At 45.4% G+C, this 144,179-nt stretch overlaps 6 protein-coding genes, 2 long non-coding RNA genes and 1 pseudogene across 15 annotated transcripts; 5 read left to right on the forward strand and 4 right to left on the reverse strand.

The window, feature by feature from the left end:
* Window positions 1-2,122: 2,122 nt before the first annotated feature.
* LOC123128727 (RING-H2 finger protein ATL13) lies at window positions 2,123-8,848 on the reverse strand. Of its 6 annotated transcripts, none has more exons than XM_044548812.1 (3): window positions 8,610-8,848; window positions 6,998-7,050; window positions 2,123-4,853 (listed from the first exon to the last, which is right to left on the reverse strand). In XM_044548812.1, exon 3 carries the CDS (start codon window positions 3,651-3,653, stop codon window positions 2,304-2,306), a length of 1,350 nt encoding a protein of 449 aa, XP_044404747.1. In that variant the 5' UTR covers window positions 3,654-4,853; window positions 6,998-7,050; window positions 8,610-8,848; the 3' UTR covers window positions 2,123-2,303. The 6 variants fall into 6 exon arrangements, with proteins under 6 accessions (XP_044404747.1, XP_044404746.1, XP_044404749.1 ...); XM_044548811.1 differs by having other exon boundaries at window positions 6,982-7,050; XM_044548814.1 differs by having other exon boundaries at window positions 6,998-7,063; window positions 8,610-8,830.
* Window positions 8,849-10,055: 1,207 nt separating this feature from the next.
* Window positions 10,056-13,814, forward strand: LOC123131165 (uncharacterized). The gene is made up of 4 exons (XM_044550901.1): window positions 10,056-10,178; window positions 10,379-12,241; window positions 12,366-13,358; window positions 13,446-13,814. The coding sequence occupies exons 2-4, from the start codon at window positions 10,400-10,402 to the stop codon at window positions 13,587-13,589; spliced, it is 2,979 nt and encodes a 992-aa protein (XP_044406836.1). The 5' UTR covers window positions 10,056-10,178; window positions 10,379-10,399; the 3' UTR covers window positions 13,590-13,814.
* Window positions 13,815-13,938: 124 nt separating this feature from the next.
* On the reverse strand, window positions 13,939-14,892 carry LOC123131166 (uncharacterized). Of its 2 annotated transcripts, none has more exons than XR_006464084.1 (2): window positions 14,432-14,892; window positions 13,939-14,325 (listed from the first exon to the last, which is right to left on the reverse strand). It is a non-coding gene; the product is annotated as an uncharacterized lncRNA (long non-coding RNA). The 2 variants fall into 2 exon arrangements; XR_006464085.1 differs by having other exon boundaries at window positions 13,939-14,352.
* Window positions 14,893-34,378: 19,486 nt separating this feature from the next.
* On the forward strand, window positions 34,379-38,565 carry LOC123128728 (probable E3 ubiquitin-protein ligase XBOS32). Its single transcript, XM_044548815.1, has 11 exons — window positions 34,379-34,501; window positions 34,633-35,340; window positions 35,472-35,531; window positions 35,643-35,714; window positions 35,796-35,971; window positions 36,045-36,205; window positions 36,317-36,375; window positions 36,464-36,510; window positions 36,597-36,737; window positions 37,205-37,296; window positions 37,559-38,565. The coding sequence occupies exons 2-11, from the start codon at window positions 35,146-35,148 to the stop codon at window positions 38,056-38,058; spliced, it is 1,503 nt and encodes a 500-aa protein (XP_044404750.1). The 5' UTR covers window positions 34,379-34,501; window positions 34,633-35,145; the 3' UTR covers window positions 38,059-38,565.
* A 2,648-nt stretch (window positions 38,566-41,213) lies between these two features.
* On the forward strand, window positions 41,214-45,763 carry LOC123128729 (U4/U6.U5 small nuclear ribonucleoprotein 27 kDa protein). Of its 2 annotated transcripts, XR_006463406.1 has the most exons (3): window positions 41,214-41,897; window positions 45,198-45,470; window positions 45,549-45,763. XR_006463406.1 is itself a non-coding variant. In XM_044548816.1 (2 exons), exon 1 carries the CDS (start codon window positions 41,306-41,308, stop codon window positions 41,891-41,893), a length of 588 nt encoding a protein of 195 aa, XP_044404751.1. In that variant the 5' UTR covers window positions 41,214-41,305; the 3' UTR covers window positions 41,894-41,897; window positions 45,198-45,504. The 2 variants fall into 2 exon arrangements, 1 of the variants encoding a protein (XP_044404751.1); XM_044548816.1 differs by lacking the exon at window positions 45,549-45,763 and having other exon boundaries at window positions 45,198-45,504.
* A 2,437-nt stretch (window positions 45,764-48,200) lies between these two features.
* Window positions 48,201-81,999, reverse strand: LOC123128731 (uncharacterized; annotated as a pseudogene).
* LOC123128730 (uncharacterized) lies at window positions 71,295-87,238 on the forward strand. The gene is made up of 5 exons (XM_044548817.1): window positions 71,295-72,954; window positions 73,048-73,252; window positions 73,318-73,457; window positions 78,781-78,895; window positions 85,231-87,238. The coding sequence occupies exons 1-5, from the start codon at window positions 71,295-71,297 to the stop codon at window positions 87,236-87,238; spliced, it is 4,128 nt and encodes a 1,375-aa protein (XP_044404752.1).
* A 1,714-nt stretch (window positions 87,239-88,952) lies between these two features.
* Window positions 88,953-91,043, forward strand: LOC123131167 (L-type lectin-domain containing receptor kinase SIT2-like). Its single transcript, XM_044550902.1, has one exon. It carries the CDS (start codon window positions 88,998-89,000, stop codon window positions 91,041-91,043), a length of 2,046 nt encoding a protein of 681 aa, XP_044406837.1. The 5' UTR covers window positions 88,953-88,997.
* An 873-nt stretch (window positions 91,044-91,916) lies between these two features.
* LOC123131168 (uncharacterized) lies at window positions 91,917-92,394 on the reverse strand. Its single transcript, XR_006464086.1, has 2 exons — window positions 92,267-92,394; window positions 91,917-92,146 (listed from the first exon to the last, which is right to left on the reverse strand). It is a non-coding gene; the product is annotated as an uncharacterized lncRNA (long non-coding RNA).
* Window positions 92,395-144,179: the final 51,785 nt, after the last annotated feature.

A 144,179-nucleotide genomic window follows, 5' to 3' on the forward strand; every position in this document is an offset into this window, starting at 1 on the left:
GGAAGCCAGCAACATTTCTTAGGCAATTCCGTGAGTATTTGACAAAAAAACATCACAATTGGGGTCAACACGTATGTCAATCGCGCATACTGGCCATATTTCCTTGTGCCATGGTCCTCCAGCCCAAGCGAGATGGCGACGACCTCGTGGCCTGATAGGCGGGTGGCTGGCGTGCGTCATGGCACGCGAGCCGGAACCCACGGTCCTTGCCCCGGTGGCAGCGCGCTCCAATTCGGACGGGGTGCTGCCCAATGCAGAGAAGGAACTTGTTGAAATGCCAAAGAGACAGGAACAGGAGGAGAAAGAAGAAGGTTGATGGTGACATGGCCCAGCTGTGATAACGGTCTACTTAACAGTCAAAAAAATAGTGTTGAGTTTTCAGTTTTGCTAAAGCACATCTAGATGTGCTATAAGTATTGCATATCTAAGTCCTATGTCATTGATCTTATGTTGAGATTCGTGTAGATATTTTCTTTTTCTTTTTTCTCTTTCTCTCTATGCTTAACTCACTCACTTAGATGTGCAATAACTAGAGCACATCTAGATGTGCCATAGACACACCCTTGAGTTTTCTGCCATGTCAACCCTGGCGGGTGGGGCCCGCTTGTCATAAACGTGTTTAAATCATATACAACGGCCATTAATCCATTTCGGTAGTTTTTCGCAACAATTGCGATAGTTTTTTCTTTTCTTTTGTCAAATACTCCTGTTCCGCATGATCGACTCTACACCGTAGTTTTGTTTGGTCTATGGGGAGTCACTGCAATCTACTAAAATGCTTGTGCTTCAACTGTCGTCTTGTGAAATTTTCCGCATGGAATTCATCGGATTCTCCCTGAGAACAAAAAATGCTTGTGATCCACCAAGGAAATCGTGTTCTCCTCCTCAATCGAAGAAAAAAGGAAATTATGCCCCTGCCGCTCCACTAACCGCACTGCCATTGGTGGCCAGCGTAAAGCGCCTTTTCACCGAGCAGTGCAAAAGTACCCAGCTAATTACAGCGGCAAAGCGAATACTAAGTGAATAAGTCATTCGCGTAGTTCTAGGTCGACGATTTAACTATCTAAATATGTATTATACGAGACAAAAAATATATATTTAGAAACTATATCCGTGTAGAAATCTATTGATATACTTTTCATGACATATAACACATATTTAATTCTTCAAATCGATGATTTAGAACTACGCGAATGATTTATTCAACTAGATGGAGGTAGTACGTACGAGTAAATGGATTAGCGCAGGTTTCCGTGCGGCTCGCGTGGATGGCAGCAAATTTTGCCTGGTCGGGACGGGAGCATTGATGGGCGGCTTAACTGCACCGGCAAAATGCCAACCCAGCTCCGGCTCCACCGCCGCCGCTCCAGATGAACTGAAAAATCAAAATGTTAACCGACAGCCCAGATGCCGTTTGACCTCGCAGTAACGGCGTGGTTGCATTAAAATTTCTGACTCAAACTAGTAAAAAGAGCAGAGTACAGTGTACAGATCGCCAGGCCCAGGAGTAAATGCAGCAGTGGAGTATGCTGGTAAACTTCTGAATCGCCGGGTCCATGAAAATTTTGAATCTTTGGTGACATGAACACCAGTCCAAAACTGCAAGCAAGAGCTCCTCTGGTTCAGCTCTGGCCCGGTTCCGTCGTTCAGTGCCACAGCCAGCAAGCTCCTGGGTCTTCCTGGAGGTGATGACGGGAGAAAAATCCGCGTTGATCTGCATCGTTTCACAGCCGGGGCCAAGAGATTCAGATCAGATGCGTTGCCGAACTGGACAGCATATGCGCGCGTGGTTGGCCTCGGAGGAGCGAAAGCGACGCCGCCGAATTCCCGGAAGCTACCGACCGACGGAGGAGAGGACTGTGGTGGCACTTGCTCACATGTGCGATCACGCGCCGACAGACCAAACAAATCCCGCTTTCCAACTGCGCAGCGCCTCCCTTGGCCCGCCTCCGCATCGCCATGATTGATTGGCGATCGCTCTTCACCGGAAAGAATCCATGATTGATGATGCATGCAGCTCCGATCTGCCGCTCCCATGCAAAAGTCGCCGGGTGTTCGTCGGTGGTTCTCGATCGGTTGAAAACTCCACAGCAACTGTCAAATGAGTGGCTGCTGATCGAGCTGATGTGAGAGCGATCTCGTGGGATTTACAGGTTTCTCGCCGCTGCGAATTTGCAATCAATGGCGATCTACAAGGACGGAGAAAGAAGACGAAATCCTTATGACTAACTGAACAAAAGAAAGAATCTGTTTCCTTTTTCTCTTCTGTTGGGGTTTGATTTGATCGACAATGGTGATGGTGGTCACGAGCAGTCTCCGACCCGGTTGGATTGCTGCCGGCCGCCGACGACCCAGAGCAGGGTGCGGCGCGCGAACGACGGCCGCTCCTCCGCGAGCGACGACACCACGCTGTTGCCGCCGCCGCTGCCCGTCTCCACGTCGCCCCAGTCTGCCTCGCTCCCGCTCTTCCGCTCGCCCCCTCCTTCCTCCTCGCCCTCCTTGCCGCTCCGCATCGGCCACCGGAACGACACCGTGCGCCGCCCGCCCGCGTAGGGGTCCCCTTTCCGGGACGACGCCGGCGGCACCATCCAGATCTTGGACTCGGAGAAGCTGTCCTTGGCGAGCTTCGCCGCGGCGGGCAGGCCGGGGGGAGGCTGCTGCTTCCGCGCTGTCGTGGCGGGGATCACCGGGTAGCGGAGCGAGGAGGATTCCCCGCGGCGCTTGGACGCGCCGAACTCGCACTCCGACATGGCGCCCCCGCCGCGGCGCGCCCGGGAGAACGCCGGCCGCTTCTTCTTGGGCGGCGGCTTGGCGATGGCCACGCGGAGCGACGCCTGCTCCTCCATGACGTACTCGTAGGAGCCCATGGAGTGGCACCGCCTCTGCCCGAGCCCTGCGTCGGCGTCGGCATTGGCGTTGCTGCTGGTGCCCGCTCCGTCCGCTCCGCTGGCGTCGGCGACGGCAAAGGCGTTGCCATCCACGCACATGAACTTGCCCAGCTTCACCTCGACCACCTCCTCGGCCCCGTCGCGCCCCGGGACGCGCACGGCCGCGCCGCTCGGCTCGGCGTCGGCGCGCCTGCCCGAGGCGGCCAGGTCGCGGGAGCTGTCGGCGGAGTCGAGCACCATGAGCACCGGGCTGCAGGTGGGTTCGAGGTCGCCGGCGGCGAGGAGGCTGCGGCGGCAGAGCGGGCAGGTGGAGTGCGAGAGCAGCCAGGTGTCGATGCACTCGAGGTGGAACGCGTGGCTGCACTTGGGGAGCAGCCGGAGCTGGTCGTCAGGCGCGAACTCGCACAGGCACACGGCGCAGTCGAACGGGTCCTTGCCGCCCTCTCCGTCCCCGCCGACGACGACGTTGCGGTAGAGGAAGACGGGGAGGGCGTCGATGAAGGCCTGGTCGACGCCGGCGTCGTGGAGGTGGAAGAGTTGCTGCAGCTGGCCCTGGAAGGCGGTGACGCTCTCGGCGTCGTCGCGGGCGGCCCGGCGGCGGCGGCGCAGCCGCAGCAGGTGGCGCGCGAGCAGGTGCAGCAGGCCGCAGACGAAGAAGACGATGGCCAGCACGGCGACGATGAAGAGGATGCTGGGGCTGATCTTGGTCTCCACCGTCTCCAGCGCCGACGACCCCGCCGGCGCCGCCCACGACGAGTTGCTCATGGTCCTTGTACTCCGCACCAACCTACTATGACTCCAAGCAAGCGAGCAGCTACGGATGAGAGCCCGAGCTCGGCCTTACGATCCGGAAGGAAGGTGGAGCCTCGGCATGGCAGCCATGGTGGTACTTGCGGGATTAGGGGGAGGGAAGCTTTGCGTGGGGGGTCGCGGGGGGGATAAATTGGGGCAGAGAGCGACCGAGGTTAGCGTGTGGGGGGTGTAGATTAGTCGGGGAATTAAAGCGGCATTAGGTGCGGGTTAGGACATGCAGGTGCGGGTCACTGTTGCGGGTGAGCTCACCGTTGTTAGGACATGCAGGCAGGCTCATCTGCATCTGCCATTGTTTTTGCTGGTTCCGTCGGTGTCGGGTGCGCTTGTTTTTTGCCGTTCCTGAGCAGGTTCGGTGTGTCGCTTTGGACCGTGCTGCAGAGGACCTGGAATAGAGTAGCGTGGCCATGGAATTGAGTATTGACTTTTGCAGGTCTAGTTTAGCGGATAGTTAATGACGTGCGCGATGCGTGCTCTGCCTGCCAAGTAACGTACTCTGTATTCTCTTAAACAAATGCAGAGTACTGTAGTATGCTTTGGATACGATACGGTGTGTTGTCCGTTGGGCCATCTAGGCGGAGAGGAGGCTCCGTTGACCTGCATTCTGAATCTCTTCCACTTGGTTGCTACTACTACATTGTACAATGCTCGGCACGCGTGGAGCCGTGTGTCCATCATTGCCGCCCAGCATGGCACTGTTGTGAGGGACGAAACGGTTGGAACCAGCTCCTTTTCAAAAAAAAAAAGAGAGAGAGTATGGAACCAGCTTCCTTCCGGGTCCGGCTCGGACAAAAAACAAGGGACTGTCTAATTGGCATCCGGCTGAAAACCAATTGGGTTTCATCCGGATTTTCCAGCCAACTGGAATGTGACAGTTGTCCTCTGTCCCTTGTCCCCTGTATGTCCCTTTTCCTGTCCCACTCATTTAAACAAACCGCACAAATCAAATAAAAACTTTTAACGGGTCCACCCCCTTCTTCTCTAACCCGGACACAAAAGCAGCAAAGTGATGGCGTTTCCTCCATGTTTTGGGACACAAGCTTGAAGAAGATCATGGTTGATGAACCAAAGCATTCACAGGTAAACACCTCCTTTGTTTGCATTCACCACACATCTAGCATGAGTAAAACAGATCTCTCTCATGACTCTGTACATCTGAAAGAGACAACCATGTGTGGATCATTACATAGCTGAAGAAACACATCAGATTCACAAACCAAATCTAAGATCATAGGCAGGGTAGTCATGAAAAAGAAACCTTATTAAAACTATAAGAAAATATAACACAGTTCAAATCCTCACTTACTTGCTGCAGGGACCAAACATTGAGCTCTGAAAGTGTGCTTACGTGTCACAAAAAAAACACTAGAACCAGGAAGAATAGTAGGACCAAAGTAGTCTAGGGAGTCAAGAACGGAGAAACTACTTGCAAGTTTATGAATTCATAACTACAGTTACAACACATGGTCAGAAGAAAAAGCCGATTAGGGGGAGCATGTTCAGGAAGATATGAAATCATTTAGGAAAAAATGCTTGAACAAAAAAGGCTAGGAATGCTATATTTTCATGAAGCTATGACTGCAATTTCAAACACTTTGACAGTGACAAAAATTGTACACTAATCAGAAACTATGATGATGTTTATAAATTTACTCCTGAAGAAAAGCAATGAATCTATGACTGAATTTTATAAACTTTGGAATTGTATACAAATACCTTTTATTTGTACTTGAAGTTCGAAATGCTATGATCTTTTACTTGTAATTTCAAATGAGTACACACTGAAACTAAAATGATCATTGCATATGATTTAGGACTATGATCGGATAAAAAGATTCGAAAAATATTAGGCTATGCACTAACACTAATTGGCACAAACAATCTAGATGGTTATTGTTTATTCGATAACAGTTCACTGCTTGTACTTTTTTTGATAATATTTACAGGTGCCTGCAATGGGATCAAAGGGAACGGAATCTAGCATGAAAGGGGAGGAGCTGTACCTCGAACATGACGAAGCTGATTTCCTTAATGTATGACTTTATTAGCATTAGAAAACTAAAATAATGAACAAACATATTCAATCATGCTTTTCTAACTTGATTCTTGACAAAATAACAGAGTGGGGCATACTCTTTTACTCAACTACTTCAGGCGCAAATGATGTACAAGGTACTATCATTGTGAAATTTACATATAAGACAACAGGGAAAGAAATCCTGCAAAAAAGTCATTAGCTAATGCAAAAAATATTGTTCTACTTTGAGCAGCAACGGATTGCTACCAAAGCGAAAGAGCATATCACAATCCATAGAGCACTCTAGTTATAAACTTAAAATCCAGAGATCACCAAAGAAACCAATAAGAATTAGCATTCACTAGTTCACTGAATGTTACACCATATATAGATGAGTAGATCCTACACAAAAGAAAAGTCTAACAAGTGTTTTTACACTGTGGTTACAGAGGAACAGAAAAAGAACCTGTCAAACTAAATTACACTGGCAGATAAGGAATTTACATTGGCAGACAAACTATAATTACAGTACTAGGCCACTAAAAATTCAGTGGTAAGCAATAAAAACTACAGTAGTGGACCAGGTTGAAAATTCCATTGTAACTATAGTTTGAATTACATCGCTATACCACTAGAATTACAGGTGTAAGCGAACTGTAATTCCAGTTCTAGACCAATGGAACTACAGTGTAAATATAGTGTATTTATAGTAGAACTACAGTGTACAATACAATAGTGTTATAGAGCAAACGACAGTGAGTTCCACAGTAATTGCAGCAGATTTATAGTTTAATTTACACTAGAATTACACTATAAATACAATAATTCCAGCTGAAACCTAGTGACCTTTCATAGTAGATTTAGAGTGTAAATACAGTAGAAACACCTAAAAACAGAGCTAGGATTTACAGAGCAAAGTCCAGAAATGAAACGGAGAATAAACTAAATTACACTAAGAAAATACACTGAAAAAACTCGTAAAATTACACTAATAATTTCGGGACAGACAAACTATACACTAGAGAGAAACTAATTTGTTCCTGCTCAGAAACCAAAATGTAAATATGATTGAATATGAGAACCTTTGGAACTATATAAAACGGCAAATTACTGTCACTTGAACTTATAATTACGGTGATCTTTTAAATGTAATTAGTATGAAGATCACACTGAAACCGAAAATAAAACTAAGCACCGATACACATGGCACACACAAGAAACCAAATTTGGACCATCCTTTTGTACCCTCGTTTGACAAAACATTACCAGCAGATTTACTAACCGATGGATCATTTGATGCTTTCTTCGTAGAGTCAAGAGCAACAGACTTGCAACCTACATAGCAAAGCTGAAATGTCATCAGGGTAAAAAAATAAATAAAGAAACAACCAAATGCATGAAAGTAAATTACAAACAAGACAGAGATTGGCTACCTGACAAATGCTCAGAGCTAAAAAAATCCACATAATAGACCCTACTCAACTGCAGAGTACAAGGGTAAAATCCAGCTAACGGTCCCTAGTCAAATTCACTAAGGGTAGAATCCACTGAAATATTACAGTGTAAGCCCACTGAGACTTACACCGTAAATCCAATAAGAACTACACTGTAAAATCCACTAATGATAATACAGAAGTAATCCACATAATAGTCCCTAGTCAAATGCAGATTAGAGGGGTAAAACCCCACTAACAGACCCTAGCCAAAATACACTAAGGATTATAGTGTAAATACACTGAAAATTACATTGTAAAAATCAAGGTTACATTGCAAATAGAAGGTAAATCCAAGAATAACTAACAATCACTACAAAAACACTAAGGATTACAGTCTAACTCCACTAAGAATTACACTGTAAAAATCAAGAGTTGCAGTGCAAACACAAGGTAAATCCAAGAATAACTAACAGTCACTACAAAAACACTAAGGATTACAGTCTAAATCCACTAAGAATTACACTGTAAAAATCAAGAGAATCAAGAGATACAGTGAAATTCTTATAGGATTATAATGAAAGATCAACTAAAAACTATAGAGTAAAGCCAGTAAGAATTACAGTGTAAATCCACTGCAAATTACAGTATAAATCCACTAAAAATACAGTGTAAATCCACTAAAAATTATAGTATAAAACCACTAAAAATGACAGTGTAAATCCACTTAAAATTACAGTGTAAATCCGCTAAGAAATTACACTATAAATTCACCGAGAATTATAGTGTAAAACACTAAGAAAACACACTGTAAATCCACTAAGAAAACAGGGATTTCTAGTAGAGCAATCAAACATTTACATAGCTGAAATGAAAAATACATATCTCACAGAAACACAAAGAACAGAGCTGAAGTCTGCAAGCAAAAGGCACTACGTATGACAACTTAAGCTTGTTGACTAGCTATACAAGCAAAATCACAAAGAACACTGCATACAAACCTACATCAACAAATGACCCAGGGGACAGATAACCTACAACCACAAACAAAAACACTAGAGAATCCAAGGTGACCAAGGCACTAAAGTCACCGAAACACGATCCACCATGTATGAAATTAGCAGCTGCCCATGGCAACCACCCGAATTCCAACTACCAACTGAAACAACTCAAATAAAACCTACAAGGCAAACCCTAACCTAGCACATAAGACAGATGAGATTCAATACCACTAACAAACGCAACAACGCATTTGCATGAGAAATAGTTGTGGGGATTACCACATGCGAGATCCAAAAGAGGATAAGCAGCAGATCTGACTGACAAAACCATACACACTACCAAATCAGACTAGAGGATCAAACCAAAGCCACAAATACATACCGAATACAACGAACAGAAAATGTCGGGCGGAAAAAAATGGGGCCGGCGATGGGGCGGGAGTCAAGAGATGCTGCAAACCTCTGGCGAGGGAAAAGGCGATGGAGCAGGAGAGGGCGGGGCAGCCGGAGGGACAACGCCAGGCGCCTGACACCATCCTACTGAATCGAGCGAACATGGGAGCTCCAAGTCGCCATGGATCTCTCTTCCTATCTCGACGAGGGAGGGGATGGGACAGAGGCACCTACAGAGGAACGAAATGAAAAAAACAGAAAGAAAGGGAAAGGAACACTGGCCGACGCGGGGCCGAAGCGAGCGAAAACGCAAACGGGTCTCCTCGGAAATTTAGCGGGCCCGATAAGAAAACAAATCATCTGAGAGCAGGGAAAAAAGTACGAATCTCGGGACAGAAAATGGACGGCCCACAAAACGGATGAAAGCCAAAAGATTTCATCCGGATGAAAATTAGCATTCCCGAAAAACAATCATGGTGTAGCTGCACCAGCACAGGCCTGTGATTCTGATTCGGTCGCTACTGTGGCGCTCTCTTCCTCTTCGACCACCCTGGCAAGTTGGCAATGAAGGAAGGAAGCAGTGTAGCACCGATGAGGGAGGAAGACAAAAAACAAGCATGAGCACGTGAATCCCGAGGCGGATTTTCAAATCCAGACGCTTGCTTTCTTGCTGCGATGTGAGACGGTGGCCATGGCGGTACGTACTGACGGTGACGGGTCGGGGTTTTGGTCCAGGTTTTATTTATTCTTCTCCACACAGCCTTTTATGGTGCGGCAAGACCGACCCAGAAGCTAGCCTGCCCAGCGCCATTGGCCCTGTTTGGATTCCTAAGTTAGAGTTAGTTTTAGTTAGTTGGGCTCAAGTAATCGAAAAGTATCCAAACATGATGGGTTAGTTTAAGTTAGTTGGATCTAACTCATCTCAAAAAACTAGCCCACACTAGAGGAGCTTATTTGGGTTAGTTTTCCTAGGTCCACTAGAAAAAATAATAAAAAAAGTTATCCCTTCCATTCAAACATGGTTCAAAATAGTCAAATGATCGAGAAAGAATATTTATTATCAATCTAACCCTACCATCCAAACAGCTTTTTGGTTAAAGTTAGTCTAATGTTAGTTCAAGATTAAAATCTAACTCTAACCTCTAATTAAATTAGAGTATCCAAACAGGACCATTGAACTCTCGTCGCCCGTGCACGCAATGCAATGTGCCGCGTGTCCTTGGCCATGAAACACCCGCGGCACGTCCCGTGACAGCTGACACTCTCTGCTAGTCTCGCAGAGGGAAAAAGTCTGAAAATAACCTTGATTTCGTTCTCCAAGTCTGAATCAAACCCTGAAGTCTGAATCCCTGAAATTGTCACCCTGTATTTTTTGATCCCGGTTTATCCAGGCCCATTAGACGTTTGTTTGCACTGGGATTGAATATGTGGAGGAAAGAGGGGGAAATAGCTGGACTGACAATGGGTCCTATCATTCTCATAAACCCCAATATGTTTTCGCTCCCTCCCCTGTTTCTGCCCCTCGACGCTTCTCCTCCCGTCCCTTCTCCTTCCCCTTTCTCACAGCGGCCATGGCGATTGGCGGTGGTTGATCTCAGGGACGGCAAGACGATCACGGCGGCCGGAGAAATCTCCTGTAATCCCCTTCCTCCTTCTGTTCCTCTTCTCATCTTTGCATTTTTTTGCCGTTGATTGTCCCTGGTTAGGGTTTCTGGGCAGGAAAATGAGGTTATTTAGGGCATTGATTTGTTGGAAAACATTGGATTTACTTTTACATCTAGTTCGGAATAGCTATACTAGCCATTAATTTTCGTCCAAAAATGTGTGGCAATGCAGGTTAGGGTTTGTGCTCTCATCATGGATGCTTGCGACAAACTGAATGTGCGGTTTAATTTCGGTGGGCAATTTGTTCGAATTGGACCTACTTTAGACTATGTTGGTGGAGATGATGCAATGTCAGAGATTGAAAGGGATAAATTATCTTTGCCAGAGATCAAAGGATTTCTTGGTGATCACATACCTTTCAAAGAAAGTATGAAGCTTTACTTCCTGATCCCTGGTAAAAAACTAGTGGATGGCCTATTATTTTTGTGTGATGATGCTGGCTGTATGAAGATGTCTGAATACATAACTGATGGAGGAGTGGCTGAGGTCTATGTGGAGTACTTTGGGGAGCAAGATGATCAAAGTGCAAGTGACAGTGGTAGTGATTTTGAAAATGAGATGGGCAATGAGTTATATGGAGGGAGTGATACAGAACCAGATGCAGTCATAACTGCAGAGGAAGATGTTCAGATAATTAGTGGAAATCCATCATCATTGACTGCAAAAGAAAGTGTGCTTGTACCAAATGATAGTGGTGTTATAACCCAGGTTATTAGCAGCCCTACAAAGCACAATTTCAGAATGAAACAGAGGACTAAAAGTGCACATGTTGAGATACAGAGTTTACAAATTGAGGCACAAAGTTCTCAGGTTCAGCTACATACCTCTCAGGTCATTAATCCAGGAACACATAGTGATAATGCAGCAGACCAACATACATATGAACATGAGAGTGATGACAGTGGCTCTGCTATTTTAGACAGTGAGGAAGATGATAGTGATTATGTGGCAGGAAGTGATGAGAGTGGACTGGAAGAGGAATATGTTGAGCTAAGGGAACAAGCAAGGGCTTTTAAGAAGAGAATTAGAGACTCAAAGAGATGGGCTAAGAGAAATCCATCTGGTGCCGTTCCAATAGATCTAGTGGCTAATGTGGAAGAAGTGGTAGGAGAAGACCACTTCGACTCAGATGACGAAGATTACTCATACGATGAGGACAGTGATCATGAAGGAGAATTTGTTAGGAGGAAGACTAAGTTCCCAAGGTATAACCCTAAGGTAGATATTCCACTATTCTGCTTAGGAATGGTTTTCAGGAGCAAGGATCAGATGAGAAAGGCACTAATAAAATATGGACTCCTGACATTTAGAAGTATAAACTTCATGAAGTCAGAAGAAGGGAGGATTAGGGCTAAATGTGGATGGCCTGGATGTCCCTGGACTATATATGGTGCTTATACTAGCAGGTGTTCTAGATTCCAGGTGATCACATATGAAGATCAACATGAGTGTGCACCTAACAGAGACAATCATCTTGTCACTGCAAAAGTTATTGCTAGGAGATATGAGCATATCTTAAGAGCGAACCCCACATGGAAAATTGATAGCATTAAAGCCACTGTTTTGAAAGATTTCTTTGATGATGTATCAACTTCAAAGTGCAAGGCTGCTAAGAAGATAGTGTCAGAGAAGCTACTTGCTGGACTGAAAGATGAGTACACCAAGGTGTTTGATTACCAGCTTGAACTACTTAGGAGCAATCCTGGGAGCACAATCCTTGTTGGCTTGGACCCTGAATACATGGATCAAAATATCTTCCAAAGCTTTTATGTGTGCTTTAGTGCTATGAAACAGGGTTTTAAAGCATGCAGAAGAGTTATTGGGCTTGATGGTTGTTTTTTCAAAGGAGCATGTCAAGGTGAGTTGCTATGTGCTATTGGTAGAGATGCTAATAATCAAATGTATCCAGTAGCTTGGGCAGTAGTGGAGAAAGAAACAACCGAAACTTGGGAGTGGTTTATTGGCCTGTTGATAAAGGACTTGGATATTAATGATCAAGGTGAAGGATGGGTGTTCATATCAGATCAGCAGAAGGTATGCTGTTAATTATGAGCTTTTAAATGATCATGTTGTCGAAGCGTGAAACATTTATGTTGGTTTTTAGGTGTACTCATTTGTCTTATGTACAAATTCTAAAAAAATTCCAACTTCTGTGTAGGGCTTGATCAGTGCAATGCAAGACTACTTGCCAAAGGCACAACATAGAATGTGTGCTAGACACATCTATGCTAACTGGAAAAAGAAGTTTAGAGAGCATGCTTTGCAAAAGAAATTCTGGGCAATTGCCAAGGCTGCAAACAGAGAAGACTTCATGTATAGGAAGGCCAAGTTAGCTCAAGATACACCTGAAGGTGCAAGGGACATAATGAGGACAGAGCCTAAGCATTGGGCAAGAGCATTCTTTCCTGTTGGATCCCTTTGTGACTCAGTGGATAACAATCTATGTGAGTCCTTCAATAATGCTATAGTTGAGGCCAGATTCTATCCTATCATCTCTATGCTAGAGAAAATTAGACACAAGATGACACTTAGAGTCCAAGAAAATAGAAGCAAAAGTGCAAAGTGGACATCTAGTGATATATGCCCAAACATTTTCAAGAAGCTTAAGGTGGCCATCAAAATGACTCAGTTCTGTGATGTTCTCTGGAATGGCAAGGAAGGGTTCGAGGTGAAACATGTGAGTGGCAGAGGAAGGAGCTATACAGTAAACTTAGACAAATGGACTTGCTCTTGTGGTTACTTTCAGCTGGCAGGGCTGCCTTGCTGCCATGCCATCAGTGCCATATACAAGAGTGGAAGAAACATAGCTGATTTCATTCACAAGTGCTATTCAGTTGAGCAATTTAAGAAGATATATGAGCACTGCTTGGATCCAGTAGAAGGACAGGAGAGATGGTCTGTCTCAGACAAACCTAGACCACAAGCACCTGGGTATGTGAGTATGCCAGGTAGGCCTAGGAAGAATGACAGGAAGAGGGAAGAGGGAGAAGCACCTAAAGGAAAGAAAATGTCAAAGCATGGCACTAAAATTACTTGCAGCATGTGTGGCCACAAGGGCCACAACAAGACAGGCTGCAACAAGAATCCTGAAAAGGGGAAGAAGAAGAATGCCTTCCTGAAGAAAACAGGCAGGAAAATGAAGTCATCTGAGGTAAATACAAGTTCACTCTCTTTTTTAAATGGTTGTACTTTTATTTTAATAATTTGTGCAATGACATACTCTCATATTTTGTAACAGCAAGCAAACACTGATGCTCAGATCAGAGCAAGCCAGCAGGCTAAGAGCGGAGGAGAAGTTCAAGCACAAGCAAGAATAAGTGGAGGGAAGAGGAAAGCTACAAACAAACAGAATGTGCAAGCCAAGAAAAAATCAAAGAAATGATATGATGGACAAGTGATTTAAGTTAGCATATTAATGAACTGCTGGTTATTTCATTTTGCTGGTTATGTCACTTTGCTGGTTATGTCACTCTGGTCATGTAGTACCAGATATGTGTTGAACTAATGCATCTATGTAGAACTGAACCAGTTATGTCTTTCCAATGCAAAATATCCAGAACTAGTGATTTCGTCACTCTGGAGAAATTTACCTGTTGTTTATGTGATATGTGTTTATGTTTTTCCAATGCAAAATGTACCAGCTGCTATTTTGTCACTTTGGACAAATATGCAAAAGTAGCACTAGCTGCTATTTTCTAAAGTTGCCGACCAACAAAATGAACCAGCAAATGTAACATCATCCAACAATATGAAGTACCATTCCATCATCCAACGATTACATCATTCTGCTAGTACAAAATTTTGACATTACATTCATCTTCTAGCTGTCAATGCAGGACAAATCTTGCAAATAAACCTGCCACTAACATGATCATGCCATAAAACACAATGCTGGACATTTGTTTTCTTTCTAAACTATCACATCTTGCCCTATTTGCTTGAACTTCTGCATTTTTCTTCAGAACTAATTGTCTCAATGCATCCTCTGTTCCATTTCTCTGCATCTGTTCTATCCATTGCTTCCAGCCATCACCACATGCAGCTTCAAACCTCCTGATTGCATCCCAAAGATCCATTAGTAGTTGTACAACAAATGGGGAGCAGGGATCATCATGCCGCTGAAAAAAAAATCCACAGCCATCTCTCTGAATGAAACAGTTCATACCATCAGAAACGGAAACAAGGACGAGGAAAAATTACAAGAGAAGAAGATTGGAAGCTTACTACAATTCCATGAACGCAGCAGTAGAATCTTCTTACAGTGGCATTCCACTGCCGGCTCGTACGCCATGGCGTCCTCGCAGTACGGCACGGACGACCTTGATGGAGCCATGCGCCCACGACCTCCGCCTGAGTACGACGCGCGGGAGGAGGAAGACGTCGTCGATTACTGCCGAAGCCCGCCTCCTGCTTGAGTAACCGCCGCCGCCGCCGCCGCCGCCCGTCTCCAGCCTACCAACGATCCCTAATTTGGTTCCCCTGCTCAAGCCCTTAATTTCCCCCCGCCGCTTCAACTTAAGTGAGTACTGGAAGGGCCCGCAGTCAGTATAGCATTGCATCCAATTAACCCCTAATCCCTGCCACGTAAGCAATCCTGAAGGCCAAACCAGCTTTTAGCACTAATCAGCCGGGATAAACCGGGATCAAAAAATACAGGGTGACAATTTCAGGGATTCAGACTTCAGGGTTTGATTCAGACTTGGAGAACGAAATCAAGGTCGGCAAGCGGCTCGCGGAGTCAAACGCAGCGTCAATTCACTACGGAGGAAAGCGGGCGCGCGGAGACGAGAGCGGAGCGACGTCGGCTTTGGTCCTACCACCTTCTCTCTACTCCCGGCCGTAGCGAACGACGGTGAAGCAAGGCCGGCAGCAGCAGTCCCCGTCCGGATGGCGAACCACGTACGCCGACGGGGTAGCGGCCGGCGGCACGAATTACGTGCACCTGCTCGCATACGTACAGCCCGTGCGCCAAAACTGCTCTAACCCGCCGTGTAACCACGTACTGCAGGGCTGATTAACAGAGCCCAGGCCAGGCGCCGGTCGGCCACGGCCAGCACTGCCGGACGGGCCGGCAGCTCTTCTGTCGGCGCACACGGGAGCTAGCGCGCGTCGCCTGCCTTCGATGGCGCGCGGTTCATGCACGCGGTCGGTGCTGCGTGCGCAAGTGCGATTGCCACCTCGAGTTGTATCAGCTGGTGAGCCACCCCGGGCCGCCCGCGCGCGCACGGATCGATGGGCGGAAGGGTTTGACATCCCAGACCGAGGCGATGGCGATCGGTGCGTGCGTCCGTGCATGCCGGGCCCGTCCAAAGTCTTCTCTTCTGCTGCCGGGCCGACCGGCCTCGGCTCCTCTGCATGCCCCCACCACCCATGCGGTCTCGGGGAACGGGAGCCGTGTTCCGCTCCATCGGTCAACGTTAATTGTTCTTCTCCTCCGTGAGACATGAGCCTTGTTTTTTTAGATAGTCTCCATCGGGATTTCTACCTGCTCTGTCCTTCGAAGCTTCGCTCAAGCTGTCATATTCATACACCTACATATAAGGCTGGTCATAGTGGGGAGTAACTTAGACTAGTGTCATGCATATGACACTAGCCTAAATTACTACTTTCATAATGCAAAGTAACATAATAGTAGTATCTTAGATGGTTTCATTTATTAGCTTGTAGACTCATCTTGTCTTGAAAAGCGCTATGTTACAGTAACATATTATGTTACCACCTCTCATTAATTACTTGCCACATAAGCAAAAAATTCTTGAAGTATGCTATGTTACTAGCTAAGTTACTCCCACTATGACTAGCCTAAGAGTCGGGTGTGTCCAGGGCACATCTAGTCATCTAGACGTGCTCTAGTTATTGCACATCTAAGTGGCTGAATCAAGCAGAAAAAAAAGAAGAAAATATCCACACGAATCTCAATGTAAGATCAATGACATAGGACTTAGATGTGCAATACTTATGGCACATCTACCTGTGCTTTAGCAAAACTGATAAGAGTCCTATTCTCCTCCCGAGATGAACACTAAAATTGAAGAAAACACTAAATGTTTGTTGTGGCAAACATTGACAAATATTTTTGTATGCTTAGCAATTTTTTATCACTAAATGACATTAGTGAAAATCATGGCAAAAAAAACAAAATCAACACTCCACACGACCTGCACGGATGTCCTTACGTGGTACAAAATTTCAACCACACAAAATATTTATCAAAATTTATCGCAAAAAAGTTTTATTTTTTATTTTTTTTAATATTCATCCAATCTAAGAGCAAGTACAATAAGAGCATGGTTAATAGTATACACTGCCGCCGGCTATACGCTGCTGTCCGGTTATCTATAGCCAACCTTGTAGTCAGCATGTACAATAGTTAGCCGGTCACAATGGAAAAAATCATATACTAGTCTGCATATGATACTACCTCTACAGTGCATAGTATCATTGTCTGGTATCGTAGTAATTGTCATGCATGCCACATACTGGTACATCATGATACTCAGGGGGTGTTTGTTTCCAGGGACTTTTTTGTGTAGGGACTAGAAAAAGTTTCTCTTAGAGACTTTTTTACCAAACGGGAGGGACTTTTTAGGGACTAAATTAGACATTTGGGACTAAATGAAGAAGACTCTCAAGGAGAGTCTTTTTTGGGACTTTTCCAACAATGCCCCTCCATGCATTCAATGACCCGCCACCCCATGGTGTTGTTTGATTGTTATTTTTTCTATATACTAGGGGCAACATGGTCATTTAATATCCTCTAGGAAGGGAAGAACTTTTTAGGGACTAGAGACTTTTTAGTTGGGACTAGAAAAAGTCCTAGGACTTATGAACCAAACGGGGCCTCAGTCCTCCTTTTTATATTTAATTGTGTGCCAACTCAACAAAAATGCCTACTTGGACCATTTGCCCAGCTGGAGCAATTTGACACACCTAACAACATCTACAGCTGGATATATTAAATCCGGCACCCTATATGTTCGCGGACACGCCCAAGTGCGGTCGTGTACAGTGACTGGTCAATAGTCAAAATGACGTGTTCACAGTCGTGTATTAACCCATGTCGTGCATGCAAAGCGAAAGAAAACTACGTAGGTGATTAACAAAATTCCGAAACATAGAACAACCCACATATGAAAATTATCCAGACCAAAAGACGACAGAGGTTTAAACAACACAGCTCAGTTGTATGAACGAACAAAAATCTTAAAATGCAAAAAGAGACGGAGATGACCGAGCATCTTCACTACCTTTTTGCCAATCCTTTGCCCTTTCGGCCACCAGAGCGGTTGTAGCCATCCGTGTGGCATCGGCGGTGGGAGGGGGTCATCGGAGCCATGGGTGACGTCGGAGTCGTCGAACAAGGAGTTGATGTAGTCGACCATCCTCTGGGCGATGTTCCGCTGCTTCGCTGCAACCACCGCCTTCTCTGCAGCTTCACGCCCCGATCACTCGGTACGAAGCCGGATTGCCTTAGCGTTCTTCCGACCGAGCTAGCGAGCGCCAGTCTCTGTCGTCGTTAGAGAGTGGCGGAGAACAACTGTGAGGAGCTTCTCCTCCGCATCGGGGTTCGACAATCCACTATCCAACCATTCTGGAGGTGTGGTGGTTATCATATATAGTCTTTTATATAAAAGTTTTCCGTTCAAGTCTTGGCTTAAACAATATTTATTTTATTTTATTTTTATCAACTTAAAAAGAACATTTGTCCAATTAATATTGGATATGGATTATTGTTAGAAAAACATTTTCTACTTATCTATAACTATTTCAAAAAAATACTAGAAATATTTAAACATATATAATGTATGGTGTAAAATGAGGTGATACATACTGGAGTGCGCACAACGTGGTAAAATTTTCACGTATCATTATTTTTCTTAACATTTTATGCATTAGCTAAAGCATGTTTTTAAATCTAAAAAACAAAATACATTGAAATAGATTAATTTCCCACCAAAATATACAATGGTTCCTTCTCTATATGTATAGCATATACATGCCAAAGGCATGACTGCCTCATTTGAAATAGAATAGAGTAGTACCCCTCCGTTCCATAATGTAATGCATATAGATATTTTAAGAACTCAAACTTTATAAACTTGGACCATGTTTATAAAGAAAACCATTTATATCCACAATATCAAAAATGTATAAAATATGGAACTAAATCTTGTAATGAATCTAATGATACTATATGTTTGGCATTCTAGATGTAAATGTTTTTGTCCACAAACTTGGTCAAATTTTATGATATTTGACTTTAATACATTTTGCAGGATTTGTTATTTAAGTAGTAAATGACGTTTGCTATGCGTGCCCTGCCTACCAAGAGGTAGTGTGCTTTTCTCTTAGACAAAAGCAGAGGGCAGCAGAGTACTCTGCTTAGCGGTAGAGTAGTTTTTTGTGCAGGATACGACACGGTGTTTTGTTGGGTGGCCTAGGCAGAGGAGGCTCTGCTTGACCTGCAGACCGGGCATCACACGTCTCTTAATTTTTTTCCACTTGGTCGCTACAGTTTCAGTTCTTTTTTGCTTCAGCGAAAGTCAGAAGCTGGGAATGTATTTAAATTTTGATGATGTAATGATACGACGCTGGCGTCTCCGCACCACGGCCAGCCATGCCGGGAATAAAAAGGGCACGCGTCGCGTCGAGCTGTGTATCCATCATTGCCGCCGCAGCATGGCGCTGTAGACCTCCTTTCTTGCGTTATCACAGTAGCAGACGACGACGCCACCTGCCTGAACCTGCCGCTGCCGGGGTCCGGTTCAGACAAAACGTTATCATGGTGTAGCAGCACAGGCCTGTGATTCGCGACGGCGTTTCTCCCTCTTCGATCGACACCGTGGCAACCCGGCAAAGAAGGAAGAAAAGAAGAACCAATGAGGAAGAGAAACAAACAGCCGCACGTGAATCCCGAGGTGAATTTTGAAATCCAGATGCTTTGCTGTGCTGTGATACGGCTGCCATGGTGGTACTGACGGTGACGCGTTGGGGTTAGGCCAACTCCATCGCGCGACCCTATCCTGTCCGGCCCCGTCCGTTTAGGGTAAAAGGAGCAAAAAAGGCGGCCCTCAGCGCGCGGGAGCAAACGGATTTTTGTCCGCTTTGTGTCCGCTTTCGACCCATCCGCGGCCCAAGTTTGCGCCGCTTTTGGGGTAAAACGGACACCACGCGGACACGCGGGTCGTCTGTGCGTGTCCTCCCTTGGCCCGCCCGTCAGTGGCACAAGACAGGCCTTTTTTTATCTGCCCCCTCCCTCCCTCCGGCCGCACCCCCTCCACTCTTCCTGTCGCTGCCGCCGCTGCCATTGCAGCCGTGCAGTTCGGACGCGAGCTCGCCCAACCCCTTCCCCTCGGCGCCGCCGAGCTACCCAACCATGGCCACCCGGTTTGCGCACCCGCCGACCGGTTTTAGGGCGGATCCGGTCGGTCTTGAGCTCGGCCGGCTGTGGGAGGCCGGGCCGCGCCATGGACTAGCCGGGCACCTCGGCGGAAGGCCCTGGCAGGGCCGCAAGGCCACATGCAGGCAGTGGCTCCTCCTCTAGCCGCTCGGATCTGCACCGTCGGCGGTCCGCCGGCAGATACACGAATGGCGGTCGGCCGGGCTCGGTGCTTGCCCAAAAGCTCGCCGGCGCACCGTTGCCACTCATTAAGTGCGACCACTGCCCAAGGATGGTCGTGCGCTGCGTGTCTATAACGCCGGAACATCCCGGATGGGTGTTCATCAAGTGCTTAAACGATGGGGTATGCGCTTTTTTAGCTTCGGTTTGTGCTCTAGATTTAACTAGTTGTACTAATTTCAAATTTTGTTGTGTAGAACGGATGCAAGTTTTGGTATTGGGAAGAAGAGTACATCAATATATTGATAGAGCGAAATTTAGTACATGTTCGTGCATTTTTAGCTAGCATAGAGGTTGTAAATGAGACAAATGCACTTGATGCTAGATTAGAGGCTAGACACGAGACTAGGTGTGAGGAGGAAGCAACATCCACTCCCGGCTTGAAGAAGAAAGGAGGATGCCAGATCGAGCCTTCTGGTTGAAGAAGAAAGGAGGATGCCAGATCGACCCTCCTCCACAGATCAACGAGTGCATCGAGAAGGCCCTAACCCAACTCAAGGGAGCAGTTATGAAAATTGGGTATCTTCTAAAATGTATTCTTGTGGTTCTTGTTTTCTTTGGCCTTGCTTTACTAGTCAAAATGTGATGATGCATTTTCCATGTACCAGAAATGAATGATGGAATAAAGTTAAGGACTTGCAAAGAAATAATACGCGGACAAGATGCGGCCGGGATGCGTCCGCGCGGTGGGCGGACGACCACCGCATCCCAGGACAGGCCCGGACACGACCCCAAATCCCTACCCAAAGGGACAAAAACAGGACAAAACGGATGTCCGTTTGGGGTCGCGCGGTGGAGTAGGCCTTATGGTTGACTTTGCCAGGCATATTTTTTCCTCTCCACAAGGCGGCAGGAGACCCATCCAGAAGCGTGAAAATGAACAGAACCGGCCTTTATTTGAAACTTCAACATAAAATGATCCCAATCCGAAAATATTACACGAAATAGTCCTTTTTTTGCATGACGCCCCGGGTTAGATGAAGGAAATATGCCCTAGAGGCAATAATAAAGTTATTATTTATTTCCTTATATCATGATAAATGTTTATTTTTCATGCTAGAATTGTATTAACCGGAAACATAATACATGTGTGAATACATAGACAAACAAAGTGTCACTAGTATGCCTCTACTTGACTAGCTCGTTAATCAAAGATGGTTATGTTTCCTGACCATGAACAATGAGTTGTTATTTGAGTAACGAGATCACATCATTAGTTGAATGATCTGATTGACATGACCCATTCCATTAGCTTAGCACCTGATCGTTTAGTATGTTGCTATTGCTTTCTTCATGACTTATACATGTTTCTATGACTATGAGATTATGCAACTCCCGTTTGCCGGAGGAACACTTTGGGTGCTACCAAACGTCACAACGTAACTGGGTGATTATAAAGGAGCATTACAGGTGTCTCCAAAAGTAGATGTTGGGTTGGCGTATTTCGAGATTAGGATTTGTCACTCCGATTGTCGGAGAGGTATCTCTGGGCCCTCTCGGTAATGCACATCACATAAGCCTTGCAAGCACTGCAACTAATATGTTAGTTGTGAGATGATGTATTACGGAACGAGTAAAGAGACTTGCCAGTAACGAGATTGAACTAGGTATTGGATACCGACGATCGAATCTCGGGCAAGTAACATACCGATGACAAAAGGGAACAACGTATGTTGTTATGCGGTCTGACCGATAAAGATCTTTGTAGAATATGTAGGAGCCAATATGGGCATCCAGGTCCCGCTATTGGTTATTGACCGGAGACGTGTCTCGGTCATGTCTACATTGTTCTCGAACCCGTAGGGTCCGCACGCTTAAGGTTACGATGACAGTTATATTATGAGTTCACATGTTTTGATGAACCGAAGGAGTTCGGAGTCCCGGATGAGATCGGGGACATGACGAGGAGTCTCGAAATGGTCGAGACGTAAAGATTCATATATTGGATGATATGGTTAGGCCAAGGGGTCAAGCCCATGAGGCTTTAGATCGGTGCAAAAAGGAGTTTTGCGGAGGCCAGGGGGCCAAACGCCGGAGACCCTGACGTCTGGCCCTGGCCCAGACGCCAAGGATTGTGGCGTTTGGTCCTGGAGTCCGAGTGGGACTCTTGCCATTCGGGAAAAACCGACTTTGAGGAGGCTTTTGCTCCAAGTTTCGACCCCGGGGCTCAACATATAAATAGAGGGGCAGGGCTAGCACCAAAGACACAACAATTGATCCCTTGGATCTCTTAGCCGTGTGCGGTGCCCCCCTCCACCATAGTCCACCTCGATAATATCGTAGCGGTGCTTAGGCGAAGCCCTGCGACGGTAGAACATCAAGATCGTCACCACACCGTCGTGCTGACGGAACTCTCCCTCGACACTCGGCTGGATCGGAGTTCGAGGGACGTCATCGAGCTGAACGTGTGCTAGAACTCGGAGGTGCCGTAGTTTCGGTGCTTGATCGGTCGGGCCGTGAAGACGTACGACTACATCAACCGCGTTGTGCTAACGCTTCCGCTTACGGTCTACAAGGGTATGTAGACAACACTCTCCCCTCTCGTTGCTATACATCACCATGATCTTGCGTGTGCGTAGGAAATTTTTTGAAATTACTACGAAACCCAACAGTGGCATCCGAGCCTAGGTTATTTATGTTGATGTTATATGCACGAGTAGAACACAAGTGAGTTGTGGACGATACAAGTCATACTGCCTACCAGCATGTCATACTTTGGTTCGGCGGTATTGTTGGACGAGACGACCCGGACCAACCTTATGCGTACGCTTACGCGAGACCGGTTCCCTCGACGTGCTTTGCACATAGATGGCTTGCGGGCGACTGTCTCTCCAACTTTAGTTGAACCGAGTATGGCTACGCCCGGTCCTTGAGAAGGTTAAAACGGAGTCTATTTGACAAACTATCGTTGTGGTTTTGATGCGTAGGTGAGATTGGTTCTTACTTAAGCCCGTAGCAGCCACGTAAAACATGCAACAACAAAGTAGAGGACGTCTAACTTGTTTTTGCAGGGCATGTTGTGATGTGATATGGTCAAGGCATGATGCTGAATTTTATTGTATGAGATGATCATGTTTTGTAACCGAGTTATCGGCAACTGGCAGGAGCCATATGGTTGTCGCTTTATTGTATGCAATGCAATCGCGATGTAATGCTTTACTTTTTTACTAAACGATAGTGATAGTCGTGGAAGCATAAGATTGGCGAGACGACAACGATGCTACGATGGAGATCAAGGTGTCGCGCCGGTGACGATGGTGATCATGACGGTGCTTCGAAGATGGAGATCACAAGCACAAGATGATGATAACCATATCATATCACTTATATTGATTGCATGTGATGTTTATCTTTTTATGCATCTTATCTTGCTTTGATTGACGGTAGCATTATAAGATGATCTCTCACTAAATTATCAAAAAGTGTTCTCCCTGAGTATGCACCGTTGCCAAAGTTCGTCGTGCCCAGACACCACGTGATGATCGGGTGTGATAAGCTCTACGTCCATCTACAACGGGTGCAAGCCAGTTTTGCACACGCAGAATACTCAGGTTAAACTTGACGAGCCTAGCATATGCAGATATGGCCTCGGAACACGGAGACCGAAAGGTCGAGCGTGAATCATATAGTAGATATGATCAACATAACGATGTTCATCATTGAAAACTACTCCATCTCACGTGATGATCGGTCATGGTTTAGTTGATTTGGATCACGTAATCACTTAGAGGATTAGAGGGATGTCTATCTAAGTGGGAGTTCTTAAATAATATGATTAATTGAACTTAAATTTATCATGAACTTAGTCCTGGTAGTATTTTGCAAATTATGTTGTAGATCAATAGCTCGCGTTGTTGCTTCCCTGTGTTCATTTTGATATGTTCCTAGAGAAAATTGTGTTGAAAGATGTTAGTAGCAATGATGCGGATTGGATCCGTGATCTGAGGTTTATCCTCATTGCTGCACAGAAGAATTATGTCCTTAATGCACCGCTAGGTGACGGACCTATTGCAGGAGCAGATGCAGACGTTATGAACGTTTAGCTAGCTCAATATGATGACTACTTGATAGTTTAGTGCACCATGCTTAATGGCTTAGAATCGGGACTTCAACGACGTTTTGAACGTCATGGAGCATATGAGATGTTCCAGGAGTTGAAGTTAATATTTCAAGCAAATACCCGAGTTGAGAGATATGTAGTCTCCAATAAGTTCTATAGCTAAAAGATGGAGGAGAATCGCTCAACTAGTGAGCATGTGCCCAGATTGTCTGAGTACAACAATCGCTTGAATCAAGTGGGAGTTAATCTTCCAGATAAGATAGTGATTGACAGAATTCTCTAGTCACCATCACCAAGTTAGTAGAACTTCGTGATGAACTATGATATGCAAGGGATAACGGAAACAATTCCCAAGCTCTTCGTAATGCGGAAATTGACGAAGGTAGAAATCGAGAAAAACATCAAGTGTTGATGGTAGACAAGACCACTAGTTTCAAGAAAAGGGCAGAGGGAAGAAGGGGAACTTCAAATAGAATGGCAAGCAAGTTGCTGCTCAAGTGAAGAAGCCCAAGTCTGGTCCTAAGCCTGAGACTAAGTGTTTCTACTGCAAAGGGACTGGTCACTGGAAGCGGAACTACCCCAAGTGATTGGCAGATAAGAAGGATGGCAAAGTGAACATAAGTATATTTTATATACATGTTATTGATGTGTACTTTACTAGTGTTTATGGCAACCCCTCAGTATTTGATACTAGTTCAGTTGCTAAGATTAGTAACTCGAAACGGGAGTTGCAGAATAAACAGAGACTAGTTAAGGGTGTAGTGACGATGTGTGTTGGAAATAGTTCCAAGATTGATATGATCATCATCGCACACTTCCTATACTTTCGGGATTAGTGTTAAACCTAAATAAGTGTTATTTGGTGTTTGCGTTGAGCATGAATATGATTTGATCATGTTTATTGCAATACGGTTATTCATGTAAGTTAGAGAATAATTGTTGTTCTGTTTTCATGAATAAAACCTTCTATGGTCATACACCCAATGAAAATGGTTTGTTGGATCTCGATCGTGTGATACACACATTCATAATATTGAAGCCAAAAATTGCAAAGTTAATAATGATAGTGCAACTTATTTGTGGCAGTGCCGTTTGGGTCATATCGGTGTAAAGCGCATGAAGAAACTCCATAAAGATGGATTTTCAGAATCACTTGGTTATGAATCATTTGATGCTTGCAAACCGTGCCTTTTGGGCAAGATGACAAAAACTCCGTTCTTCGGAACAATGGAACGAGCTACTGACTTATTGGAAATAATACATACTGATGTATGCAGACCAATGAGTATGAAGGCTCGTGGCAAGTATCGTTATTTTCTGACCTTCACAAGATGATTTGAGCAGATATGAGTATATCTACTTGATGAAACATAAGTCTGAAATAGTTGAAAGGTTCAAAGAATTTCAGAGTGAAGTGGAAAAATCATCGTAACAAGAAAATAAAGTTTCTGCGATCTGATCGCAAAGACGAATATTTGAGTTACGAGTTTGGTCTTCAACTAAAACAATGTGAAATAATTTCACAGTTCACGCCACCTGGAACACCACAACATTATGGTGTGTCCGAACGTTGTAATCGTACTTTATTGGATATGGTGCGATCTATGATGTTTCTTACTGATTTATCATTGTCGTTTTGGGGTTATGCATTAGAGACAGCTGCATTCACGTTAAAAGGGCACCATCTAAATCCGTTGAGACGACACTATATGAACTGTGGTTTAGCAAGAAACCCAAGTTATCGTTTCTTAAAGTTTGGGGTTGCAATGCTTATGTGAAAAAGTTTCAACCTGATAAGCTCAAACCCAAATCGGAGAAGTGCGTCTTCATAGGATACCCAAAAGAAAAATGTTGGGTACACCTTCTATCATAGATCCGAAGGCAAATTCGTTGCTGAGAATGGATCCTTTCTAGAGAAGGAGTTTCTCTCGAAAAAAGTGAGTGGGAGGAAAGTAGAAAACTTGATAAGGTAATTGTACCTTCTCCTTTATTGGAAAGTAGATCATCACAGAAATTTGTTCCTGTGACTCCTACACCAATTAGTGAGGAAGCTAATGATGATAATCATGAAACTTCAAATCAAGTTACTACCGAATCTCGTAGGTAAACCAGAGTGAGATCCGCACCAGAGTGGTATGGTAATCCTGTTCTGGAAGTCATGTTACTAGACCATGACGAACTTGCGAACTATGAGGAAGCGATGATGAGCCCAGATTCCGCAAAATGGTTTGAGGCCATGAAATCTGAGATATGATCCATGTATGAGAACAAAAGTATGGACTTTGATGGATTTGCCCGATGATCGGCAAGCCATAGAAAATAAATGGATCTTCAAGAGGAAGACAGACGCTGATAGTAGTGTTACTATCTACAAAGCTAAAATTGTCGCAAAAAGGTTTTCGACAAGTTCAAGGTGTTGACTACGATGAGAGATTCTCACTCGTATCTATGCTTAAAGTCTGTCCGAATCATGTTAGCAATTGCCGCATTTTATGAAATCTGGCAAATGGATAAACAAAACTAAATTCCTTAATGGATTTAATAAAGAAGAGTTGTATACGATGCAACTAGAAGGTTTTGTCAAATCCGAAAGGTGCTAACAAAATGTGCAAGCTCCAGCGATCCATCTATGGACTGGTGCAAGCATCTCAGAGTTGGAATATACGCTTTGATGAGTTGATCAAAGCATATAGTTTTATACAGACTTGCGGTGAAGCCTGTATTTACAAGAAAAGTGAGTGGGAGCACTACAACATTTCTGATAAGTATATATGATTGACATATTGTTGATCGGAAATAATGTAGAATTATTCTGTAAAGCATAAAGGAGTGTTTGAAAGGAATTTTTCAAAGAAAGACATCGGTGAAGCTGCTTACATATTGAGCTTCAAGATCTATAGAGATAGATCAAGACGTTTGATAAGCTTTTTCAATGAGTACATACCTTGACAATATTTTGAAGTAGTTCAAAATGGAGCGGTCAAAGAAAGAGTTCTTGCCTGTATTACAAGGTGTGAAGTTGAGTAAGACTCAAAGCCCGACCACGGCAGAAGATAGAAAGAGAATGAGAGTCATTCCCTATGCCTTGGCCATAGGTTCTATAAAGTATGTCATGTTGTATACCAGATCTATTGTATACCCTGCACTGATTTGGCAAGGGAGTACAATAGTGATCTAGGAGTAGATCACTGGACAGCGGTCAGAATTATCCTTAGTAAAATAAGGATATGTTTCTCGATTATGGACGTGACAAAAGGGTTCGTCGTAAACGGTTACGTCGATGCAAGTTTTTGACACTGATCCAGATGATTCTAAGTCTCAATCTGGATACATATTGAAAGTGGGAGTAATTAGCTAGAGTAGCTCCGTGCAGAGCATTGTAGACATAGAATTTTGCAAAATACATACGGATCTGAATTTGGCAGGCCCGTTGACTAAGATTCTCTCACAAGCAAAACATGATCACACCTTAGTAATCTTTGGGTGTTAATCACATAGCGATGTGAACTAGATTACCGAATCTAGTAAACCCTTTGGGTGTTGGTCACATGACGATGTGAACTATGGGTGTTAATCACATGATGATGTGAACTATCGATGTTAATCACATGGTGATGTGATCTAGATTATTGACTCTAGTGCAAGTGGGAGACTGAAGGAAATATGCCCTAGAGGCAATAATAAAGTTATTATTTATTTCCTTATATCATGATAAATGTTTATTTTTCATGCTAGAATTGTATTAACCGGAAACATAATACATGTGTGAATACATAGACAAACAAAGTGTCACTAGTATGCCTCTACTTGACTAGCTCGTTAATCAAAGATGGTTATGTTTCCTGACCATGAACAATGAGTTGTTATTTGAGTAACGAGATCACATTATTAGTTGAATGATCTGATTGACATGACCCATTCCATTAGCTTAGCACCTGATCGTTTAGTATGTTGCTATTGCTTTCTTCATGACTTATACATGTTTCTATGACTATGAGATTATGCAACTCCCGTTTGCCGGAGGAACACTTTGGGTGCTACCAAACGTCACAACGTAACTGGGTGATTATAAAGGAGCATTACAGGTGTCTCCAAAAGTAGATGTTGGGTTGGCGTATTTCGAGATTAGGATTTGTCACTCCGATTGTCGGAGAGGTATCTCTGGGCCCTCTCGGTAATGCACATCACATAAGCCTTGCAAGCACTGCAACTAATATGTTAGTTGTGAGATGATGTATTACGGAACGAGTAAAGAGACTTGCGAGTAACGAGATTGAACTAGGTATTGGATACCGACGATCGAATCTCGGGCAAGTAACATAACGATGACAAAAGGGAACAACATATGTTGTTATGCGGTCTGACCGATAAAGATCTTCGTAGAATATGTAGGAGCCAATATGGGCATCCAGGTCCCGCTATTGGTTATTGACCGGAGACGTGTCTCGGTCATGTCTACATTGTTCTCGAACCCGTAGGGTCCGCACGCTTAAGGTTACGATGACAGTTATATTATGAGTTCACATGTTTTGATGAACCGAAGGAGTTCGGAGTCCCGGATGAGATCGGGGACATGACGAGGAGTCTCGAAATGGTCGAGATGTAAAGATCCATATATTGGATGATATGGTTAGGCCAAGGGGTCAAGCCCATGAGGCTTTAGATCGGTGCAAAAAGGAGTTTTGCGGAGGCCAGGGGGCCAAACGCCGGAGACCCTGACGTCTGGCCCTGGGCCAGACGCCAAGGATTGTGGCGTTTGGTCCTGGAGTCCGAGTGGGACTCTTGCCTTTCGGGAAAAACCGACTTTGAGGAGGCTTTTGCTCCAAGTTTCGACCCCGGGGCTCAACATATAAATAGAGGGGCAGGGCTAGCACCAAAGACACAACAATTGATCCCTTGGATCTCTTAGCCGTGTGCGGTGCCCCCCTCCACCATAGTCCACCTCGATAATATCGTAGCGGTGCTTAGGCGAAGCCCTGCGACGGTAGAACATCAAGATCGTCACCACGCCGTCGTGCTGACGGAACTCTCCCTCGACACTCGGCTGGATCGGAGTTCGAGGGACGTCATCGAGCTGAACGTGTGCTAGAACTCGGAGGTGTCGTAGTTTCGGTGCTTGATCGGTCGGGCCGTGAAGACGTACGACTACATCAACCGCGTTGTGCTAACGCTTCCGCTTACGGTCTACAAGGGTATGTAGACAACACTCTCCCCTCTCGTTGCTATACATCACCATGATCTTGCGTGTGCGTAGGAAATTTTTTGAAATTACTACGAAACCCAACATTAGAGTGCCATGGTAGCGACACGTAGCATTGCGCCCCGGCATAAGGCGTCATGCCAAATAGCATGACGCCCTATCCCGGGACGTAATGCTATCTAGCATGGCAACTTAGCCCCAGGCGTCATGCAAAAGGGGCATTTCATGAAATATTTTTAGATTGAGACCATTTTATGTTGAAGTTTCAAATAAGGGCCAATTTTGTCCATTTTGGCACCAGAAGCGCCATTGAATTCCCTACCCGTGCATGCAAATGCGGTGCACCGCGTGGCCATCACCGTATCCCGTGAGTACTATGAGGGTGTTTGGATACGTTTTAGTCCCATGACTAAAAGTAGTGGGACTAAAACTTGCTAGCCTCACCCATGCTTGGATTCAAATACTAAAGAGACTAAAATCAAGTTATTGAGCATTTATTATCCTTCAAACCTTCCAATCCAGAACTCACATGTGTTAAAGAAGAGGAATTAAATGAGGAGAGAGAGGGCTAATACATATTTTAGTAGGTTTCCTATGACTAAAAAAATTTAGCCTCAAGACTAGTCCTAATCTCTCTTTAGTCAGGGGTGCTTGAAACTTTAGCCTTTAAAAAAACTATTTTTAATACTAAAAATAGTTCGTTGGATCCAATCATCCTCTGTACTCCTCTGCTCACTAGTCTCACAGTCGCTGTGGTCGGCGAGTCAAACGCACGGTCAAGTCGGGAGTAGAGCGTGGAAGAAAGTGGGCGCGCGGAGACCCGAGCGACGTCGGCTCTGGTCGTCCTGCTACCTTGTTTGTACCGTTGCGACTGACGGTGACGCATGGCCGGCTATCAGGCCCCCGCCCTGATAGCGAGGTGGCATGGCCCAAAGCCACGTACGCCGACGGGCTGGCAGTACTAGCACCAAAGCAATACGTACGCACGAGCGCTACTCCTAGTACGTACAGTATATACTTCTCCGACGGCGGTCGTGCGGTCGGTGCAAGTGCGGGTGGCACTTCGGGCTAAACTCCGGCCGGCGCGAGCTCCCCCACGCGCGCGCGCACGGATCGGTTGGCCTTGGCCGGCGGAGGGGTTTGACATGGAAGAGGGAGACCCGAGGCGACGGCGACCGGTGGGTGCATGGCGGGCCCTTCCTTCCAAAGTCTTCTCCTACCTACCCGGCCTCGATCGGCTCCTCTGCCGCCACCCATGCGGCCTCGGGGGACGGGAGCCGTGTACCGCTCGATCGGTCAACGTTAATTGTTCTTCTCCTCCGTGACACGAGAAACTAGCTTGTTTAATGGTCTCCATCGGGATTCTCAGCCGGCTCCGGAGTTCCAAGCTTCGATCAAGCTGTCATATTCGTGGCTAAACAGCCTAAACTAGAGTTTACTGCTCCTAGTCCACGCGTGCCAAAGAGGAGCTCGGCGTGCTGTACCAAAAAATCCATCAAGTGTGCTCGAGAGTTCATTTCTTCTAAAACAAAATTTCAGTCAGCTGTGCAGGGGGTGGTGACGGTGGCGATCGCGGAGCACACGCAATGGAGTTGGAGGCTGCCCTAGACGGACGGAGGCAGGAACTAGAGAGGAAACGTAGCTTCTTATATTGGGCGGTGTTGTCGCTTAGAGTCTGTTCTCTGCACCTAGCGCCTTGTAAATGATACGTATTCTCTATTCTACCTTAATGAAAACTATTGCTTGTTCTTGAAAATGTACGTGCTACTGGATCCATGATCAACCACACCACACGCCTGACGAAATGGCCAAACACACACACACAACCACCATTGGCGCCCGGACAAATCCGATGCGTACGTCCTGGCTCACCTGTGCTCCCATAGTACTACTTGAGCGGGTATCACAAGCAAGAAGCAACAAGACGGTGGTTAGTGAGAGTGGATCCCCGAACTAATTAGCAGTTGGTGCTACCTCAGCGTGTTTGTTTTAATAACGGACCTGAACCCCCAGCAGCAGCTGTTCTGCAGAGCACAGGGACCGAGTGGTTTGCTACTACGTCTACCGTCTACGTGCTCCTCCTCACAGGAACAGCTCCAAGGAGTTGCAGCCACGCCATGCCAGTCCAAGGGGACAGTATAACCATAACCAGCAGATCGACGGATCATCATCATCATCATCATTCGTTTTCTCGAGGACGGATGCTGCTACGTGCAAACTGCAGCAAAAGCAAGGGACAAGAAACAATAGGATTGTAGAGAAGTGTCCATGGACGGTACTGGCTTCTTCTTGTTGGAGCAGGGCCGACGACGGCCCGGCGTTGTGGTCCACACTCCACACGCAGTGCTTCTGTCTGCCTCGGCCCGGTAGTGGCCGTCCTGTGAACCCATCAAAGCCCAGGTCGGTATTTTTTCCCTGGCGAGTTGTTGTATCGAGTCAGTCCATCAGTAATTATCAAGAGAGAAAACGGCCTGTACGTACTTGTCTCCCCCACAGACGCACACAATGGCTGTAGCCATGGTGTTAAACAAGGTGATCTTCCGGGCAGGCTGCCACAGTGACAGTGTGCAGGCAGAAGCCAATGATCTGCAGTGCAGTTTATCGATGATTGGTATGGAGGAGGTCGATGGATCCGGTGGAGTGAGGCTGCTGCAGTGTAGGCAGTCTGTCTGACGGCACTAGTAGCGGAGGCCTTGCAGTTTTACAAGCGTAGATAGATTTGTAAAAATCACACCAAGCGGCGAGCTTGGTCAGCCATCATCAGAAATTTGCAATCATAGATTTGTAAAAATCACTGTATAAACAAAAAGTGTGGTCTTGTGCAAGTACTAATTGCCAATTTTTTTCTAGATAATTTCGGCCTCCTGCTGAATTCGTCTGTTATGCTCGCTCCTTTGCGCGGTATTGGACAGGTCTTCAGAATGAGGAGGGAGAAGGATCACCGGGGCAAGGTTCAGCTGCCTTGCAGTCTGAAGCCCTTGAGATGCATGCCAATGGAGGAGGGGGGAGAAGGATCAGAGGAGGAATGCCAGAGGACCAAGATCAAGATGATGATGAGAAATCTGACGCACACCAGTGAAGATCAGTATTGCTGATTGCTTGATGCCTATGTCTATGTGTTTCCTTTTTGGCAGTTTGCTAGAATGCAGGACTACTGTAATAGGCTAGTTGGAGGTTATGATGGGCCTAGCTTTTGGTCTGTGTAGGGAACTGGTAGCGGTGTATGCGGCAGTTTCAACCTCTTTCACTGTTTGTTATCGTTTATCATTTCCTTTGCAAGACACTTGCGAATTTGGACGCGGTTTTACCTTTTTGGTCTGTTATCCACTGGTAATGGAACCCGATCCCATGTTGGATCGAATGGAATTTCTAGATAATTTTGTGGACCAGAAGAGTACTCTCCTAACCCTCAACTTTGAAATGCATTCTTTCCTATGCACGCTGAGCCACAGCCGCTCCCATGTCGTCACTGACTATGCTTTGCAATCTTCTCTCAGCCATGCCCTTGTCACCACTATACCTAGCCATACCTCGGGCCGGGCCGGGCCAAGCCCGACGCAAAAAACCCAGGCTCCGGCCCGCCCCGCCCCGGTCATCGGGCCTGTTTTCTGGGCCCAAGCCCGGCCCGACCTTCAAAAAAGTGCAAAAACGACCCATCGGGCTAAAAATCTAGGCCCGAGCCCGGCCCGGGAGCAGCGTCGGCCCGGGCCGGGTCGGGCTTTTTCGGGCCGGGCTGGCTGGGCCGGGCTTCCCATGCCCAAGTATAGTCACCACATATCCGGTGCCCGCGCTGTAATTTGACTGTTGTGTGAGGGTATATTCACCAATTTTGTTTGAAGAATCACTATGGCGCGAGGAGGGGGTATCAGCACCTAAATAAAATTGTGCAAAAGTATTCCAATACTAGGCTCCTAACCTTCCTTGTGGAAGGTTATTGGTCGTAATATATGAAGTGCTTTGAACATCACAAGCTTACAACAAATATGAAAAGCCAAAAAAGATGAAAAGAACAAAGAAAACATGGAACGAAGCTCTATAGGGCAAGAGTACTCTATGACTATCGCCAAGGAGATTGTCACAATAAGTGCAATCAGAAGTGTCATTGGCGCCGTTGGAGGGCATCACGAGTCGTGATGTTGCAAATTACAACATCACCAGCTTGCTTAGCTGAATCCATTAGGAGTCTGTGAGGAGGAGATGCAAGACAACGAGTGTTATCGGCAATGTAAACATGCCTTACTCCATCGAGACAATAGTTCAAACACATCTCTCATCGGCCAATCTCATGCCATCACTGCGTGGTAATCTACTAATACCATTGAAGGGTCTTGCAAATTCCACCAATAACAACATGAACATTGAGGTAATCTACTTCCTGCAAAAAAAACGTTGAGCACTTTACAAACTAGGGTTTGGAAATCCATGTCTTTAGAGAGTGTCGATCAACTGAGACTCCACCAAAAGCACGAAACTCACTACATTGCCATCAACCATCACCACCAGACACATATGAGCTTGGGTGGCAAAACAAAGAGCCAATGCCAAAGTCCACATAAGAACAATGAGGCGTAGCAAATGACAGCTCTACGACCCCGAGCGGCGGCAGCGCCCATCCCCCCATCAACACCGTCATTGAGGACATCGAAGCACAACAAGGATATGAGTGGAGTTCCTCTACGATGCCTCTAGGAAGTAGAATGGCTCTCACATCCACCTTTGTTGCAGAGTTCTTCTCTCTCAGGTTCTAGCTGATGTAGCATCGGTGACACTTTTACTTTGCAATTCAATAGCGTGTAGAGGTTACGTGAACCATGTTTTAAAGCAGTGACATCGCTCCTGTGTTGGAGGCGACTATGCTCCATAATCGTAACCACTCTGTTGAGATCACCTTTGCGAGTCTTGCCGCGTCGATGACACTCTGCGCCGTGACTCATCGATGCGTCATGTATGACGTTGGCATTGATTGTATTCTAAAATTCGGTTGGGGTATATGCAGTAGCAAATAACCACGGGGACGAGGTGTTCTCTCTCAGTCTTCGCTCGATGTAGCGTTACCGCTACGCCTTATTTGCAATCAATTGCGCGCGAGGTTGACATTGATTGCATTCTAAAATACAATGAGATATACCAAGCAACAAATAATAATCGGTCCGACGTGGTCTTCTCCCTCGGTCTTCTATCGCCCTAGCGTTATCGGTACCTTTCATTTGCAATCAATAAATAGCGCGGGAGGCTGTCGCTGACCACGTCCGTAAATCACAAGGGGCGATTATCTAATAGCAAACACATCTATCTATCTCAAAAACCAAAGAAAAAGCAAACTCCATGATGGATAAACAGAGGTAAACAATAGGGAGGGGGACACCAAATGTGAGCTTTGTCACCCACAACTATCTATCTTGCAGGTTGGAAAAGGTAAAGCAAGCCATGTCTTATCTTGTTTGTTGAGATCAGAGTCGCCATCGCACATCGCCGTGGTGATTTAATTCAAATTTAAATCCAAGTCATTATCGTTCGTTGATTAGTTGCTGTTCTATTTTTCTAAGCCGATATAAAGTTTTTGGAAGCACCACTGTGTACGCCGGAGAGGGACGTGCCGTGGAGATTTCCCTGCCACCACCACCCTCCGCACTGCATCTCGTCGACGTCGCCGTCTCCATCAGATCATTTATTCCGTCCACCTGCCTCGCCCTCGCCGAATTGCAAGCCCGCGTTCGTGCAAATCGCCCCCCACATCCATCCCCCCATCGCTGGAATCGCGGGCGGGCGGGCGCTCTGAGGATCGAGGCGGCGTCCGCCAGTGATTCCCCCTCCGGTCTCCTGCTTTTCTTGCCGGGATTTGGGGCTGATTCGGAGGGGAATTGCCGGTCTCGGTCCCGCTCGCCTCGATCGGGACCAGCGAGCCACCCCGGCGGTTCTTGGGGACGGCGGGTTCTTGCCATCTTTCCCCAACGGCGCCCCCCTGATTTTTGAGGAATTCGGGGAGCATTTGATACGAGGCCTTCCCGTGCGCCAAAGGAAAGGTGCTCTGGCCGTGAAGACCGCGTCTTTGGGCATCCATGGGGTTCCTCAGCCTCGTGGGCAACTCCTTCGGGTGCTCGGCCTCCGGCGAGCGCCTCGTCTCCGCTGCCCGGGACGGCGACCTGCAGGAGGCGCGCGCGCTCCTCGAGTACAACCCCCGGCTGGCCCGCTACTCCACATTCGGCGGCCGCAACTCGCCGCTGCACTACGCCGCGGCGCAGGGTCACCATGAGGTAATGTCATTTTGTCTTCCAGACTGGCTAAAATGTTGACACTTATGCATTCAAAAGAACTTGTTGACAATTTGTGCTGATTGGGCAAAGGAACCACACTCACATTTGTCTGTTGCTGTTCCCATGTCTAGATTGTTTCTCTGTTGCTCGAATCCGGCGTGGAGATCAACCTCAGGAATTATAGGGGGCAGGTAAACTCAATCTCTGCTAGTGCATTTTTGTAATTTTCATTCAGTTCGACATCGGAGATGAAGTTGGTCAGTAACCTGTACTGAATCCTGTATGTTTCTGATTATGTGTAGACTGCTCTGATGCAAGCCTGCCAATATGGCCACTGGGAGGTTGTTCAGACACTGATGCTCTTCAATGCAAATGTGAGCATTTTTCTTGCTGTTTCACTGCTATTCATTTTACTGCTTGGATATGTAGTCCTGAGGCGGCGAAATGTCTTTCAGATCCACAGGACAGATTATTTGAATGGCGGGACTGCTATCCATTTTGCTGCACTGCATGGTCATGCCCGGTGCCTTCGTCTCGTGCTTGCAGATTATGTGCCAAGCATCCCAAACTTCTTAAACCAGACGAACCACAGATCGTCTGAGGAAGTTTCAGATGCTGATTTTGATGATGAGTATGTTGGGTCCATTCCTTGTTTCTCATTTATTTCTTAAATGAATCATGCAGTGACATACCTGTCTTGGCAGTGGTTTGGTCAAGATGGTAAACTGGAAAGCAGATGGAGGCCTAACCCCGCTTCATATGGCAGCGTTAAATGGCCATGTAGAGTGTGTACAGTTGTTATTGGACCTGGGAGCATCTGTTTCTGAGGTCACCATTGAAGATGGAACAACTATCGACCTTATAGGTATTTCACAACTGTTTTTCTGTTCAACTCAATAGGTATTTTTCAGCTTTATACTTCAATGCATATATGATGGTGTTAGAACTTCTAAATTCCTTTGCTTTCATCTGACAGGATCAGGTAGCACCCCACTTCATTATGCTGCGTGTGGTGGAAATGCTGTATGTTGTCAAGTATGTTCTGCTAATCTGAAGGCAACTTTGCTGTTTAGATGTATGATGATTTTCTCAATATCCGCTAACCATGCACTGTTGAATGCAGCTTCTTATTGCTCGAGGAGCCAACCTTGCTGCCAAAGATGCTAGTGGGTATGATTTTGAATTTATTCTACATACAAAGAATTGTCAGTCCTTTTGAACTCATTATGATTTGGTTGTTCATTTGCCCTATGCAGCTCAACACCATTAATGGTAGCTCAGTCATGGCATAGAAACTCTATTGAGGAAATTTTGAGTAATGAGCCAGGGGGTCAAATACGTACTCTTCCTTCTCCATATTTGTGCCTCCCACTTATGAGTATCATGAACATTGCCAGGTCAGTGCGTACTAAATCTTGCAAAAAGCTGAACTTTCTGCTTTCCAGTTGGCCTGCTCATGTGCAAATTGAGTTTGTTTAGCTCTAGAAGAAGTATGCAATAAGTTTTTGAGGCTGTCCGTATCTTTGATTGAGAAGGCCGGGCACAATATCTCCATTATCGAAAACAAGAAAGTCTGCTGCTAAATAGGTTATCTTCCCTTTTCTGTAGTCTGCGTTTGAAAAAATGTAATAGAGAAATGAACATTATTTCCTATAAGTTGTCATCTGTTGCTGTTCATATATGTATTATTGACTTGCATAATTATTGGTCTCTTATAGTATGATCAGGCTGCTATGTTGTCCCTAACCCTGGAAACATGAAGATTGTGGCTTCTATTTTTTAACACTCCCATATTAAACTACTGTCCAGTGTTTATTGTGGTTAGTGGTAACATCTGATGGTTAGGTGTCTATTTGCTTTGTAGGGAGTGTGGTTGGAGGTACCTAAACAAGTCACCTGTATGTATTGACCCATGTGCCGTCTGCTTAGATGGGAGCTGCTCTGTTGCTGCAGAAGGTATGCAGTGAAATATAGTCGTACATCTTACTCACATGCTATTATAGTTTAAGCAAACTGTCAGATTACGGGAAATGATTTCATCTTCAACAAAAGGACATCAAAGTACTTGTAGCATGAGTGTCATATGAAGTTCATCAATCAGCTCACACTTTATGTTCTGGCACATATCCACTTGGTAACTCAACAACCGCAGGGAGTACAAAAGTAAGCATGTTGTCTTGCTTTCGGTTAATGACTGCGAGCCTTTTCACCTGTGCAGGATGCAAGCATGAGTTCTGCACCAGATGCGCCCTGTACCTCTGCTCGACCAGCTACACGTCGGCGAACCCCGCGGGCGCCATACCGTGCCCGCTCTGCCGGCACCCGATCACCTCCTTCGCGGTGCTCCCCGGCACGAGCCCGATAAGGGAGCAGCTCCCTCGGAACAGCCTCTCGCTGTCGTTCTGCGCGACGTGCCCGGCGGTGAGCTCCGACTCGGCGGCCCCTGGTGGAGGCCATCCGTACCGGGCCAGCAGCGAGCTCCACTGCGGCGGGGGCATGCGCATGCCGCCGATGGGGTCGTCGTCGTTCCGGTCCCTGAGCTGCCAGGCGATGAAGCTGAACCCGTCCTTCTGCATGGGCGCCATGGACACCAACCCGTGCCTCATCCGGTGCTCGCGGTTCGGGTCGAGCCTGGGCCGGTCGGCGTCCCACGGCGAGACCAACCGGCGAGGGGCGTGGCCCGTGACATTCAGCCCCATAGTCGCCACCAGCAGCTGATGAACACCATCCGGTTTCTGCCAGTTTTTGCGGCTTTTTTCGAAAGGGTGTCACATTTTGCCTGTTAGTTTGGCTGGCTGCCCCCCTCCTATCTATTTTTACCGCGGCGGGGCGGTCGAAATCCCTCCCCTGTTGGTGTCTATCATATCATGAGTAGATTTGTAGCAACATATGGAAATGGAACTATTCCTACCTACATGGGTTTGTAAATAACCTTGTGCTTTTTGGGCGAGCGATTGGGATGCAGTGGCATTGCTTTTGTTTGAACCGGTGGTTGAATGGCTGCGAGTGGCCGGCACAAAGGGAGGGGCGGGCGGCGCTGGTCGCCGTTGGTACAGCCCTGCATGTTTTATGTTGCAGTGCTTTTGGTGGCTCCGGTAACTGTCCGTCGCCCTCTCCATCTCCATGTGCTGCGCTGCACGTACTGCCGTCTGCCGGAGCACTTGTTTATGATTGTTGCCATGCATTCCTGTTGCTGCTGTCATCAAGAAGAGTTCATTGGAGATACTGGTACAATTCCGATCTTTCCTTTGTGATTATGATTAGAGTAGTACACTGCTGGTCCTCCGACATTACAGGTGTAGAAGAATGATGGCGTTGCCCCGATGAACTGATTTGGCCGAGGTGGTTCGCATGATGGAAACCTGGCTGCAGGAACTTCTCCACAGATTTTATATTTCTCAAGTCACTTTTGCGTATTTTAAGAGCCGCGCGCACGTCCAGGCATAACGGCCGGGCTGCGAGGCTGTGAATGAGCGACCGGAGATCAATCACCCTACAACACTACACGGAATCGTTGCCGTCCGTTTGGCGTGCTCGGCTTTGATCTTCTTCAGCGCCACGACCACATCGCACATCGTCATCCTCTGGTCAGCCGAGTCGCTGGATCAAAGCAAACCTAGCTCCAACACGGGCGCGAGAAGGTCATCGTCCAAGCTTCCGCCAGAAAGGCAGGATCCTTGCAGTAGTTGGCCGCCCACGACCCGAAGAAGCTCCGCGGGGAATGCCTAAGGGACCCACTGCCGGAGGGTCAACTGTGCGCCGAACATGGCGTCCGTGGGTCTCCTCCCGGTGAAGACTTCAAGAAGCATGATTCCGTAGCTGAACACGTCGCTCTTCCGCGATGCTTTTTCGAGAGACCCGTACTCTACGCAATAAAACTGTAAATGGAAATTAGTCACTCAACCATATTGATTTAGGTGGATACATAATCTATAAGTGGTTGATTGAGCATGATAACAAGAGGTGGCTGATTAGGTACTTGGTGCCATGTACCCAACTGTTCCAGGCATGCTCGCACATGTCGTGCAGTTGTCCTCTAGAATTAACCTTGCAATGCCAAAGTCTGCTACGTGCGCCCCCATCTCCTCGTCAAATAGCATGTTGCTAGGCTTCAAGTCACGGTGCAAGATCAACTCATTGTGATCGTGATGGAGGTACTCCATTGCTATGGACACGTTGAGCATGATGCCTAGTCTCTCAAGGAACCCTAGGCGGCATGAACTCTGAGACTGGTGTAGGAGCATCTCCAAGCTACCATTTGGCATGTACTGAAGCACTAGTGCTCTAAAGTCAAGGTTGGAACACGTGCTGAGTATCTTTATCAGGTTGCGGTTTCGCACCATGTGAAGCACTTGACACTCGGAGTCAAAACTTCGGCTGGCCTGCTCCAGTTACATGTCGAGAACTTTTACTGCGACCATCAAGCGACTACTCAGTTGCCCCTTGAAGACTTTTCCAAAGTTTCCCGATCCCAAGATGTTGTCTTCACTGAAATTATTGGTGGCAAGCATGAGCTCATGGTAGGAGACTATCTGATGTCCTATGACATCAATTGGATCAATAGAGCCGTTGTTATCTCCCTTCTTAAGTTTCTTCATGAACCATAGGTAGAAACAAATAGCAATGGCGCCAACAGTTAGTGTAAGTGTTGGGAGTGAAAACTATAGCAAGTGTCTATTACTTGAGCGTGGTATATCAAGGCATGGCGGAAATCCTAGGCGTGGAGCACCACATAACTCGGAATTCCGAATCAAAGATTGCAATGTGAGATATGAGAAAACACCACCCGCAGGTATTTGCCCTTCTAGCCTATTGAATGAGAGGTTCAAGGTAGTCAAGTAAGTAAAGTTGGCAAGGAACATGGGGACGGTGCCCGAGAGATTTTTAAATGAGAGGTCTAATGATGTTAAGCCTTTTAGTTTTTCGAGATGTCCTGGAATTGAGCCTTTGAAGGAGTTATGAGATAGATTTAGGTAGGCTAGCATATTGATTTCTCCAAATGTTTCTGGGATACTTCCTACCAAAAAGTTGGAAGAAAGGTCCATTCGATACGTTTGCTTTAGATGTGAAGCATCAATAGGTAGTGCATCAACAGAGGAATTGTGAGAAAAATTCAGTAGGATAAGTTTATGTAGGTTGAAAAGTCTCTTGGGTATCGTTCAACTTAGTTGGTTAAAAAATCATTGATTTTTTTGATTTTTTTTACGAATATGAAAAAAGTTTACCGAACCAGTAAAAAGAAAATAGAAAAAAGGAAAAAGAAAAAAGAAAAAAAGGAAAAAAAAGGAAGAATAAAGATATGGAAGTAATCACGTGAGATTTGGTGGCGGGGTGGTTATTGCATCCTAGTTTGAAGCATGAGGTCGCCGGTTTGAGCCGTAACACACGAGTAATGCTACACATACATAAGTTTACATGGGTTTCACAAACAGATGGGTTGTGATTGGAGGTTAAGGGGAAGGAGGTGCCCACCCCTGTGAAAATCAGGGAGGGAGTGGTTAGTTAGAAAGAAAAAATCCTAGTCAGCATGTAATTGCGTGTAACTCTTTGTATGTTTAGCATTATCGGTAACACACACCCACACTTTTTTTTCCGTTTTGGAAAACAGAAAAGAGTAGATGGGTCACCCCGCACGGAGGGGGGGGGGGTATGTGCCCATTTACGAAAACGCCAATAACGGATGCCTTCAGCGCCGAATAGGGTTTGCCGTTGGCTTGTTCGCCAGCATGCACCGTGCTATTTTTTTTAAACAGCCCAAACTCAGAGGGGCTGGTGGGCCGGCCTGTTTGCTTATTTTGCCGTGCCTGGACCGGGGAGTGCGGCCCGGCACGGTCCCAAAATGAATTTCCCCAAAGTCGGCCGCACGCGACACCGCCCTTTTTTTTTTCTTTCTCTTTGGAACCCCGACGAGAGGCCGAAGGAGCAAGCCCTAGCTGGTCCGAATCCCCCCCTCCTCGCCGAACAAATGTCCGACCGCCGCCGCGACAAGGAGAGGCCCCGCGAGCGCGGCGGCTACGACCAGCCGCGGGAGCGCGACCACGACGCCGACCGCCACCGCGACCGGGACCGGGACCGGGACTGCGACGTCGACCGCCACCGCGACCGGGACCGCGACCGCGACCGGGACTACCGCCGCGCCCGCAAGCGCTCCCGCTCCCCCTCCCCCTCGGCCGACAGGGACCGCTCCCGCCGCCGCCGCTCCCACTCCCACTCCCACCCCCACCGGTCCCGCTCCCCCGACGCCGGCCGCCACAAGCGCCGCCGCGAGGTGTCGCCCGTCGCCGACCCGAAGGAGGACAGGAAGCCGGACCCCCCCTCCGCCCCCAAGGCCGCCGAGGAGCCGGCCCCGGTTGGTGACGGGGACGTGGACGCCGAGGAGCTGGAGATGATGAAGATGATGGGGATCCCCGTCGGGTTCGACTCCACCAAGGGTAAGTACGTCCCCGGCGCCGACGTCAGCGGCGTGCGCGCCGTCACCAAGCGCCAGCCGCGGCAGTACATGAACCGCAGGGGCGGGTTCAACCGTCCCCTGCCGCCCGAGGTCAACCGCTGAGGAGGTAGGCTTCCTGATTTTCCTTGCCCTTTTTCGTTTCAACTGTAATTGATTTCAGTTCTGCATTTGCTTGCCTGTAGCTTACGGCCCAATGTGAATGATAGCGAAAAGCATGTACTGTAGATCTCTTGAATATGCGTGGAGTGTAACTATGCTAAACCTGTTCCGCTATTTGTGAATTTTGAATTATACTATTGTGCAAAGAACTCTTTATATCCTGAAAAAAAGTTACAGAGCATCATGTTGAACTGATGTAGAACAAGGGCACAGCTCAAATTGTAGCGACGAGCATATAATCATGTTAATTCTGACTCTTTACTGAATGGGGTGCACCGTATAAATGCTAAACTTTCTGACTCGTATGTTAAATGTCTGTTTGCTGTCTTCTCTTTCGGGTACATACAAATGCGGATAGTGGGGTTAGAAATTGTAGAGCCATAGAAGGAAACATCTTGGGCATATACTTTGAAGTTAACATCATAGTTCTTTCTTGTTCATCTATTTGATTGAATCCCCACGTTTCTAGTAGTTCATCATTTTCTGTTTGTAGGCTATCTTCATTACGGTATTGCTTATTGGTCTGACCTACTGTCTGCTTCACCTGTCAAAAATTTATGGAACATGTCTGCTTTCCAAAATTCAACTTCAAAACCATTTTGTTATTTCTCTGTAGTCGAAATCCTACTAATCAGGTATGTTGTTGGTAAATCTATTCAAGTAAAGTCCTTCAGATCCTGGGGATGATGGTGCTCCTTTCACCTATTTGTCACTGACAAGGTTATGCTTAATTGCTATATAGGATTACTGACTATAGGAAATGATATGTTTTAAGTTTTATCTAGTTCCGAGCAATAGCGTGACAGCATATCTGATATTTGTAAACCCTTCACTTGCCTTGAAGCTTATTATCATAAATCTATTCCTGAACAAAACTCTTTTCTTTTTATATTTGTTCCTTGACACAACTCAGTGTTTGCTGTACAGGGCTCTGTACTTCTAGCCTGTTATTACATTGATTGAGTTTTTCATATCCTGTTGAGATCGTACAATATGATTTCAGATATAAAACGTGTAAAAAAAGTCCGATAAGAGGAATCCCCAAGGCTTGTGAGCAATACCTCTCCAGACAGATTTAGCATGAGACTGAAAATAATTTTCTATAAGCCATCAGTTTTCGAACTTAAATCTCCTTTTGGGCTTGTGAAATTATTATCAGTAGACACCAAAATAGGTGTATGATCACTGATGATGATAGAACCTTATAAACATCAGTGTTAGGGAAGAAGCCACAGCATTCAGCATTAACCAAGCACCTCTCTAGATTTTCATAAGGGCATGTACAATGGTGGCATATGGTTACATATGCCCCATGACAAAAAGTAATTTGAAGCACCTACATCTATTTTTTCTCCCCAATGCAAGCTACCATTAGTGGGTCTCATTAAGAAATAGAAAATAAAAGCTTTAGTACACATGCATCTCTACTTTTTACTCCAGCATTTTCAGCTTTTGTCACCGGACCACACTTTTTCTCTTCAAGCACCCGCCTCCTGAAGAGGATCCCGCTTCCCTATCCGAACCTACTTTACGTCATATCCGATCCTACATGGCATGTGAGGCATCACCTTGAGGCTATGCATTGTACATGCCCTAAATAGGTTCTGCTTGTTAGTCCAAGTATAAGCAGGACCACTAAAAACTAAATCAATTAGGCCACACTGCTTAACAAGGTCACAAAATGCACGCATATGGTATATATTAACATTAGGAGAGCTTTTGGTTTTTTAGAGGAAAAGGGCCACAGCCCCTGCTCCATTACTCAGAACGAAGCAAAGGTCTCAGTTTATTACAAGGGTAGCACGCGGAAGCCAGCAGCTCACTGCTTCAGCCAAAAGCACCACACCAGGCGCTACAGAAAACAGAAACTAGTCCTGAAGACAACATAAAAGGAAACGCCCACATGGCTCACACAGCCTAAATATTCAGATAGCACCCACAGCTATAGTAGCAAACGACAAACACACGGCCAGCATCTACTCACATCGAAGCCTTTTCCCGTCTTCCCACTTCAGCCAGGATCTGGCCACATCAGAAGAGGGGGGCTTCTTGCCAGCAGCTCCAGTTCTTTCGAACACCACTCCAGCCTGCCCTTGACATGGCCTGAGGATAGGCATCCCCACGTAGATAGATTCAGCGCAGTTTTTCGCCATATAACCTGCATCCCAGGCCAAGCAACAGGATTGAAAACCGTGTCATTGTGAGTTTTCCAGATAGCCCACAGACCAGCTGCATGAATAATATTAATTGCAGCAAATCCATCTCCTCTAGACCAACAGGAAGAGAAAGACATCATATTGATATCCCCTCCATATCCAGTTAGTCTAGAAATAGCTTTCCAGAATTCAGCTGCAATAACACACCCAAAAAATAAGTGATAGCAAGACTCCAGCTCAGCAGCAATAGGAGAGCTTTTGTCTACATCATAGAGAGTGTTGTTGAGATCTCCCATAGATAAGATAGGCTTGCCTAAGTTATCATACACAAAAGAGGCAATTTGATCCCAGATCTGACTAGTTTGACGGTGGGGGAGCACCGTAGACGCAAACTAGTGCAAACTCTACCCTAGTGGCCATTCTTACAACCGAGGCTAATACTTCACGAAAGCTAGAAGTATGAACATTAACTTGGACATCATCATTCCACATGGGCCATAGACTTCCTGAGCCCCCCTGATGGAATTACTACACTATCAACATTCGACAACATCGAAACAGTTAATTAGATTAGCCGTATTAACATTAGAAGATTTGATTTCTGAAACGTAGGTTACCTGAGCATTAGTGGAGCACATAAGATTGGCAAGATATTCCCAATTTTTTACTGCCGAGATCCCTATCCAAGCCCCAGCAGTTCCAAGCGATTAGCCTCATGGCGCCTCAAGGGCTGGTGCCACTGCCCCATCCACATCCACATCTTCATCGTACGGATCTTGTTCAATTGAATGTAATGTCTGTAAGTAGATTTTTTTTTGAAGTTGCTTTGTTGATTATACATTTATGGTATTAGAACTGATTGATGTTGTTAATGGATTTTGCTCTGATGCTTTTGTCATGGGGATAAGCTTGTTTCAGATTTTTTGGATCTCCTTAGTAATATGTGGACTATTTATTAGTTGCACTCCTTCAAGTTAGCTCACTCTCAGGAAATTGTTCAACTCATGGATATGTACCACAACTGCGCCCACATTGTTAACGAGTACTGTTCATTTTCTGCTTAGCTAATGGAAACGTATGGCCTTTTGCAGGATCATGTATCAATGCAGTATACCTCGTTGCCGGATTGCAAACTTGCAGTGGACTATTTGACTTCTTCGCCGGCCATAGCAAGGGTTGAGCTTCTACTGTCTACCAAGCATGTATAACCTTGATGGCTAGTTACTTTGCCAAACTTTGAAGACTAAAGACATGTAGTTCTCGTTTTCATCATTTGCTCTGTCGACAATCCAGGAAAAGATATTGGTGGCGTGTTTTTGGAAATGTGGTTTAGAAATTTACATGATGTTTCTGCACATAATTTGGTGAGCATCAAGAGCAATGTTTGTGTATCTCAACCGTTTCTTAATTGCCTGTGCTTAACATTTCTGTTTCTATCTTAGTATGTTTTTCAGGCATGCACCACATGGAATGGAACTTCTTGTGATGATTGCATATGTGGCTGCAGCATTATTACAGTTATGAAGATCATAATATGCTGTTCTATGTATCTGTGGTATCATTGTTTTCACCGGACAACTGTGTCATTTTACCTGTTTCTTTGTGCTAAATTGGATTGATCTATGTCGGTGAATCATCAATGCAACAGGGGGAAAAAGAAGTCGTTATTCCTTACAGCTGGTTAATATACAGGAATAGTTAGATTTTCACTAGGTAAATGTTTGCCCCTGGAGAATCATTCTCCTCTGAAGTAGCAAACGATGTCCCACCTCCTCATGGCTCTCCCCAGCTGGAACTTCACAGGCAGGCACCCTTCAAACCCACCTTGATCTGCCCGGCGCTTGAGACTCCGTCGTCGCCGCCTGTCTTTATCATCAGTGAGTCGCGCGCTCTGCATCGCCGGCGACGGGCACAGCGGCGGGAGGGCGCCCTCCCTTGGCGGGCTCTTGGGCTTCCCTGGCTCGTCCTCCCACCCAAACGGTACCTTCCCGGTTGCCGCGGAGTACACCCTCATAGACCGTCCCAGCTCATCGCTGCCAGAGCAGTGCTGCAGGAGATGGGTCGGCGAGGTGGTGGCCTCCATGGATTTCGCCTTCGCTTTCTTCTGCTTTCGCCTCTCGTCGCACTCTCCTGTGATTTTTGCTTATGGTCTTAACTGCGATTTCACCTCTGGTCTGACTCTCTTGGTGCAACGGCACGGCGGAGGAAGACCAGTTTATATAGGGCCAGGAAGGGGTCGCCGTCTCCATGGTGTGCTTGCTAATGAAGGTTTGCTTTTCGCAAAGTCAAACGCTTGGTTTTAAGGCTGCTCAACACAGCAAGGCAGCTTTTCTTTGTGCTTTGGTTTGAAGATCACGGCGAGGAAAATGAGTGGCACGGCCGGCGGTCACGGTGGCAAATGACAATTACGGTTGTGTAAAGCATGGCAGGAGCGGCGGCCACGGGGGTTGGCTTGCTCCAGGTAATCGGTAATCTGGCACACGTTAATGGGTACTCCGGAGACAACATAGCCTACTCTAGAGATTTCCAGCAGGTTATTATGGACAGGTGTGGTTGTAGCTCATGAATCTATCTGCAAAAGGAAGCAAGGAGACTGAGCAGCTGCAGTGGTGGCGAAGATTCACAACTGTGGATGGACATATGCATGCGCCGTCAATTTATTTTCTATCGTGTCATAACTGTGAGACTAAAATATTGGCGTATGTTCAGATGTCACTCAACATTTCCCTCAAATATAGCACTGAAATTCTCGGTAATCCACCCGGGCTTAGCTGCACCCATCCCGACGAAAAAAATTAAAACGAATACTAGAAAAATTCAAACAATTCCAAATTTTTTGTGTGTGGTAGATATTTTGATGTTTGAGGTTCTCTTCAATTTCCAAATCATTTGGACATCTGAGCAGCTCTCGGCAAAAAAGACAAATCCGGAGCATTTTTACTGTTCACACACTGTTCTGACCTGATTTGTATTTTTTGTTGAGAGCTGCTCAGATGTCCAGATGATCTAAAAATTGAATCGAACCTCACGCATCAAATTATCTACCACATAATTTTTTTTGGATTTTTTTGAATTTTTTTAGTATTTGTTCTGATTTTTTTCTAGACCAGGTGCAGATGAGCCTGCGCACCGAAACGCTTCACTCTGAAATTCTGCGTTATGTCCAAAGTTGCCACTTCCGTTAGCTGACCGTCATTACGATTGAGAAGATGATTTCCCCCTTAGCCGCACCTGGTAGTGATTTCAGCAAACAATGTAAAGATTCCGGAATAATTTTTATTTCAGAATTCATAATAAATATTAGCATGAAAATATGACATAGAATTCCATAATAATTTTATCATGAAAATAAAAAAGTTAAGGAATAATATCCCCTTATTAAGCATATCATCACAATTTCTCTAAAAGATTTCATCACTCGGGTGCATGCACACACTATAGTTCACATTTTCTCTAAACGTCTACACTCGTAATAAAAAGTTCACATTTTTAGTAAGTGTACAAACTATAGTAATTTTAGAACAATGTAGTAAAATAGTACTCCCACCGTCTCACAATGTATTGCGTATAGATTTTTTGCAAAGTCAAATTTCATAAACTTTGACTAAATTTATAGATTTTTTCCTAAATTTAGAATACAAAATAAATATCATTAGAAATGTCATAAGACAATTTTCTTTTCATATTCTATTTGTTTGATTTTTCCACTAACATTAATACCACTTACCCGCAAAAAATAAATGAGTAGAAGTGGGCACGGAAATTTAATACCACTTACCCGCAAAAAACAAATACTGCTCACATAATTACCAAATGTACACACACAAATATCTTCAATTTCTGATAAATATGTTTTTTTTAATAGGATCACATGCACCGACCCATGCATTTTCCATAAGAATGGATTCCTCCCAAATTCCTCAAAACAAGACAGTTCCTCTAAAACAAACATCAAGCAATAGTAAATTCATCTCTAGCGGAAAATAGAAGCGAATTATGAGCATGAGTGCAGAGATACGTGAGCATCTAATTGATCATACTCATATGCCAAGCTAGAACATCCAAGACGAGAACAATCACAAACACCATGAATATCATCGTCCTCCAGAGAGGTCGGACACTGCCCCAAAGCTGGACATCAGCTGGGGGTAAGACATGACGGATGTGCTGAACCCGCTGTCCTGCATCAACCCCTGCATCTCCACGCTCAGCTGCGTCGTCGTCATCTCTGGCAGAGGGGTCTCGCCGTCGAGGTACTGCATGACTTGTCGCATGCTAGGCCTCGAACCAGGAAAGGGGTGCAGGCACAAAAGTCCTATCTTCAGCACGAGGCACGCTTCGTCAACGCCGTAGTCACCCTGGAGCCGTGCGTCCACCGTCCTGCTAAGCAGTCGGTTGTTCCAGTGCTCCAGGACCCAGTCCACCAAGAAAACCTGGTTTTCCACTGTAGGACCTTGCCTGACAGGCTTTTGCCCACATGTAACTTCAAGAAGAAACATGCCGAAGGCATACACATCGGTAAGAGGGGACGCCTTGCCCGTGCGCACTAGCTCGGGGGCAAGGTACCCCATCGTGCCGACCATGTGTGTGCTCTGTGGATCGGTGCCGTGATCATATAACCGGGCGAGGCCGAAGTCGCCGAGCCGCCCATTCATTTCATCGTCGAGGAGGACGTTGCTTGCCTTGATGTCCCGGTGCACCACGACTTTCTCCCACTTCTCGTGCAGGTAGAGCAAGCCGGTAGCGATACCCTTGATGACCTGAAACCTCTGAGCCCAATTTAAGGTGGGCTTGTCGTCCTGTTGATAGTGTATGTACTTGTCGAGGCTGCCATTTGACATGTAGTCGTACACCAACATCAGTTCACCTTTCCGCCTGCAATAACCAAGTAGCTGCACTAGGTTGCGATGTCGCAACCGGCCAATGCTAACAACCTCGGTGATGAACTCCTTCATCCCTTGTCTCGACTCGTGGGACATCCTCTTCACGGCGATCTCCTTCTTGGAAAACTGAAGCAGCCCTTTGTATACCTCCCCGAACCCTCCTGCTCCAACCAGGTTCTTGCTCTTAAATCCTTGAGTAGCATTGAACAAATCCTTGTACGAGAATCGGTGTGGGCCGAACTCGCTCTCCCAATCCTCGCGCACCTCACTATACCTTCTTCTTCTTCTTCGCACCATCAGAATGACGAGAGTGCCGATAGACATGATCAATGCTGCAGTTGCTATTGGGAGGATGATCGCCAAGAGCTTTGGCTGGGCCTTTTCGCCAACACTAGGCAACTTAGGAAGCTTGGAGATGTCAATGGACGGAGCTTGCATGTTCATACCGAAGCTCCATCCAAGAACATAATGACTAGTGTTTGTAAGTTCAGCAGTAGATGAGAAACCAATATATGCTGTCTCCGTGAGCACAGTTGAGAGGTCATAGGTTGCAGACAATAGTGGCTTCAAGGGTTTTCCGACATGGAGTGGAGCCAAGGTCACATTGATCCTTGTTTCCTCCTCGTCATAGTCCACCCACAATTGTAGTTCCATCTGGGCATTCAGCGTCAGGTTCTTGAAGGCACCACTAGAGTCTTCATAGAAGCCAGCCGTATGAGATTGAAAGGAGAAAATACTATTGATGTCGATGCCGATGTGGTTGTCATTGATGTCTTGCAGCTCGGGGTCCTAGAAGGTGTCAACCTCAATTACCAAGAGGCTGTCATTGCTCTTCTGTTTCAGGATCCCAAAGTATTGCGCGGGCAGTGCATCTGAGAAATTCTTGCTTGGGGCAATGAAGAAGGCCACCCCATTAGCAGCCACGCCAGGGTATGTATTGACGATACAAAAAATGATGGTGACCGAGAATGATTGCACTTTCCCGGTAGATGAATCGCGGAAGCGCAAAGGAGTGGGGTAAAGAGCATGACCTTTGACATTGTTCGTGCCGTTGGACATATCGAGGAGGCCGTCTTGTGTGACCACGACACTACCATCCAGGGTTAGGTTAGATTGTGTAAAGCCAGAGAAGAAGAATTGGTCATTGCAGGTGGCAATGGTTGCCAAGGTAAGGCTGAGGAGGAGAAGGGATGGAAGGAACGGCGCACAATTCATTTCGATCATCGCCGGAAGCTGTTTGTGGCTCAAAAGTTGCAACTCCTCAATACACATGCTCGACCGAATGAGGTGTTTCGTTGCCAATGCAAAGTTCGTTTAAGGTCACACATAACAGCATGCTTATATATTCACACATACATCAAGCTCCCTTCCAAGTCTACTCTACCGTTTTTCAACATTCTACAACGGCCCATCTTTGTCTAGTAGTTAATGCGGCCCATCTTTGTTTAGTAGTTAATGCATATAAGGTGATCATATCTATCGGTGCTTCCTGGAAATTTATTAAAAACCAATAGAACAGAGCTTTGGTCCAGACAAATTTTAGAAATGATATGCCGTTGCAGCAACGGCAGAGCATCTCTGTGAACCTTTTTGTAGTCTTCTGTCATGTAAACTGGGTCAACTGGAACAAAGTATATACCATCGGATTTTAAGATGGACAAGAACTGGAAAAGAATCTTGATGCACTTGGATGCACTGAATAATGTGGCTCTTGGCAACTGCCCTGGGATGACGGGAAATCGGCAGCTCAGACTTGAGAGTGGCAAGTCTAGATGGTCACTATCAACCTTCCTAGTCTTATTATACCTGTGTGGAAATTTATTATGCCCCTACAGCAACGGCAGAGGATCTTGATCAACTTTTGTGGTCTCCTTTCTAGTCTTAACGAGTAAACAGCTACACCTAAAGATGGACTACGCAAATTTTCAAGCTTTTGAATGACTGTATGACCTAGATAGCTTGCCCAAAAGGTATTTCTCCCTGACCGTGAGACATGTGGAGAAACACTACGATGGAGGGAACTTGGCAATTTCAGACATTGGAGTGCCAAGTCCACCAGTCGAAATCCTGCGTACATGTGGAGCTTCGTCCTGATCTTCAGTTGTCATGCACTATCCTCACCGAGCCGCACCATCGCCCTCGCCCTCCTGACTTGCACCGGCAGTTGCTGGTCACCTGTTGTAACATCAGAAGCCCCAGCAGCTAGCATGATGTTTTAGAGCTTGAAGATTATATTGATGTACTTCACTTGAAAATTGTCTTCAGTCAAGTAAGTTTGGATCATAGGAGTACACTGTAGTAGTAAACTTTGAGTTCATAACTGGAAAATGAAAAAAATAACCTAGTAATCAAACAATTCGAATTATTATTTTTGGCAGCTATTTGATGCCCGTCTGATTTATTAGCCTCCACTGCCAAGTAAACCGACTTCCAAGATCAAGAAAGAAATAATATCATCAGTGGTGCATAAACTTGACATGGATGCTCACTTTAGTGCCTAAAATTGAAAAATACGCTGGACTCGTTCTAAAATTGTAATTATAAATTACAGTTCATAAATAATATTTTAATTATTCCAACATTTGAGTAATTACACGCACATTTTTATAATTCATAAGTATGCTGTTTAATATTTTTTGTATAATTAAAAATTATTCATAATTTAAATTTAATTTATATATACGAATATTCACTCGTGGATTATATTTACATTGTATTTTTTGAGGGCTATATTTACATTATATGAAAACTATGAATATAATTCATAAATGTTGTTATCCATAAACTGTGAATATGTGTAAATATTTAGTAAATGTTATTATCCATAAATTTCTATAAATTAAATATAACCATGCATGTATACAAATATTTGTATTCACCATACATTTATATTATTTTTAATATAATCCATGACTGTATATTTGAAATGTTTGTAGTTACTGAAATTTTTAAACACTCATGGATTTTATTTTAATAATATTTTCTAAATAGTATGCGCATACATCTATGTATTTATTTTGTGTGCACATGAATATTTGTGTACCACAAATATTTATAACCCACAACATGGCATGTCATGGTTTATAGAGTTTTTGTAAAATTACATCCGTTTATTTTGATTATAATCTACAGAAATTTCACATTTTATTTTAAAAATAATTATGTGCAAAATTTAGATTAGTAGTATATGTATTAGTGTGATTATAATTTACAGATTTTTGTAAAAATTTGAACATGTGCTAAATGGGTTGCACTGACCGCAACCCATTTAACTAGTACAAGCTTTTTTCCCCTTACAGATATTAAGGACGAGGGGCCAGATTTTGCACGAAGAATTGCTGGGTGGTCTGGCCAGCTTATGCCACTTACTCTTCAATGATTAGGCAATTCTGGTGGGACAGTAAGAGGGGTCGAAGGAAATCTAGCTGGGTGTTTGGGATGTGTGCACAAGACCAAATTTTTTTGGAGGGTTAGGGTTTCGAGACATGGAGATGTTCAACTTATCTCTACTGGCACGACAGGCCTGGAGACTTCCCCAAGGTCCAATTACTCTCAGTGCAAGATTGGTAAAAGCTGTATATTATCCAAACAGATCATTTTTGGAAGCAGAATTAGGACCTCACCCATCGCAGATTTGGCGTTGGATGGAAGGAATGTGGCTGCACTGGATTTAGCATCGTATTTGCACATTTGTGCCAACTTTTAGAATTAGCTCGGTATATTTTTCAAATTTAAGCACTAAAGTGAACATCCATAACAAGTTTGATATTACCTCGCATCGCAACCAACAGAAGTGTCTTCCATCGCTGGTGGGGTTGGAGGAATTGGAGAGCGTCGATTGGAAGCTCCAGGCGGCGAAGAACGGAGCTCGCCCTCCACCTGTCAATGGTGGACACCGGAGGCCGCGTGTGCGGGCTGAGCAGCTGCGCGCCATCCCCGCGCGTGCCGTCCTGACGCTGGGTGCTCAGGGCATCTTCAGCCGTTGGCCCCCTAGGGGGCGCCTAAAATCGCCGTCTGGGGGCGAGCCGGCGCAAAAATTGGGCCTGGGGCGAGTTGGTCCCCAGCCGCCGGCCCCAGGGCCGCCCCCAGGCACATTTTAAAATAAAAGAAGTTCAGCGAAGTTCGGCTTAACCACGATAAAATTCGGCCAAGCACGATAAATTTCGGCCAAACACGATAAATTTCGGCACATTTCGGCGAAGTTCGCGGATTTTCATTACATAGCACATATATATAAACTAATCTAAAGGAAAAACGGGCTGAAGTCACCGCCGTCGCCGCCATCGTCGTCGTCGGCCTTCTCCTCCTTGACGCCGGCGCCCCTGCTGGACCCCTGCCCGGCGTCGCCATGGTGGACTGGTGGCGGCGCATCGTCGTCGTCGTCGTCGCTGTCGCAGATGATGACGACTCCGCCTTCGTCGCGGCCGCGTCGACGCTCCGCGAAGCGAAGCAGGCGGCGCGCTGGCGCTCCTTCGCCTTCTCCAGGCGCTCCTTCTCCATCGCTATGGAGTCCCTGCGCGCCCATTCCAGGGCCGCGTCGTCGTCGTCGAGCTCCGTCGTCACCGGCGCGGCCGGCTCCTTCTTCACCGGCGCGAGCCCCGGCTACGTCTTCACCGACGCGAGCCCCGGCTACGTCTTTGGCTTGACGAAGCGCGGAGGATGAGCCGATGAGTAGGCGCGCCGGCCGCCCTCGTTGATGACGATGCCGGCGCTGCGAGTGCGCCGGCCGAGCGGCGTCTCCGCCGCAGGCTCGGCCTTGACGCCGAGCAGGGCCGGAGTGCCGGAGGAGTGCGATGAAGATCGGGAGGAGGAAGAAGAGGAGGAGGACCCGAACCTCCTTGGCGCCCATGGCCCGGCGCGTCGGTGCTGCGCCGGGGCGGCCGCCCTCGCCGGGTACGCCAACGGCGGGTCGTTGCCTCCCTCGAGGTAAGTCAGCACGCCCTCGAGTGTGCGGCCGGGGACGCCCCACCACAGGTGGCGCCCCTCGCTGTTCTGCCGGCCGCCGGCCACCGGCGCGCCGTTGGTGGACGCCAAGCGCTGCTGCTGGCGGCGCTCGAAATACGCCGCCCAAGCCGCGTGGTTGTCGGCGGCGTACTGGGGGAGGGAGAGTTGGGCGTCGGTGAGGGAGGCGCGCACGACCTCGACTTTCTCGGCGAAGTACTTCGGCTTCGCCACGACGTCGGGCAACGGGGGAATGGGCACTCCCCCGGCGCTGAGCCTCCACCCCGTCGGCCCGGCGCGCATGTCCGACGGCGCCGGGATGTTCGCCTGGAACAGGAGTCAGGACTCCTGCTCGTGGAGCGAACGGCGACCGAAGCCGTTGGCCGCCGCCTCATCTCCAGGGTAGCGTTCCGCCATGGCGACGGGCTCGGGAGAGGTAGAGAGATAGAGGGAGGGGCTGGGCGGCGGCGCTCGGGAGAGGTAGGGAGATGGAGGAGCTGGGCAGCGGCGAGGGGCGGGGCTGGTGTGGGCACAGGCGAGTGCAGACCACCGGCTATATAGCCGCGCCGCACCCGTTTGTACGCGTGCGAGGGAGGGGAGGCGTCGGCGCGTCGTCCCGTGACGCGCCGCCCGTGAGGAATCAATGGCAAGGCTGACCGGCGGCAGCCTTGCCATTGATTCTTCGCGGGAATCGAGGCCGTTGGGGAAAGACGAGGCGCCGTGTTGCTGACGCGACGGGCCCGCGGCTGTTTCGCGCCAAAACAGTTCGCCCCGGCGCTCCTGGGCGCCCCCCGGCGCGCCGGGTTCGGTCTGGGTCCGCCGGCGCTGTTTTCAGCTCAGGCCAGCGAAAATCGAGCTCCTGGAACGCGACTAAACCGTTTTTTTGGCGCCGGCGTGAAAAAATCGCTTGGAAAGGCCTTCCTAAAGGCGCAGCTGGAGATGCCGTCACCCGCCGCATGACGTCCCTGCCACCCTGGTGCTGGTGGGGCAGCAGTGTCGCATCCAACTCGTCCGTGGCGTTGCGTCTAGCACTCCGGCGTACGTGGCGCGTCTAACGGTCTAAGGACGACAAAGTGGTCTGCGGTATCCTCCAATGGTTGTTGTTGACTACCCAAGAGTCAGGCGCCCTCCACCGCCACCAGAAGAACGGGAAGGCACTCCCGAAGGGATTGAAGTTGCCACCGCCGCCCAAGCAAAAGCCCTCGCCGAATAGCAGGAGGAAGACGACGAGTCCGGCATGACTTTGAGCCTTTAACATACACGTCCACTTTGGGGGACGCCGGTGATGTTTCTAGGTTTTAATAAATATCCTAGTGCTATCCTAGTATGTATGTCTGTATGATCTACCCCCTCAGTCAAATCTCTAAAAAGATTTATATTTAAAAACGGAGGAAGTATGTCATGGACGATGTGTATAAACTATTCCCTCCATATCAAAATATAATACGTTCTACAGTTCAATTGAAATGCATAAGCGAATTATATTTTGGTACGAAGGTAGTATGTACTATGTCCTAGCTGTGTTTTGTATGAACTATGTCCTAGGGTGTGTTTTTGTATGAACTATGTCGTTCGTGTGATGGATGTATATTATGTATGTTGTAGATCTCTCTCTGATGCCCATGCAAGATGTCTCCTCTCTCCACTTACGAGGAAAGGAATGAAGCAAAGGGTGTCCATGTTTGCGGACGACGTGATGATTTTTATCAAGACAAAAGACATTGAATTGCGGACCTGCTCGAGAGTATTGCACCTGTTTGGAGAAGCATCAGGTCTCAAGGTAAATTTACTGAAGAACGCGACAATCCCAATCCGCTGCTCTAACGTGGATATGGAGGTGGTGAGTACCACACTGGGCAGCCCGGCGGGATCCTTCCCACGCAAGTACCTAGGGCTACCGCTCACAATCCAGAAGCAATCCGCATCGCAGCTCCAAGGACTGGTGGACCAACTAGCTTCTCATCTTCCCACCTGACGGGCCACCTTTCTGCCGAAGAGTGGTCACCTCCTCCTGGTACAATCGGTTCTTTGTGCAATCCCAATTCACGCAATGATGGCTCTGGATGTCCCGCCAAAAACGATCAAGGCAATGACAAAATTCTGTAGGGGTTTCTTGTGGTGCGGCAAGGCCCAAGCTAACGGTGGAAATTGTGCAATGGCGTGGGAAACAGTTTGCATCCCTAAATGGGCTGGAGGTCTTGATATTCCCAACCTTGGATGGTTAAACTGTGCAATGCAGGCGAGATGGACATGGTTACAGCGAGCCGACCCTACAAGATCCTGGTGTGAGTTTCAGATAAAGGTACCTAAGGAATCCCTGGCTCTCTTTTGAGCGGCAGCAAGAACTACGATTGGAGATGGGAGATCCTCCCTGTTTTGGGAGGACCGATGGCTGAACGGCTACCGGCTACAAGATATCACACCAATGATCTATGATGCGGTGCCGGGCAGGGTTAAGAAGGATAGGACAATGCACTACGCAATTAGGGAGGACTCTTGGGCGCGTGTAACGCCCTCGATGCGGCTATATCTCCCACGTGTCGAAGCACGACTTAGAGGCATAACCGCATTGAAAGCAATGTCGCAAGTGAGGTAATCTTCACACAACCCATGTAATACATAAGGGAAAGAGATACATACTTGGCTTACAATCGCCACTTCACACAATTACATGAATAAAACATTACATCAACCAGATACAATCAAGGTCCAACTACGGAACCAAAATAAAAGAAGACTATCCCAAATGCTACACAGATCCCCGATCGACCCCAACTGGGCTCCACTACTGATCAACTAGAACGAAACAACACAAAGGACAAGATCTTCATCGAGCTCCTCCTTGAGCTTGGTTGCGTCACCTGCTCGGTAACATCGGCACCTGCAAACTGGTTTTGGAAGTATCTGTGAGTCACGGGGACTCAGCAATCTCACACCCTCGCGATCAAGACTATTTAAGCTTATAGGTAGGGTAAAAGGTATGATGTGGAGCTGTAGCAAACGACTAGCATATATGGTGGCTAACATACGCAAATGAGAGCGAGAAGAGAAGGCAAAGCACGGTCGAGAAACTATGATCAAGAAGTGATCCTAGAACAACCTACGTCAAGCATTACTCCAACACCGTGTTCACTTACCGGACTCCGCCGGAAAGAGACCATCACGGTTACACACGCGGTTGATGTATTTTAATTAAGGTCCACTTCAGGTTTTCTACAACCGGACATTAACAAATTCACATCTGCCCACAACCGCGGGCACGGCTTTTGAAAGTTCAAATCCCTGCAGGGGTGTCCCAACTTAGCCCATCACAAGCTCTCACGGTCAACGAAGGATATTCCTTCTCCCAAGACAATCCGATCAGACTCGGCATCCCGGTTACAAGACATCCTCGACAATGGTAAAAAAAATCTAGCAAAGCCACCCGAATGTGCCGACAAATCCCGATAGGAGCTGCACATATCTCGTTCTCAGGGCACACCGGATAGGTCAAGCTACGAGTAAAACCAGCCCTTGAGTTGCCCCGAGGTGGCCCCGCAGGCTGCCCATTTCGGACCAACACTCAGAGGAGCACTGGCCCCGGGGGGGTGTTAAATAAAGATGACCCTTGAGTCTGCAGAACCCAAGGGAAAGAAAAAGGCTAGGTGGCAAATGGTAAAACCAATGTTGGGCATTGCTGGAGGAGTTTTATTCAAGGCGAACTGTCAAGGGGTTCCCATTATAACCCAACCGTGTAAGGAACGCAAAATCCGGGAACATAACACCGATATGACGGAAACTAGGGCGGCAAGAGTGGAACAAAACACCAGGCATAAGGCCGAGCCTTCCACCCTTTACCAAGTATATAGATGCATTAATTAAATAAGAGATATTGTGATATCCCAACAAAATATCCATGTTCCAACAAGGAACAAACTCCAATCTTCACCTGCAACTAACAACGCTATAAGAGGGGCTGAGCAAAGCGGTAACATAGCCAAATAATGGTTTGCTAGGACAAGGTGGGTTAGAGGCTTGGCTTAACAATATGTGAGGCATGATAAGCAAGTGGTAGGTATCGCAGCATAGGCATAGCAATAGAGCGAGCATCTAGCAAGCAAAGATAGAAGTGATTTCGAGGGTATGGTCATCTTGCCTGAAATCCCGCAAGGAAGAAGAACGAGTCTATGAAGAAGATAAACGGACGTAGCCAACAGATCCTCACAAACGCAACGTTACCGGAATACCGAGAAGAAGTACACTAGAAAGAAAGCAAACAACATAGTAAACAATCATCACATAAGCATGGCACGATGCGCAAACAAGCATGATGCATGTCCGGTTTAAAGAGGCATGGCATGGCAAAATGCACAAACAATCCTACAAATTAAGTGGAGTTCAACATGCAACAAGTTGCATATTAAATGTTGGTTAACATGGCAAGAGGTGAAGCATAACAAAACTATACTATCTAAACAATTTAAATGGGGCCGGATATAACAAATAACGAATCCGGTAAATCCCCATATGTCTTAGTAATTTATTGCAACAACAATCTAAACATTTAAATGTTATTATCATGATGCGAATGACATATGCAAGTTTATGCAAGTTTTAAGGCAATGTTGACATGAGCATTATGAAGCATTTGTCGCCATGGCGAAAGGAAAAAGGGGTGCCACGGCGGCGAAATGGAAATGTTACCATGGAAACATTCCGGTTCTGGTAATTCGATTGAGATACCGATGCAAAGGAGAAGTGTGCGGATGCGTGCAAAAGATGGTGGGGCACTCCCAGATACCGGGTGTCCCATGAGTCGACGATGGTGACAAGGCAAAAGAGGGTCAACGTGCACCGACAATTCGAGCACGAAGCAAGCACGAGCATCTCATACATCACACATGCATTCATTCTCGAAAGGTCGTCTCGGCGGTTATACCTTTGAAGCGTGCGTTATCGGAGGGGTTCAGGTTCGATGCGGACGTAGTGGAAGTAGGCGTTCTCGCGACGGTAGAGGAAGTAGGGGTACATGACGACGGTAGAGGTACTCGTGATCTTGGCGGCGGTAGTTGTTCACGTTCTTAGTTGCACAATTTTCCGTAGATGTTCGGGATCACGGCGAGGGACTTGTCGAATCCAGGGTCTCAGTCGTCGGTAGTGGTACACGTTTCGAAGGTGAACTTGATGAACTTGACTCCCTTCGGGGTTGTCGTGGTACTTGGCGTCTTCGGACCCGCCAGTCTCGTTCTTGCGACAATAATTGAACTTGAAGTTATTGGTTCATGGGTCTTCGACGTCGGTAGCCGTACACATATCGTAGAGGAACTTGGTCTTGCGAAGAGGTACTTGGCGGTAGTGGTACTTGACGCGTTCGAGGGTCGTTCATGTCATGGTAATTGGCAAAATCCTCGGAGAAGGTGCTTGACGGTCCGGGTACGGTTCTTGGTGTCTCATCCTTGCTGATCCAAAACAAACGCGAGACGGAAGGCCTCTGGTGGGCAGCAGCAAGGCAAGGACGGGAGGATCCGACCCAACGCGACCGGATCTGGCGATCTCCGGTGACGAACGTAGCAGGGCGGCGACGTGAGGCTTGACAGCATGGACTTGAAGCGAGGAGGAGGCCACGGCAGGAGGTCGGCGACGTGGTGGAGCAAGGTAGGGGCTCCGGTCCACTGCTGTTGTTGATGCCGGCACCACGGACGAGGCAGGGAGACGGCGCGACGCTCGCCGAAGATAGAGCCGGCGGTGGAGGGCGGTCCTGGTGCGGGCACCATGGCCGGAGGCGGGGAGGTACTTGGGCGGCGGGAGGAGCAGCTCCGGCAGGACGAGGGACTCGGCGACGCGGACTTGGGGCGCCGGCGACGGCGACGTCTGCGGGCGCAGAGGACGACGGCTGCAGGCACGGGTGCTCGAGGAGCTCCTCTCCTCGAGCGCTCGGCGACGGGGACTTTGCGAGGAGGAGGCGTCGGCGACGGGCGACGTCTTGTGCTGCAGAGGGAGGCGCGCGGGAGGCTGCGAGAGGAGGGAGAGAGAGACTGCGAGAGGATGAGGATCGATCGGAGGGAGAGGAAAACGGGGACGAGGCGATGCTCTCTGGCGGCGGAGGGAGAGGGGATCGGGAGAGGTGGCTCGGGCGCCTAGGGTTAGTTGTAGGTGGGCTGGCGCTGCCGGGCCTTAGAGGCCACTGGAGACTGGGCCTAGGCGGCTGCGGGAGAACTTAGAGGAGGCCGGCCTGGGTCGGGTCAGAGAGGCCCAGTTGGGCTGGCTCTCCTCTCTCCATCTTATTTTCTTTAACAGAAAACAAGAGAAGAAAAAAAAAGAAAGAAAGAGGGAGGTTAGGGAACGGAGTTGGACTCGCGGATAAATTTCCCGGACTCACAAAAATGAGTTTGACCCAAGAAAAATAGAAACGACAAGATTGAAAGATACAAATTCAAACTCATTTGAATTTAATTCAAATGGGTTTGAACTAGGACTTGGTTATAGAAGTGTCTAAAAATGTTAAGGTTTTTGGTGGAACTCCGGAAAACGAAGAAAAGATATATGACAAAGTTAGAGACCAAGAGTTGAGAAGGAAAAGGCATGGGATATTTGCAAGTGTGTTATGGTTAATTCCAAATAAATGGAATAATTTATCATAGCTCCCTAATATTGGGATATATGTTGTAAAGAGAATCACCACGTGAATTCCCTCGGTTTAAATGGACCGAAGATCCATGCAATTTATTTAGTTGAGATGCAAAAGATTTATGACATGATGACATGATGCAATGCACACGATGCAAAGATGAATGCAACAGACGAAACAAAACACCCAACGAAACCAAAAACCCTGGAAGGCATCTACAACTCAGGTCTTGGGGCGTTACAGCGCGTAACTTTGGTTTGGAGCCGAGTGAGGACCAATTGTTGGAGTTCCTGACCCTATGGGATCGAATGGCCGAGGTGGAGCTAAAGGGGGGCGCCATGGATACGGTACGTGGACTTGGGAGAAGAACGGGTGGTTCTCGACAAGGTCAGTGTATGCCGCCAAGTTCTATGGCAGAGAAGTCTCTCGACGGCCAATTTCACATGAAAATCAAAAGCGCCACTTCAATGCAAGTTCTTCACCTGGCTGGCTATCAAGGATAGGTGTCGGACGTCCGACCGTCTAGCTAGAAGGGGGCTGCCGCACCAAGATAAATGTCCGTTATGTGACCAATAGGAAGAAACGATTAACCACATCCTCCTTTGGTGCGTTTTTGGGAGGCAGGTTCGGGCGGTCATTGGCGCGGCTCTTGACTCGTTGGATTGGACGCCCACAAATGAGGGTGTACTCGCAGACTGGTGCATCAGCAAGGCATACAGACAACAAACAGTAAAAGACATCAGGACGATCATTATACTCCTTTCGTCCGGAATTACTTGTCATCAAAATGAATGAAAATGGATGTATCTACAACTAAAATACATCTAGATACATCCATTTCAATGACAAGTATTTCCAGAGAAGGGAGTACTAGGTATATGGATTTTGTGGAAACATTGGAACACCATCGTGGTTGACGGAGCAACGCCATCCTTAGGCTGGCCACAGTGGGAGTAACTTGAGCAGTAACATCGAGTCCAACTCAGCAAATTTACTTATGTGGCAATGAGTTAATGACGAGAGAGGTAGTTACAGTAACTTAGCTAGTTACTGTAACATCACGTATCCCAATGCAATATGAGTCGATAACCTAATAAATGAACCTTTACATGACACTACACTTATATTACTATCCACTATGAAGGTAGTACTCCCTCTGTTTTTATTTAGTTTGCATATTAGCTTTGATCAAAGTCAAGCTTTACAAACTTTGACCAAGTTTATATACAAAAATATTAAGATATAAAATAACAAATCAACAACATTAGATTTATTATTAAATGTACTTTCACATCGTATAGATTTATTATGACAAATGTCTATATTATTTTCTATAAACTTGGTCAACTTTACGAAGTTTGACTTCAGTCAACTCTAATATGCAGAGTAAATAAAAACAGAGAGAGTAACATAGTATAAAAATATGTGTATGTTACTAGTATACGTTACTCTCTATTGTGGCTAGTCTTAGACCTCATTATCGCTGCTATTGAGAAGGAGAGCAGAAGTTGGTGCCACGCGGGTCTGATAAAGGGCGACCTCGGCGCCTTCTTGGGCAGCCTAGCTAGGTGGGTGAGAGTAGCTAGTTTTCAGGCCGCTTGTGGTGGAGTAGTGCTTGCATGTAACATATAACTAACTTGTAACACTACTTGTGCTCTTTAATTACCCCCTCCTCTCTCTCTCTTATTAAGATGATACATATACTCGTGTGTATTTTAGAAAAAATAATAATGCCACTAATAGCACGCTATAGCGTGTAGAGAATTATTTTGTTAAATTAATGAGTGTATAATGTCTCGCTAATAGCACGATATAGCATGCTATATCATGCTGATAGCATATTTTAAGGTGCGGCGTTATTTTGTATAGCATGCTATTTTTTTCCTTGATGAAAGTTAGGGGAGGACAAATCCCGTCTGTGGACATGTCCGACTTGGATTTCGTGTTTGAGATGCCTTTAGGGCATCTCCAATGGCAATTCACAAATTTTCTCCCGCATCTGTCCACAGATGCGGGAAGGCCGGCATTCAACCATAGCCGTAAATGTCCTTCTCTGTTAAAATTTAATCGCCAAATTACTACGTGATTTCCTTTAAAAATCTGTGATTAGTAGCTTTTTGTTTGGCAGAAGGCTATTAATCTACGTGCCAGTAGTTTCCGCCAAAGCTAGCTGCTTCCGCCACTGAGCTAGCTTCCTTTTGCCAAATGAGCTTGGTCATTTTCAAACCTCCCACAAAAGGCCAAATCTATTTACAAAGCTTCTGCCATTTCGTCAACGTGTGATAAAGAATCTTAATAGAAAACAAATCATCTTGCCAAATGCTAATCATATGACAAGAAGTAACCTTTCCCCAAATGCCTAAATATATTTGCAAAGCTTTCGCCAAATGCTCATATACTAATCACCTTGTCAAATTCTAATCATATGGCAAAAAATAACCTTCCGTCAAATGCCGAAATATATTTGCAAAGCTTTCCCCAAATGCTCATATACTAATCACCTTGCCAAATGCTAATCATATAACAATTATATAGCAAGAAGTAACCTTCTGTCAAATACTCAACTATATTTGCAAAGCTTTCGTCAAATGCCCAAACACTAATCACCTAAACATGCCAGCCTTCCACTAATCAGCGGCCTTCCGCCATCCGGACAAAGAGGTGGGGTACGTGGTGTCTTTTGGTTTGTCATGAAGATGTCCGGACTCCCGCAAAACTCTTCATGTTTGTCTCCGTTTTGCGGAAGAAAGTACGTTCGGACTGCTGAGTATAATGATTAGATTGGAACATAGGATAGACTAGGATGTATTCCGACTTGTCTTGTACTTCGAGTAGATTATGTACTCCTATATATATGCCGATGAGGCTCAAGCAAAGAACATCTATCGATTCCACCAACCCCTCTCTCTTCATTCTAACATGGTATCAGCCTAACCGATCCAACCCTAGCTGCCGTCCGCTGCTTCCGCTCCGTGCTGCCTCCGGACCGATACAGGACCGCGTTAGATGGCTTCCGTGGTCTGGACAACGCGGGCCGGACGGTTGCGGGAGGTTTGTGGGTCCGCCTTGAAGATGCCCCTTATGCTGATTCAGAGAAATATCACTATGATTTTCCTCTTTGGACAAATATCACTGTAATTTTACCGCACCTCTAAATGCCATTCGTAGAATTTCAAACCGAAAGAGAAACCGGGAAGCTACGGCTGGGGTGGAGAAGCAATCTTGCTACATACAGTATTTTTTTATGGTTAATTTTCTCTTCAAGGGGAAGACCTCGGAGAGCTATCACCTGCACTTCCTAGTTTCGTAATGACAGTTTTATAGTTGCCACACTGTTATCAGTCTTGGTTCTACACACACAGACATTATTTCTTAGTATTTGTTTGTTATAAAGTTCTACTCTAATGTTTTCCCCTTCCTCCCGGGCACTTCTTCTTTTGCATTTAAAAATGTAATATTTCACCAAAAAGTACCAGGTCATAAATGGTAAATAGCGTTTGCAGGTATGAATTATTTGGGAACTTTCTGCGAAGAAAATATATTTTGCTCTTTGTTTTTCCATGCCAGCAGCATTGGGTTTGGGATTAAGGAGTTACGAGTTATGCTACGTCGCATCTAAGTTGCTCACAAACATTCTAGTACAAACTGTTCAGAACAGTAGCTGCGAGATGAAATTCAGCTGGCTAATATTCACTCGAGTGTTGATTCAGTATATATTACTTTTTTTTGCGGGACAGTTTATATTACTTCATGTGAGATAACAACTAATTCAAAAATAAAGAGGACATCAGAATTCTGGAAAGCAACTGCAGTGACAACCGAATTAAATGTCTTACACATCACATGATACTTATATTTACCCCTTCGCTCCTCCTCCTAGCCAACAACAGTGAACATGCGTCTAGGGTTTTGCCTCCCGTCGGCGACGCCGCCAATCCACCTCGTCTTCTGTGGTCTTAGGGCATCTCCAGCCGCGCCCCCAACAGGGCCCCTCAGGCCACTTTTTCGGCACCGGCGCCAAAAAAACGGCCCAGTCGCGCCCCCAGGACGCCGAAATCGCCGGTTCGGACCTTTTTTCCGCCCGGCGGTCACAGGCCGAACCCGGCGCGCTGGGGAGCAGTTGGGGGCTCCGGCGCTAGGGAAAAGCACGCCTGGCCCACACCGACAGGGGAAAAGTCAAGGTTTTCTTCCCCTGACTCGCCTCGCACCCCCCACGCCCTCGGCCACCACTAGCTATATCCCGGCGACGGCCGCCGCCCTACTCCGCTAGATAGCCATTCCCCGCCAGAAAATAGCAGCGCTTCGCCGCGGCAGCCCCTCCCACAGCAGCTGGGCGTTTCCGGCCGCGGAGGCCCGGTTTAACGGCGCGTACATGCCCACCGAGCGCAAGGTGTTCGGCGTTTTGCCTTCCTCAGTGATGGACTCGGATGAGGAGGAAGAGCTCGCCGCGCTGCTGGAGGAGGAAGCCGCGGCCGACGTCCAGGAAGAAGAGCATCTCATGGTGCTCGCCGCCCTCGCCCAGCTGCTGGCGAGCAATGAAAAGCCGCGGCGAGGTGGCTCGGCGCCGGGGCAGATGAAAGCAAAGAACCGGCATCGTCTCCAAGGCTACTGCATGCTCTACTCCGACTACTTCGCCGATGCTCCACTTCATGGCGAGAGAACATTTTGGCGCCGTTATCGGATGAGCCGAAAGCTCTTCCTCGGGATTGTGAATTCCATCCGGGAGTTCGACAACTACTTCAAGTGCAAGATGGATTGCACTGGCGCTCTTGGATTCACCTCCATCCAGAAGTGCACGACAGCGATGAGGATGCTTGCATATGGAGCTCCCAGTGATTCACTCGACGACTATGGGCGCATGGCCGAGTACACCAGCATAGAGTGTTTCTGCAAGTTCTGTCGGGCAGTGGTGGCAGTGTTTCGGCCACAATACTTGAGAACACCCAATGAGGAAGACACTGCTCGGATCCTAGCCCAGAATGCAGCAAGAGGATTTCCTGGGATGCTTGGAAGCATCGACTGCATGCATTGGAAATGGAAGAATTGCCCATTTGGTTGGCAGGGGATGTACAAAGGCGCCAAAGGCGGTTGCAGTGTGGTGCTTGAGGCGGTAGCCACACAGGACCTCTGGATTTGGCACTCCTTCTTTGGTATGCCAGGAACTCACAATGACATCAACGTGCTGCAGTGCTCTCCTGTTTTTGCCAAGCTCGTTGAGGGCCATTCTCCTCCGGTGAACTTTGAGATCAATGGGCACCAATACAACAAGGGGTACTATCTAGCTGACGGCATCTATCCGAGATGGTCGACATTTGTGAAGACGATCTCAAACCCTGTGGCATGAGGCAAGAACGCCTGGTTTGCGAAGGTTCAGGAGGCTTGCAGGAAGGATGTCGAGTGGGCATTTGGTGTGCTCCAATCTCGATTTGCTGTTGTTCGGTACCCCGCTCAGACCTGGTCGAAAGATCAAATGTGGGAGATTATGACTTGCTGTGTCATCTTGCACAACATGATCATCGAGAGCGAGCAAGAAGACCGAGTGTTTGACACTGAACCATACTACAGGCAGGGTCCTCTAGCCGAAGTTGATCACCAGCTACCGGCAACTTGGACTGCCTATCTCAGTATGCATCAGGAGATCCGAGACCCACAGGTGCATCATCAACTGCAGAAAGATCTGATTGAGCACCCATGGAGGCTCAAGGGGGACGCCGTGTGATGAAATACGAGTTTTTATTTGTTGAACTATATAATTTGTATTGAACTATTTGTTGTTGTACTATTTTGTTAAAGTATTTGATTTTTCTGTGATGAAATATGTGATAAGAAATAATTATGTTGATAATTGAACGCCGAGACACGACGAAACCACGCCGAATATGGGCCTATTCTCGTCCATATGGGCCGTTTATTCGTCAAAATTGGGCTGCAAAGTGGGCCAATTTCGGTGCCTGGGGGCGAGCTGGGGGCGACGACTGGGCGCAAAACCGTCCCCAGCGCCGATTGTATCGCCGGCTCGCCCCCAGGAGGCGATTTTTATGCGTCCTGGGGGGGGGGGCAACGGCTGGAGATGCCCTTAGAGCCATGGAGACATGATGGATCCTGACTCTTGCCGATGAGAGGCCTCCGTTTTTATTTGTTTATTTGAGTTTTGCTAGGATTTATTTTTTGTTCAGAAAGACAAGACAACGACGATGAAAGAAGGAATAAGGGTTTCCTCATCTAGCCCCCGTTCCGGTGGTGGATCTAGCATCGTTGGAGAGCGTGTGAAGATATGTCTCTGGCGGATCTCGCATGATTCGGTCGGTGGTCATCTTTGGTGGATCCACCCGGATCCAGTCTTCATTCGCCTACGTCAGTGTGTCCTCAAGTTAGATCCTTTCATTCTACGCTTATCTTTATCGGCGACGGTTGTTGTTCTGGTCAGCTGGTCCTACAGGGTCTTAGGGCATCTCCAGCCGTTGGCCCCTCCAGGACGCATAAAAATCGCCCCCTAGGGGCGAGCCGGCGATGCACTCGGCGCTGGGGGCGGTTTTGCGCCCAGTCGTCGCCCCCAGCTCGCCCCCAGGCATCGAAATTGGCCCACTTTACAGCCCAATTTCGGCGAATAAACGGCCCATATGGGCGAGAATAGGCCCATATTCGGCGTGGTTTCGCCGTGTCTCGGCGTTCAATTATCAACACAATTATTTCTTATCACATATTTCATCACAGAAAAATCAAATACTTTAACAAAATACTACAACAACAAATAGTTCAATACAAATTATATTGTTCAACAAATAAAAACTTGTATTTCATCACGAGGCGTCCCCCTTGAGCCTCCATAGGTGATCAATCAGATCTTTCTGCAGTTGATGATGCACCTGTGGGTCTCGGATCTCCTGACGCATACTGAGATAGGCAGTCCAAGTTGCCGGTAGCTGGTGATCAACTTCGGCTAGAGGACCCTGCCTGTAGTATGGTTCAGTGTCAAACACTGGGTCTTCTTGCTCGCTCTCGATGATCATGTTGTGCAAGATGACACAGCAAGTCATGATCTCCCACATTTGATCTTTCGACCAGGTCTAAGCGGGGTACCGAACAACAGCGAATCGAGATTGGAGCACACCAAATGCCCGCTCGACATCCTTCCTGCAAGCCTCCTGAACCTTCGCAAACCAGGCGTTCTTGCCTCCTGCCACAGGGTTTGAGATCGTCTTCACAAATGTCGACCATCTTGGATAGATGCCGTCAGCTAGATAGTACCCCTTGTTGTATTGGCGCCCATTGATCTCGAAGTTCACCGGAGGAGAATGGCCCTCAACGAGCTTGGCAAAAACGGGAGAGCACTACAACACGTTGATGTCATTGTGAGTTCTTGGCATACCAAAGAAGGAGTGCCAAATCCAGAGGTCCTGTGTGGCTACCGCCTCAAGCACCACACTGCAACCGCCTTTGGCGCCTTTGTACATCCCCTGCCAACCAAATGGGCAGTTCTTCCATTTCCAATGCATGCAGTCGATGCTTCCAAGCATCCCAGGAAATCCTCTTGCTGCATTCTGGGCTAGGATCCGAGCAGTGTCTTCCGCATTGGGTGTTCTCAAGTATTGTGGCCCAAACACTGCCACCACTGCCCGACAGAACTTGTAGAAACACTCTATGCTGGTGGACTCGGCCATGCGCCCATAGTCGTCGAGTGAATCACTGGGAGCTCCATATGCAAGCATCCTCATCGCTGTCGTGCACTTCTGGATGGAGGTGAATCCAAGAGCGCCAGTGCAATCCATCTTGCACTTGAAGTAGTTGTCGAACTCCCGGATGGAATTCACAATCCTGAGGAAGAGCTTTCGGCTCATCCGATAACGGCGCCGAAATGTTCTCTCGCCATGAAGTGGAGCATCAGCGAAGTAGTCGGAGTAGAGCATGCAGTAGCCTTGCAGACGATGCCGGTTCTTTGCTTTCACCCGCCCCGGCGCCGAGCCACCTCGCCGCGGCTTTTCACTGCTCGCCAGCAGCTGGGCGAGGGCGGCGAGCACCATCAGATGCTCTTCTTCCTGGACGTCGGCCGCGGCTTCCTCCTCCAGCAGCGCGGCGAGCTCTTCCGCCTCATCCGAGTCCATCGCCGAGACGGGCAAATCGCCGAACACCTTGCGCTCGGTGGCCGTGAACCCGCCGTTAAACCGCGCCTCCGCGGCCGGAAACTGCGACCGAAAATGCCCAGCTGTTGCGGGAGGGGCTGCCGCGGCGAAGCGCTGCTATTTTCCGGCGGCGAATGGCTATCTACCGGAGTCGGGCGGCGACCGTTGCCGGGATACAGCTAGTGGTGGCCGAGGGCGCGGGGGGTGCGAGGCGAGTCGGGGAAGAAAACCTTGACTTTTCCCCTGGCGGTGTGGGCCAGGCGTGCTTTTCCCTAGCGCCGGAGCCCCCAACGGCTCCCCAGCATGCCGGGTTCGGCCTGTGACCACCGGGCGAAAAAAAGGTCCGAACCGGCGATTTTCGGCGTCCTGGGGGCGCGACTGGGCCGTTTTTTCGGCGCCAGCGCCGAAAATGTGGCCTGGAGGGGCCTGTTGGGGGCGTGGCTGGAGATGCCCTTAGGATGATGACTTTCCGACTAACTATTACAAAAAAATTTGTCCGGCTTTAGCAAGGAAGGGGTGATGATGGCGGCGCCTTCAGCTCGCTTTACTGCTTGTAGTCGTCGCTAGGCGATCTACTGATCTAAATGTAATTTTTATTATTTCTGATGTTCTTTATACTACCATGATTGACAATGAATACATAAAAAAATTCCAAAAAGAATCATATAGAGTATATTTTAGTGGACTTACTAATATTTTTATTACTCTATTAGTAGCGGAGAAACTATAGACAAGTACTAGTACAACGTTTGAGGTGACGCAGATCCGTAACCCACGGTATTAACGATGGGTAGGCCCAATAGCATTCTACTTAGAACACAACGTACAGTTGAGGAAATATGTTAGCATACGCAACCTCTGCCTTCACTCCAAAAAAGTTAAGGGCTTTGTTTTAAAAAAAAGAGTTAAGGGTTCCTCTTCCTCGGGCCGGCGCCACCGCTAGTCTGCCTCATGTTCGGTGGTCTTAGGACCATGGGGCGCGGTGGATCTCGGCCCTTACCGATGAGAAGGCTTTGTTTTTAGACGTTTCCTTGAGTTTTATTAAGGTTAAGCCCAATCACATTCTACTTACAATACAAAGTACAGTTGAGGAAATCTGTTAGCATATGCAGCCGTCACCTTCTCTCAAAAAAACTTTAGGATTTCTCTACCTCCTGACGGCGCCGGTGCCAGTCCACCTCATCTCTAGTGGCCTTAGGGCCAAGGGGTGGTAGATGTCTTCCCTTGCTTGCTGGTGGGAGATCTCAGTTTTTAGATGTTTCTTTTGAGTTTTTTAGGGTTTGTGTCCTACTCAGGAGAAGAGATGGCGGCGGCTCTCTAAAGATGGAATCATGTTCTTCCCGCCTAGCCCCCGCCCTGATGGTGTGTCTAGCACCGTCAGAGGGCGTGTGAAGGTGTGTCTGACGGATCACGGAGGATTCGGTCGATGGTTGTCTTTGGTGGATCTACTCAGATCCGGTCTTCATTCGTCTAGGTTCGTGTGTCTTCAGGTTGGATCCTCCTGATCTATGCATCTCTTCATCGGCGGCGGTTGCTGTTCTGGTGCGTTGGTCCTATGGGGCCTTATCACGATGACTTCTCGGCTGTCTACTACAACAAGTTTTTTCCGACTCCGGCAAGGGAGGGGCAATGACAGCGGCCCGCGTTCGGCTCAGTTCAGTACTTATAGTTGTCACTAGATGGTCTAGAGATCTGGATGCAGTGTTTACTAATTCTGGTATTCGTTATACTGCCATGATTGAAGGAAATATGTTAGGCATACGTGAATTTTTATTCAACGATTAGAGTAGGCTGCTTTTTTTAATGTTTGAATGGACGAAAGATGGATGATACGCTTTGAATTAGACTAATGACTTTATGGAAGATAATATTTTATATTTTAAGAAGTATATTTTTTTTCTCGTTTTGTAATGGAAATATTAAAACTCAACCGTAAGATATTGCCAGTTTCTAACAAGATGACGTGGAAAATTTGTGTGGAGGCAATACTGTTCTGTAGGGCTTTCGATAACACATTTCCAAGATGTATTTTCTTACAAAAGCACAGATAGATAATGATCACCTTATGCATAACTACCATACTTCTAGACAACCATAGGTGTAGAATGTTAAATTGCTGTCAGACAGTCCATCTTTAGGTGTAGCTGTTCCCCCTTTTTTTTACTATAAATGAGGGTAGAAAAGTTGATTAAGATCATCTACCATTGCTGTAACGGCATAAGAAATTTCAACCGAAAAGAAGAAGATTATGAAGGTAAAAGGAGATCCTCTGGACCTGCCACTCTATGGTGTGAGCTGCCCCGTTCCCATCATCCCAATGTAGTCACCAAAAGTCACAGTCGGAGCATTCAAGCATGACACTATGCATCAAGTTTCTTTTCCAGTTCTTGTTCATCTTTAAATTCGACGGTATACTTTATTTCCAGCTGACCCAGTTTATACGTCTGAAGACTACAGGAAGGTTCACCGAGATGCTGTGCCGTTGCTGCAACGGCACGTCAATTTTGAAATTAATGGCTGTAATGTAAGTAAATAGTACGTTGCTAGTGGCACCCTAAAAAATATACCCTGCTAGTGGTAGATAGATAAAGCTGGATCAAAGCTCTGTTCTGGATACACCTGCTTATGCCACTTTTCATGCCCATGACCAGCATGAAGCCTCTCTCCTTTTTGCTACTCATCAAACTACTCTTTCTTGGCCTTAGTGTGGCACCCTTCATTGCCGGTGATGAGCACCAGTTCAGCTTCTCCGGCTTTTCCAACACCAACCTCACCCTTGACGGTGCGGCCTCGGTCACGCCCAATGGATTACTTATGCTCACCAATGGCTCGGCCCTGAGCATGGGCCATGCCTTCTATCCGAGTCCGCTGCACTTCCACAATTTGTCCGATGGGACTGTACAGACCTTCTGCATCTCGTTTGTCTTCGCCATCGTCCCCACCTACAAGGACTTGAGCAGCAATGGCCTCACCATGTTCATTGCACCGAGCAAGAATTTGCCAGCAGCGATGCCAATACAGTTCTTGGGTCTTCTCAACGACCAGAATAATGGCAATGAAACAAACCACATCTTCGCAATCGAGCTAGACACCTTTCAGAACTTGGAGTTCGAGGACATCAACGACAACCATATCGGTATTGACATCAACAGTCTCTATTCCATAAAATCCCACAATGCTGGCTTCTACCACGACGAGAGTGGCACCTTCCAGAGCTTGGGTCTCGATAGCCAAGAGGCCATGCAAGTGTGGGTGGACTACCACAGAGAGAAGACACAGATCGATGCCACCATGGCTCCTCTCGGCATGGTCAAACCTACAAGACCAACGGTTTCGGCCAACTACAACCTCTCAAGTGTGCTCACAGATGTGGCATACATTGGCTTCTCATCTGCACAAGGCAAGATAAACACGAAGCACTATGTGCTGGGTTGGAGTTTTGGCATGAACAGTCCTGCTCCAGCTATCAATCTCACCATCCTGCCAACACTACCTTCTGATCCTCATACCAAGTATCGACACCGTCTCTGGCTATTGGAGATCATTCTACCACTAGCAACGGCAGCACTCATCCTGTCTGTGGCTGCCGTTGTTTCCCTACTTGTGCGGAGGCATTTCAGGTATGCAGAGTTACGTGATGACTGGGAGGTCGAATTCGGTCCACACCGCTTCTCGTACAAGGATTTGTTCCATGCAACAGAGGGATTTGACGACAAAAACCTCCTAGGGGCCGGAGGATTTGGAAGAGTATACAGAGGGGAGCTGCCAAGGTCCAAACTAAGGATGGCTGTGAAGAGGGTGTCGCATGACTCGAAGCAAGGCATGAAGGAATTCATCGCCGAAATTGTTAGCACTGGCCGCCTTCAAAATCCAAATCTCGTACACTTACTTGGCTATTGCAGGCGTCAAGGTGAGCTCCTGTTAGTGTATGAGTACATGCCCAAAGGAAGCCTCGATAAGTACTTGTATGGTGAAGTGAACAACTCCACATTAAGTTGGGATCAGAGGTTTTGGATCATCAGGGGCATCGCGTCTGCACTGATTTATCTCCACGAGGAGTGGGAGAAAGTAGTTGTCCACCGAGACATCAAGGCAAGCAATGTGCTCCTTGATGATGAGTTGAACGCACGGTTGGGTGATTTCGGTCTAGCAAGGCAGTATGATCATGGTGTTGAGCAAGAAACTACTCGTGTTGTCGGCACCATCGGATACCTTGCTCCAGAGCTAGCACGGACGGCCAAGGGTACTCCTCTTACCGATGTATTTGCCTTTGGTGTATTTATTCTAGAGGTCACTTGTGGACAAAGACCTATCATGCAAAGCACACAAGATGAGCTGGTCATGTTGGTTGATTGGGTGCTTGAGCATGTGCAACAAGGATCACTCGAAGATGCAATAGATGTGAGGCTTAAAGGGCACTACAATGTCGGTGAGGCATATTTGGCGCTGAAGCTAGGACTACTGTGCTCACATCCATTTGTGTGTGCAAGGCCTAGCATGCGGCAAGTGATCCAATACCTAGATGGGCATATTGAACCACCAGAGCTACCAGCACACCAGAGCTTCCAAGCGCTGGCCTTGATGCAAAATGAAGGGTTTGATCCATACATCATGTCGTATCCTTCATCAACGAATGTTGGCACAATATCAAGCATTTCAGGAGGAAGATGAGCACTATGTTTGATGGCATTGATAGTGCTTACTCATCAATGATGTACCCTATAGAACATACAGTGTCTGTAATAAGGCTAATGACAGTATGTAAGGTTTGTTGCGTCATCAACAAGATTGATAGGTCTGGTAGAATGATAAGTACCATCTAAATAAACAGTTTGTAATAGGAGGCTCAACCTCAGGTGCCCAGCTATCAACTCTGTAATATAAATTTCATAGTTTTCTGATTTCTTCATAAAAATGTTTTGTGATTGCCTATTCTTTGTGAATTTTAATATTTACTCATTTGTTTCTCATGCACATCTTTATTTCTGGCGGGGGGATTCTGTATCACCTGGTGATTTGTCAGTGTGCTTCAGCAAAATGACCTTGTTAGCTCGTCCTCCTACCCCCAGAACTGGCAAGCGCCAGGAACGGCTGAACCGGAACCAGAAGGCTGGTGGGGCGTTGCCAAGGACAGAGAATTCTCTTTTACGCTAGTCCAACCTAAACTCGAGTCACCACCCAATGGCCAGCAGAAGAAGCTTCTTCCAATTGCTTGTGATTTTTATAAGACTTTGTCTACACTGCAGTCAGATACTTCTAGATCATCAGATCCAAATACAATGGCACCTGTATCTTCTTCCTCCTCTGGACATTAGCTCAGTCCAAGCCTAGGAATGGTTAAGGGGAATGGGAGCAGCTCCACGTTGTCGACAAGGTAACTCTCCTTGTACTGGGAACAACACTCGCACCACCTACTTCTATCCGGCCCCTTTCTTTTCCTCCCCGGCCCTTGACGCGCACGCTAAGGTCGCCCGCAGAAAAATTAACCCATACTAGCAAAGAAAAGTTCAATAGTAACTAATTTAAGGAAACAGCTGGGTGTGCAATACTCCATGTATTATTGGTTGCAGCATCAGAAGAGGAACATAATTTTTACCAATGGATAAGAGCATGGAAGATGAAATGAAGTGACATTAGCATTCCATAAAGTATATGCACTTACTAAACAGGCACTAAAACAAACTGCAATATTTTTTGAAAAAATAAAATAAGCTGTAATTGAACTACAGTGCAACAGTATCATCAAACCTTAATGTCACCACTGTATCCAGCACTAACCAGAGAGCCATTTGTAGCATCACAACATAATCCAACAACTTCTTTCACGTGTACAGTGCATTGCCAGTGAGCTATCAATGTAACTGCCACGACTAATCCCAGACTGAAGATTAAAATTTTCAAGCCAGCCACCTTCAGTGCCTAAAACAGTAAAATTACCACGCCCTGTTTATTGCACAAGACTGTCAGAAAAGAAAATGAATCATTAAGAATTTTAACCTCTGAGTCTTGGTAGTCCCAAGAAAGGTTGGTCTGATCTGGAGCCTACAAAGGAACTCACTACATCCAGATTAGAAAAACAAGCGTTACCTTATTGACTCAGTGCCTGAAGATGGTATCTGAACATGTTAACCAATAACAAAGTTCTGAAGAAGCCATACATGCTGTATATGGCATGTAATAATATTATACCAATCACGTGCACGCATCTCAGCTGAAAACATAGGATTTCATCAACTTAAAGGTCATACTTTTGTAAAGGTAAACATGTAAATAGAAAAAGGAATGCCAATCTGCCAAATAGCAAATGAGTAACAGATACAGTGCTACCACACCTATCATCTACAAATTCTACCAACCCATTTAGGCACTAGTTGGTAATTTGGTGCGAAACTGCAGTGAGGGCTGCTGCAATTATGATAGACAATAGCCACATTAGTAAGATTCAATCGGTAAGAAAATGACAAGATAAAAACTTGGTATGTGAAACAGAGTTTTCTTGCATGCACTGCAATGTACCAGCATTGCAATATTCAACTTCCAAGTCTATGAACAGCACAATAGGTAACACCGGAAGGCTCCAATTGAAAAATCATCAGAGGTCCTGGATGTGGCAACATACATGATCAGAACAATTCAAAGGGACCTAATAATTTCTGACATCCATGAGAAGGTACCGGGTCGATGACAAAACAAAAGTACTGGGTCATGCAAGTCACGGACAGCGCCATGAGAATCCTGATCTGTGATCTCAAATCATGTCCGAGACGCTACCAGAGTCATTCATTGCATCAAACAAAATTCTACAAGGAACATCTACTCCATGTTAAAAAAAATCAAGAGCACCTATGTATAGACAGAAGTAAACGATGTCCTACTGTGGAACAATATCATTCCAAGCAGAGTAACGGTGGTCATCTCAAATTCTACAAATTGTTAACAAAAGAACCTGCAGGTCAAGATGTTGTTGGTAATTCTAAGTTTAAAGAGCAAAATTTTGTTGGTAATTCTAAGTTTAAAGAGTAAACTGTGGTTCTACCAAGAACAGTACTTGGGCTGCTGCTGCGCAGCAACATTTATATTCCCCCCCTTCACCCCCAGTGATGTGGGACTAAATATTCTCAGTCTAGTACATATTGTACAGTAGAGGCTGTTCTTACCTGAGCCCGAGCGGCCACGGCCGCCTGCCGCCCTGTCCCCGCCGCGCGCGCTGTCCACCACCACGCCGCCGACGCTGCGCTGGGTCCTCCTGCTCCACAACGCCGTCCGCCGGCGCCGGTGCTCGCCGGCCACCATCGATCTGCTCGACCTATCTAGAGCTGATCCACTCCACCCGCTCCGGCGCGCGAGAGGTCACTGCGGAAGAAGCGGAGGAAGGACGGCGGCGTGGAAGACGACGACGCATGGCTTGGGCCCCGGACCCTCGGTGAGGCGCTCACTTGGGCTTAGCTTGATGCGGCCCATTTCCTGCCATAGAAACTTCGTTTTACTGATGACACCCCGCACTTTGCTATTACTCAAAAAAAATACCCGCACTTTGCTCAGAAAAGAAAAGATGACACCCCGCACTTTGTCGCGGAAATTAATTGCTATATACTTGATGAAGTTACGATATGAATATTTCATTATGTAGTCCAGAAAATATAATGCTTAATCATTTCATCTGATAAAGAGCTTTGCTAATTTTGTCTTTATCCAAATGAATATGTACTAAGACTTTTATAATAGACAAATAAAACACCATTCTGGTTTTCATATAAAATAACAAAAATGTTAACTGGCCAACCACAATTTTTTTTACAATAGCACTAGTGTCTCTGGAACTGTTTCCTCCTTGCGCCAATTACTGGTGGGACATCACCGACGCCCAATCGTCGCCATATTGCCCCCTAATTTAATTTCATATGATGCATTCATCTTAGGGCAGACCTCAATGTAGTTAATATTATGTTTGAAGTGCTTTGTACTTCCGATGATCTGTGTCTTTTCTTAAAGGGCAGTGCTAGGCATTGGTCGACCGACACCAGCACCCCTCTCGCATCACACCTGTTCAATATGATGCCTTCTAGTGGTCAGATCACTTCGTCCTTCCCCGACCCCAAAAAATCACACCAGATGCGCATGAGGAGAGAGCGTCAGCGAATACCGCCGGTTGCCGCCATGGACAGGCAAGGCGACTGCCCTCGAAGCATCGCCATCTCGCTGCCCTCGCACCGCCGCCGCTGGTCCCTGTTGTTGTCGTCGTCTCGCCTCGGTCCATGCTGTCCTTGTCGTCGCCCACATCAATAGCACCAGCGGTCACCAACACAAAAAATCATGTTGTCGATCCTAGCAACTCCGCCGCCGGTTGTAGCATCAACATCACATGTAATGCCTATGCATCAAGACCAAGTACCGATTCAGGAAAACGTGTAGCTGGTCCCAGCAACTCACCTCGCCGGTTGCAACATTGGTGGTCGCGTGGGCCACCTACGCAACATCTCGTGGCATGGTTCCAGCTCGCCGTAGTCATCGTTGTAGCATCCTGAGGTGACAGTTCTAGTGCGAGTGGTCACCAGTTCCAACTCACTACTGTCGCCGTTGCAGCATCCGCGGTCGCGGTTCCAACTTTCTACGGCCATGGTTGCAGCTTCTTGCAATCATGTTTCTTCGTCAGAGGGAAAGGGTGAGGTGGGCGACAGCCACCGGCACCGAAAGGAAAGACGTGCAAAGGTGGGCGGAGGCCATGGCCGGTCGGCACCGTAGCGGTAGTGGTCACGACAACTGCTGGGGAGAAGAGGAGAAGGTGAGCGTGTGGAGGAGAGATTTGGCTGCATGGATGAGATAAGGGAGAGAAAAGAGAGAAGAGGATCCGAGGAATATGAGTGGCTCGCGCTGTTACAAAGAGATAAAGGAGAGGGAGGGCGGTGTGTGAGCCTCATGTGAGACGTGTGTGCGTGATGTGGGCACACGACTGACGTAGTTTTCAGCCCGCCGAAATGTTTACTTTTCTTGAAAGTACTGTGATATTATGTACTGGGAGTGGGTCTTTTGCTCTTGGGCTCCATGGAGACTTATATTTTCAAACATTAAAAAATCAACTATTTAAATATAAAAAAATCTGAAAAAGATACACAAGTAATTATAGATGTATATTAAATGTGTGTGAAATTTCATCACGAAATACGTTTTTACATGGTCTATAAAAACATCATGTGATTTAAAGTGAATAGTACATTTGCTAGAAATACCTGATTTTTTTAATTTCTGTGTAGCTCGCCTAGAAAGATATTTAATCATCAAACTTCACAGACAACATATATATCGATATGTATATGTATATGTATATTTTTTTCAGAATTTTTTTGGAAAACTTTAAAATTTGAATTTTGAAGTTTTCAAATAGAGGGCTCCACGGAGCTCGAGCTCCATTAGGCAATTCCGAGTATGTAGTGCTCAAATAAAAATCCATGTCCATCCTCTTTTTGAAAACATCTTTATCTCTATCTCCACTACTTAAAAAGAATGTAAGATTTCATGTTTCATTTTTTCCCACCAGCTTTTCCTCCAACCTATTCTGTATGATAATCAACCACTTTAATTTATTTACTTCCTGAATCAATTTTACTTTAATTTACTTATCAAACTTCTGATCAAACAATAAGATAAATCACGAGCAGCATTTAATAAACATTTATTTATACAATTATATTAATATAGACAGATAAATTGCAAGCTAACTTACTAGGAGTACAATATTTATATCTCGTTGCAACGCACATGCATGATGACACGACATGGGCGGCATCAAACCAAAGGCCGAGTGAGTTCATGTAAAAAGGAGGCCGAGTGAGCCCATCACTGGGAGAACACAGCCACACACAACGCCGACGGCTATCCCAGCTCGGCACCTCCGCCGCCGTACTCCCTCCATCTCCCCAATCTCGTATTTGCTTTCTCTGCACTCCCCAACCTCTCGTGCGCCGAAGCGGACAGGGGACCAGCTCGAGATCGGGCCGAGGAGACCGGTGACCGTTGAGCACCACCGGCGGCAACCGGCGTGGTGGTGGCGGAGGAGGAGGAACATGGGCAGCGTCGGCGGCGCCGGTGGTGAACAGAGCGCGAGCGGCGGAGCGGGCGGGGGCAGGCGGCGGCGGCCTCTCGCTCTCGGGCTTGGGTAAGAGCAACCTGAACTGTCTTACAGTCTGTACTACCCTGAGATACAATAGTAAGCCTGTACTCTGTACCACACTCAGATATAAGTCTGTACTATTATGCTGTCCATAGACATACAAGTAGAATGTTGCAATGCTTGGCGCATTGCGGTGCATCCCAGTAAACTCTGATTCAGACACCAAGTTTTTCTCCGGCCATTTGCTTATTGATTGTGTAAAGAAAAATCTTACTAATGTGGCTATTGTATACCATAGATGTCACGGCCTGCATTGCAGTTTCACACCACAATCCCAACCAGTGCGTAAATGAGTTTGTTGAATTTGTAGATGATATCTGATAGCACTACATCTGTTACCCAATATCTATAGTACTTTGACAGATTGGCATGCCCTTTTCTGTTTACATATTTGCTTGTACAATAATATAACCTTTAAGCTGATGAATAGCCGGTTCGGCCGTTCCTGGTGCTTGCTTATCCTGGGGTTAGGAGGAAGAGGAAGAGCTCATCTCATGCAAGGTCATCTCGCCGAAGCACACTTACAACTTACAAGCTGTGGCCGTAGCCACACCTGTTCTACAGCGCCAGTAATGGAAAGGCCATTCCCAAATTCTGACACCTCAATCTCAATATGTGTACATATCACCAGGTAATAGAGGATGTTCCCAAACAAATGCAAGATGTGCATGAGAAACAAATGAGTAATTACAGAGTTGATAGCTTAGCAGCTGAGGTGATCCTCCTATCGTAAACTCTTTATGCAGATGGTACTTATCATTGTACCAGATCTATCAATCTTGTTCATGAGGCAACAAATCTAGCTATTGACGGTAATAACGTACTTACAGGCTTTCATATCAATGCCTCATTAGCGTACATCATAGATAAGTAAGCACTCTGAGCACCATCAAACATAGTGCTCATCTTCCTCCTGAACTGCTTGATATTGTGCCTGCACTCGTTGATGAAGGATATGACATGATGTATGAATCGAACCCTTCATTTTGCATCAAGGCCAGTGCTTGGAAGCTCTGGTGTGCTGGTAGCTCTGGTGGTTCGATATGCCCATCTAGGTATTGGATCACTTGCCGCATGCTAGGCCTTGCACATGCAAATGGGTGTGAGCACAGTAGTCCTAGCTTCAGCGCCAGATATGCCTCTTCGACATTGTAGTCCCCTTTAAGCCTCACATCTATTGCATCAGCAAGTGATCCGTGTTGCGCATGCTCAAGCACCCAATCAACCAACATGACCTGCTTATCTTGTGTGCTTTGCATGATAGGTCTTTGGCCACAAGTGACCTCTAGAACAAATGTACCAAATGCAAATACATCGGTAAGAGGAGTACCCTTGCCCGTGCGTGCTAGCTCTGGAGCAAGGTAGCCAATGGTGCCAACAACACGAGTAGTTTCTTGCTCAACACCACGATCATACAACCTTGCTAGACCGAAATCACCCAACCGGGCATTCAACTCATCATCAAGGAGCACATTGCTTGCCTTGATGTCTCGGTGGACAACTACTTTCTCCCACTCCTCGTGGAGATAAATCAATGCGGATGCGATGCCCCTGATGATCCAAAACCTTTGATCCCAACTTAATGTGGAGTTGTTGTCCACTTCACCATACAAGTACTTATCGAGGCTTCCTTTGGGCATGTACTCATACACTAACAGGAGCTCACCATGACGCCTGCAATAGCCAAGTAAGTGTACGAGATTTTGATTCTGAAGGCGGCCAATGCTAACAATTTCTGCGATGAATTCCTTCATTCCTTGCTTGGAGTCATGTGACACCCTCTTCACAGCTATCCTTAATTTGGACCTTGGCAACTCTCCTCTGTATACTCTTCCAAATCCTCCGGTCCCTAGGAGGTTTTTGTTGTCAAATCCTTCTGTTGCACGGAACAAGTCCTTATACGAGAACCGGTGTGGGCCAAATTCGACCTCCCAGTCGTCATGTAACTCTGCATACCTGAAATGCCTCCGCACAAGTAGGGAAACAACGGCAGCCACAGACAGGATGAGTGCTGCCGTTGCGAGTGGTAGAATGATCTGCAATACCTGCAGACGACGTCGATCCTTGGTATGGGGACCAGGAGGTAATTTAGGCAGCATGGTGAGATCGATGGCTGGAGCAGGACTGTTCATGCCAAAACTCCAACCGAGCACATAGTGCTTCGTGTTTATCTTGCCTAGTGCAGCTGAGAAGCCGATGTACGCCACATCTGTGAGCACAGTTGAGAGGTTGTAGTTGGCTGATACTGTTGGCCTTGTAGGTTTGGCCATGCCGAGAGGAGCCATGGTGGCGTTGATCTGTATATTCTCTCTATGGTAGTCCACCCACACCTGCATCGGCTTTTGGTCATCGAGACCCAAGCTCTGGAAGATGCCATTCTCGTCGTGGTAGAAGCCAGCATCATGGGACTGTATGGACTGGAGGCTGTTGATGTCGATTCCGATATGGTTGTCGTTGATGTCTTGGAACTCCCAGTTCCGGAAGGTGTCGAGCTCGACTGCAAAGATGTGGTTTGTTTCGTTGCCATTGTTCTGGTGGTTGAGAAGGCCCAAGAACTGTATCGGCATCGCCGCTGATAAATTCTTGCTCGGTGCGATGAACACGGCCATGCCGTTGCTGCTCAAGTAGTCGTTGTAGATGGAGGCGATGGCGAAGACGAATGAGACGGAGAAGGACTGCACAGTCCCGTCGGACGAATTGTGGAAGCGCAGCGGAGTCGGATAGAAGGCGTGGCCCGTGCTCAGGGCCGTGCCATTAGTGAGCACAAGTAACCCGGCGGGCGTGACCGACGCCATACCATCAAGGGTGAGGTTGGCGTTGGAAAAGCCGGAGAAGCTGAACTGGTGCTTATCACCGGCGACGAAGGGTGGTGCCACGGCAAGGCCAAGAGAGAGTAGTAGCTCGAGCAGCAGAAGCTTCATGCTGGGCATGGGTGTAGGCATGCAAGAAAAATGGCTGTGGGTGTATGGATGTAATTTTACTTGGGCATTGCGTTACAGAGAAACTTGATGCAAAATCCCATGCCTGGATGTAGTGTATATGATCCGTGACGGTTTGTAATAATACTCGATCTCTGACTGACTTTTAGCCACTAATAAGTTGGGACGATGGGAAACTGGCAGCTCACACTTTGAGTCTTCAGAGTGCCAAGTCTTCAGAATTGACACAATCTCCACCAACCTTTCCTAGTCCTCTGATGCTTGTGTTAAATTTATTGTGCCGTTACAGCAACGGCGCGTGATCTCAGTCAACCTTTTCTACTATTCTGCCCGGTAAGTCTGGATCGCCCGACTTAAAAGTAAACAGATACACCCAATGATGGACCGTTCGACGCACAGTTTTCAACGTTCTTATGTATTACCTGAAGTCACATTTTCCACACCATCTTGTAAGAAACGGTCAAACTGACGGTTTTTCTCAAGGTCCATTTGTTGTACTCCCTCCGTTCCTGTCCAAAAAAGCTTGTCCCAAACTTGTTTTTCAAATAGATGTATCTAGCACTAATTTGATGCTAGATACATCAATTTGAAGGACAAGCTTTTTCGGACGGAGGGAGTATAAATCTCTCTAGAGATTCCACTACAGACTACATACGGAGCAAAATGAGTGATCTACACTCTAAAGTATGTCTATATACATCCATATGTAGTCCGCGTTGAAATCTCTAAAAAGACTTATATTTAGGAATGGAGGAAGTAATTTCCATTAGGAAAAATTGTAAACACGACTTTACGAAAAGTAAACAAATAAGGTCCAATGCCGAAACTTGCATCTCATCTTCTTACTGATAGCATTTCTATACACACTAACTAAAGGAAGAAAAGTGTGGCTAGGATGACTTTGGCACCCTGAAGTGTGAAATTGTGAATTGCCACGTTTCCTACATCCCTGTGTAATCTTCCACAAGTGCAAGCCAGAGAGCAGTACTACGAATAACATCGAGATTATACGACGGATTCAAATTTGAAATTCATAAGAAATCCTTCTTAGTTCTTGTCCATGTCATGATGCCGCTGTTTACCTCTAGTCCGACAATTCAAAATTACTTGACTGAAGACTACAAAGTTTATTAAGATCCTCAGTGGTTGCTGCCACGAAACTGCGGTGGAAACGGGTGGATACAATCTCTGTTAGAATGGCGTTGATTAAGATCCTCTGCCATTGCTTTTCAACAAAAGAAAAAAAAATCGACAAACCCCTGTCGTTGTTGTAACGGCATAACAATTCAACACAGATCAGAAGATAGGAAGGTTGGTGGCGATCCTCTGGGCTTGGAACCATAAAGTGTGAACTGCCAATTTCCTGTCATCACATGGTAATCGTCAGAAGTCACATTTAGAGTGCATTATGCATACATGCGTGTAATTATGCATGAAGTTCCCCTTTCAGTTCTTGCCTATCTTTAAAATTCAAGAGTGAATTCCAGTTTTTACCCCTAAGTTTAACATTTTTGACGCTAATTACCCTATTTAAGAGAATTTCATCCGGCATACCCCATTTAACAAAAGTGTTGCCACAAATTACCCTCTTCTATTTTTTGTCAGTGTTCTGATCTATGGGCCCCGATTACCAGGTCCACGTGGCGTGCCACGTCGTCGGTTTTTTTCCTTGGCGACTTTTCTACAGACTGAACCGATTCGCCAGCTTCTGCCGACCGGACCGGGCCGATGGCAAGCACACGCAGACGCATGTCCTCACCGATTTACAGGTCGCTTGAGTCTGATGCACCACGATCCCATCCAATCCCGCCACGCATATCTCGCTGGAGTCTGTTGCACCACGCATGGATCACTAGAGGAGAGGGTAAACCCTGGACTTTGCCCATGGATCACCGGAGCATCATCAAACCAACCATCACAGAATCACTAGAGGAGTTAACTGCACCCTATATCAAGCGAGAACTATTCACACATACAGTAGGCCAACGATGTATGTACTAGTTCCATGGAGAAACAATTCAGAGGAAGAAAGAAATACCTGAACTTGCTGACAGTGACGGGCGGGGCGGGATAACGCGCCAGCATGGGACTACACGCTCGAGGCACGGCAGCCGCACGCCATTGTCGTCGCCGCCCTTCAACACCCTCCGCCACCGTCGCGGCCCTTAGGCACCCGCCGTCTCCGTTGCCGCCATTCAGCACCCGCAGTTGCCGTCGATGTCATTCAGCACCTGCAGCTGCCGTCGTTTCCCTTCAGCACCCGCCGTCGCCGTCGCCGCCGTAAGCGAATCCCTAATCCTAGGCGCGAGCGAGAGTGGTGCGTGCGGTAAGAAGCCGGGCGACCGGTGCATGTGCTAGGCTAGACGCGAACACGGTGCGGCCTGGGTCGAGCGTCGATCGCCACGACCGACGGTGCGTGCGGTTCAGCGATCCGGTCGGGCTCAGCGGCGCGGACTGGTTTCACATGAGGAAAAAACCCAGAAAAACCGACGACGTGGCATGACACGTGGACTTTGCAATCGGGACCCATGAATCAGAATGCTCACAAAAAATAGAAGAGGGTAAACCCTGGCAACACTTTTGTTAAATTGGGTATGCCGGATGAAATTCTCTTGAATGGAGTAATTAGCGTCAAAAATGTCAAACTTAGAGGTAAAAACTGAAATTCACTCAAAATTCAACGGTATACTCTCGGTTCAGTTGTCCCAGTTTACATGACAAATGACTATAAAAGTTTGTCAGAGATGCCCCGCTGTTACTGCATTAGCACACTAATTTTTAAAGGCAGCTAGTAAGCAAATACAACAAGCCTTATACTCAGCGCCCAGCAACATGGGAACAACCCGGGAGGCAGGAGTATGTGATGTTGGATCACTCATCAAAAGATATCCCGATATGTCCAGAAAAACGAAGAGAAATTGTCACCCGCTTGCCCAACGATCACTCTCCATCTTGCAGAACTAGGAGAGTCGCAGCCGCTGTCGATGGGCATCCCGTCGGCATCGCCACTTCCCGCCGAGTCGCTCTCATGAGAGCGTCACAGGGCCTTGTGTTGCGGTTGTCTTTCCACACGCTAATATCCAAGTTAATCCAAATCAATATTTTTGTCTGTGACGCAAGCAAACTACCACACACGCTCTTGCCTTACACTGGTAAATCTGGACCAAATCTCTGCTCTGGTGTTTTTAAAAATAAAATTCCATGATGTTCCTCCACAAAAGCATCCATAGATAATGACTACCTTATGCATGTTGAAAAATAGTGCATAGAATGGGCGCAGGATGTTGAAAATTAGCAGCATGGACTTTGAAGGGAGCTTGGTGTAATTATAAAGCATGCTGCTGTGTATAATCTTAAACGAACTTGCAGGGTTGCAATGGGCAACGAAAATCTCATTCGATCGAGCATACCTCATTGAGTAGTTGCAACTTCGGAGCCACAAACAGCTTCCGGCGATGACAAGTAGGAAGCGTGCGTCGTTCCTTCCGTCCCTCCTCCTCCTCTTATTTGGTCTCACCATCGCAGCCTTTGCCGCGGGCGATGATCAATTCATCTTCTCCGGCTTCACACAATCCAGCCTAGCCCTCGACGGCGGCGCCGTGGTCACACAAGGCGGCCTCCTCGACATGTCCAACGGCACAAACAATGTCAAGAGCCATGCGCTTTACCCCACTCCACTGCGCTTCCGCAATTCATCCACCGGTGGTAAAGTGCAATCATTCTCGGCCGCCATCGTTTTCTGCATCGTCGGCGCATTCCCTGGCGTGAGTGCCAATGGCTTGGCCTTCTTCATCGCCCCAAGCAGGAACCTCTCGGACGCACTGCCGACGCAGTACTTTGGTATCCTGAAGCAGCAAAACAGTGCCAACCTCTTTGTTATCGAGATTGACACCTTCCAGAACCCTGACATGCAAGACATCAACGACAACCACATCGGCATCGACATCAACAGCGTTTTCTCCTTGCCATCTCACGCGGCTGGCTTCTATGAAGACTCTAGTGGCGCCTTCAAGAACTTGACGCTGAACACCCAGATAGAACTGCAGTTGTGGGTGGACTATGAGGAGGAGGAAACAAGGATCAATGTGACCTTGGCTCCACTTCATGTGGGAAAACCCTCCAAGCCACTGTTGTCCGCGACCTATGACCTCTCAACCGTGCTCACGGAGACGGCTTATATTGGTTTCTCATCCACGGCTGAAATTATGGACACCCGTCATTATGTTCTTGGATGGAGCTTTGGCATGAATGGGCAAGCAGCTCCGTCCATTGACATCTCCAAGCTTCCAAAGGTTCCTCGTCTACGACAAAAGGGCCAGTCCATGCTCTTGGCGATCATCCTCCCAATAGCCACCGCGGCACTGATAATCTCTATCGGCACCATTGTCACTCTGATGGTGCGAAGAAAAAGGAGGTATAGGGAGGTGCGCGAGGATTGGGAGAGCGAGTTTGGTCCACACTGGTTCTCGTACAAGGATTTGTTCAAGGCTACTCAGGGATTTAAGAGCAAGAACCTAGTTGGAGCTGGAGGGTTTGGGGAGGTATACAGAGGGGTGCTTAAACTGTCCAAGAAGGAGATTGCCGTGAAGAGGATGTCCCATGAGTCAAGACAAGGGATGAAGGAGTTCATCACCGAGGTTGTTAGCATTGGCCGGTTGCGGCATCGCAACCTAGTCCAGCTACTTGGCTATTCCAGGCGGAAAGGTGAGCTGATGCTGGTGTACGATTACATGTCAAATGGCAGCCTTGACAAATATATACACTGTCAAGGGGATGACAAGCCCACCTTAAATTGGGCTCAGAGGTTTCAAGTCATCAAGGGTATCGCTACCGGCTTGCTCTACCTCCACGAAAAGTGGGAGAAAGTTGTGGTCCACCGAGACATCAAGGCAAGCAATGTCCTCCTCGACCATGAAATGAATGGGCGACTCGGTGACTTTGGTCTTGCACGGCTATATGATCATGGCACCGATCCACAAAGCACACACATGGTCGGCACAATGGGATACCTTGCCCCCGAGCTAGTACGCACAGGCAAGGCATCTCCTCTTACCGATGTGTACGCCTTCGGCATGTTTCTTCTCGAAGTTACATGTGGGCAAAAGCCTATGAAGCAAGATGCAGGGGGAAATCAGGTTTTCCTGGTGGACTGGGTCCTAGAGCACTGGAACAATCGACTGCTTAGCAGAACAGTGGACACAAGGCTCCAAGGCGACTACGGCGTTGACGAAGCATCCCTCGTGCTGAAGATAGGACTTTTGTGCCTGCACCCGTTTCCTGGTTCGAGGCCTAGCATGCGAGAAGTCATGCAATACCTCGACGGTGAGACCCCGCTGCCTGAGCTGAAGCCGACGCAGCTGAGCGTGGACATGCAGGGGTTGATGCAGGACAGCGGGTTCAACACTTCTGTAATGTCTTATCCCCAGCTGATGTCAAGCTTCGGCACAGTGTCCGACCTCTCGGGAGGACGATGATCTCCATGGTGTTAGTAATTCTGGCAACTAGTTGCCTGTGCACCCCATGTTTCCTTTTCTCTATTTTTGGACTTTCAAGTTCTCAGAAATTGTGAAATAATTCATGGATGTAAGTTATATTATATAATTCGCTTCTGCTAAAACTCATAACAAAATATACATCTTGTAACCTTTACAAAAAAGACAAATTTATATCATGTACATGTCATTAAACAGATGTACAGAACACTATTCATTTGAATCTTGTCACCTTTTTCTAGGTCATATTTTTTAGGAATGAAAAAAAATAAAAAAAAGAGCACGGATGATATTCTAGCTTGACATATGAGTATGATGATCAATTAGATGTTCACATCTCTTCATTATGCTCATAACTCGTATAGCTAGAAATAAATTTCAATCTATTGGATGGGTTATTGAGAAAAACTAGCACTTTTTGAGGAATTTGAGAGGAATCCATCCTTACGGAAAATACATGGGTAATCATGGTTGTATGTGATCCCAATTACAAAGAAAGTATTTATCAAAAATGAAAAAAAATTGTACAAGTACATTGAGTAAATATGTCAGTGTTATCTAAATTTAGTCATTTGTTGTTGTACAAAGGAAGATAGACACTCAACACTAGTAATTAGCAAGGTGCCCTCACAAATGCGAGGGCGTCATCTATTAGTACGTCAAATGTGTTAATAGTTTTAAAGATGAATCTTAACGATGGATAAGAACTGAAAAACAACTGAAAGTATACTGTTGAATTTTAAAGATGGACAAGAACTAGAATATCAACTTGATGCATAATTCCACGCGTGGATGAACAGTGCGCTCTAAATGTGACTTCTGACGATTGCCTTGGGATGACATGAAATTGGCAGCTCACACTTCAGAGTTCCATCAACCTTTCTAATATTCTGATGCTGAAATTTATTATGCCGTTACAGCAACGGCAGAGGATCTCAATCAACCTTTTTCGAGTATTATGTGTAGTAATTTGGATGTTGTGGAGAATCTGTTTGACGCAATACTGTTCTGTGGGATTTTTCAACAACAAATTTCCAAGATATATCTAGAACTGGATACAAATGGATGTATCTAGAACTAAAATACATCTAGATACATCCATTCCCAGGACAAGTATTTCCGGATGGAAGGAGTACTTAGAAAAGGTTGATTGAGATCCTCCGCCGTTGCTGTGACGGCATAACAAATTTCAAGATGAACAACAGAGGATTAGGAAGGTTGGTGGAGATAGTCTGGACCTGGCACTCTGAAGTGTGAGCTGGTAGTTTCCCATCATCCCAAGTTAGTCGCCAAAAGTCACAGCCAGAGAGTATTAATACACACCGTCTTAGATCATGCACTGCATCCACACATGGAATTATATCTACGCTTCCTTTTCAGTTCTTGTCCATCTTTAAATTCAACGGTATACTTCCAGTCCGGTTGACCAGATTTACATGACAAAAGACTACAAAAAGGTCGCTCGCACATCGATGTTCAAGCTAATCTAAATCAATGTCTTTGGTCTGTGACGCAAGCAAAACTAGGACGCAGTAGCTTAGACACATAAAGTTGGATCAAAGCAGTGTTCTAGAGCTAAGTTAACAAAAAGGAAGGCCTACCGTTGGTGAAAAGACTGCATGCAATGCAATGTTGAGAGTCCTCTGATTTGACTGATACACGGCCGAGTAGAGTAAGAGGTCCGGCATTTCCCAGCTATAATAACATCCATACATGCACCTGCTTATGCCAGCCATTTTTCATGCCCATGCTCATGACCATGTCCGGCATGAAGCGTATCTCCTTGTTGCTACTCAAGCTACTACTCTCTCTTGGCCTTAGCGTGGCACCACCCTTCATTGCCGGCGATGAGCACCAGTTCAGCTACTCCGGCTTTTCCAACACTAGCCTCACCCTCGACGGCGCGGCCTCGGTCACGCCCAACGGGTTACTTATGCTTACCAACGGCACGTCCCGGAGCATGGGCCGCGCATTCTATCCTGACCCGCTGCGCTTCCGCAATTCATCCAACAAGGCTGTACAATCCTTCTCCGTTTCGTTCATCTTCGCCATGGTCTCCATCTACAAGGACTTGAGCAGCAATGGAATCGCCATGTTCATTGCGCCGAGCAAGAATTTGTCCACGGCGATGCGGATGCAGTACTTGGGACTTCTCAGCAATCAGAATGATGGCAATCAGACAAACCACATCTTCGCAATCGAGCTAGACACCTTCCAGAACTGGGAGCTCCAAGACATGAATGACAACCATGTTGGTATTGACGTCAACAGTCTCCGCTCCATACAATCCCATGATGCCGGTTTCTACCATGACAAGAATGGCACCTTCCAGAGTTTGAGTCTCGATAGCCAAGAGGTGATGCAGGTGTGGGTGGACTACCATGGAGAGAAGATGCAGATTGATGCCACCATGGCTCCTCTCGGCATGGCCAAGCCTACAAGACCAATAGTATCAGCCAACTACAACCTCTCAAGCGTGCTCACAGATGTGGCATACATCGGCTTCTCATCTGCAGAAGGCAAGATAACGAAGCACTATGTGCTCGGTTGGAGTTTTGGCATGAACAGTCCTGCTCCAGCTATCAATCTCACCATGCTGCCAAAACTACCTCTTGATCCTCATACCAAGAATCGACGTCGTCTACCAGTATTGCAGATCATTCTACCACTTGCAACAGCAGCACTCATCCTGTCTGTGGCTGCCGTTATTTCCCTGCTTGTGCGGAGGCATTTCAGGTATGCAGAAGTACGTGACGACTGGGAGGTCGAATTCGGCCCACACCGCTTCTCGTACAAGGATTTGTTCCGTGCAACAGAAGGATTTGACAACAAAAACCTCCTAGGGGCCGGAGGATTTGGAAGAGTATACAGAGGAGAGCTGCCAAGCTCCAAACTAAGGATAGCTGTGAAGAGGGTGTCGCACGACTCCAGGCAAGGCATGAAGGAATTCATTGCAGAAATTGTCAGCATTGGCCGCCTTCAGAATCCAAATCTTGTGCACTTGCTTGGCTATTGCAGACGTCAAGGTGAGCTCCTGTTAGTGTATGAGTACATGCCCAAAGGAAGCCTCGATAAGTACTTGTATGGTGAAGTGGACAACTCCACATTAAGTTGGGACCAAAGGATTTGGATCATTAGGGGCATCGCATCTGCACTGATTTATCTCCACGAGGAGTGGGAGAAGGTAGTTGTCCACCGAGACATCAAGGCAAGCAATGTGCTCCTCGATGATGAGTTGAATGCACGGTTGGGTGATTTCGGTCTAGCAAGGTTGTATGATCATGGCGTTGAGCAAGAAACTACTCGTGTTGCTGGCACCATTGGATACATTGCTCCGGAGCTAGCACGCACGGGCAAGGGTACTCCTCTCACCGACGTATTTGCCTTTGGTGTATTTATTCTGGAGGTCACTTGTGGACAAAGACCTATCATGCAGAGCACACAAGATGAGCTGGTCATGTTGGTTGATTGGGCGCTTGAGCATGTGCAACAAGGGTCACTAGATGATGCAATAGATATAAGACTTAAAGGGCAGTACAATGTCAGCGAGGCACATCTGGCACTGAAGCTAGGACTACTGTGCTCACACCCATTTGCATGTGCAAGGCCTAGCATGCGGCAAGTGATCCAATACCTAGATGGGCATATTGAACCACCAGAGCTACCAGCACACCAGAGCTTCCAAGCACTGGCCTTGATGCAAAATGAAGGATTCGATTCATACATCATGTCATATCCTTCATCAAAGAGTGTTGGCACAATGTCAAGCATTTCAGGAGGAAGATGAGCACTATGTTTGATGGTGCTCAGAGTGCTTACTTATATTGCACATGTAATGAGGCATGTACGTACGTTCTTACCTTCGATAGCTAGATTTGTTGCTTCATGAACAAGATTGATAGGTCTGGTAGAATGATAAGTGCCATTTGAATAAAGAGTTTATAATAGGAGGCTCATCTTAGCTGCAGAGCTATAAAGTCTGTAATATAGTTCTGTGGTTTCTTCATAAAACGTTTTGTGATTATTTTTCTTTGTGAATCTGAATATTTATTCATTTGTTTCTCATGCATATCTTCTTGCATTTGTTTGTGATATCCTCTATTACCTGGTGATATGTAGACAGATTGAAATTGATTTGTCAAAATTTGGGAAGGGCTTTTCCACTACTGGTGGCCATGGCCGGGGTTGGAAGTGTGCTTCAGTGAGACGAACGGCCTTTCCAATTGCTTGTGCTTTTTATAGGAGTTTGTCCGCAGCGCATCCGTGCTTCTAGACCACTAGATCCAAATCCAATGACACTTGTATCTTCTTCCTTCTGTGGACATCAGCTCCGTCCTAGCTTAGGAATGGTTAAGGGATCGGGAGCAGCTCCACGCCGTCGACAAGATACCTCTCCTTGTCCCGGGAACAACACTTGCACCACCTCCCTCTTCTATCGACCTCCTTTCTTTTCCTACTTGGCCTAGGAGTGCATGCTATGCTCGCGCGCAGCAAAGTTAATCCATACTAGCAAACAAAAGCTCAACAGTGGCTATTATTGGTGGTGGATTAGAAGAGGAACAACATTTAACCAGTGATAAGAGAATGGAAGATGAAATGTACATTGGCATTCCATAAAGGAGATGCATTTACTTAACAGGCATTGGAACATATTGTAATCTTTCTTGTGAAAATGAAATAAACTGTAATTGAACTGAAGTACAACAGCATCATCAAACCTTTATATCACAACTGTATCCAGCACTAATCAGGGAGTCATTTGTAGCATCACAAGCTAATCTGATGGCTTCCCCTGCCACGTCTCATACCACATTGAAGATTAATTTTTTCGATTCAACCAGCTTCAGTGCTCAAAACAGTAAAACTATCAATTCGCACTTATAGCACATCCTGTCAAAAAAGAAAAAAAAAAATCCTTAGGCAGTTAACCTCTGAGTCCCAAGAAAGGTTGTTCTGATCTACGGCCCACAAAGGAATTCAATACATCCAAATTACAAAAACAAGCATTACCTTAGTTGGAGACTCGATGCCTGAAGATGGTGTAAGAATATGTTCACCAATAACAAAGTTCTGAGGACGCATACATATGCCTTTGGTTTATCCACGACATTACACCAATCACGTGCAATTATCTGAGCTGAAAACATAGGGTTTCATGAGTTTAAAGGTTATACTCCCTCTTTAAAGAAATATAAGAGCGTTTGGATCACTATAACGCTCTTATTTTTCTTTACAGAGGGAGTAATTTTGTAAAAGCAAACATGTACACAGAAAAGGGCATGTCAATCAACCAAATAGCTAATGAGGTGCTGCCACATATCATCTACAGATTTAACCAACCCATTTACACACTGGGTGGGATTGTAGATAGAAACTACAGTGCAGTCTGCGACAGTTATGATATACCGTAGCGACATTAGTAAGATTGTTCTTTACACAATCAGTAACGAAATGTCCAGAGGAAACTCGGTATGTGAAACAGAGTTTTCTGGGATCCAATCCACCAGTATTGCAATATTTTACTTGTAACTCTATGAAGAGCATGAGAGTTAATAACGGAAGACTCCAATTGAAAAATCATCAAAGAGGTCCTAAAAAGTTCCAATAACTGGAGAAGGATCCTAAAAAGTTTTCAGCTGGAGAAGGATCCAATAATATGGCAACATACGTGGTCAGAACAATTCCAAGGATCCTAAATAGTTCTGATATCTGGAGAAGGCACTGGGTCGATGATAAAACAACGAAAGGTCGGCATGCAACTCACGGATAGCGCCATGAGAATACTGATGTGTGGTCTCAAATCCTCTGTGAGAAGCTACCATTATCATCCATTGCGTCACACCAGACGCTAGCACAGAGGGACATATACTCCAAGTTTCAAAAATCAGGAGCACCGATGCATGAAGAAAACGATCCCCTACTGTGGAACACTAGCATTCCAGGTATCCTCTACTGTTGCTTGGTGATGATACCAGTATGGTGGCAAATTTTTATACAGCAGTGGAAATCGCTGAAATCGGCGATGTGGGACTGAATATATCTCAGTGTCGTATAGGTTGTACAGTCCAGATCGTTCTTACCCTAGCCCGAGAGGCCGGCCGCGCCTGCCCCAGCCCGCTCCCCCCCGCGCGCGTTTTCCACCACGGCGCCTGTCCCTCCGCCTCCTCCATCACTCCCGTTGCCGGCGCCGGTGCTCGCCGGCCACCATCGGCCCCCTCGACCCTATCTCCAGCCGGTCCCAGTTCACTCCGGCGCACGAGAGGTCGGGGAGTGCAGATATAAAGAAGCAAAAACAAGCTTCGAGAGACGGACGGCGGCGTGGAGGGCGACGGGAGCGCCGACCGCCGATGGGAGCTACAGCTCTCGCAGGCGTGTTGAGCGGGCCGTGGCCCAACAGCTATTGATTTCGTTCGCTCGCCGTCCTCGCTCAACCGCCTCGCTAGCATTTCTCAAAAAAAAGAAAAACGCTTCTTAGCTGATTATTCGCCATGGCCGGGAAGGCTCTAGTGCCGCCGTCGCCGTCCTCGTCTGAGAATTTTATGTCCCCTCGCCACCAGCTGCCATCTTGGCGCTGAGAGATGGGGGACCTTGGATCTTCGAGACCTTTATGTTCTTCGTCAATGTTTAGTGATCATCATAGTTTTTTGAGAATACTTTTTTTCCTCATTCTTTTGACGGTGCATGTTGTACTTGTCCCATTTTTGAGAAGCACATCTATATTTTTTTCCTTCTGAAAAGCATAATTGTGTTGTTCCCTTTTCGGGAAGCACAAGTTGTGCCTCTCGCGAAAAGCACAATTTTGATATAGAGATCACCTGCTAATGCCAATGCCTTGCAACGCGCTAGGGCTAAGAGTGTCACCGGATCCAAGTTACCCGGGAGCTCCCATCTCAGATATAACACCATGCACATTGGTCTTCATGACACCACACCTACTTTGAAACTACCCTCATGTCCCATCTCTACCTGCTTAATGTCCTTTTAGCTCATCCAAAAATTGGTTACGAAGTAATGCATCGGTAAAGAACTTTGAAGAGCCCCCTCGTAGATGTCCTTGCACCATCCAGATCGCCCCATGAAGCGTTTATGAACTTCTCTAATCTTAGTGTGCTCTATCATCACATGAATTTGTTGTCTTGTATCGGTTTCTGAGCTCATGCTCATATCTCGAGTGAGCTCCGCATCAGCAATAGCCTGGAACGTCCTGCATGCCTCCATGGTGTGTAGCACTGTATCACTCCTAAGGCCTAGCGTGTGGAGGAGAAGGTGGCATTAGAACGAAGTCCACTGTTGCACTCAGTAGTGTAAGCAAGTGTTTTTTTTTACACTTGACAACCTAAGTTTACAAGTTGTAGTGTTTTTTCTTTATTTTTTATTGGACAATCCTGATAGGGAGTCGGTGGGATTTCCTATTCTATGCATGGGTCGCTGGATAGCGACCACACACATACCCTCCTGGGCGTTTGTAGACTGGCCCACTATTCTTTCTCCCATCAGTTTTGGGAAAGTTTGATTCTAGAACCCGGCGGGTGAAAATTTATTTTTCTGATTTTTCTTTGATGATTTTACAAGTTATCTCCATTTTTTATTTTCCTTCTTTTTTTATTTTAAAAATAATGAATAATTTTTGAAAATCATTCGTGAACATTTTTAAATTTGCGATATTTTTCAAAATGTTGTTTTAAAATCATGTTTTATTAATTTGCGAATATTTTTTAAATTTGGGAACATTATTTTGAATTCCTGAACATTTTTTCATATCCTAGTTTTTTTGTATACATGAACATATTTTAAATTCATGAATGCCTTGAAAATTTTATGAACATTTATTGGAAACACGTGGATTTTTTTGAAGTTTAAAAAACAACTAATCCTAAATATTTTTAAATCACAAAAAAAAATCTAAAATTCTAATTTTTTTGGGCTTTAAACATATTTAAAAATCACAAAAATTTGGAAAAAAGTCAAATATTATTTTTCAGAATTCATGATTTTTTTGAAACCCACAAAAATATCTTTTTTTTGCAACGTATTTTAACAGAAACCTTTGGAAATAACCAAATCCGGTCAAGAAATTGTCTCAAGAAAAATCCAGCCAAAAAAAAACGCTGGCAAAACACCGAAATCACTAATTAAGGAATACTCGTTGCAAAGAACACTCCATCTTTTCGGGTCACGACAAGTGGCGCACATGAGGGGCCTGTGCGAGTTGTGCGCTCGCACAAGGCCCCCAAAATTCAGGGGCCCCCAATTTGGGTCCAAATGTATGTATTGGTCAAGTGTGCCTATTCGCCTGAATCTCTCCTTTTGGGCCTCATTGCAGGCAATCTCCCTGTCCCGATCTGAATCTGATTGATCGATCGCGAGACGAAAAGGCATCACGTATATATAGATTTCTTGCCTGTCTTTCTACCCGACTGAAATCTGCTATCTGGCTCTCTCTGTAGATCGGAAATTAGCAGGCTACAGGTGGCCGGCAGCGCCGAAACCGCACGGAAATATCAGGCGCCGGTTGACACCGCTGCGCCAGCCGACACCACCACGCCGTTTAGAACACAGGTGACCAGCGGCGTTTAAGTAATCGGTGCCCTACAAGCTCTTTTTTTTTAGAATTTTGATTGATACAAACTGCAAAGCCCTACTGCTCCCGTATCATTATATTATTATTTCTCGGCAAATTGCTCTGCAGTTGAATTGTTTGGGGGAATATAGTGTCACGCATCCAAGATTTTTAATAGTTGCTCGTTCAAAATCAATCTTTATTCTTTTTTTATTCCGTATAAGCCTATAATCATGAGTTCTAATGGGTCAATATTATTATTTTTGGTTTATAAATAAGAATCATCATGCATTCTAGAAATAAGAAGTACTCCCTCTGTCCGGAAATATTTGTCCTCAAAATGGTTGTAAATGGATGTATCTATAACTAAAATAAGTTTAAATATAACCATTTTAAGGACAAGTATTTCCGGACGGAAGGAGTATTATTCTACTACCAAAAGCATAGGAAGAGACGAAGACTAGAAGCAGAAGCTCAATCTCAAAGGCGTGCTCTTGATACATTTGTTGTGAAAGGATCACACACTAATTTTGAAAATCAAACTCCAAATACTAATATTGTTGAATTTCTACTTGCTTGTACCATGACACATAAAAGTCGCAATGAATTGGGGACAATAGCAATTGAAAATAATGTCTTGGAGAAGAGTAATTATGAAGATATAATTGGAGATTTCAAGGAACACAAGACGGATGACACTTTTCCGCACAATGAGATCAGTTTTATTGCTTTAGTTATATCTTTTGTTTTTGCATCGATATTTGACAAATTTCTAAGTATTCTATGAAATTACAAATAATTAAAATTTATAATTAAGTGAGATAATGCTTGAGTCATTTTCTATAAAAATTAGGGCCCCATTTTGCTTTTCGCACTGGGGCCCCGAATTTCTAGAGACGGCCCTGCTTGTCGCAACCTGGAAGATTTCCCTTTTTTCATAGATCCGTTTATTCAAAACATTTTATCTCTTAAATCGTGCGTCCAAATCTCAAACCATTTTCATCATTGGATTCCTCGCGTCGAGATCTTCAAAATTAGATCCCATGTTGATAGGTTTTGACGAACTTTTTTTATGAAAAAAACCCGACGAAAAAAACCGGACGAAAAAACCAAACCGGAAGCATGGTTTTTTTTCCTTTCCGAAAGAGGCACACCCGTGCCTCTCGCAGAAGCAAAACCGTGACTCTCGTGGAAGGAAAAAAACAGAAAACACATTTTTTTCCTTTCCGAAAGAGGCACACCCGTCCCGTGACTCGCGAAAGCACAACCGTGCCTCTGGCAAAAGCAAAACCGTGACTCTCGCAAAAGAAAAGAAAAAACAGAAAACGCGTATTTTTTTCTCTTTCCGAGAGGCACGGCCGTGACTCTCGCAAAAGCACAACCGTGCCTCTCGCGGAAGCACAACCGTGACTCTTGTGAAAGAAAAAAAAACAGAAAACACGTTTTGTTTTTCCGTTTCCGAGAGGCACGGCCGTGACTCTCGCGAAAGCACAACCGTGTCTTTCGCGGAAGTAAAATCGTGACTCTCACGAAAGAAAAAAAAACAGAAAACACGTTTTTTTCGTTTCCGAAAGGCACGGCCGTGACTCTCGCTAAAGCCCAATCATGCCTCTCGCGGAAGAAAACCGTGACTTTTCACGAAAAAAATAGAACACGTTTTTTCGTGCAAACTTTTTTGTCGAAAAGCTAAGGAGGACCGGGGAAAAACCAAAACGTCGAAAAAACCCGTTTAAAAGCCGAAAACACGTGCGAAAAAATAAAAAAAAATAAAACCTGGAAGGAGCGTCCAGAACGCGACATGTGACGAATGACTGAGAGCACGTCAAATGGCGCTGATCGTTGCGAGGCTCCCGAAGGAGCGCTCGTTAACTAGTTGCTCGCGCAAAACGCTACGTAGTAGATTTGTTTTCTTTCGAGGATACTGCCAACAAGCTAGTGGAAAGAAAGAAAGAACAGATGGGGCCCAGCCCAGCCCAGCCTAGACCACAACGGAAGAGGCCGGTCCGGAGACGGGACCTGAGTCCGACCCGAGGTGGCTCTTGGGCTTGGTTAGGGTTCGCAGATATATACGCCAGCCGCCGCCACCTCGTCCCCACCTTCGTTTCAGATCCAGCGAGAGAGAGAGAGACAGCGAAATCCCCAATCCACCAAATCCTAACCCTAACCCACAGGGAGAGAGATCCAGCGATGGCCGGCGAGAAGGTGCAGTTTGCCATCCCGATGGCCGCCAGCGAGAAGGACCAGGCCAAGGCGGAGAAGGAGGCGGATTTCATCGTCAAGGCGGTGTGCGGCTCCAAGAGGAAGGCGGAGGAGGACCGCGAGGAGGCTGTTGGCGTGATGGTGCCACGGAACAGCGAGGATGACTCGGAGGCCGAGTTCTACAAGGCGTGCATGGCGGACGACTCGTTCGACGATAACTCGGACGATAGCCTGGATGTGTGCGCCGCCAAGTGCGAGGCGTCGTTCGAGCGCTTCATGGAGGCCTGCTACGCTCGCACCCTACCCTCGGTTGGTGGGAAGGGCAAGGTGCCAAATGCTGATGCCCATGGGTCTCTTGTGGTGTGAGAAGCTGAGATCATTGCTCTTGTGATTCTACCAATATAGAGATGAAGGAGGTTCACTTCACCAATGCTGCTATGCTATCTACCAACCATGTATCTACCTATACTAGATGGGACGGCGTGCCCTGTGCATTTGTCTCTACGTACACACTCAAGAAGTGACAATTTTGTGACAAGAAATATCAATGTAGTAGTAGCTGTTCCAAGAAAAGAAGTGTTCTTTTTATTAACCACGTCATCCAAATTTTTTATAAGTATTAAAGTAGTTTCATCGTTCAATGTTAGACATAAATAGTGACACTTAAATTGCAGACTGTAAGGAAATATTCTTATTCAAATTGCAGAAGGTAACACATGATTTTTCTTTTCAGAATTGTTGGACGACAAAAGCCATATTTAGATGGAATATAAAATTAGATCCTTTTTGGAGGCATCATAACGCATACTCCATCTGTCCGGAAATACTTGTCATCAAAATGGACAAAACCCCTTTTTGTCATCATTTCTAGATACACCCATTTTTGTCCATTTTGATGACAAGTTTTTTCAGACAGAGGGAGTACATATATATGAAGTAAAGATCATGCCAACGCCGAGAGGCATGAAAACAAGGTGAGAAAACAGACCATCAAGTCTTGATACAGTACAATGGACATCAATACTAGTATAACTAGTACCATGCCCGTGCGTTGCCATGGGCCTTTTAAATTTTTTTCTGATTGCATACATAAGCATAATGCACTTCCAATTTCACATGTATAGAAAAAAATTACAGTAACAATTGACAAATGTACTTGGTGTAATGTATTTTCATTATTCCACTTCACTTGCATCTCCTAAAATATCAGGAATATTGTCTTCAACTTCCTTCGCACAGTACTTGAGCAATTATAGTAAAAAAATCTTCATTGACTTGTAACCATCCTGCATGAGTACTTCATACAGTTAGCATGAAGATTTCACATGAAAAATGTAAGAACATGCAAACATAGAGTACTCCACTTTTAAATTGGATGAACCAATTTTTTACCATTCCATGAGAGCATATTAAAATCAAAAACAAAATAACTCAACACACACTGGAATAAATAAATATTTATTATCTCGATTATAATGATGATAAATAATTGTATGTATCTTGAATTTAAAAATAGAATAGACAAATATGAACAGCTTCCCACAAAAAGGAAAAGCCACTCCTCGCCTCTCACCACACAAGCACATCACACATCCCTTATCCCCACCGCGTTGCCACGGGCATTTAAAAAAAATCAAAAATCTTACTGGCTCATCATGATCATGTTCTAGTGAAAAAAAATCTGAGTTTTATGGATATATGATAGTCCTCATTGCAATTAATGTCACTAAATTTCTCAATCCATCAATCATGAGCAAGTGCAAAAGTTAATGAATCTAAGTTGAGTGAAATAAGGAAGGATTAAATGAATGAACAAATGAATCGTGCACATGCCTTAATCACTTCTTCTCCGTCCGAAAATGGAACCCAATACATTCTGATGCAACATTGCATTGCTCCACGGGAATCGATCAGCCTTCTCACTTGCATTGAGGAGCGGCCATTTCTTTCGCCGCCGGCCTCAACATCACCCTTGATATCTGTCCGCCAGGTCTGTCATGAAGCCATGCCCACCATGTTTCACTGCATCTTACATTACTCCTCACATAACATAAGTAAGTACTATTGTTGAAGCATGCATACCAATCTTAGATCGAGCACATCCAAACATTTGCGATCCACCACTTTTTCACCCTCCCCTCTCTCCACGAGACATCTCCCATACCGCATCAACAACACTCCCCTCATCACACGTCCAGCATGGGTCGCCGCCCCTCATGGGAATCAACTGAATATTATAAGGGAAAAACTAAAAGCCTGGAAACATAAACCAATGCATCCATCCACAAAATAAGCTCTACTTGATGACAACCAATGATGAAAAGCTGAATTATTTTGATCATATCCAGTCTAATAGGAGATTACATGGGTTGCAAAATCCACAGATAATCGCACAAGGCATTCTAAATTTTTAAATACCACAATTATCACAATAATGAAAATAAAGCTAGGGATATTGAAAAGTGTAAGGCAGTAGCGCTCTATCTCTCCGGTATTGTTCAATGGATAGGGATGCTCCTAGGCATTATTGTTATCTTGAAAGAAAATCTGGCTTGAATGAATACTTTGGTCATAGAAAGCGTCGGAGCTCCTTGAACCTACATATTGCACCCTTTGTGTTAGTCAAGATAAAAAATAGCTAGGCATTGGTAATCAGGAATGTAGCTTTTAATCAAGTTCTTTGCTCCGTTGATGTCTGGGTTGAAGTATTATCCGAGACTGATTAGTCGTAAAAGAATTTGCATCTGCAGACAACATAAAATAAAATAGCAGGAAGCCAGAAGCAAAATAGTTAAGTGCATACAATCAGAGGGATGTTGCCTCCAGAAATCCCTAGCGAGAGACACTGGTCTTCTACCCCACGTTACATATGTCAAAAGATAGTACGCATAATTTTAACTCATTTAGTTATCTAGCTGACCAGATCAATTGTAAGCATTACGTGGTTCTTATTTCAGTGAAAAGGAATTTCGTTGAATAGTGAACTTAATTGGTATAAAAGAACCATAATATGGGTTGTGCTTAAACCACAAAAGATTTTTATAGGAGATCAGAATAGAATACGTGTAATAACTCACTAAGAATCTTCTCTGTTCTTACTATTTAGGGATACCAACTCTTTGAGTAACAGAGTAATAATAGGACATTGCGTAGCTCAATTCACGTGAGCTTGATTGACACACTATTGCTGCAGCCATAGGTGACATCCAATGCAATGGGTGGGGTGAAATTCTTGACAACAGCCTGCAATCAGGTAATGAAGGACCATTTGATGACTATAAACTTGACAGTAAAGACATCTTCAACCTTTGAAAAATTAGATACGGATCAAAAAAACCTATGGCCTCATCCCGGACATTAATATTAAAACCATCATTTTAGATTTCTGAAGTTGCAACATATTTCATGGAAGTTGCTATATGAAGATAAACCTTACAATCAGAATTTTTTTTCTCGTACCATATCAATTGGGCATCATGCAATATAACAGAAGATTGTTCAAGTCTATCATGTGTATTTACGAAAAAGAGCAAATATTGCAGTAAATTTTTGTGATGAAATAATATAAAAGAGGTTCTGGAACATACATCTTCATTTCTTCTAAGCCTTGGTAGAAGCATGGTTGCTTGCATTTGAGATGCAAGGAAGAAGAAAACGATATTCCGAAAGGTCACCACATGCCTCACCTGATTGATAAACTCAGAAGCACGTCAATTAACAATTGAAAAAGGTGTCGCTAAATAGAATCTCGCATATAAAGCTATAAGCATAAATAACAAGCAAGGCAAAATCAAAAGAAATAAAAAATCTGTGAAGCACATTATACTTTTACATTAGATCCTATAGATATTGCAAAGACAAGAGAAATGGTCAGCATGGCAATATTGTCCGATGGTCAAATAATCCCAAAATGATACATTGAGAAATCTATATTGGACTTCCAATTTATAGAAGAATGCGGAAGAAAACTTAGTTAGACTTTTACACAATGCTCATTTAACTTGTGACGGAAAAAATTATGCCATCATAACTCAATTCTAATATATACAACTCCAATGCTGCAGGCAACGTTGCTATGGGCTACGATGTATATAAATTGCCCGTATGTTGCATCGAGGGCTTACATATTCTAATGGGTCAATACCAATGGTGGATAACATATACCTTGAGGACCCTTTCCACACCAGGTGGCATTGTTGACTTCTTTATAATTAACGCATTGTCGTTCTTCTTCTCCCTGCAGAGCTGGCGGCCGACGGCGATGAGCTCCGCCTTCTTATTCTCACTGTTGTGGCCGTCCTTATCGTCCTTGTTGATTGGCTCCATCAACAATCAATTGTTCTTCTCGACCATTCTTTAGCACTCTAGCAACTGTATGGTGAGCTGGTCGTCGTTATTGATGTCGGAGAAGCCAACAAGGCCAAGAGGTTGTTGATGTTCGTGCTCTCCTCCCCATGGTCGTTATCACCGCTGCTGGGGGTGCCATTAATCAACGACAACCACATTACGAACTCATTCTTCATGTTCATCTCCTCCTCCTAAGTACACTATAGTCAAGGACAACCGCACGACTATACGAGTGGCAGGAGACATATTAGTTTACCTTCGTGTACATTTCATCTGTCATAATGAAACTTTGAAACTTATATTCCATTTAATTCTATTTGGCATCTTAAACAATACATGAACAAACTACTCGAGATCAAAGAGTAGCACAGTAAAAATACTACTTACATCTAAGAGAAAGGCTACAAAAGTAGTAGAATCTGCATGGCATGTGTGCTAACCTGGTCTGGATGATGTGAGTTAACAATATTGAACCCCTCTTATGTCTATGCTGCTCCTCTCAAACATCTGCAGCCAAAAATAGATGAGACCCATATATTAAGACTACAAAAACGAAAGATGAAACATGTAAAGGCATTTGGGCATAGTACAGAAACACGCTGACCAGTTGCTTTGTTTGAGGATCAAGAACAAAACATGAGAGCTTCTCTCATCAATTACCTCGGCAAAAGCTTCATACATCTCTGATTTGTCAAGCGCCTTCCACATTCATGCGGTTGAAAAACTTCCCGCTCCCTCCTGCCCCATTTTGCGTTGATGAAGACCCAGGCTGAGCTTTGCTCCGCCGCGCACTCACTTCCAGTCAAGTACGCCAACATTGGAAAGGGGAGATGTTGGAGATTAAGAGGGGATTGAGGAAATGGATCCTCACATCAGTGAGGCGCGCGGTGCATGTGCATCTGTGCCGAGTTTGATCTGGCTACAAAAAAGGAACATAAGCATATGTCAAAGTAAAAGTAAAATGACCATGTACATTATACCTAAATTATATTCTCTCCTTCCCTAAGTAAATAAATAAATATACTGTCCTGCATATCGTCTCACGGGTATTAAGAACCTAGCATTTTCTGCTCATGCATTGGATCTAAAACTTAAATTATGTAAGAAGACCACAGTAAACAAAAAACAAAAGCTTTTCTAAGTTGGTCTTGCCTTCATTACTATTTCTACCGATGCTTCTAGTTCCACACCTCTTCCTACAATATTGAAGCAGTCGTTAAACCCTGCAATATCAGCATCGAAAAATAAATACAGGACAAATAAAAACACAAAAGTGAATCGTTCAAGAGAAATTGCGGTACCAAATTTGAATTTTTCAACACTCAGAGCATGTTTGAACTATTTGTATCACACTGTATACAGAATACAGAACCATGTCATGCATGACGCCGTGCCTTAGCTATACACTGGCGCCACCTCCTCCATATGTGGTGTTCAGTGGCGCCGGGTACAGGTGTGCGTGTGAGTTAATCATGTGTGAGTGGGGCCTGTGTGCAGGCTGGGTAATGTACTTGATCTGAACTTGTCACTGAACAAAGGTAAATCTGAATTGAGGAAATACAGTTCTGAATTCCTCCTACTGTTTCTCTTCTCTTCTTGCTCAGTCAGGCAAAAAGGAGAGGGACCTGATAAGCACCACACAAGCACATCACACATCAAACAAAATAAAATGAACAAATTGATGGATCGATATGGTTGCTTCACTTTACTACCTAATAAGTGGATTTCTTTTCCTGAACAAATTGATTGCTGATTTCAGGCAGTAGGATAGATGTTAAGCAAGCAAATATATAAACCCGAGAGCACAAGACAAGATCATGCATGTATTGTAACGGGGAAGATGTGAATTACTTAACAACGTATCCAAACGAAGTAGATCGAAGACACACGTACATACATATACAAATCCCATGAGCAACACCAAAATCACTTAAGTACGCATCCAAATTAACCTTGATGGGGAAGGAAGGAAATTGAGATGGAGAAAGCACCTTACCTTGGCGGTGGCTGGAACGGTCACGACGGTGGCGGCTAGCTAGGTATTCGTGGGCGCTCGCTCTGGAAACGGACGGAACCCAGGAGGCGCCTCGCCTTGACGCGCGTGGTGGGTTCCTCACGGCGCGGAACACTCCTCCTGCCCGGCGGCGGGGTCGTCGGCCAAGCGGCGACGGACGGAGTCCACGAGGCCCTTGCCTCGGCGCGCGTGATAGGTTTCTGGAGGCGAAGGGATGGAGCGCTGTACGCTTCACCGCCGGCGACAAGCTTGGAGGGAAGAGAGGGATGGAGCGGCGGCGGCGGGATGGATCTGCGATGGCGAAGGATGGAGGGCGGCGGCGAAGGGATCTGGTGTGCGACTGGTGCGTGTGACTGCTCGCTCGAGGGCAGAAGGCCTCGCTCGTGCGATTCGTTCTCGGATTTTTTTCGCTGGTTAATTTTCGCTGGTTAATTGTCGCCGGTTTGTTCGTATCAGATGGGTGTGACGGGAGGTTAGGCGAGTGGGGGCGGGTGGGGGACTCGGCCCTGAGGGTTTTTCTTGGTTCCTCGCGGCTGAGCGGGGGGTGGGAGCAGGTACAAAAAAAGACCATAGTAGGTGGGACGAAAATAAATCCGGAACGCGGACTACCAACTGAGACATTAGGAATAGAGACTATGTTTTCTTGGCTTCAAACGTGTGTCATCATGATTGGTGAGAAGTCCTCAGTGTAAGCTTATCCTTGCAGAAAAGATGTAACTGTCCATACATCATTATTTGAAATGGTAGAAGTGAAATCTATTGAATGACACTCACATTTCTTAAAACCCTCGGATTCCAGTTCATGACAAACTCTCACCACTACAAAAAGAAACATAAACATTCAGCAGCCAGAAATATTATGGTTATAATAAGTAACAACCTAGTTTATAAGTTAGCACTGATAGAAAAAGTACCATCCAAAACTATATTATTTTGTCGGACATTTCCAAGATTGGAGAATATTATAGTCACACCTTGAACAATAATAACAACAGAATCGTACAGTTTCTTGTGATGGAATAACAATTACTTCGCAAGCAAAGCCAATAGTTCTGGGAGTACTAAAGAACATCATGTTATGAGAAATTTGTTAACATCTACGACAAAGCGACGCCTGCATGAATCTGAATGATAAATATACTGGCATGTTGTAAATCAAAATCTATTAGCATTTGCATAATGCCATGTTGGCTTTTTGATACAATCTCTAGGAAACAGGAGTATATCCAACTGTTCGAAACAAAACCTGTATGGCCTCATGATGGAGTAACCACTTAATTTGCACACTCCGTTTCTTCTGATAATGTTGTCAATCAATGAATTTTGAAGTTACCTAACCACTTAATTAGACACTATGTTTCTTCTGATCATGTTGTCAATCAATGCTGAATTTTGTAAGTTACTATTGTGGTCCTCAGGACTGCATGACTCGTGTATGGACTCTACTTTCAGTTTGCAACACATCCCGCATGGAAATTCGATCGGGATAGACGAAGGAGGTTCAGTTCAGGAATGCTATGCTATCTACCAACCATGTATCTACTTATGTTTCTACTAGTTGTTCTTGTTCGGATGATCATCGTGTGTGTTATTGATCCACCTCATGTTATCATTATCAAGTTAGCGGCCGATAAACCAGTGGCCTGTGTAACTGATAATCTATTAACTCTGTGTTATATCTACTAATATTATTGTGATTGAAGGAAATATGCCCTAGAGGCAATAATAAAGTTATTATTTATTTCCTTATATCATGATAAATGTTTATTATTCATGCTAGAACTGTATTAAGCAGAAACATAATACATGTGTGAATACATAGACAAACAGAGTGTCACTAGTATGCCTCTACTTGACTAGCTCGTTAATCAAAGATGGTTATGTTTCCTAGCCATAGACATGAGTTGTCATTTGATTAACGGGATCACATCATTAGGAGAATGATGTGATTGACTTGACCCATTCCGTTAGTTTAGCACTCGATCATTTAGTATGTTGCTATTGCTTTCTTCATGACTTATACATGTTCCTATGACTATGAGATTATACAACTCCCGTTTACCGGAGGAACACTTTGTGTGCTACCAAACGTCACAACGTAACTGGGTGATTATAAAGGTGCTCTACAGGTGTCTCTGAAGGTACTTGTTGGGTTGGCGTATTTCGAGATTAGGATTTGTCACTCCGATTGTCGGAGAGGTATCTCTGGGCCCTCTCGGTAATGCACATCACTTAAGCCTTGCAAGCATTGCAACTAATGAGTTAGTTGCGAGATGATGTATTACGGAATGAGTAAAGAGACTCGCCGGTAACGAGATTGAACTAGGTATTGAGATACCGACGATCGAATCTCGGGCAAGTAACATACCGATGACAAAGGGAACAATGTATGTTGTTATGCGGTCTGACCGATAAAGATCTTCGTAGAATATGTATGAGCCAATATGGGCATCCAGGTCCTGCTATTGGTTATTGACAAGAGAGGTGTCTCGGTCATGTCTACATAGTTTTCGAACCCGTAGGGTCCGCACGCTTAACGTTCTTTGACGATATAGTTCTATGAGTTATGTATGTTGGTAACTGAATGTTGTTCGGAGTTTTGGATGAGATCACGGATATGACGAGGAACTCCGGAATGGTCCGGAAGTAAAGATTGATATGTGGATAGTAGTGTTTGATCTACGGAAAGGTTCTGGAATCCATCGGAAGGGGTTCCGGATGTTTCCCGAAATGTTTGGGCACGAGAACAGTTTATCTAGGCCAAAGGGGAAAGCCCACGAGGTTTTTGGAAAGCGCAAAAGGAAGTTTTGCGGAGTCCAGGGGCCAGACGCCAGGGTCCCTGGCGTCTGGCCCTAGAGTCCGAGAAGGACTCTTGCCTTTCGGATGAAACCGACTTTGTGAAGGCTTTTACTCCAAGTTTCGACCCCAAGGCTCAACATATAAATAGAGGGGTAGGTCTAGCACCCAAGAGACATCAAGAAACACCAAGCCGTGTGCCGGCAACCCCATCTCCTCTAGTTTATCCTCCGTCATAGTTTTCGTAGTGCTTAGGCGAAGCCCTGCGAAGATTGTTCTTCACCAACACCGTCACCATGCCATCGTGCTGCCAGAACTCATCTACTACTTCGCCCCTCTTGCTGGATCGAGAAGGCGAGGACGTCACCGAGCCGAACGTGTGCAGAACTCGGAGGTGCCGTGCTTTCGGTGCTTGGATCGGTCGGATCGTGAAGACGTACGACTACATCAACCGCATTGATACTGCTTACCAGCATGTCATACTTTGGTTCGGCGGTATTGTTGGATGAAGCGGTCCGGACCGACATTACTCGTACGCTTACGCGAGACTAGTTCTACCGACGTGCTTTGCACACAGGTGGCTGGCAGGTGTCAGTTTCTCCAACTTTAGTTGAACCGAGTGTGGCTACGCCCGGTCCTTGCGAAGATTAAAACATCACCAACTTGACAAACTATCGTTGTGGTTTTGATGCGTAGGTAAGAACGGTTCTTGCTAAGCCCGTAGCAGCCACGTAAAACTTGCAACAACGAAGTAGAGGACGTCTAACTTGTTTTTGCAGGACATGTTGTGATGTGATATGGTCAAGACATGATGCTAAATTTTATTGTATGAGATGATCATGTTTTATAACTGAGTTATCGGCAACTGGCAGGAGCCATATGGTTGTCACTTTATTGTATGCAATGCAATCGCCCTATAATGCTTTACTTTATCACTAAGCGGTAGCGATAGTCATAGAAGCATAAGATTGGCGAGACGACAATGATGCTACGATGGAGATCAAGGTGTCGCGCCGGTGATGATGGCGATCATGGAGGTGCTTCGGAGATGGAGATCACAAGCACGACATGATGATGGCCATATCATATCACTTATATTGATTGCATGTGATGTTTATCTTTTATGCATCTTATCTTGCTTTGATTGGCGGTAGCATTATAAGATGATCTCTCACTAAATTTCAAGATAAAAGTGTTCTCCCTGAGTATGCATCGTTGCCAAAGTTCGTCGTGCCCAGACACCACGTAATGATCGGGTGTGATAAGCTCTACGTCCATCTACAACGGGTGCAAGCTAGTTTTGCACATGCAGAATACTCAGGTTAAACTTGACGAGCCTAGCATATGCAGATATGGCCTCGGAACACTAAGACCGAAAGGTAGAGCGTGAATCATATAGTAGATATGATCAACATAATGATGTTCACCATTGAAAGCTACTCCATTTTACGTGATGATCAGTTATGGTTTAGTTGATTTGGATCACGTGATCACTTAGAGGATTAGAGAGATGTCTATCTAAGTGGGAGTTCTTAAGTAATATGATTAATTGAACTTAAATTTATCATGAACTTAGTCCTGGTAGCATTAGCATATCTATGTTGTAGATCAATAGCTCGCGTTATTGCTTCCCTATGTTTATTTTGATATGTTCCTAGAGAAAAACTATGTTGAAAGAAGTTAGTAGCAATGATGCGGATTGGATCCGTGATCTGAGGATTATCCTCATTGCTGCATAGAAGAATTATGTCCTTGATGCACCGCTAGGTGACAGACCTATTGCAGGAGCAAATACAGACGTTATGAACGTTTGGCTAGCTCAATATGATGACTACTTGATAGTTTAGTGCACCATGCTTAACGGCTTAGAATCGGGACTTCAAAAACGTCTTGAACGTCATGGACCATATGAGATGTTCCAGGAGTTGAAGTTAATATTTCAAGCAAATACCCGAGTTGAGAGATATGAAGTCTCCAACAAGTTCTATAGCTAAAAGATGGAGGAGAATAGCTCAAGCAGTGAGCATGTGCTCAGATTGTCTGGGTACTACAATCGCCTGAATCAAGTGGGAGTTAATATTTGTAGATAAAATAGTGATTGACAGAATTCTCTAGTCACCATCACCAAGTTAGTAGAACGTCGTGATGAACTATAGTATGCAAGGGATGACGAAAACAATTCCCAAGCTCTTCGCAATGCTAAAATCGGCGAAGGTAGAAATCAAGAAAAACATCAAGTGTTGATGGTTGACAAGACCACTAGTTTCAAGAAAAGGGGCAAAGGGAAGAAGGGGAACTTCAAGAAGAACGACAAGCAAGTTGATGCTCAAGTGAAGAAGCCCAAGTCTGGACCTAAGCCTGAAACTAAGTGCTTCTGCTGCAATGGAACTGGTCACTGGAAGCGGAACTACCCCAAGTGCTTTTACTATTGCTACGTCTTGAGCTTGCGTTGGTTTTCCCCGAAGAGGAAGGGATGATGCAGCAGAGTAGCATAAGTATTTCCCTCAGTTTTTGAGAACCAAGGTATCAATCCAGTAGGAGGCCACGCTCAAGTCCCTCGTACCTGCACAAAACGATAGCTACTCACAACCAACGCGATTAGGGGTTGTCAATCCCTTCACGGTCTAGATATAATATTTTTTGGTATTTTTGGTATAAAGATGCAAAGTAAAAAGTAAAGGCAAAGTAAAAAAGCAAAGCAAGATTAAAGTAATGGAGATTGATATGATGAGAATAGACCCGGGGGCCATAGGTTTCACTAGTGGCTTCTCTCAAGAGCATAAGTATTCTACGGTGGGTGAACAAATTACTATTGAGCAATTGACAGAATTGAGCATAGTTATGAGAATATCTAGGCATGATCATGTATATAGGCATCACGTCCGTGACAAGTAGATCGAAACGATTCTGCATCTACTACTATTACTCCACTCATTGACCACTATCCAGCATGCATCTAGAGTATTAAGTTAAAAACAGAGTAACACCTTAAGCAAGATGACATGATGTAGAGAGATAAATTCATGCAATATGAAATAAACCCCATCTTGTTATCCTCGATGGCAATGATACAATATGTGCCTTGCCGCCCCTTCTGTCACTGGGTAAGGACACCGCAAGATCGAACCCAAAGCTAAGCACTTCTCCCATGGCAAGAACTACCAATCTAGTTGGCCAAACCAAACGGATAATTCGAAGAGACTTGCAAAGATAACCAATCATACATAAAAGAATTCAGAGAAGATTCAAATATTATTCATAGATAGACTTGATCATAAACCCACAATTCATCGTCTCAACAAACACACCGCAAAAAGAAGATTACATCGAATAGATCTCCACAAGAGAGGGGGAGAACTTTGTATTGAGATTCAAAGAGAGAGAAGAAGCCATCTAGCTACTAACTATGGACCCTAAGGTCTGAGGTAAACTACTCACACTTCATCGGAGAGGCTAGGATGATGTAGAAGCCCTCCGTGATGACGGCCCTCTTCCGGCGGAGCTCCGGAACAGGCCCCAAGATGGGATCTCGTGGATACAGAAATTTGCGGCAATGGAATTAGGTTTTTGGCTCCTCTTCTGATCGTTTGGGGGTACGTGTGTATATATAGGAGGAAGAAGTACGCCGAAGGAGCACCAAGGGGCCCACGAGGCAGGGGGGCGCGCCCTAGGGGGGGCGCCCCCCACCCTAGTGACCGCCTCTTTTGTCCCTTGGAGCAGGGTCCAAGTCTCCTGGATCACGTTCGGTGAGAAAATCACGTTCCCGAAGATTTTATTCCGTTTGGACTCCGTTTGATATTCCGTTTCTTTGAAACACTGAAATAGGCAAAAAACAACAATTCTGGGCTAGGCCTCCGATTAATAGGTTAGTCCCAAAAATAATATAAAAGTGGAAAATAAAGCCCAATATAGTCCAAAACAGTAGATAATATAGCATGGAGCAATCAAAAATTATAGATATGTTGGAGACGTATCAGGCATCCCCAAGCTTAATTCCTGCTCGTCCTCGAGTAGGTAAATGATAAAAAGAGAATTTTTGATCCGGAGTGCTACTTGGCATAATTTCAATGCAAATCTTCTTAATTGTGGTATGAATATTCAGATTAGAAAGATTCAAGACAAAAGTTTATATTGACATAAAAATAATAATACTTCAAGCATACTAACAAAGCAATTATGTCTTCTCAAAATAACATGGCCAAAGAAAGTTATCCCTACAAAATCATATAGTCTGGCTATGCTCTATCTTCACCACACAAAATATTTAAATCATGCACAACCCCGATGACAAGCCAAGCAATTGTTTCATACTCTAACTTTTTCAAAACTTTTTCAATCTTCACGCAATACATGAGCGTGAGCCATGGATATAGCACTATAGGTGGAATATAATGGTGGTTGTGGAGAAGACAAAAAGGAGAAGATAGTCTCACATCAACTAGGCGTATCAACGGGCTATGGAGATGCCCATCAATAGATATCAATGTGAGTGAGTAGGGATTGCCATGCAACGGATGCACTAGAGCTATAAGTATATGAAAGCTCAAAAAGAAACTAAGTGGGTGTGCATCCAACTTGCTTGCTCATGAAGACCTAGGGCAATTTCAGGAAGCCCATCATTGGATTATACAAGCCAAGTTCTATAATGTAAAATTCCCACTAGTATATGAAAGTGATAACATGAGAGACTCTCTACTATGAAGATCATGGTGCTACTTTGAAGCACAAGTGTGGTAAAAGGATAGTAACATTGTCCCTTCTCTCTTTTTCTCTCATTTTTTTATTTGGGCCTTTTCTCTTTTTTTATGGCCTCTTTTCTTTTTTTATTTGGGATTCTTTGGCCTCTTTTATTTATTTTTCATCCGGAGTCTCATCCCGACTTATGGGGGAATCATAGTCTCCATCACCCTTTCCTCACTGGGACAATGCTCTAATAATGATGATCATCACACTTTTGTTTTTCTTACAACTCAATACTCAGAACAAAATATGACTCTATATGAATGCATCCGGCGGTGTACCGGGATATGCAATATGACAATGATGAATGTGTCATGATGAACTAGATAGTGGAAAGTTGCATGGCAATATATCTCGGAATGGCCATGAAAATGCCATAATAGGTAGGTATGGTGGCTGTTTTGAGGAAGGTATATGGTAGGTGTATGATACCGGCGAAAGGTGTGCGATATTAGAGAGGCTAGCAAAGGTGGAAGGGTGAGAGCGCGTATGATCCATGGACTCAACATTAGTCATAAAGAACTCATATACTTATTGCAAAAATCTAGAAGTTATCAAAGCAAAGTATTACTCGCATGCTCCTAGGGGGATAGATTGGTAGGAAAAGACCATCGCTCGTCCCCGACCGCCACTCATAAGGAAGACAATCAATAAATAAATCATGCTCCGACTTAATCACATAACGGTTCACCATACGTGCATGCTACGGGAATCACAAACTTTAACACAAGTATTCTTTAAATTCACAACTACTCAACTAGCATGACTTTAATATTATCACCTCAATATCTCAAAACAATTATCATGTTTCAATCTTTTCTTAGTATTCAACACACTCAAAAGAAAGTTTCACAAATCTTGAATACCAAGCATATTATTATTAAGCAAATTACCATGCTATTAAGAGACTCTCAAAATAATTTAAGTGAAGCATGAGAGATCAATAGTTTCTTTAAAACAAATTCACCACCGTGCTCTAAAAGATTTAAGTGAAGCACATAGAGCAAAATTATAACGCTCAAAAGATATAAGTGAAGCACATAGAGCAAAATTATCTAGCTCAAAAGATATAAGTGAAGCACATAGAGTATTCTATCAAATTTTAATTCATGTATGGCTCTCTCAAAAGGTGTGTACAGAAAGGATGATTGTGGCATACTAAGACACAAAGACACAAATAATACAAGACGCTCCAAGCAAAACACATATCATGTTGGTGAATAAAAATATAGCTCCAAGTAAATTACCGATGGAAGTGGACGAAAGAGAGGATGCCTTCCGGGGCATCCCCAAGCTTTGACTTTTTGGTGTCCTTGGATTATCTTGGAGGTGCCATGGGAATCCCCAAGCTTAGGCTCTTGACACTCCTTGTTCTATGATCCATCAAAAGAATTCACCCAAAACTTGAAAACTTCACAACACAAAACTCAAAATAGAAAACTCGTGAGCTCCGTTAGCGAAAGAAAACAAAAGACCACTTCATGGTACTGTAATGAACTCATTCTTGATTTATATTGGTGTTAAACCTACTGTATTCCAACTTCTCTATGTATTATAAACTATTTTACTAGCCATAGGTTCATCAAAATAAGCAAACAACACACGAAAAACAGAATCTGTCAAAAACAGAACAGTCTGTAGTAATCTGTAGCTAGCGCAAGATCTGGAACCCCAAAAATTCTAAAATAAACTGATGGACGTGAGGAATTTATCTATTAGTCATATTCAAAAAGAATTAACTAAATATCACTCTCCAAATAAGAATGACAGCAGTTCTCGTGAGCGCTAAAGTTTCTATTTTTTACAGCAAGTTCAACAAGACTTTCCCCAAGTCTTCCCAACGGTTCTACTTGGCACAAACACTAATTATACACAAAAAACACAACCAAAACAGAGGCTAAATAATTTATTTATTACTAAACAGGAGCAAAACTAAGGAATAAAAATAAAATTGGGTTGCCTCCCAACAAGCGCTATCGTTTAATGCCCCTAGCTAGGCATAAAAGAGAGGATAGATCTAGGTATTGCCATCTTTGGTAAGCAATCCATAAGTGGCTCTCATGATAGCTTCATATGGAAATTTTATTTTCTTTCTAGGAAAGTGTTCCATGCCCTTTTTAGTGGAAATTGAAATCTAATATTCCCTTCCTTCATATCAATAATCGCACCAACCGTTCTAAGGAAAGGTCTACCAAGAATAATAGGGCAAGAAGGATTGCAATCTATATCAAGAACAATGAAATCTACGGGCACATAATTCCTATTTGCAACAATAAGAACATCATTAATCCTTCCCATAGGTTTCTTTATAGTGGAATCCGCAAGATGCAAGTTTAGAGAGTAATCATCAAAATTACGGAAATCTAGCAAATCACACAAAGTCTTGGGAATAGTGGAGACACTGGCACCAAATCACACAAAGCATAAAACTCATGATCTTTAATTTTAATTTTAATAGTTGTTTCCCACTCATCATAGAGTTTTCTTGGGATAGAAACTTTCAACTCAAGTTTTTCTTCATAAGATTGCATCAAGGCATCAACAATATGTTCGGTGAAGGCTTTCTTTTGACTATAAGCATGTGGAGAATTTAGCACGGATTGCAACAAGGAAATACAATCAATTAAAGAACAACTTTCATAATTAAATTCCTTGAAATCCAATATAGTGGGTTTAGCAACATCTAGATTTCTATTTCTTTCAATCCCACTTTCATCAATTTCATCATAAAGATCTAAATACTCCGGATTTTTAGAACGCCTTCTAGGTAAAGGAAGATCATATTCAGTTTCATCAAGATTCATATTGCAAAACAAAGATTTAATAGGTTACACATCAATAAATTTTAGATCTTCATCTTGATTTTCATAGGAATTGGAAGAACACGCTTTAATAAATGCATCTTTGGAAGCATGCATCCTAGCGGTTCTTTCCTTGCACTCATCAATGGAAAATCTCATGGCTTTGAGAGACTCATTGATATCATGCTTAGAAGGAATAGATCTAGGCTTTAAAGAATCAATCTCAAGAGAAATTCTATCAACGTTCCTAGCCAAATCATCAACTTTAAGCAATTTCTCTTCAAGCAAATCATTAAAATTCTTTTGTGAGTTCATAAACTCTTTAACACTATTCTCAAATTCAGAGGGTATCTTATTATAATTTCCATTAGAGTTGTTGTAGGAATTCCCATAATTATTAGAAGGATTAATAGGATATGGCCTAGGATTAAAATTCCCTCTATAAGCGTTGTTACCAAAATTATTCCTACCAACAATTGACAGAAGGTTTCACTAGTGGCTTCCATATAGGCATCACGTCCGTTGTAGGAATTCCCATAATTATTCTACGATGGGTGAACAAATTACTATTGAGCAATTGACAGAATTGAGCATAGTTATGAGAATATCTAGGCATGATCATGTATATAGGCATCACGTCCGTGACAAGTAGATTGAAATGATTCTGCATCTACTACTATTACTCACTCATCGACCGCTATCCAGCATGCATCTAGAGTATTAAGTTAAAAACAGAGTAACGCCTTAAGCAAGATGACATGATGTAGAGAGATAAATTCATGCAATATGAAATAAACCCCATCTTGTTATCCTCGATGGCAACGATACAATACGTGCCCTTCTGCCCCTTCTGTCACTGGGTAAGGACACCGCAAGATCGAACCCAAAGCTAAGCACTTCTCCCATGGTAAGAACTACCAATCTAGTTGGCCAAACCAAACGGATAATTTGAAGAGACTTGCAAAGATAACCAATCATACATAAAAGAATTCAGAGAAGATTCAAATATTATTCATAGATAGACTTGATCATAAACCCACAATTCATCGGTCTCAACAAACACACCGTAAAAAGAAGATTACATCGAATAGATCTCCACAAGCACTACTAGGGAAAAGCCTATACACAGAATCTTACCAGCAGCGCGCTTTAAAATCAGGCGCTGCTGCTAAGTAGCAGTAGCGCGGGTTTTTAACCCTCGCTACTACTAAGTTGATAGCAATAGCGCTGGTTTTTTACCCTCGCTACTACTAAGCGGTCTCTACCGTGCCTCCCGGGACATGCCATAGTAGTAGCGCGGGTTTTTAACCCTCGCTACTACTAAGTTGATAGCAGTAGCGCTGGTTTTTACCCCTCGCTACTACTAAGCGGTCTCTACCGTGCCCCTGGGCCATGCCATAGTAGTAGCGAGGGTTATAAACCCGCGCTACTACTAAGTTTTTACCCCTCGCTACTACTAAGAGGTCTCAACCGTGCCCCTCCGGGACATGCCATAGTAGTAGTGAGGGGTAAAATCCCTCGCTACTACTAAAGGTCCCATTTTAAACTCTACCCCCCCCATGGATCGCCTTTTCGGTTTTGTAAAAAGCAAAAGAAAATGATAAAAACTTCAAAAATTAAAATCCTTCGAGATGTAGTTATGTTACTACATCTACTAGTTAGGAAAATTTAAAAACTTAAATTTGGACATGTTTTGCAAAAAGCGTAGGGAAAATGTAAAACGGCTATAACTTTTGCATACGATGTTAGAAAAAACGTATAATATATCAAAATGTTTCAAAAATTAAAATCCTTCGAGATGTAGTTATGTTACTATATCTACTAGTTAGGAAAATTTAAAAACTTAAATTTGGACATGTTTTGCAAAAAGTGTGGGGAAAATGTAAAACGGCTATAACTTTTGCATACGATGTTAGAAAAAAACGTATAATATATCAAAATGTTTCAAAAATTAAAATCCTTCGAGATGTAGTTATGTTACTACATCTACTAGTTAGGAAAATTTAAAAACTTAAATTTGGACATGTTTTGCAAAAAGTGTAGGGAAAATGTAAAACGGCTATAACTTTTGCATACGATGTCAGAAAAAAAATGTATAATATATCAAAATGTTCAGCACGAAAATCCGCATATGATGGAGGCGGCCTATGTCATGTTTGCAAATTTTTAGAATCCTTAAATTCTAAAAGGAAAAAAGTTATGGTCAAATTTCAGTTTTTTTATTTTGGTCAAATCAGGTCAAACTGTGGTCAAACTACTTATTCAAGAAGTATTAGTGTTACTAAATAATTATTCAAGAATATTAGTGTTACTAAATAATTATTTCAGTTTTTTGGAATTTTGGGCAAATCTGGTCAAACTGTGGTCAAACTTTGGTCAAAATGTGGTCAAACTCCTTATTCAAGAAATATTAGTGTTACTAAATAATTATTGTTTTTTAGAACAATAGTTTTAAACTCAAACAGCGAAATGTGTGACTTCATACTCAAGCTAAACTCCCGAGGGTTAATAGGATTGACATCTTACTATTGTCAGGAAAATAACAAGTGCAGACTTGGAATCGAGGGAGAATAGAACCTGGAAGTTAAGCGTGCTCAGGCCGGAGTAGTGAGAGGATGGGTGACCGTCCGGGAAGTTAGATAATTTGGAATGATGAGGGGTGATTAGAGATTAAATTGAGTAGCGATGAGGGTGATTAGAGATTAGAGGTTAAAATAATTCAGAAATTTGAAAATTCGTGCAAAAAATTCGAAAAAAAATTCTGCGGCTTAGTAGTAGCGCGGGGTTTTACCCACACTACTACTAACGGACGTAGTAGTAGCGCGGGTGGCACCCGTGCTGCTGCTATACGTTAGCTGTAGCGCCGGCCCCCGCGCTGCTCATAGGCCCAAAACCCGCGCTGCTGCTAGGCTTTTCCCTAGTAGTGAAGAGAGGGGGAGAACTTTGTATTGAGATTCAAAGAGAGAGATGAAGCCATCTAGCTACTAACTATGGACCCGAAGGTCTGAGGTAAACTACTCACACTTCATCGGAGAGGCTATGATGATGTAGAAGCCCTCCGTGATGACGGCCCTCTTCCGGTGGAGCTCCGGAACAGGCCCCAAGATGGGATCTCGTGGATACAGAAAGTTGCGGCGGTGGAATTAGGTTTTTGGCTCCTCTTTTGATCGTTTGGGGGTATGTGTGTATATATAGGAGGAAGAAGTACGCCGGAGGAGCACCGAGGGGCCCACGAGGCAGGGGCCGCGCCCTAGGGGGGCGCCCCCCACCCTCGTGACCGCCTCTTTTGTTCCTTGGAGCAGGGTCCAAGTCTCATGTTCGGCGAGAAAATCACGTTCCCGGAGATTTTATTCCGTTTGGACTCCGTTTGATATTCCGTTTCTTCGAAACAATGAAATAGGCAAAAAACAGCAATTCTGGGCTGGGCCTCCGGTTAATAGGTTAGTCCCAAAAATAATATAGAAGTGGAAAATAAAGCCCAATATAGTCCAAAACAATAGATAATATAGCATGGAGCAATCAAAAAATATAGATACGTTGGAGACGTATCAACTATTGATGTGTATTTTATTAGTGTTCGTAGCAACCCCTCGGAATTTGATACTGGTTCAGTTGCTAAGAGTAGTAACTCGAAACGGGAGTTGCAGAATGAACAGAAACTAGTTAAGGGTGAAGTGATGATGTGTGTTGGAAATAGTTCCAAGATTGATATGATCATCATCGCACACTCCCTGTACTTTCGGGATTAGTGTTGAACCTAAATAAGTGTTATTTGGTGTTTGCGTTGAGCATGAATATGATTTGATCATGTTTATTACAATACGGTTATTCATTTAAGTTAGAGAATAAGTGTTGTTCTATTTACATGAATAAAACCTTATATGGTTACACACCCAATGAAAATGGTTCATTGGATCTCGATCGTAGTGATACACATATTCATAATATTGAAGCCAAAAGATGCAAAGTTAATAATGATAGTGCAACTTATTTGTGGCACTGCCGTTTAGGTCATATTGGTGTAAAGTGCATGAAGAAACTTCATGCTGATGGGCTTTTGTAATCACTTGATTACGAATCACTTGATGCTTGCGAACCATGCCTCTTGGGCAAGATGACTAAAACGCCGTTCTCCAGAACAATGGAGCGAGCAACAAATTTGTTGGAAAGCATACATACTGATGTATGTGGTCCGATGAATATTGAGGCTCGCGGCAGGTATCGTTATTTTCAGACCTTCACAGATCATTTGAGCAGATATGGGTATATCTACTTGAATGAAAAATAAAGTCTGAAACATTTGAAAAGTTCATATAATTTCAGAGTGAAGTAGAAAATCATCGTAACAAGAAAATAAAGTTTCTACGATCTGATCGTGGAGGAGAATATTTGAGTTACGAGTTTGGTCTTCATTTGAAACAATGCGGAATAGTTTCGCAACTCACCGCCACCTGGAACACCACAGCGTAATGGTGTGTCCGGACGTCATAACCGTACTTTATTAGATATGGTGCGATCTATGATGTTTCTTACCAATCTACCACTATCGTTTTGGGGTTATGCATTAGAGACAGTTGCATTCACGTTAAAAATGGCACCATCTAAATCCGTTGAGATGACACCTTATGAACTGTGGTTTGGCAAGAAACCAAAGTTGTCGTTTCTTAAAGTTCGGGCTTGCGATGCTTATGTGAAAAATTTCAACGTGATAAGCTTGAACCCAAATCGTAGAAGTGCGTCTTCATAGGATACCCAAAAGTTACTGTTGGGTACACCTTCTATCACATATCCGAAGGCAAGATATTCATTACTAAGAATGGATCCTTTGTAGAGAAGGAGTTTCTCTCGAAAGAAGTGAGTGGGAGGAAAGTAGAACTTGATGAGGTAACTGTACCTGCTCCCTTATTGGAAAGTAGTTCATCACAGAAATCTGTTCCTGTGACTCCTACACCAATTAGTGAGGAAGCTAATGATGATGATCATGTAACTTCAGATCAAGCTACTACCGAACCTTGTAGGTCAACCAGAGTGAGATCCGCACCAGAGTGGTACGGTAATCCTATTCTGGAGGTCATGTTACTTGACCATGACGAACCTACGAACTATAGGGAAGCGATGATGAGCCCAGATTCCGCGAAATGGTTTGTGGCCATGAAATATGAGATGGGATCCATGTATGAGAACAAAGTATGGACTTTGATTGACTTGCCCAAATGATCGGCGAGCCATTGAGATTAAATGGATATTCAAGAGGAAGACGGACGCTGATAGTAGTGTTACTATCTAGAAAGCTAGAATTCTCGCAAAAAGGTTTTCGACAAATTCAAGGTGTTGACTACGATGAGAATTTCTCACTCGTATCTATGATTAAGTTTGTACGAATCATGTTAGCAATTGCCGCATTGTATGAAATCTGGCAACTGGATAAACAAAATTGCATTCCTTAATGGAGTTATTAAAGAAGAGTTGTATATGATGCAACCAGAAGGTTTTGTCAATCCTAAAGGTGCTAACAAAATATGCAAGCTCCAGTGATCCATCCATGGACTGATGCAAGCATCTCGGAGTTGGAATGTACGCTTTGATAAGTTGATCAAAGCATATAAGTTTTATACAGACTTACGGTGAAGCCTGTATTTACAAGAAAGTGAGTGGGAGCACTGCAACATTTCTGATAAGTATATGTGAATGACATATTGTTGATCGGAAATGATGTAGAATTATTCTGCAAAGCATAAAGGAGTGTTTGAAAGGAGTTTTTCAAAGAAAGACCTCGGTGAAGCTGCTTATATATTGAGCATCATGATCTATAGAGATAGATCAAGACGCTTGATAAGTTTTTTCAGTGAGTACATACCTTGACAAGATTTTGAAGTAGTTCAAAATGGAACAGTCAAAGAAAGAGTTCTTGCCTGTGTTACAAGGTGTGAAATTGAGTAAGACTCAAAGCCCGACCACGGCAAAAGATAAAAAAAATGAAAGTCATTCCCTATGCCTCAGCCATAGATTCTATAAAGTATGACATGCTGTGTACCAGATCTATTGTATACCCTACCACTGAGTTTGGCAAGGAAGTACAATAGTGATCTAGGAGTAGATCACTGGACAGTGGTCAAAATTATCCTTAGTGGAATAAGGATATCTTTCTCGATTATGGAGGTGACAAAAGGTTCGTCGTAAAGGATTACGTCGATGCAAGTTTTGACATTGATCCAGATGACTCTAAGTCTTCATCTGGATACATATTGAAAGTGGGAGCAATTAGCTAAAGTAGCTCCGTGCAGAGCATTGTAGACATAGAAATTTGCAAAATACATACGGATCTGAATATGGCAGACCCGTTGACTAAACTTCTCTCACAAGCAAAATATGATCACACTTTAGTACTCTTTGGGTGTTAATCACATAGCGATGTGAACTAGACTATTGACTCTAGTAAACCCTTTGGGTGTTGGTCACATGACGATGTGAACTATGGGTGTTAATCACAGATGATGTGAACTATTGATGTTAAATCACATGGCGATGTGATGTAGATTATTGACACTAGTGCAAGTGGGAGACTGAAGAAAATATGCCCTAGAGGCAAAAATGAAGTTATTATTTATTTCCTTATATCATGATAAATGTTTATTATTCATGCTAGAATTGTATTAACCGGAAACATAATACATGTGTGAATACATAGACAATCAGAGTGTCACTAGTATGCCTCTACTTGACTAGCTCGTTAATCAAAGATGGTTATGTTTCCTAGCCATAGACATGAGTTGTCATTTGATTAACGGGATCACATCATTAGGAGAATGATGTCATTGACTTGACCCATTCCGTTAGCTTAGCACTCGATCATTTAGTGTGTTGCTATTGCTTTCTTCATGACTTATACATGTTCCTATGACTATGAGATTATGCAACTCCCGTTTACCGGAGGAACACTTTGTGTGCTACCAAACGTCACAACGTAACTGGGTGATTATAAAGGTGCTCTACAGGTGTCTCCGAAGGTACTTGTTCGGTTGGCGTATTTCCAGATTAGGATTTGTCACTCCGATTGACGGAGAGGTATCTCTGGGCCCTCTCGGTAATGCACATCACTTAAGCCTTGCAAGCATTGCAACTAATGAGTTAGTTGCGAGATGATGTATTACGGAACGAGTAAAGAGACTTGCCGATAATGAGATTGAACTAGGTATTGAGATACCGACGATCGAATCTCGAGCAAGTAACATACCGATGACAAAGGGAACAACGTATGTTGTTATGCGGTCTGACTGAGAAAGATCTTCGTAGAATATGTAGGAGCCAATATGGGCATCCAGGTCCCGCTATTGGTTATTGACGAAAGAGGTGTCTCGGTCATGTCTACATAGTTCTCGAACCCGTAGGGTCCGCACGCTTAACGTTCGTTGACGATATAGTACTATGAGTTATGTATGTTGGTGACCGAATGTTGTTCAGAGTTTTGGATGAGATCATGGATATGACGAGGAACTCCGGAATGGTCCGGAAGTAAAGATTGATATGTGGATAGTAGTGTTTGATCTCCGGAAAGGTTCCTGAATCCATCAGAAGGGGTTCCGGATGTTTCCCGAAATGTTTGGGCACGAGAACACTTTATCTGGGCCAAAGGGGAAAGTCCACGAGGTTTTTGGAAGGCGCAAAAGGAAGTTTTGTGGAGTCCAGGGGCCAGACGCCAGGGACCCTGGCGTCTGGCCCTGGAGTCCGAGAAGGACTCTTACCTTTCGGGTGAAACCGACTTTGTGGAGGCTTTTACTCCAAGTTTCGACCCCAAGGCCCAACATATAAATAGAGGGGTAGGGCTAGCACCCAAGAGACATCAAGAAACACCAAGCCATGTGCCGACAACCCCATCTCCTCTAGTTTATCCTCCGTCATAGTTTTCGTAGTGCTTAGGCGAAGCCCTGTGAAGATTGTTCTTCACCAACACCGTCACCACGCTGTCGTGCTGCCGGAACTCATCTACTACTTCGCCCCTCTTGCTGGATCGAGAAGGCGAGGACGTCACCGAGCAGAACGTGTGCAGAACTCGGAGGTGCCGTGCTTTCGGTGCTTGGATCGGTCGGATCGTGAAGACGTACGACTACATCAACCGCGTTGATATAACGCTTCTGCTTACGGTCTACGAGGGTACGTAGACCACACTCTCCCCTCTCGTTGCTATGCATCACCATGATCTTGCGTGTGCGTAGGAATTTTTTTTTGAAATTACTACGTTCCCCAACAGTGATCTCCTCAACCCAAGTATGCTATTCGTCTACTATATGTGATTGTCTCTGATGTAATGTCGGCCTGCTGGTTGGAATGTTTTAGCCACACAGTTCCCTTTTCTCCTTTCACTCATTTCACTTGATGTCACAACCTCTTCTTCATGTGTTGTGTAAAGTTGGCCCTGGCAATTACTCAATTTGTTATGGCTTATTTTACGAGATACTCTTTTACTTAACAATTGACATATAAACACCACATGCCTCTTGTTTTTTTTGCTTGATTGATGTTGTGACCGCGATCGAGGTATAATGATTTGGCTTCTACTTTGGTTTCTAAAGTATAGAATATCATGTAGTTCGACATCTTCAATGGGTTGTTAATCAGTGAGAGTATGGAATCACTCAATACTGGAAGATGCACTTTCGGGTTTGATCTATCGTCAATCATAACAGGGTGATCACAACAACAACTTACAGGTTCTTCAGAAACGTAATGAGGGAGTAGATAGTTCGAGAGTGGGATTTGCTCCTCCAGCTACGGAGAGATATTCTTAGTGTTGGGGAACGTAGTAATTTCAAAAAAATTCCTACGCACATGCAAGATCATGTTGATGCATAGCAACGAGAGGGGAGAGTGTTGTCTACGTACCCTCGTAGACCGGTAACGGAAGCGTTGACACAACGTAGAGGAAGTAGTCGTACGTCTTCCCGATCCGACCGATCCAAGTACCGAACGTACGGCACCTCCGAGTTCTGCACACGTTCAACTCGGTGACGTCCCTCGAGCTCCGATCCAGCAAAACGTTGAGGGAGAGTTTTGTCAGCACGACGGCGTGATGACGGTGATGATGTTCTACCGACGCAGGGCTTCGCCTAAGCACCGCTACGATATGACCGAGGTGGAATATGGTGGAAGGGGGCACCGCACACGGCTAAGGAACGATCACGAAGATCAACTTGTGTGTCATGGGGTGCCCCCTTGCCTCCGTGTATAAAGAAGGGAGAGGGGGAGGTGCGGCCGGCCCTAGAGGTGCGCCTGGAGGAGTCCTACTCCTACCGGGAGTACGACTCTCACTTCTTGCCTTGTTGGAAAAGGAAGGAGGAAGGGAGAAAGAGGAAAGGGGGGCGCCGCCCCCCCTTCCTTGTCCTATTAGGACTAGGGGGGAGGGGGCGCGCGGCCTGCCCTGGCCGGCCCTCCTCTTCTCCCTTATGGCCCATGTAGGCCCAATAACCCCCGGGGGGGTTCCGGTAACCCCCCGGTACTCCGGTAAAATCCCGATTTCACCCGGAACGTTTCCGATATCCAAATATAGGCTTCCAATATATCAATCTTTATGTCTCGACCATTTCGAGACTCCTCATCATGTCCGTGATCACATCCGGGACTCCGAACAACCTTCGGTACATCAAAACACAAAAACCCTAATTACGATCGTCACCGAACTTTAAGCGTGCGGACCCTACGGGTTCGAGAACTATGTAGACATGACCAAGACACGTCTCCGGTCAATAACCAATAGCGGAACATGGATGCTCATATTGGCTCCTACATATTCTACAAAGATCTTTATCGGTCAAACCGCATAACAACATACATTGCTCCCTTTGTCATCGGTGTGTTACTTGCCCGAGATTCGGTCGTCGGTATCTCAATACCTAGTTCAATCACGTTACCGGCAAGTCTTTTTACTCGTTCCGTAATACATCATCCTGCAACTAACTCATTAGTTGCAATGCTTGCAAGGCTTATAGTGATGTGCATTACCGAGTGGGCCCAGAGATGCCTCTCCGACAATCGGAGTGACAAATCCTAATCTCGAAATATGTCAACCCAACAAGTACCTTCGGAGACACCTGTAGAGCACCTTTATAATCACCCAGTTACGTTGTGACATTTGGTGGCACACAAAGTGTTCCTCTGGTAAACGGGAGTTGCATAATCTCATAGTCATAGGAACATGTATAAGTCATGAAGAAAGCAATAGCAACAAACTAAATGATCGTGTGCTAAGCTAACGGAATGGGTCAAGTCAATCACATCATTCTCCTAATGATGTGATCCCGTTAATCAAATGACAACTCATGTCTATGGTTAGGAAACATAACCATCTTTGATCAACGAGCTAGTCAAGTAGAGGCATACTAGTGACGCTCTGTTTGTCTATGTATTCACACATGTATTATGTTTCCGGTTAATACAATTCTAGCATGAATAATAAATATTTATCATGATATAAGGAAATAAATAATTACTTTATTATTGCCTCTAGGAAATATTTCCTTCACTTAGGGCTCTCGATGGTATCCATCATGTCTACGTGACTTGATCACGGGGATGCTAGAACCCGAGAACAAGAAAAGAAAATAAAACCGGTAACTAGAAGACTGTCATAGTGACAATGTGTTTCATTCACGGGGATGTCGATATATCTTACCTGGGGTTTTGTAAAGTATCACGGAGCAAAAGGAATAACAAACAGTAGCTAAAGGTTTACTCGAATATCGTCCGTGTGGGTGTAGGGGTTAATATGGATTTCCACGGTTCCGTTGTTGACTATTGAACGAAAGATGTTTCGGTCATGTCTATACTTCACCGAACTTGTAGGCTTACACGCCTAAGAGTCATTGATCTGTCGAGTATTAGATGACATGAATCTTCAATGAAGATCACCAAAAAGTCTTGGAGATGATGGCAATAATTACGAAGGAGAACCGGAAGCGTTTTAGAGAGACCATAAGTGTTTTGAAGAAAAATCAGATTAAAGCGTTTCGGAGAGACCATAATATTCTAAGTAATTCAGGTGCAAAAGACAGGACTCGAACATACCTTCACGATCATTAATTCCATGCTTCTCTTCCTTTAGGATGCATTCCTCGTTGTCCGGCGTAGATCAACTCCTTAGAAAATATAAAAAAGCATGCAAACGAAATCCAAGGGCAAAAGAAAAGAGCAAAGGAAAACTTATTGTATTTTCGGATTTTGAAAGAAATTGCAACTGCGAAAAGAAAAATGAAAAACAAACCAAATAAAAATAAAGTGTTAGAAAGAACGAACACAAGTGTTTGACGCTGAACTACAACCTCATTGCAACTTAATAATAAATATCGCCACATCTTGATCATTGTGGCAGTCGGTAATACTAAGCCCATCCTTGGCTCCACTCGGAGAAGCTGTTGTTCATGTACACTCACTAGTGGGATTTCCTATTGTAAGCATGGGTAGCCGGATAGCGACCACACGCGTACCCTCCTAGGCTTTCGTAGGCCGGCCCATTGTTCTTTTTCCAATCGGTTTTGGGAAGGTTTGATTCCAGAACCTTCCCTCTTACAAAAATTTCTTTTTTTATTTTTTCTTTACTAATTTTACAAGCTTTCTCCTGATTTTTTTAAATTGCCTTTTATTTACCTTTATTTTTTATTTTAAAAATCATTAATATTTATTAAATTCCATGAACAATGTTTTAATATGTGAACACCTTTTTGGATTCACGAATACTATTTAGAACTATTATTTTTTAAAATCATGCTTTTAACTCGAGCATATTTAGTAAAATTTGGAACATTATTTTGAATTCGCAAACATTTTTCATCTCCTAGATTTTTGGAACCCATGAACATATTATAAATTTGTGACTTTCTTAAATTCGTTAACGCTTCAAAAAAATTAGGATTAATTTTTAAAATTTCATAAACTGTGTTGAAATTCAGGAAAAACTAAATCTTAAACATTTTTAAGTCACAAACTTTTTTAAATAAGAAATTGTAGCTTTAAAATTTTTAAAAATCAGGGATTTATTTCCCCAATTTCATAAAAAGATTGAAACCCGCTAAACTTATCTGTTTTGCAATGTATTTTAATAGAATCATTTGAAAATAACAAAATACAGCCGTGAAAGCCGCTGGCAAAATGCTATGTTGTAGATTTTTTTTTCTTTCGAGAGTACTGAGATGGGGGCCCAGCCAAGCCTAGAGCAGCCCAGTGAACGAGTATGATGATGGAAGAGGCCGGTCCGGAGACGGGAGGGGACCCGAGTCCGACTCCAAACCCTAACCCACGAGGAGAGATCGGCGAGAGAGATCCAGCGATGGGCTACGAGGGTTTTCTCTTCACCCCGTTCCAGGCGGAGGAGGAGCAGGCGGAGGCGTTCGTCAGGGCCACCAGGGCGGAGCCGGAGAAGGAAGCGGCGATCCTCAAGGCCAAGGAGGAGGCGGAGGCGGACCAGGAGCAGGCGTCCCTCAAGGCCAAGGCGGGGAAGGAGTGCGGCTCCAAGAGGAAGGCGGAGGAGGACCACGAGGAGGCACCGCCGGCAGTTGACGTGATGATACAATTTAATGGCGAGGATGACTCGGAGGACGAGTTCTACAAGGCGTGCATGGCGGACGACTCGGACGAAGGCCCGGATGCGCGCTACGCCAAGTGCAAGGCGTGGTTCGAGAGCCGCATGGAGGCCTGCAACGCTCGCCACCCTTGGTTGGTGGGCAAGGGCAAGGTGGCGGATGCTGATGCTGATGCTGATGGGTCTCTTGTGGTGCGAGAAGCTGAGATCATTGCTCTTGTGTGCAGTTCACCAATGCTATGCTATCTACTACTCCCTCCGTCCGAAAATACTTGTCATCAAGATAAATAAAAGGAGATGTATTTAGATATATTTTAGTTCTAGATACACCTCTTTTTATCCATTTTCATGACAAGTATTTCCGAACGGAGGGAGTACTACCAACCATGTATCTATACCTATGTATTTCTACTAGTTGTTCGTGTGCTCATAACATCAGAAACAATCACATATCGCCGAAGAATAGATTAGATACTCGGGTTCAGGAGGTCACAATAATATTACTGTAGTAGATAACACAGAGTTATTAGATTATCGGTTGCACAGGCCATTGCTGGTTCATCGGCGCCTAACTTTGACCTAGTAGTTTATAGAAAATACTTATTTATATCTGCAGTACCAATATAAAAATATGAAGCTACATCTTATGATGATTCTAATGGTGTATGTTTGGCATTTCAGATGTAAATGTTTTTCTCCACAATCTTGGTCAAGGTTTGTGGTCTTCGACTTTTCAAAGAATCTATATTCACTACATTATGAAACAGATGGGGTATGAGGATAGACACACAATATAATCTATGTCAAAAAAATAGCACAAGCACACAGAATTTGACGGTGTGTGCAACGTCTGGGTGACCAGTGTGTGGTATTGTAGTGGTATCAACGAGGAGGAGCCCAGAGAGGGATATAACCATATTGATAAACCTTGTTAACAAGCCTCAGTGTATTGTCTCGTGCAATTTCTTACTCTTCGGATGTCAACTACACATCTTGAATTATTCTAAAATCGATGTGGTGAACATTTGGTATGTCTGATTCGGCAAATACCATTAAAAATGTGTAAAATATAATGGATGTGCTTTGGTTTATATGAAAATCATCTGGTTTACATGTAATTTATTGAGTTAGTTGAAATGTTGAAATGTATGCGATTATGGTTAGATGGTTGGCTTCTGCATCAGTGTCCGCAGACTGGTCCCCCGGTCCGCGGACGAATGGGTCGCTAGGTTTTGGGGTTAGTGTTGGAGATGCCCTTCTGGACCCTAAGAGCATCCGCAGGCGCGACTCCTCAAACGCGTGTCCGCATACACTGACAGGGCACTCCTCAATTTCTGTCTTTCACATCCGTGTATTTCATATCCCTCTATATTCATACTAAGCATGAAGGGGAATAAAAAGTGCGTAGATCATCACACGGACTATTAAACTAACATAGATATGCATATTCCGATCACCAAAAGATCCCCAAAGGCTAACAACAGACAGGTTCTATAGTACTAACAACAAATTAACGATGGAGACAACAGAGATTCACCATTTCCTCACCGGGCCTTTGCCCTTCCTGCCGCCGGTGTAGCGGTAGGTGTCCACGTCAGGTGGTGGATCGTCTGAGTCATTGGAATCGGAGCCGTGGTCATCATTGTCATCCGAAGAGGAATCAAAGACGACGATGAGGCCCTTCATCTGCCGAACGTCCTGATCCTACTGCTGCTTGAGCTTAGCCACCCTCGCCGCCTTCGCCACCTCGCACTCCGACTAGTCAATGGCTAGCTGGAGCGTCTTGGCGTTCTTTCTCCAAAGCCAGCGAAGGTTCGTCTCCGCCACCGTAAGCGAATGACGGTAGACCCAAGCGAGGAGCCACTCGTCCTCGTCAGACTCCATCAGCAACCTACGGAGGCAGCGAACGGATTGCTCTGCCGCGTCCTTCTCCCTTGCCTACTGCCTCTCATGGCAGGTGGCGCATGCCTCCGATTACGGCACGCGCACCCACGGGGCTGGCGGTGTGCGGGCACTTGCACCCACGGTTGCCCCTGCGGAGTAGCGGCCGGTGCGGAAAGGTGACGACGGAAAGTCGGCACGGACTAAGCAGCCCTTGCGAAGCTGTGCGTTGGCCGAGAGGGGCCAGCTCCGGCATCCGCGATGCGCCAGTGGAGACAGCGACATGGCAGATCCGAAACTGGCCCCCATAGCCACCTTGGACCGCTCCAGTGCAATGCGGAGGGCCAACTCCTCGTCGACATCGAGGTCGGAGTCGGAGCGGCTGCCGCAGCTTGACATGCTTGCCGGAGTCGTTAGATTTGATACAAATCGAAGATATCGAAGGAAAGGAGAAGAGGGGACGGAGCAAGAGCGGAGAATGAAGTGAGCTAGGGTCCTGAATTGGGGTTTTCGTGGGGGCGAGATAGGATTGATGATGGGCCGGACTGAAATGACAAATGCGCCAAGGCCAGTTTGAAAAGTCCGGATTGGCCGGTTATTTTGACTCGTCGATGACCGGTCGGGGGCGGTTGGAGGCGCGTGGCTGTAGATGCATTCAAGGTTTTCATTTCCGGCAGACCGGCACTGTACGTCCGTCCGCCCGGACAAACCAAAAAACACACCACATGCGAACCAACCAAGCGGAAGTTTCCGAGATCTTGCATCGGCGTCGGCCGTGCACTCGTACTACTACTCGATCAAAAAGTGATCGCTAGCCCTCTCGCTACATAGTACATTTCTCCTTTTCGGCAACCTGCAACCTTTTTCTCGTTTAGTACTCCTACCGGCAAATGAAAAGCGAATTATGCATGGCATGCACTTGGTTACCAGTAACATGCCTCAGTCACCTCTACTGAGAGAGAATATAATTGCAAAAAGAAATACTACTAATCTAACTAATTGATCGAGTGTTGTACCTTGGCCAGTACTCACATGCGTGCGGCCACCATACGGCGTCGGCCGGCGCGCTCATAATTGGAGGGACTGCGCATGCCCGTGATCTCACTAGCTACACGTAACACGTGGGCAAAGCTCACCGGCTCAGATTTTCCAACGGCGCCGGTCGCGGCACGCCGATGTCTGCACGCACGCATGTCTCCGGCGGACACAGATCCACCTGTTCTGCCTGTAGATTCGCCAATAATAACTCGTACCACGAATTGGTGCATGCATGTATCTACGGACGATCAATCAAGTGAACAACTGTGCAGGTTAAGCCAAGAGACTGACCGTGCGCGGGCGCTGGGCCACTGGCCGGCCGGCCGACGCCAAGGTTCCCGTGGACGCACGCATGCGTGTATCTCACACAGCAATCATGGGTTCATGGCCATGGCACATACGTACGGCGCCGTGGTACGCGTCTACACGACGGACAGAGATACGTACGTACCTCTTGTCTTGCCAATAATAGCCGTATATCAACATTTGGTTTGTAAGTTAGTATTGGCGTACATATGGAACTGCAGACAATCAATCATATGACCAGCTAACCCCATGTGCAAATTAAGCCTATAACTGCGGACAGGGATATACTACCACATGCATGTTGTTCTGCCTGTAGATTCGCCTATAACTCGTAGTCCCAAGAATTGGTGCATGCATGTGTCGACGGACGATCAATCAAGTGAACAACTGTGCAGGTTATGCCAAGACCACGAGACCGGCCGTGGGCGAGCGCCGGGCCACCCGCCGGCCGACGCCGAGATTCCCGTGGACGCATGCATGCACAGCAATCATGGGTACATGGCCGTATACGAACGCAGTCTCAGCTGGCTACTCAACGGCGCGGTGGTAGGCGTGTGGACGACGGACAAAGATACGTACGTACTTACCACTTGTTGTTCTTTTTTTTAGATAAAAGGCGAGAGCCCGACTTTATAGATAAAGCCACCAGGCAGAGTCACAACCATCACAAGGCATCACATAAGTTTAACATAAAACGGCTAAGAAGTATGAGTACAAGGCATCCAGTCTATCAAGGCGCGCAGGCCAGCCAAACGAGCAGCCAAACCACTAAGAAACCGTCCTCCTGGAGCGCCGCAGCAGAGAAGAAGCCGTAGATTTCATTTTGGATAGCATATCGTCGAACGCTTCTAGGTCCCCATCCTTAGTCAATGATCTCCACTGCTACAAAGAGACATTGGCTTTAAATAAGCAACTCAAAGGGTTAGCCGGAAAAATGTGTTCAATAGTGAACTTGTTTCTAGTAGTCCAAAGTTACCAACAAATCGCAGCCCAGCCCACCATGAAAACCCGCTTAGACCGGCCTGCTAGAGAATTAATACAACGCCGAAGATCCTCAAAAGAGGATGGGTTCCAATTAACACGAAGCCAAAGTCTAATGCAACTCCAAATGAATTTAGCCAAAGAGCACTGGAAAAAGATATGCTCGGTATTTTCCAGGGCACCGACAGTTGACAGCTGTCAGAACCCGACCCGTTCCTCTTCTTAATCTGGTCAGCCGCGGGAAGTTTGCGACGAAGAGCTTGCCAAAGGAAGATTTTGATCTTAGGAGGGATGTGGGCAGACCCAAATGTATTTAAACTTGTCAGTGCGGCCACCAGCGATAAGTTTCGAATACGCCGACTTAACAGAAAAACGCCCCGAAGAGGAATGGGGCCAAAAAACGGAGTCCTCTTCCTCCGAGAGCAGGGGGAAGCAGGCAGTAAGGCGTTTCCAATCTTCCAACTCCACAGGGGAAAGAGAACGCCGGAAATCTAAAACCCAACCCTGAGCCGAGAGCTCAGAGATAGAAATCTCGGGGTTAGCACAAAACAAAAACAAAATCGGGTGAGCCACCGCAAGCGTGGTGTCCCCTACCCACCAATCTAACCAAAAACGAGTAGATTTACCGTTATGAACAACGAATTTCACAAGGGACCGGAAAATCGGTCTAATACTAACAAGCTGACGCCAAAATTGAGAGCCACCAGAAGAGGGAGCGAACATAGGGCTCGAGGAGGGGAAGTATTTAGCTTTGAGAAGGTTAAGCCAAGCAGGGCGATCATCAAGGAGCATAATCTTCCACCACCATTTTAACAAAAGGCATTTATTCATGATTCTGGTATTAATGATGCCAAGGCCCCCCATGTTCTTAGGTCTGCAAATGAGGTCCCATTTAACCATCCTATATTTGCGTTTGTTATCGGAGGAATTCCAGTAAAAGGCACCCCTGTGCTTATCGAAGCCCGAGTGAGTCCCTTCGGACAGAAGATAAAAGCCCATTAGAAACATCGGGAGAGAGGAGAGGCAGGAGTTGGTAAGGGCAACCTTGCCCGCCTGAGAATTATAACGGCCTCGCCACGGCAAAACTCTATTGCCAACTTTAGTCACAGCCGGGGCAAAATCTTTGGCCAAAAGCTTAAGAGGGGAAATGGGTAAGCCCAAATATTTGAGAGGAAAAGCTCCGAGAGAGCAGTTCAAAAGGTGGGCCACCCTCTGCGCTTCCGAGACAGGTACCCCAGTCACAATGACCTTGCACTTAGAGAAGTTGATTTTAAGGCCCGACAGAGCTTCAAAGCAGAGAAGAAGAAATTTCAGATTCGTGATGGAGTTATCATTAAGTTCAACCATAATGATGGTGTCATCCGCATACTGTAGGTGAGAGATGCCATTAGGAATAAGGTGGGAGCTAATAGGCGAGATGTGACCAGCAGCCGCAACACGTGACAAAATGTGAGATAAAGCATCGGCCACAAAATTAAAAAGCAAGGGAGACGCCGGATCTCCTTGTCTCAGGCCCCTACCGTTCGCAAAGAAATTACTGGTATGTCCATTGACAGCCACCGCCGTGTGGCCACCAGTGACAAGTTGCATCCAGCGGTGAACAACCGAACCATCGAAGCCCTTGGCCAACAAAACTTGGCGAAGAAAACTCCAGCTCACCGAGTCATGCACCTTTTCAAAATCAAGCTTAAGGACCACAACCTTGGTGTTCTTACAACGAAGGTCATGAATTATCTCATGTAAGCAAAGCACCCCGTGCAAAATGAATCTCCCCTTAATGAACGCAGATTGGAAAGGGCTAATGACCCGATGAGCGATCGGAGAAACCCTAGTAGCCATTCCCTTGGCAGGGATCTTAGCAAAATTGTTAATCAAAGCAATGGGCCTAAATTGGGAGATCAAGTCAGCGCCTTTGACTTTAGGAATGAGGGTGAGAACTGCGTAGTTAAGTCTCGAGATGTCAACAGTCCCCAACCAAAAGCCTTGAGTTATAGCCATAATTAGGCCTTTTAGCTGAGGCCAGAATTGCCGGAAAAAAGGAATGGAAAAACCGTCAGGCCCTGAAGCCGCATTCGAGTTGGCAGAACGGATCGTCTCAAAAATTTCCTCTTCCGTGGGTGGGATCAGCAAACTGTCATTATCAGTGTTCGAAAGTTGATCCAGAGGAGACCAAAAGGACGAGGCCAGCTTAAAGCCTAACTCAGGGTTAGCCGCTAGAAGGTTAGAGAAAAAATAAACCACAAGACGCATAATCACCAAAGGGTCAGAAACCCTGATGCCATCTATCATAAGGCTATCAATAGTGCATATCCGACATCTACCGTTAGCAATAGCAAAGAAGTAGGACGTGGGCGAGTCACCCTTTAAGGTCCAGTTGATAGTACCATGTTGTTTCCAGTACACTTCCTCTTGCCTATGAATGCCCAGCAGCGCCTCTTCTAAACCATACCGAGTTTGCCATTCATTCGAGGATAGCCCAGAGCTATCGGCGCGTTCATCCAGAACGCCAATTTGAGCCACCAACCTAGCTTTGTCACGCCTTGACTCAGCGTAGTGGTTTTTAGACCAGCCTCTAAGGAATCTATGAAGGAAATAAGAGCATTGATGCCAGTCATCCATCGGGCCAAAAAACGGCGAGTAGAAGAAAGGAAAGTCAGAATCTTTTGTGCCACCAACTCATTGAAACCCTCCACTTGTAGTCATGAAGCATCAAACTGAAACCTCGTGAGACCCATTGGGCGCGTACCATCATCTAGAATCAAGGGGGAGTGATCAGATCCAACACAGGCAAGGGCTCTAAGACTGACACGGGGGAATAAAGAATCCCACATAGAACAAACAAAAACCCTATCAAGAACAGAACGGATGGGGGGTGTTTGATGGTTAGACCAAGTGAAACGGGCTCCAACCCTAGGAATCTCACGAATAGTCGTGTCCCTAATGAAAGCATTGAAAGCATCAGCCAGAGGCCAAGAGAAGTTAGACGAGCTCTTGTCAGTAGGGAAACGGAGCATGTTAAAATCGCCCCCGATCAAGAGGGGTAGCTGGCATGATTCAATTTTAATACTAAGCTCGTCCAAAAAGGCATAGGACATCGCGTGGTCAGCCGGACCATATACCACCATGATTTCCAGCAAGGAATTGAGAGATCAAAGAGAAACCATCGTGCTAGCCCAAAAAATGCCATGATAAAAAGCCACAAAATCAAAAGTATCTTTTTTGGAACCAAGCAGAAAACTATCCGAATGACCAGTCGAGGCCACAAAATTCCAATGAAATCTGTCTATCCCAGCAATGGCTGATAATTCGCTCGAGGAAAAGGAAGATTTGATAGTCTCAACAAGGCCAATAAATTCTACGTTTTCAGACCGAACCAAGTCTTTAAGTTGGTCCCTGCGCAGCGCCGAAACCTCTAATGTTCCAGAATAAGGCCTTCATCTAAAAGACAAGTTTTTAATACAAAGACTCGACCTGCTCGGTGCCATGCAGGGTTTTGCATGCTTCCCTGCCCCACGTTTAGAAACCACCAGGGGAGCTTGACACCTGTCATCTCCCCCCTCTGAAGGAAATATGCCCTAGAGGCAATAATAAAGTTATTATTTATTTCCTTATATCATGATAAATGTTTATTATTCATGCTAGAATTGTATTAATCGGAAACATAATACATGTGTGAATACATAGACAAACAGAGTGTCACTAGTATGCCTCTACTTGACTAGCTCGTTAATCAAAGATGGTTATGTTTCCTAACCATGAACAATGAGTTGTTATTTGATTAACGAGGTCACATCATTAGTTGAATGATCTGATTGACATGACCCATTCCATTAGCTTAGCACCCGATCATTTAGTATGTTGCTATTGCTTTCTTCATGACTTATACATGTTCCTATAACTATGAGATTATGCAACTCCCGTTTGCCGGAGGAACACTTTGGGTGCTACCAAACGTCACAACGTAACTGGGTGATTATAAAGGAGCATTACAGGTGTCTCCAAAGGTAGATGTTGGGTTGGCGTATTTCGAGATTAGGTTTTGTCACTCCGATTGTCGGAGAGGTATCTCTGGGCCCTCTCGGTAATGCACATCACAAAAGCCTTGCAAGCATTGCAACTAATGAGGTAGTTGCGATATGATGTATTACGGAACGAGTAAAGAGACTTGCCGGTAACGAGATTAAACTAGGTATTGGAATACCGACGATCGAATCTCGGGCAAGTAACATACCGATGACAAAGGGAACAACGTATGTTGTTATGCGGTCTGACCGGTAAAGATCTTCGTAGAATATGTAGGAGCCAATATGGGCATCCAGGTCCCGCTATTGGTTATTGACCGGAGACGTGTCTCGGTCATGTCTACATTGTTCTCGAACCCGTAGGGTCGCATGCTTAAGGTTACAATGACAGTTATATTATGAGTTTATGCATTTTGATGTACCGAAGGTTGTTCGGAGTCCCGGATGAGATCACGGACATGACGAGGAGTCTCGAAATGGTCGAGACATAAAGATTGATATATTGGAAGCCTATATTTGGACATAGGAAGTGTTCCGGGTGAAATCGGGATTTTACCGGAGTACCGGGAGGTTACCGAAGCCCCCCGGGAGCCATATGGGCCTTAATGGGCTTTAGTGGAAAGGAGAAAGGGGCAGCCCAAGGTGGCTGCGCGCCTCCCCCTCCCCTAGTCCTATTAGGACTAGGAGAGGTGGCCGGCCCCCCTCTCCCTCTTTCCCCCTCGGGGAATCCTAGTCCAACTAGGATTGGGGGGGGGGGAGTCCTACTCCCGGAAGGAGTAGGACTCCTCCTGCGCCCTCCTCCTGGCCGGCGCCCCCCTCCCCCTTGGCTCCTTTATATACTGAGGCAGAGGCACCCCAGAAACACACAAGTTGATCCACGTGATCTATTCCTTAGCCGTGTGCGGTGCCCCCTGCCACCATATTCCTCGATAATACTGTAGTGGAGTTTAGGCGAAGCCCTGCTGCTGTAGTGTATCAAGATCGTCACCACGCTGTCGTGCTGACGGAACTCTTCCCCGACACTTTGCTGGATCGGAGTCCGGGGATCGTCATCGAGCTGAACGTGTGCTCGAACTCGGAGGTGCCGTAGTTTCGGTGCTTGATCGGTTGGATCGTGAAGACGTACGACTACTTCCTCTACGTTGTGTCAGCGCTTCCGCAGTCGGTCTGCGTTGGGTACGTAGAGAACACTCTCCCCTCTCGTTGCTATGCATCACATGATCTTGCGTGTGCGTAGGAATTTTTTTGAAATTACTACGAAACCCAACAGTGGCATTCGAACCTAGGTTATTTATGTTGATGTTATATGCACGAGTAGAACACAAGTGAGTTGTGGGCGATATAAGTCATACTGCCTACCAGCATGTCATACTTTGGTTCGGCGGCATTGTTGGACCAGACGACCCGGACCAACATTACGCGTACGCTTACGCGAGACCGGTTCCCCCGACGTGCTTTGCACATAGGTGGCTTGCGGGCGACTGTCTCTCCAACTTTAGTTGAACCAAGTATGGCTACGCCCGGTCCTTGCGAAGGTTAAAAAGGAGTCTATTTGACAAACTATCGTTGTGGTTTTGATGCGTAGGTGAGATTGGTTCTTGCTTAAGCCCGTAGCAGCCACGTAAAACTTGCAACAACAAAGTAGAAGACGTCTAACTTGTTTTTGCAGGGCATGTTGTGATGTGATATGGTCAAGACATGATGCTGAATTTTATTGTATGAGATGATCATGTTTTGTAACCGAGTTATTGGCAACTGGCAGGAGCCTTATGGTTGTCGTTTTATTGTATGCAATGCAATCGCGATGTAATGCTTTAATTTCATCACTAAGCGGTAGCGATAGTCGTAGAAGCACAAGCTTGGCGAGACGACAACGATGCTACGATGGAGATCAAGGTGTCACGCCGGTGACGATGGTGATCACGACGGTGCTTCGGAGATGGAGATCACAAGCACACGATGATGATGGCCATATCAAATCACTTATATTGATTGCATGTGATGTTTATCCTTTATGCATCTTATCTTGCTTTGATTGACGGTAGCATTATAAGATGATCTCTCACTAAATTATCAAGAAGTGTTCTCCCTGAGTATGCACCGTTGCGAAAGTTCTTCGTGCTGAGACACCACGTGATGATCGGGTGTGATAGGTTCTACGTTCAAATACAACGGGTGCAAAACAGTTGCACACGCGGAATACTCAGGTTATACTTGATGAGCCAAGCATATACAGATATGGCCTCGGAACACGGAGACCGAAAGGTCGAGCGTGAATCATATAGTAGATATGATCAACATAGTGATGTTCACCAATGAAACTACTCCATCTCACGTGATGATCGGACATGGTTTAGTTGATTTGGATCACGTGATCACTTAGAGGATTAGAGGGATGTCTAACTAAGTGGGAGTTCTTAAGTAATATGATTAATTGAACTTAAATTTATCATGAACTTAGTCCTGGTAGTATTTTGCAAATTATGTTGTAGATCAATAGCTCGCGTTGTTGCTTCCCTGTGTTTATTTTGATATGTTCCAAGAGAATAAATTGTTGTTCTGTTTACATGAATAAAACCTTATATGGTTACACACCCAATGAAAATAGTTCGTTGGATCTCGATCGTAGTGATACACATAATCATAATATTGAAACCAAAAGATGCAAAGTTAATAATGAGAGTGCAACTTATTTGTGGCACTGCCGTTTAGGTCATATTGGTGTAAAGCACATGAAGAAACTCCATGCTGATGGGATTTTGGAATCACTTGATTATGAATCAGTTGATGCTTGCGAACCATGCCTCATGGGCAAGATGACTAAGACTCCGTTCTCCGGAGCGAGCAACTGACTTATTGGAAATAATACATACTGATGTATGCGGTCCGATGAGTGTTAAGGCTCACGGCAAGTATCGTTATTTTCTAAACTTCACATATGATTTGAGCAGATATGGGTATATCTACTTAATGAAACATAAGTCTGAAACATTTAAAAAGTTCAAGGAATTTCAGAGTGAAGTTGAAAATCATCGTAACAAGAAAATAAAGTTTCTACGATCTGGTCGTGGAGGAGAATATTTGAGTTACGAGTTTGGTGTACATTTGAAAAATTGTGGAATAGTTTCGCAACTCACGCCACCTTGAATACCACAGCATAATGGTGTGTCCGAACATCATAACCGTACTTTATTAGATATGGTGCGGTCTATGATGTCTCTTACCGATCTACCACTATCGTTTTGGGGTTATGCATTAAAGACAGCTGCATTCACGTTTAAAAGGGCACCATCTAAGTCCGTTGAGACGACACAATCTGAACTGTGGTTTGGCAATAAACCAAAGTTGTCGTTTTTTAAAGTTTGGGACTGCGATGCTTATGCGAAAAAGTTTCAACATGATAAGCTCGAACCCAAATCGGAGAAGAAAATCTTCATAGGATATCCAAAGGAAACTATTGGATACACCTTCTATCACAGATCCGAAGGCAAGACTTTTGTTGCTAAATTCAGAGTTTTTCTAGAGAAGGAGTTTCTCTCGAAAGAAGTGAGTGGGAGGAAAGTAGAACTTGATAAGGTAATTGTACCATCTCCCTTATTGGAAAGTAATTCATCACAGAAATCTGTTCCTGTGACTACTACACCAATTAGTGAGGAAGCTAATGATGATGATCATGTAACTTCAGATCAAGTTACTATCGAATCTCGTAGGTAAACCAGAGTGAGATACGCACCAGAGTGGTACGGTAATCCTGTTCTGGAAGTCATGTTACTAGACCATGACGAACTTGCGAACTATGAGGAAGCGATGATGAGCCCAGATTCCGCGAAATGGTTTGAGGCCATGAAATCTGAGATATGATCCATGTATGAGAACAAAGTATGGACTTTGATGGATTTGCCCGATGATCGGCAAGCCATAGAAAATAAATGGATCTTCAAGAGGAAGACGGACGCTGATAGTAGTGTTACTATCTACAAAGCTAGAATTGTCGCAAAAGGTTTTCGACAAGTTCAGGGTGTTGACTACGATGAGGTTTTCTCACTCGTATCTATGCTTAAGACTGTCCGAATCATGTTAGCAATTGCCGCATTTTATGAAATCTGGCAAATGGATAAAAAAACTGCATTCCTTAATGATTTACTAAAGAAGAGTTGTATACGATGCAACCATAAGGTTTTGTCAATCCTAAAGGTGCTAACAAAATATGCAAGCTCCAGCGATCCATCTATGGACTGGTGCAAGCATCTCGGAGTTGGAATATACGCTTTGATAAGTTGATCAAAGCATATAAGTTTTATACAGACTTGCGGTGAAGCCTGTATTTACAAGAAAGTGCTCCCACTACATCATTTCTGATAAGTATATGTGTATGACATATTGTTGATCGGAAATAATGTAGAATTATTCTGCAAAGCATAAAGGAATATTTGAAAGGAGTTTTTCAAAGAAAGACCTCGGTAAAGCTGCTTACATATTGAGTATCAAGATCTATAGAGATAGATCAATCTATAGAGATAGATCAAGACGCTTGATAAGTTTTTTCAATGAGTACATACCTTGACAAGATTTTGAAGTAGTTCAAGAATGGAGCAGTCAAAGAAAAAGTTCTTGCCTGTATTACAAGGTGTGAAGTTGAGTAAGACTCAAAGCCCGACCACGGCAGAAGATAGAAAGAGAATGAAAGTCATTCCCTATACCTCAGTCATAGGTTCTATAAAGTATGCCATGCTGTGTACCAGATCTATTGTATACCCTACACTGATTTGGCAAGGGAGTACAATAGTGATCTAGGAGTAGATCACTGGACAGCGGTCAAGATTATCCTTAGTAGAATAAGGAAATATTTCTCGATTATGGAGGTGACAAAAGGTTCGTCGTAAAAAGTTACGTCGATGCAAGTTTTGACACGGATCTGGATGACTCTAAGTCTCGATCTAGATACATATTGAAAGTGGGAGCAATTAGCTAGAGTAGCTCCGTGCAGAGCATTGTAGACATAGAAAATTGCAAAATACATACATATCTGAATGTTGCAGACCCATTGACTAAGCCTCTTCCACGAGCAAAACATGATCAGCACCAAGGCTCCATGGGTGTTAGAATCATTACAGTGTAATCTAGATTATTGACTCTAGTGCAAGTGGGAGACTGAAGGAAATATGCCCTAGAGGCAATAATAAAGTTATTATTTATTTCCTTATATCATGATAAATGTTTATTATTCATGCTAGAATTGTATTAATCGGAAACATAATACATGTGTGAATACATGGACAAACAGAGTGTCACTAGTATGCCTCTACTTGACTAGCTCGTTAATCAAAGATGGTTATGTTTCCTAACCATGAACAATGAGTTGTTATTTGATTAACGAGGTCACATCATTAGTTGAATGATCTAATTGACATGACCCATTCCATTAGCTTAGCACCCGATCGTTTAGTATGTTGCTATTGCTTTCTTCATGACTTATACATGTTCCTATAACTATGAGATTATGCAACTCCCGTTTGCCGGAGGAACACTTTGGGTGCTACCAAACGTCACAACGTAACTGGGTGATTATAAAGGAGCATTACAGGTGTCTCCAAAGGTAGATGTTGGGTTGGCGTATTTCGAGATTAGGTTTTGTCACTCCGATTGTCGGAGAGGTATCTCTGGGCCCTCTCGGTAATGCACATCACAAAAGCCTTGCAAGCATTGCAACTAATGAGGTAGTTGCGAGATGATGTATTACGGAACGAGTAAAGAGACTTTCCGGTAACGAGATTGAACTAGGTATTGGAATACCGATGATCGAATCTCGGGCAAGTAACATACCGATGACAAAGGGAACAACGTATGTTGTTATGCGGTCTGACCGATAAAGATCTTCGTAGAATATGTAGGAGCCAATATGGGCATCCAGGTCCCGCTATTGGTTATTGACCGGAGACGTGTCTCGGTCATGTCTACATTGTTCTCGAACCCGTAGGGTCCGCATGCTTAAGGTTACGATGACAGTTATATTATGAGTTTATGCATTTTGATGTACCGAAGGTTGTTCGGAGTCCCGGATGAGATCACGGACATGACGAGGAGTCTCGAAATGGTCGAGACATAAAGATTGATATATTGGAAGCCTATATTTGGACATCGGAAGTGTTCTGGGTGAAATCGGGATTTTACCGGAGTACCGGGAGGTTACCGGAGCCCCCCGGGAGCCATATGGGCCTTAATGGGCTTTAGTGGAAAGGAGAAAGGGGCAGCCCAAGGTGGCTGCGCGCCTCCCCCCTCCCCTAGTCCTATTAGGACTAGGAGAGGTGGCCGGCCCCCCTCTCCCTCTTTCCCCCTCGGGGAATCCTAGTCCAACTAGGATTGGGGGGGAGTCCTACTCCCGGAAGGAGTAGGACTCCTCCTGCGCCCTCCTCCTGGCCGGCGCCCCCCTCCCCCTTGGCTCCTTTATATACTGAGGCAGAGGCACCCCAGAAACACACAAGTTGATCCACGTGATCTATTCCTTAGCCGTGTGCGGTGCCCCCTGCCACCATATTCCTCGATAATACTGTAGCGGAGTTTAGGCGAAGCCCTGCTGCTGTAGTGCATCAAGATCGTCACCACGCCGTCGTGCTGACGGAACTCTTCCCCGACACTTTGCTGGATCGGAGTCCGGGGATCGTCATCGAGCTGAACGTGTGCTCGAACTCGGAGGTGCCGTAGTTTCGGTGCTTGATCGGTTGGATCGTGAAGACGTACGACTACTTCCTCTACGTTGTGTCAGCGCTTCCGCAGTCGGTCTGTGTTGGGTACGTAGACAACACTCTCCCCTCTCGTTGCTATGCATCACATGATCTTGCGTGTGCGTAGGAAATTTTTTGAAATTACTACGAAACCCAACTCCCTCGTCCCCACCGGCCACAAATAATGGGGCGCCCGAACCCACCCCAGCCACCTTGGCTTTCGCAATATCAGCCCGGGCTATTTCATTTGCCCTAATAATACCAAGAATAGACGAGGGCGATCCCAAGCTAGAGTCTAAGCAAATACCCACATCATCTAAAATTTTGAGCAAGTGATCATCAGCTTGTGAAGGAAGAACTAAACGCACAGGAGAGGAAACCGTGGGGAGGGATGGGAGGGGGCTGGGAACGAACCTGAAGGGGGCAGATCCCGAGCCGTAGCACGACGAGCAGCCCTATCGACCACCCGCTCACCGCAGTTGGAGACGTGGCCGCTCTTGCGGGCCGTGGACGAAGGCGAGCGCATAGGCACAGGGCGAGCACGACTGGGGGAAGCCGCAGCAGAGGACGGGCCCGGGGCCGAACCCAGATCAGCATCAAGCCTTTGGCAGAGCCCAGCCGCGGACTTCCTAGAGTCACCAGAAGCACGGCTCTTGGCGGAGTATTTCTTGACAGAGGATTTCTTCTTCTTCTTGGACACAGCGGGGCCAGCCGGGGGAAGATCTTCAATGCCAGACAAGGAGGGAGAAGCGGGACGGGCAGGAAGATTGGAGCACACCACCGAGAAAGGCGTGCCCTTAGCCCCACCTGAGGCCGCATCCCCTCCGCCCAAGCCAGGCACCGAGTCCTAGGCCCCCCTGCCAGCAGGCGCATTCTCCTTTAGCATATCCTGATCTTCGGGAGAAAGCCCATCCCACTCCGACTGGGTGAAACGAGGATCGGTCCAATGCATGGAGTCGTCGGGGCATCCATCCCCATCTTTTCTCTTGTCGCCATTGCCAGAGGCCGGAGGCGGGGGAGGAGGAGGAGGCGACACCGGACCTGAGGCCCCCTCCACCCGCACCCGGAGCCGAAAGCCACCAGCCGCAGGGAAGACATCAATGGCGCCATGGATGCACAGTCGGTCAACACACCAGACCCGAAGCCGGGTCGGCCCCAGGATGGCCAGAGAGTCTTGGTCCACTTCAATAGGTTTCCCGATGAGAACCCCGAAAGCCATGAGTAACGCCGTGGTGCGCATGTTAGGAGGGACATCTTCAACCAGTACCCACACATCAGACAGAGAAGAAATCGCCTTGGACCCGTTGGAAGCAGCTTTGACCGAGACCACAAGTTGATTCAGAGGCAGCGTGAAGCTAGTGCAAGAGGAGATCATACGGAGGCTCTCTTTGGAAGGAAAAGTCGCAGCAAAATCAAACTCAGAAAGTTGGCGAATTTGCCAATCCCAACCACCCTCATCCCATAACTGAAGTTCGTCAAGAAGGGTTTGGGAAGAAATGCATTTATCCTGGACGGAGATAATGCCAACATTGGAAAGCGACGGAATAGGGGCTGCCTCCGGGATCCCCCTATCTAAAGCAAAGAAAGAACACCCAGGGAGGCCGGTGCCATAATGAACAAAAGCGGGAGGCTTGACACGATTCTGACAGCCCACCGTGAGGTGACCGTCTTCTCTGCAAATGAGGCAAAAGGGAGGGTTTTCACACCGAGATTGGAAATGGCCGGGGCGGTGACACGCGAAACAGGTGAGGATGGGGTTGGAGACTTGGGATTAGGGAGGGATGCGACCAGAGCCACGAGGAGGAGGAGGACAGATACCGTCACCTGGCGAAACAGGACCAGATCCAGAGCCCCGCCCGGCAGCAGGACCAACAGGGCAGCGGACCGGGGCCCCCGACGCGCCTCGGGGGAAGAAGCGGGACGGACCACCCCCAGCCGCCACCGGAGC

The sequence above is a fragment of the Triticum aestivum genome, chromosome 6A (genome assembly GCF_018294505.1).
Source record: "Triticum aestivum cultivar Chinese Spring chromosome 6A, IWGSC CS RefSeq v2.1, whole genome shotgun sequence".
NCBI lineage: Eukaryota > Viridiplantae > Streptophyta > Magnoliopsida > Poales > Poaceae > Triticum > Triticum aestivum.

Coding starts and splice junctions, on each gene's coding strand:
- LOC123131165 (XM_044550901.1), top strand. CDS start 10,400: ATGGATGCTTGCGACAAACTGAATGTGCGGTTTAATTTCGGTGGGCAA. Junction 12,242..12,365: donor TCATATCAGATCAGCAGAAG/GTATGCTGTTAA, acceptor ACTTCTGTGTAG/GGCTTGATCAGTGCAATGCA. Junction 13,359..13,445: donor GGAAAATGAAGTCATCTGAG/GTAAATACAAGT, acceptor ATTTTGTAACAG/CAAGCAAACACTGATGCTCA.
- LOC123128730 (XM_044548817.1), top strand. CDS start 71,295: ATGCCCATGACCAGCATGAAGCCTCTCTCCTTTTTGCTACTCATCAAA. Junction 73,253..73,317: donor GCCTTGATGCAAAATGAAGG/GTTTGATCCATA, acceptor CAAGCATTTCAG/GAGGAAGATGAGCACTATGT. Junction 73,458..78,780: donor CAACAAGATTGATAGGTCTG/GTAGAATGATAA, acceptor GGGCGGGGGCAG/GCGGCGGCGGCCTCTCGCTC.
- LOC123128728 (XM_044548815.1), top strand. CDS start 35,146: ATGGGGTTCCTCAGCCTCGTGGGCAACTCCTTCGGGTGCTCGGCCTCC. Junction 35,715..35,795: donor TGATGCTCTTCAATGCAAAT/GTGAGCATTTTT, acceptor AATGTCTTTCAG/ATCCACAGGACAGATTATTT. Junction 36,206..36,316: donor AACAACTATCGACCTTATAG/GTATTTCACAAC, acceptor TTCATCTGACAG/GATCAGGTAGCACCCCACTT.
- LOC123128727 (XM_044548812.1), bottom strand. CDS start 3,653: ATGAGCAACTCGTCGTGGGCGGCGCCGGCGGGGTCGTCGGCGCTGGAG.
- LOC123131167 (XM_044550902.1), top strand. CDS start 88,998: ATGCCCATGCTCATGACCATGTCCGGCATGAAGCGTATCTCCTTGTTG.
- LOC123128729 (XM_044548816.1), top strand. CDS start 41,306: ATGTCCGACCGCCGCCGCGACAAGGAGAGGCCCCGCGAGCGCGGCGGC.